Here is a 133,646-nt window from a genome sequence, read left to right as displayed (position 1 = left end):
GTTGTCAGCGGTGGAGTATCGGTCGATCCTTAAGTACCGTCTGATGATCCTCATGTTCCTGAATGATGAAACTTACCCAGTTTGCCGTAAAGCATGCCTGGATAAATACGGGGAGTATGTGTTACACTGTAGAGAGTTGTCGGGGTTTAAGCATCGTCATGACTTTGTTCGAGACGCGTTAATGGATATTCTCAGGCGAGCAGGGATCTCAGCAAAGAAAGAGGCCCCGGTTAATTTTCTTACAGACCCGGCGAAAGGGAGGTCCACCCTACGCCCGGCTGACGTGCTAGTTTTTGGTTGGGAGGGCGGGAAACATGCTTGTGTCGATCTCACAGGTGTATCCCCCCTAGCCGGGATCCGGGAAAATGGGTTTGTGGCGGGGCAAGCGGTACTAAAAGCAGAGTCAAAGAAGGTGGAAAAGCACGCGAAAGCTTGTGAGAATAATCAGCATGCCTTTGTCCCCCTGGCGTTTGACACGTTCGGCTCCTTGGTGCCGGAAGCAGTTCGGTTCTTGGCTAGAGTTCAACGTATGGTCCACAACAATTTTTCGACCCCTCAGGGGCGAGACTTGTTTTTAGTAGATTAGTGTTTTTTATTCAGAAGGGGATGGTGGCGTAGTTTGTTGCTCGTGTACCTGCTATCCTTATGTAATTTGTCCTAGTGTTTGGAATGAAATATATTTAAGATTAAAAAAAAATCATTTGATCATATTACCGAGTTTGTATGTTTCATGATTTCTCATACAATATTTCATTTCAATGTTATTAAACAGCCTCAATAGAACCAAAATTCCTCACATGCTTGTTTCGTAGATATCGTTAGAATTAGAATTGAAATCTGAATTGGATGACATAATTTGATCGAAGAATGAAATAAAAGCAACATCGTGAAATTCAACAAAAGGGATTAGAATCTCGGTCTCCCTTAACATCGCCTTTGCCAAGGTTGCCACCCTCTTAGTCGCCACAACAACCACCTTCAACACCACCATCGCTTCCACAATTCTCGTCGTAGTTACTACCATGCACGGGATTTCAACTTCTTTAACAAAATTACAAATCAGACATTGCCATAAGTCAAAAACTCTAATTCCTTTGACATATTTAATTTAATATATATTAAAGACAAAGGTCGGTAGACCTTTGTCTTTAAGTCCCTAACTTTTGCAAAGCTACACATATAGCCCTTATACTTTTATCTTCTTTCAACTTTCAAATAATCACCAAAAGTTACAATTCTAACCTTTATACTTTTATTTATTTCATTTCACACTCTCAAACTAAGTAAGTTACACATTCATTTCCAACTTTGGTAATTGACAACTTTGATCCACCAATTTTTTGTACTTAATAACTTGACGTCTCATTTTACTACGAATTGCTTTTACGACTTTAGATCATAGCGTCACACATTAATATATATTTTTTAATCTACGTATAACCATGTTAATGTCTAAATTACTTTTACGACTTTACATGGTTATCTAAAATATTGTTACAACTTTACACCACAATGAGCGATTCATACTCTTTTTTAACCACATCTAATGACGTTAATGTCAAGAACATACTGTATATAACAAAGTCAAACATGTGTAATGTCGCGTGCGAGTATCACACGTTAATGTCATCACCGTACACTGTAACCGCAATGCATATATAGGCTACACAGAGTTAGATCGGATATGTCAAACCATGTGTTTTTATATGGTTAACGAATCATATAACGTGTCGCCGGCTATAAACAACTAAGGTGTCGCCACCGTAATGCGCGGCGTATGGTAGTTTTAATGTACCTATCATTTTAGATTCGCGTTTGAACGTAAACGACTAACGTTTTGACATAATTTTTTTCTCAAATGAGTCTGGTAAAAAATAATACGTTTTTATACTTATTTTGTGTACGTTCGTAAACTGTGTTCGAAAGCGAGTCGGGTCAAATATAATGCATGTTCATTCGATGAAGACGTAAAATTTTTTTTGGATAAAGAGCAAGTCAAATATACACTACTATAAATGCAAGTTATTATAACTTTCGACGTCGCCGCAACGCGCGGCAGGTCAAGATACTAGTTACAATTAAATTTAAAGAACTACTTTAATTTTTTTTTCATTTGATGATTTAATATTCCAAATTACAATTTATTTACCATATTTAATTTCTTCATGAAAAACATATAAAGAGGCAAATGCATACAAAATGAACCACAAATAAGTGACCAAAGTACAAACCAAATCTAGTTTAACGAATTTTGTATCCATTATTTTGAAGAAAAAAATATATATTCTTTAATTTTGGCCAGACATAATAAGCTATCTTTTTTTAAACGGTAAAGAAACTCACGTGTACACTCACTCTATTCGGGGCTATGTCCAAGGTTGACTCGTCGACTGCCGTGAGACTATACCCCCTTATGCGCGGGAACCGAATAAAATCCGTAAACTCTCGCCCCCAATCAGGTTCGAACCCGGAATTAAAGCTCAGATTCGTCTACTCACCCAGATGTCCATAAAAAATGGCCTAAGCGAGAATCGAACTTAAATCTTCACCGGAGAGGGCATACCTCTTTACCACATGACCAAATTCTCAAGACTATATCTATCATGAACAATTCCACCATCAGTTACGGAATTATTGCTCAAATCTTATTATTTCTTTTCTTATATTATCATTTTCTTATTTCTTATTCTTATTAATAATTTTAGAGTTATTTATTTATTCCAAGCAATCTGATACACACGGTTTCACTGATTTTGATTACATCTTTCTTGTCATTTATTAGCGTTATTGCTAATACTAGGGTTTTACAACCCGCGCGATGTGGTGGGGACTAATATGTTATAAGGACTGCATCATATGGAAACCAATAGGTGCCGTTCAAGCAAAACTATGGAAATTGCTACAAAAGTGCCTCTGCATTATGCATGTATGCATATGTGCTTTTATAGTCATCTCTATTGAACCTGTCTAAAGCATAGGAAATATAAGTTTGTGTACATGCACTATACATGCCAAATAACAAAGATCTGCCTACATATGAAGTGATGCTCATACTGTTAAAAAATGGGAGCTTCAAAGTGACATCTTACTCGCTTTAAGAAGCTTGAAAGTGACATTCTCAAAACAAAAGTACCTAATATAGTGGGGTCTTGCCTGAAATTCACTACACTCTATAGCTTCATTGGCTTGCCTTTCCCAAGACGTCGCAAGTTTTTTGTTGTTTTCGGTGCGGGCAGGTCGCCTTTTCTCAATGGACAAACAAAAAAGTTACTTATTTTTTTTTAAACTGAGGAAACAAAATGCAGAATTGGTTTCTTCTTTTTTTTATGGTAATAGTTTTTACACAATTAAAATAAAATTGCAGATCTGATCTGCATCATACATGTTTCTCATGCGAATTCACAATAAGATAAACACATGTATAACAGTGGCAAAGTGTGTATATATGTCAATTGTAAGCAAAGGTTAGTAATTCCATTTTAGTTGGTCTCCGATAGTATGATTGATAATTGGATAAAAGAAAAGTAAAGTTTGTTGAAATGGAATGAATGGTTTGGGTCAAAAGTCAGTAGAGAGTATTTTTGGCGCTTCATGCTTCTAAATCAGTTTATTAAAAAAATTGGATCGTTGATATACGAATTTGGTTTTTTTAAAACTTATGCCGGAATCCATCAAAAGGCAAACGTTGAAAATAACCTTACGAAGAAACTCCCGTAAAGAGACCCGAAAATTGAAGAAAAAAATGTTTCGTGCAAAAGAAAAAAATGACGTGAATTTAGTTACGACAAAAAGCTTATTAAGGCAAGCACCCTAACTAAACAAATAACATGACAATTAAAAATTTTTAGCCTTAAATTCAATCATGTATACATACATTGAAATATATATCCAACGGCGGTAAAAAGAGTAAAGGGGTAAACATACATTTTGAAAGAGGTTCGAAAGAAAAACCTAGTACTAACAAAAATCGAATAAAATGACATGTAAAGCAAATATTATCATACGACATAAACGTAGTCACTAAGCAGCCTATTTCCCTAAACAAATTTAACCTAAGAGACAACCAAAACCAATGGCATCACAATCCCACCATCTTCCATTGCATAGTGGAAACAGATCTAACAAAGCACATGTTAATTTCAATTCCATTTTTCTGATGAATTAACATGTTACTACAAGACTGAGTTATCTATTGTCTTTCAGGTTATGCGATTCAGTGGACCCCTATTAATGATTTGGAATTAATTTAATCCGCATTTCTTTTTCAATATGAACAATTCTTGTGGTGAAGTTCAAGTAAGTCTCAACCAAGATAGTGGCTATAGTCTTATTCAACTGATGACCAAGAGCGACACAAATGAAATAAAAGAAGAGCAAATCAAGAAGCACATAGTCAGGCAAGTAAAGTCACACGTCGACCAAAAAAATACCTGTGTTGGTGGGAAATATGAACACCGATGGTAGTAGAGGTCGTGAGGCGATCCTGATGCATAGTTAAGAATCAAAGATGAAATGAAGTTTTGACCGTCGCAACGATCATAACAACAAAGCTTCAATATGACGACCTCAATTTTAGGGTTGTCGTCTGGTCTGAAAAGGGGTTTTTCATACTAGGGTGTTTTTTTGGGGGAAAACTGAACTCATACAAAGCGCTTGTAAGCATCAATTCGTAGAAACAATTCAATAGAAAGAGTAATTGAAGGGTTTTTCGTTACCTAAGCGCGCGTCGACTGGTCGAGCAACAGAGCGGCCGTCGGATCTTGAATCGTCGGACATGGATTGATAATGATTGATGATTACCCAGGAAAGCAATGTCTGCAGATTTTGATTGGGATATGAAACAATGAAAATAAATAGGAAAGATGAAGCAGCGCAGAGAAACATGAAGATCTTGGGTTACAGCACCCCCATTGTCAGTCAACTATACTTCGCTACAACTGTGGAGGTGAAAGTGTAATAGAGGAAAAAACGAAAGGTGCAAAACACAAAGTCGAGTCCACCGACTTTGTGTTTTAAGATAGATAGATAATAGATAATAGATAATAAGTAACTAGTGGATTACCCGCGCTACGCTGCGGGATTTCGTTCGATATCTATTCTGGTTCAATATAACAACTAACCGAAAGAAATAAACTCAAAAGAATATTGACACATTTTTTACATCGATCGAAAACCATAAAAATAAAATTAAGTTGGACAGCGAGATGGGCTGATTTTAGATTAATTGTAAATGAAAACTTAAACGTCATCTTAAATATAACTTCAATAAAAAAGGAACATAAAACCTAAACACTAAACATAAAGAAAAGTATAGAAATAGAAATAATAAAGTCTAGATAAAAAGATCAAGAAAGGAAAAAGAGTACATAAAAATAAGCATAGAAACGTGTTACATTTGACTTGAGACGTGCACTAAAATAAGCATCTAAGAAAATAGTTACAGCGAGTTGCGGCGATGTCAAAACGCAAAGTGACTCGAATTTGTACCGTCTAATAAAAATGTATTATATTTTACTCTACTCGTTTCCAAACAAAATTCACGTAAAAACGTAGAGAAATTGAAAACTTAAATAAAAATAAGTGCAAAAGTGTATTACATTCGACCCGGCTCATTTTCCAAAAAAAAAAATACGTTAAAATATAGACTAACTGAAAACGTACATAATTATACGGATGAGAATATATTATACTTGACCCAACTCATTTCCGCGAAAAATTTACTTCTAAACGCAAAATAACGCAAATTAAATTTAATTTATACCAACACGTAAATAAAAATAAACACGTAAAACTTGGTTATAAAGTTTTTATAAAGTTTAGGGGTTGTAAATGTCAACGCTGAAAGTTAATAGGTTAAAAAGTAAAAAACTATAAGTAAAAAGTAAAAAATAAAAGAAATCACAAAAGTATAAAAAGTATAAAAAAAACTCAAAAACATAAAAGTGAAGCCAAATAAAAAAAGTTAAAGTACAAAAGAAAACTAAAAGCAAATCAGTAGCCACATAAAGTAAAAAAAAATAAACAAAACTATAAAAGTAAAAGAAGAAAAAGACAAAAGGGCAAAATAGTAAAAAATCAAAAAAAAAATAATAATAAAACACTGTACATCCATGTTGCAAAATGTTATAGAGTTAATAACAATACTCTTCTTAGGTTGAACGTAGTGGGGCGCGAAGTGGGGCTATAGCGCCCACATAGCGCCGCCCACACCACCCCCTGGGCGCTATGCCCAAAAAAAAACAAATGGCGTGAAAATTTTCGCGGCGCGAGAAGGTGTTGATTAGTTCTGCATTTTCCACTTTGGTCCCTGCATTTTACACTTTGGTCCCTGCATTAAAACACTTTGGTCCCTGCATTTTACACTTTGGTCCCTGCATTTTACACTTTGGTTATGATGAGGTAGGGGCTTTATGACTACGGGCTCTAGTGACATAACGCCCCATAAAGCCCCTGTGTGACGTGGCACGACACGTGTCGCATAACGCCCACAAAAGGGCTTTATGACTACACATGGCCTTACTATTATTCCATATATAAATTAGCAAGTGTTTTGTGCATCATGACTTGTACTTCATGCTTGGCTACTTTTTCACAAAAAAAAAAAAAAAAAAAAAAAAAACCTTGATTTTTCGCTTTCAACCTTAAAGTTTTTTCTTTTACATTTTAACCCATTTGAAATTTTTACTTTTAACTCAAACTTTTTCATCTTTTGTAATTTAACATAACACTATATTATTTACAACTTTGGTCCCCTATACTTTTTATCTTTCGCAAGTTTTTCGTTCTACATTTTGCGAGTTAACATGTCGTAGCGTGCATGTAAGGTTCAACGTTTTTGCTCTATTTTTTCATATTTGACAGACCCGTCGCAATGCGTCCATATTTTCCCTTTTGAAAACTTCCCCGCAACGGGCGGGTCCTAGATAGACTAAGTTATTATTTTGTATGGTTTACGTTTCTGGTTAATTTCTTCGCATTAAGACACTGTAACGTGTGTGCGTGGTTCAACGATTTTAGTGTCATTTTCGTTCAGTATAATATTATCATTTTATCTATTTTATTTTTACGATGTTGAGAGTCGATGTCGTTGTGGCATTGGTGCTACTTGGCACGGTTTTACGAACGTTTTTAACCTATTAAATTTTTTACTAATATTTTGTTTCGATTAGCCCTATACTTCCTTTACTTAGAAACTATTTTTTACGTGCATATTTTATGTACGAGTATGTATAAATATGATTGTTCTACATGTAAGATTAAATATATTTATTTTATATTTAATCTAGTAGCCATTATAATTATTTACATTATATGGATCAAAATATATAATAATCCTATTAAATAATTAGTTGGTAATTGTTGATGGGCCTAATTACCCTTATTAACTAATTAGGGTTTCCTCCTGGGTGCATATATAAGGAGAATAATGTGGAGGTTAAAGGGTTAGACAATTACACAAACCCTAATAACTCATAACATCAATTCGCCTCCATCTCCATAGCCGATTACTCTTTATCGGTTTCTTATCATCACCATCATTAGATTGCACCCTAAGGAGGAACCAGACCAAACTGACAACTATGTCAAACACTATTGCTGCATCTACATCTGGATTCTCTGCTGGCCTGTGCTGATGCAATCAATGGTATGTTTTCATGTTTTCCATTATGCCTAAAACAGAACTGACCAACATGTGGTATCAGAGCATATGTTGATTAGTCAGTTCTGTTTTCGTATCCATCAATTCTGGGATAGAAATCTGGAAAACGGATTTTTTTTTGTAACTTTAAAACTGTAACAGCCGGTTTCGAGTCATGAAGATCGACTCGAGATCTCTGTTTTCGGGAAAAGGATTAATTATATGTTCATTCAAAATCAACTGGATTATGTTTATGACCGAAATCTGTTTTTAAAACCTTAAAAAATTCAGGTTTCGGGTTCCAGAATTATTATTTTATTTATTAGGGTTCTTCATGTTCTTAGTGAAATTCGAATAAATTCCCTTATTTTGGAATGAATTAAGGATTAGAAGGTGTTTTTCCTGTATTTGATTAATTTTTATCCCTTAAGATTTCGAAAAATCTGTTAATGTTATTAGATATAATTTTCGAAATTATTGGATAAATATAAAATATCTTTTAAAACAGGAAATAATATATACCAAATCCCTTAAAATTCGAATTTCAAACTTATCACACTAACCGCTGTAACAGAAGTTTCGAGATAAGTTTTAACCACCCGAGACCACAAGAACTCGACTCGAAATCATAAGTGTTCTCAAATGTTTATAACTCGAGACAACGATTTCGACTCGAGATCATAAGGTCTCGACTCGAGACCACTGAGGTTTCGACTAAGGGCTTCAGTCTTTACAACTCGAGACAAAGGTCTCGACTCGAGACCATAAGGTCATAACTCGAGACCATAAGGTTGCGACTCGAGACCATAAAGCTACAACTCGAGACCACAAGGTTACAACTCGAGACCATGGTTCCGACTCGAGACCTCATAAGGAGTTGAGATCTCATAATTCACAACAGTCGAGACCATGATTACGACTCGAGACACTGAGGTTGCGACTCGAGACCTTAATGAGTCGAGACCTCATAATGATAAGTCGAGACTTGACTCGAGAACTCACTCGAGATCTCATAACTGAGTCGAGATCTCACTCGAAACCTCATTATTTTAGGCTGTTTAATGTGATCTAAGATTTAGCTCGGGCCTCCGCCCCAAACCCCGTGCGGGGCACGTTGTCCCCCTGCACCCCAGCGAACTCATCGCGGAGTTCGATCCGCGCTAACAGGTGGTTTGCTATTAAATGATTGGCTTTTGTAATTACTTAGTTAATTAATGAGGATCAAATAATGTTTTACAAAACCAAAATGACTTAACTTGAATGAGCTTCTGATGTATCACTTCTGGCCAAAGCTGATTTGATGCATCTACTTATCATTCAAGTATTACGAAAGCTATGTTAAGTGTGCATCATAAACATGAATGTCTTAATATCTGGCCAAAGCTGATTTAATTCCTTCATAGATGGCATACTTAACAAGTGTATAACTAAAGTGATTGTCTCAATTTCTGGCCAAAGCTGATTTGTTACAACCACTTTGCACACATGCTTAAATGATTACACTTCTGGCCAAATCTGTTTTGTCTTCGTTTAAGTAGAACTTTAAGTAGTCTATTATTTTGATGTTAGTAATAGACGTATCACAACCTCTTCACATAATGATCCTTATATCAATGATCCTCAATTAATTTTTGTGATCATTCTGTCTGCCTTATTCTTAGTACCCATAATTTTTACTCACTATAATTTTCTTCTATAAATCTATATCTCATCCACTCTAATTCCTAAGCCTAAAATGTTTTGCTTTATTTAAAGTTTCTATAAGAATTAGCTCTTAAATTAAATACTTGATTATCTCTTAAGACACGATAACCCTATTGCTCTCTTCTGATAAGGCACTACAGAAGAAAAGTAGAGCATGATGATTAGGATAAATCGAACATGATGTCTCTTATGATAATCAAGAACTCTCTAACATAATTGCTATCACTAAAGTTATTCCAGATTAAGTTTTTCCTAAGACTAATCTATAATTGTGGAATAATCACAAGAACTCCTAAGGTGCATGTCTTCATTTAAAATTATAAATTATGAGGTTAAGTGGTATATGTGAATATATTATAATGTACAATACCATGACCCATAAAGTTAAGGGCTTACGCATGGAAATAAGTACATTTTCCAGTACATTACATACTAAGTTTTCATTTGTACAATTTGATGCATTATAAATCAGTTATAACACTCAAAAGTACCAAAGTATAACGAGATTGTTGATAAGCAACATATGTACATAGAAATAAATGTTTGAAACTGGAAAATAAGATGTTATTCACCTTACAACCACTAAAACCTTAAGAGAGGATTGTTCTAAGGTCCATAGACAAATTACAAGTGCTAATCCCAACGTTAAGGTTCTTCAAGGGAAAAATCTCACTGCATAATTATGCCATTAGACTAGGCATAAGCAACGAGACTATCCATTATTCTAAAGAACAATTGGATAAGTTAATTATGTAGTCATTTCCTAATGATATTTAAGTCTGATAATTTTTTTTAATATTCCAATTAACACATGATTAGTTGACTCTAGTTCCATACGTTTCCTTACCAGAATTCGACAAATAACTAACATGAGAGTTAGTGACAAAATTAGTTGTTAAGGCTATAAGAACCATAATAAGCAGTCTTCTAACAACGTCTTTCGATACCTTATATATTCTGAAGATTAATCAGAATATAGTATCATGATTAAGCAATGTTATGAAGGTTGTGAGGTTTGCATAGTCAACATAAAGTCACACTTATCTTAAACTCTCCTCTTATTTGTTCTAAATATCTGGATAGAAACATTACTAAGATGAAACTAGATGATACCTTACGTTTTCACAACTTTTGTCATCATGCAAATGAGAATTTGACAAAAGGAAAATGAGACTTATAAATTTCATCCATTATAACCAAAATTCATGAGAAATCATAACATGGTTAATGAGGATGATTTTTTTATCTAATCTCATTTTAAGTGATATTAAATCATGACGTTAAAGCCCTAAAATATGACTTGGCTTAAGGAATAAGCATGGGTCCATCATAAGTCATTCATTGACATTCGTGGAACTTATTCCAAATGGAATATTCAGACATAATTCATTTATCATTTAACAGACTATCAACTTGTATCTAAATTTTGTCACATATGGCCCACTGTCTTAGAAGAACTCTATTCATATATGTACTTAATAAGATTTCTATTAACTTTGTCCCCAAAGTTTTTTGGACATTAAAGAAATCAAATAAAGTCTAACGTATATGTGATAGGTTCCCACGTCACGTAGCTCATTGAAACTTCTCTTGTAGCATTCTAGAGATATTAAAGATCAGTGGGAGCATTAAGTGTCTTAATAATAACTTGCAATAGTTGCAAGAGGTGGGAGAGTGAAAATTTTAAATTTACACCTCTTGTACAAGACATCGCTCCATCACGACACTGTTCTATCAAACCTTATCTCCTTAAATCTAATGCTACTCTTACAAAAGGTTCTTTGTTGCTTAATTATGGGCACACTTAGATTTCTTACCTAAACTAACATAATCCTCAACAAGAGAAATCACAACGACTAACGTCATTAATTTGTTTTCTCTATTAGAATTTGTTGGTCGTTAAATATTGACCCTAACCATGCTGAGTTCCTAAAGATTTCTAAGGTCAGTAGGAGCTTATCATGGCTTGCAAGGAATACAAGAGGCGAGGGGAAGAGTGTCATTAAATTTCACTCCGAATTTAACTCCCATTACACCTCTTGTATACCATACTGCACCAACCCTTACAAACTTAGAATCCTTAAAATGATAGCAACCTAACCAAGAGCTAATCTATAAAACTGAAACTTCTAATGAACCCAATAATCAACTCAGGAGGTCATCTAGGTTTAAAAGCCTACTAACTTTGATGATTACATAACCTCCCTAATTGAAGTTGAAATGGATTTTGGAAAAGTTTACTGATCTTATCTCTTCAAATTAAGCCATTAGTGTCAATCAATCCTCTGAATGAAATAAAACTGTTTTCTAGTAAAACTGATTTTATGTGTTCTTATAACGTTTGGGATTTGATTGAATTACCTAAGAGTGTTCATAACTAAATCAAATCCTAATATAAGCGTTAAGACACAAAGAGGCATGATTGGTTGTCAAAGGTTGTACTCAGGAAGAGATAAATTATTAAAGAATCTTTATTACATATCTAACAAAAGATTTCTTTGAGGATCATCACTGTTCTAGTAGCTTATAATAGTTTTAAGCTACATTAGATGAACATTAAAAACAGTTTTCCCTAACAAATGGCTGACACATTTACATGTTCACTAGATAACAACCTAAAGTTTCAAACTGAAGGTTAAAGAACACTTTATTTGTAAGCCAATAATATCCATGTATGGGTTAATGCAAACATCATAATGTGATGAAAAGCTAACGTAATTATTTTCATCAAGAATCAAGTGGATTAATGAACTTACCTCAAAATGAGTGGGAGCAACTAAGATAAACTTGTCTATATAGATGATATTCTCTTGACAAGTATATGTTACATAAGTCAAAGCATTGTTAACACATACTTTGATATAATAGATCTCAGAGATGTCTCTTATGTAATAGATATCATAACGTACTGAGATAGACCTAATGGGACATTAGTTTCGTTCCATAAGTTTAACGTTAAATGGGTCCTTACATATGTAACAAAATACTGCTCTCCTTTAGAGGATAATAGGATAAATGAAATTATTTCCTTATGCTTCATTAATTGGAAGCCTTATGTAAGTTTAAGTCTATACTCGTTTAGATATTACTCACATTGCAACACATTAGATATGTCTAGATTAATGTGTAACATCTAATGGAGTATTACAATATCTTTAAAAGAAACGAGAGACTACAATTTGAAGAAGAAGTGAGAATTAAAACCGGTTGATTACTTTAACTTTGTGATATTCAAAGATTACAAAATGTAATTTCGGGTATATCTTTATGTCAGCAGACAAAACTATCTCATGGAGGAGTCATAATGCACTGATATCAACAACCTAAGTTATAACGACATAATATAGTCATTAAATGTTGTTGGAAATTTATTAGTGGACTCATAAGTTTATTAACTCCATATAATGTTTTGAAGAATTAGTGTGATAAAGTCAGCTACCATGCCTCCTTTAACAGTAACAGTTCAAGAGGTGCTGCATTAAATTTCGATACGCAATTAATTATTCGTTTATGAACGAATTAAGGAAACTAAGTTTTGTATCGAATACATTCATGATATGCTTAAGGATCCTATAACTGAAGGGCTATTACCCATAAGTCTTATTAGGAGAGCTCATAGACGGGTATTAATTAATGGCCATGCGCAATTGCATATCGTACTATGAATGACTAAGTATTAGTTAATTTTCCTCATCAGTTTGATTTTGTATGTCTCTAAGAATATGTCAAGCTAGCATAATGGCATATAGACAAATATAGTTACAAATCAAACAAAGGGCTTATGCGTATTTTGATCATAACGATTAGGTTTTAAATTAAGGCTATAGTATGATTAATGGGGGTCCTGAGTCGCATAATGATTCAACGGCTGTATTTCTCTGCTATAGTACATGTTTAAGGCTAAAATGAGTGTTAACTCCTGATCAGGCTTATCTAACACTCATAGTAAATGATTACTCGGCTAAGTGGGAGAATGTAAGATTAAATATATTTATTTTATATTTAATCTAGTAGCCATTATAATCATTTACATTATATGGATCAAAATATATAACAATCCTATTAAATAATTAGTTGGTAATTGTTGATGGGCCTAATTACCCTTATTAACTAATTAGGGTTTCCTCGTGGGTGCATATATAAGGAGAATAATGTGGAGGTTAAAGGGTTAGACAATTACACAAACCCTAATAACTCATAACATCAATTCGCCTCCATCTCCATAGCCGATTACCCTTTATCGGTTTCTTATCATCACCATCATTAGATTGCACCCTAAGGAGGAACCAGACCAAACTGACAACTATGTCAAACACTATTGCTGCATCTACATCTGGATTCTCTGCTGGCCTGTGCTGATGCAATCAAAGGTATGTTTTCATGTTTTCCATTATGCCTAAAACAGAACTGACCAACACTACATCCGACGTAAACTTTTTTTTTATAGTGAGTTAGGTCAAATATAATACGTTTTCGTTTAAAGAAACCATTTTTACGTGCATATTTTTATGTACGTTTTGGTATAAATTCAAGTTGTTCTACATTTCGACGTAAACTTTCTTGGGAAATGATTCAGGTCAAATATAATATGTTTTCGTGTTTATTTTATGTATGTTTCATAAAGTTTTTTCGAACCAAGTGGAGTCAAATTATGGTTTCTTTTTCTCCCCTTTTCCCGAAAGCTCTAATTAATCCCTTTCGAATACACGTGCATATTTTCCTTCATACCCGTTACGTTTTCTACGTATGAATTGGGTCACATATAATACGTTATGATTGTTCGATATGAATTCCATTTACTTTACGTTTGATCCAATCACAATGCTTATACAGGTTACACTAAGTTCAACTGGATACGTCGAAATGTGTGTTTTCATATGGTTAATGCATCATATAACGTTTGGACTAATCCATTCAATGTTTACGATGTATCCGCGCCGCAACGCGGACGAGTCTTAACCCTAGTTATAACTAATTATGGTTTTTTGGGTACTACAGATACCTCTTTCATAAAATGCAAGTTAGATTGTCATCTTCATAGAAAAATCACTTCTTTTAAGATGTAATTCATTTTTAAGCGATACTTATATAGACTTAACAAATCCTCATATTTTTGTGTTTGATTTTATATATCATCCAAGTTCGCATTGATTTTCATAACTTGTTTTTGATCTTTCATTTATTGAACTACTTCTTTCATCTTGTACTAGTATTGTTTTAGATTTGTTTAAATGTAGAATATTAACTAAGGTATTAGTAATTATATTTATAAGTTGTAATATAGATTGCATGTGTGTGAATGCGTCTTTTTCCACTCGCCCACGTGAGTGTACATAATCTTAATTAGCAGAGCCCGAGCTTGCATATGCTCAAGCTCCACTTATTTAATTTAAAAGAGCTAGAGCTTGAGCTCAACTCGTTTCATTGTTTTCATTTATTAGTTTATATATGTGTGTGTGAAACAAAATACAAATAATACAATTATTTATGCCATAATTATATATAAAATCTAATATATTTATAAAAGTAATAGTCTTGCAGCCTAGTCAAACTCAGTATCAGAAGCTCAGGTTTGTTTAGCAAATGAGCTCTAATTTAGACTCGGGATCGGGCAATAGCTCGGTTCAAGCTTTGGGTGTAATATGTCGATGATTTAGACACTGATATGGAAATTGAGCCTACAAGTGATTTAGTGTGAATGCATGTTCCAATGCCAAAATGTCGGTCTTTTTTGGCAAAATGGGTCATGGATCCTTCAAATTTTGGTGCAAGCTAGGTTATTAGAACTTGTGGCAACGGAAATATCATACTATATGTATACCAAATGAGTATGGAAACATAGGCCCGTAAAATGTAACACAAAAATATTTATAACTTTTTATTGTGACATCTAGAAATTTGATTGTATTTACTGTATTGCACACCATCACCGATTTGATAGGTCGATTTAAAAAAAAATCAAGTTTTGTTGTGGTCGAATGGAGTTGATGATTTACGTAAGTGAAAGCAGGAGATACATCAAGGGGGGAAACGTGGTCACTGCACGTTGGGACCCTACCGAGCGTCCCTTTAGGCCTTTACCACACACCCTATATAGCAGGTTCGTACATGACAGAGCCGGCTATTGGGCCGGCCAAGTCGGGCGATGGCCCAAGGCCCAAAAATCCAAGGGGGCTGACAAGTTTTTAAAAACTGTTATATATTATTTACAATAAAATGCCCCAAAAAACTCTTATTTACCTATATGTTAACTTACCAACTTACCAAATCTCTAAAACCCTAAATTCTTCATTCAAGCCCATATTTCACATCCAATTAAAAAAATAACAAAGACAGGACGCTAAAACTTAAAAATTGATTTGGGATTTCCACTCCTGGCACACATCATAGAACAAGGCACCAGCTATCGGGGATTTTGATCATCATCATCAGTGATAGGTTTCCACTATAGCTAAGTTCTCCAAATTATTATATACATATTAGGTTTCCCACTCCTACAACAACAACAACTATACCCAATAAATTCCACAAATAGCAAAGCAATTTATAGGGTCTGGAGAGGGTGGGATGTAGACAGACATTGCCTCTATCCATAGGGATAGGTTTCCGACTCCTAATTGTTATAAATCTATACTATATAATAAAAGAAACCAATTTTTGGACACTTGTCATCATATTAGGTCATATCTCATGGATAATTATTATTTAGTTTAATTAATCTCTTTTAATTAATTATAGATAACTCTCATATTAAATATTATTTAGTTTAATCTCTTATAGATAATTATTATTTAATTTAATTTTAATTTAATCTCTTCTAGAAAAAAATTCATAATTTTTTATTAACGAAACATATTTTTTTAATAAAGAGTAAATTGTCATTTTAGTCCCTGAGGTTTGGTCCAAATTGCCATTTTAGTCTAAATAGTTTTTTTTTCTCATCTGGATCCTTGACTTTTCCATTTTCTTGCAATTTTGATCACATTAACTAACTCAGGCTAAAAATCTGGTTATAACCAGGGGTATTTTTGGCATAACTATTGTGTAGTGATAACCAGGGGTAGTTTACAACATAATTTATAAACTTCATAATAATTTAATGCCAAAAATACCTCTAATTATAACCTGGTTTTTAGACTAAGTTAGACAATGTGATCAAAATGGCAATTAAAAGGAAAAGTCAGGGACCCAGAGGAAAAAAAAAACTATTTGGACCAAAATGGCAATTTGGACAAAAACTCAAGGACTAAAATGGCAGTTTACTCTTTAATAAATTATCTAACCATAAATTTTAAATTTCGTTTGACGAAAAGGGAACACACTCAAATATATTAACTCATTTATATCAATTTGGTATATAAACGTCTCCATCTTTGGTTTACATTTACAAGAAATATTTATTATATAGTTTAGATTGTTCAACCCGTGTAACACACGGGAAACTAACCTAGTTGTTATATATAATGTATCATCTGCTTTCAGCTTCTTGCTGTTCACTATATTTAAATAAGATGCTGCCGTTAAATATATATATATATATATATATATAATTGTGTGTGTTTAAGCGTGTAGTAGGCGACATAAAATGTATACACTTCTCGACGCCTTATGCCTTATTGGTCGAAAGTTGGAATCTTTTAATACGATAAAATCAGGACGAAATCAATAAACCCTCAATGATATACCTCACACGGAAGCCTTGTACTTAACCCCAAGGACACCACACGAGGTTCACATGCCCATGACAACCAGGTATCAAACTAATAACTTTGATATAATAATCTATACTATATAATAAAAGAAACCTCTTTTTGGACACTTGTCATCATATCATGCCATCTCTTATATATAATTATTATTTTAATTTAATATTTTCTAATTAATTATAGATAACACTCCTATAAATATTATTTAGTTTAATATCTTATTGATAATTATTATTTAGTTTAATCTTCTGTTAAATTTATAATATTATTTAGAGAAAATTACGATTTTAGCCCTTGTAGTTATATCACTTTTACCCTTTTAGCCCAAAAAGAATTTTTTAACATCTGAGCCCCCAACGTCTTCTTTTCTAACTCTTTTGGCCCCTAACACTAACCCCATCCATTAAATGTTAGGGGCCAAAAGGGTTAAAAAAAGACGTTAGGGGTCAAAAAGGTTAGAAAAAGACGCTGAGAGGTTAGATGTTAGGAATTCTTTAGAGAAAATTACGATTTTGGCCCCTGTAGTTATATCACTTTTACCCTTTTAGCCCAAAAAAGATTTTTTTAACATCTGAGCCCCCAACGTCTTCTTTTCTAACCCTTTTGGCCCTTAACACTAACCTCATCTATTAAATGTTAGGGGCCAAAAGGGTTAAAAATGACGTTAGTGGCCAAAAAGGTTATAAAAAAAGATGTTGGGGGCTTAGATGTTAAAAAAAAATTTTTGAGCTAAAAGGGTAAAAGTGATATAACCAAGGGGCCAAAATCGTAATTTTATTATTTGATGTATAAAATTAGATTTATTTAATTTGTACAATACACGAGGTTTTTTAAGGATATATATTTTTGTTATTTAGTATAGAAAATTACATTTATTCAAACCGTGTAATACGCATATTTTTAAAAATGTAATTTTTTTATTATTTGATATATAAAATTAAATTTATTCAACCCGTGTAACGAATGGGGTCTTTTAAAGATGTATTATTTTATTATTTGGTAAACAATATTACATTTATTCAACTCGTGTAATACACATGGTTTTAAAGATATAACTTTTTTTATTTTATATATAAAATTATATTTATTCAACCTGTACAATATTGTTCTTATAGATATAACTTTTTATTATTTAATATATAAAATTATATTTATTTAACTTGTGCAATAAAGAAGGTTTTTAAAAGATATATTGTTTTATTATTTATTAAATAAAATTTATTTATTCAACCCGTGTAATACACGGGGTTATAATCTAGTAAAAAAATAAATAAATTACAATTTGGTCTTAACTCGTTTGTGTTGTGTTTCTTTTAAAAATATACAATTATTTCTTTGAAATCTATTATTTAAATACCAAGTTTGAAAAAATGAAAAATGAAAAAAATAAACGTAAAAAATAGTGTAGCAACGCACGCAGGGCAAAAACTAGTTTTCTGCAAAAGAAGTTACATCGTCGCCACAAGAATTTAGAAAAACTTTCTTTGTGGTTTTTATTATAACTTGCTAAATAATTATGTAATATATATTATTATTCTATTCATTTCCTGTGTGCTTTTTGTTATCGTTGATGATGTTTTACATTCCAGTCTAATTTTGGCGAGTTAACACTTCACAACGCGCGTGCGTAGTTCAACGTTTTATAACTTGCCAGAAATATATATATATATATATATATATATATATATATAATTCAATTTATTTTTAGTAAACTGCTAAAATCATCCCTGAGGTTTGACTCAAATTACTAGATCAGTCCAAAATCAACTTTTTTTGCTAAAACAGTCCCTGAGCCTAGTTTCTGTTGCTATTTCAGTCCAATAAATTAACACCGTTAGAACCTCCGTTAATGAATGGGTAAAACTGCTAACTTCGTCCTTGAGGTTTGATTCAAGTGGCTAGATCAGTCCAAAATCAAGTTTTTTGAATTTGTTAATTATAAACTTATTTAGGTATATAATTTTTCTAGACTTGCATTAATTTTTTGAATTTGTTAATTATAAACTTATGTAGATTATAAACTTATTTAGGTATATAAATCATTAATATCACAAGATTATAAACTTATTTAAGGCGGGTCCAGTTATATTTATGTTCGTTGAATAAATCATTAATATCACAAGAGAAAAAAAATGGTAAATGACAGGTTCTTAATGCATCAATACTTGTACCAAATGCATTATATATTTTCTTAAATGTCTTAAAATTTAAGATAAATTACAAGTCTACCCTAAATATATAATTTAAATTTGTGTTTAGTTATAAAAATATAAACAGAATGTAGCTCTTTTAGAGAGCGCAATTTTATTTGACCTGTCTTAAACACTGGTTTGACCCGAACCCGTTTTGACTCAAACCAAAATAATCCTTTTTATGAGACTTGTTCTGACACGACATGTTGTCCGACCTCACCTGAATGATAAGTATTATTAAATAAGAAACCACTTAATTAAGTAGAAAAAATGAATAAAAGAACTTTATAATACAAATATTAAATTAAAATAGTTGATAAATATTAAACATTAAATATTACGAATTAAATAAAAACAAATAAAAATTATGTTAATTTCTTAATATTTAAATTTACATATAATGTTTGTATTTTTCATAACTAAATATTGTTTAAATTAACTGTTGTCTTATTTAAATCCTTAAATAAATACTAAATATTTACATGGTAACAACAACAACAACAACAACATCAAAATAAAATCAGTATTTAAGGCTGGGCCGGTTAAATTACGCTCTTCAAAAAAGCTACATTTATATTTTTAAAACTAATTTTATTTAAATTAAATTAAGTATTATCTTATTTAAATATTTAAGTATATAATTAGTAAACATTTAATGATAATAATAATAATAATCAAAATAACTAACAAATAATTTTTCAAAATAACTAACAAAAGGATTTTTTTCTCTTGTGATATTAATGATTTATATACCTAAATAAGTTTATAATCTAAATAAGTTTATAATTAACAAATACAAAAAATTAATGCAAGTCTAGAAAAATTATATACCTAAATAAGTTTATAATCTAAATAAGTTTATAATTAATAAATTCAAAAAATTAATGCAAGTCTAGAAAAATTATATACCTAAATAAGTTTATAATTAACAAATTCAAAAAACTTGATTTTGGACTGATCTAGCAACTTGAATCAAACCTCAGGGACGAATTTAGCAGTTTTACCCATTCATTAACGGAGGTTCTAACGGTGTTAATTTATTGGACTGAAATAGCAACAGAAACTAGGCTCAGGGACTGTTTTAGCAAAAAAAGTTGATTTTGGACTGATCTAGCAATTTGAGTCAAACCACAGGGACGATTTTAGCAGTTTACTCTTATTTTGTGTGTGAATTATTGTTTCAACTTAGTTATTCTTTTCCACGATAAAGTTATTAGGTCTAAATTTGACGAGTTAACACTCTATAACGAGCGTGCATGGTTCAACAAGTCTATTATTCTTTGATTCAACGGTTCCGTTGAAACGCACAAATCCTAAAAACTAGTATACTTCAAACAAGAACTATGATTAATAGTTCTTTTATTGGTGGAATAGGACGACATTTGGCCGTGAATGGGAGTTGGCGACGACTCTATCAATGTCGCGTGACATCCACTAAGTTGTCATTTTTCACATCGTCATATTAATACGCACATGCGGAGCCAAGTATTAACACACAAAAAAATAGTTGGTTTGGTGGAAAGCGTGTTGGTTTCCAATTAATGGGATGCGGATTCGACCCCTCTGGGGTTGGTTTAGAGTTCTTTTTTATTTGGGCTTTCTTTTTTTCTTCATGGTTTGTTTTAATCCAACTTATATTGTTGTACCTAAATTTTAATAAAAAAACTATTATACAGTGTATAAACTTTAATAAAATTATTTTTTTGTCTTTCTATTTTCTTCTTTTTTATATATTTTCTTCAGGGTTTTGTTTTTTCTTTTCTTTTTCAACACTTTGTTTTTTACCTTTTTTTTTTTTTTTTTTTTTTTTTTTTTTTTTTGGGGATTTACATTTTTTTTCTGTAATGTTTTCTTTTAATTTTTTTAGTTTCATTACACGATCAGAGTTTACATTTATCAAGAACAAGTTTAAGTTGAGCACTATTGAATTATAGATCAATGCTTTATTTCAGTCAATCTATGTCTATATGTTGAAGTACAGACTAGATACGTAACTAACACGGAAGAACACGAACGTTCGTATTCGTTCGTTTAGTTTCAACTGAACAAACAAACGAGCTCAAATACTTAAACTAATGAATTATCTTGTTCGTTTCATTTGTTTAACTTTTATCGAACAAACAAACGAGCATGTACACTTAAATGAACAGATTTTCTTGTTCGTGTCTGTTTACCTTTAATCAAACAAAACAAACAGGCACATGCCCTTAAACGAACGAGTTTTTTTTGTCCGTGTTTGTTTGTTTAACTTTAACGAACAAACAAATGTGCATGTATAATGGCGGACCCAAGAATTTTTTGTTGGGGGTGCGGATGAGGCGTTCAACCACATTTTCAAGGGGTGCGGTCAGATTTTTTTGCCTAAAAAACACACTAAAATATTCTTTTCAAGGGGTGTGTCCGCATACCCACGACTGTGGGTAGGTCCGCCACTGCATGTACTAAATGAACAAACTTTCCTTTTTGTGTTAGTTTGTTAGAAAAAGAACGTGTCCATGATCATTCATGCGTGATCGTCAATATTCTAAACGAACATAAACCAACACATGAATCATGAATCGCCAACCAAATTAGGCAATATGTATTGGGGCTTTATAAGGGCGTGAAAGATTTTGATATTACCCTTACACCATTCCTCATGGGCAATTGGGCATTATAGGGACATGAAGAGGGAGGGACATTGTAGAATAATGCTCAATAGGAAGAAAAAACAAGGAAACTAATAAATGAAAGGACATTATGAAGTCTTAACCATTACATGAAGCATTATGATGGTGATGTGGCAAAAAATACCCTTTAAAGTGCATTAACCATTACCCATAGTCTTAAAGTTAACAACAATTCTAAATAAAAGTCTAAATGCTGGATTTGACCATATCCAACATTCTAAAAGTAAAAATAATATTCTAATTAAATTTAATGCGAGAAAAAACATAAAAAAGGGAATTAGGGTTACTATTAGAGGACCGGGCGTGATAAACACCCCATCACTCGTTAATGGCGTTATACATTGCCGCCGGCTAAGTGTTTCACGTGTGGACTTTATAACGCGTTGCCATGATCACGCGTTGAAACTTGAATTTTGTTAACGTTGAGTGACTGGAATTCTTCGTGGAGGTGGAAGGCAGACGAGTGATGGGTACCCCTAGTAAAATTCATCACTGGTGATGGAATCAAGCTCAATGACGTGATAAACAGTGATTGAGTGTTGTGAGTGATGGAAAACCATCACTAGTGAAGTGCCCCTACCCCTTTATAGCATACGCCAAGTTCTTAGGAAAATTGAAATGGATTGATAGCCTGACTTGATGCCTGATGGTTCATTGGCCCATAGTTTTAAAACCGGTGGGACCCACATCGTAAATGGACACAACGAGCATCCATAGACAAACCTTAACGAGAGAATAGGATATGTATTCGTGTTCGTTCATTTGTTTAAATAAATCAACGTTTTTGTTCGTGTTCAATTATTATAAACAAATATATAGAATCTTTTAATCATATAATTCATCGAATGTTCGATTCATTTAGAGGACCAGTGAAGACTGTCACATCTCATAGCCTCTCCATGGCCTTGTCACTATTATACAAAGATAACGAAGTTTTAAACTTTTATGAAGAAGAATGTAAAATTCTATTAATGTTTGTATATTAAAATATCTATATTAAATATCTCTATTATGATCACTAATTATATCATGAAGGTTTTAAAATCAATAATATATTATTAAAAGATGGCCAACCGCACCTACTACTAGCCATGGCTTGGTGAGTGGTCACTAAACACGTGGAGGGTTGATGGTGTGTGGGTTCGGTAATCATAAGATTAATATGGTAGGATTTAGGTTAACTTATTGGCTCATACATACTTTTGATCTTTTGTTTCAATTAAAATAATCGGTTTCATTCAAGTTTGTTATGGTTCGGTTTCAATTAGTTAAAATATGCTGTTTGGTGGATGTTTTTTTCATTCTAAGTTTGATTGATTTGTATAAATAAAAAGTGGTAGTTAGATGAGTAATTTGCCTGCCTGCCTGATTTTTCTAATTGGTTCACAAAAAGACGAAGGCGTAAGATTACTACAAGTGGCTTTTGATTGTCAACAAGTCTAGTCACTTCTTCTTTTTTTTTTCAGTTTTTTTTTTTTTTTTATTCTAGAGAATTATGTACTCAAATATTGACAACAAGTTTGAGAGGTGACGTGAAAGTATGGAATCATTTCAAGTATAGATAAAAGTATGGAACCAATTCAAGTAAAAACGTGTTAATATTCAAACACGTCTTCTCTTTTATCTCTCTCTATATATATTAGGGTTATCAATCGTGTCAGGTTGATGGGTTAGCGGGTTGACGGATTGCAGGTTGACGTATTGGTGGATTGAAATGTTCAACCTAAACTCGGCCCATATTATTATTCGGATCAAAGATTTCAACTCTAACCCGACCCATGTAAATTCGGGTCAACCTGAATCCGACCCCTTTAACCCATATTTTTAAATGAGTCATATAAGTTGATGATCTATAAACGAATTGTTGCATTTTAAGCGGGTTATCGATAACATTTTTAATGATGAGTATGAGTGTGACAAATAAATGACATAATGTATCAAAATTAACATTATTATAACCAACCATGTAAAATAGAAACGGAAAAATTAGAAGATAAAGTTAGCATAAGTCGTTCAGAAAAGAGAATAAAAGTTGATGAACGAAACACGTTATTGATTATTTAGTTCATAACAAAATAGTACATGTTATAATGATCATTCCAAAACTTTTTTTTTTGTTTTGCATTCTACATGTTGATACTAATGACTTTCATAATCAACATCCTGCAGCAACGTGCGGGTAGCGTCAACTCGTTAAAATATATATTGCATATTTCCTTTTAAACATCTTCCAAACACATTTTTTATAACATATGTTAATTTATCGATTAATTTGATACTTCTTCAATGATTTACGTTTATAACTTTTTTCTAAAAACTTAAGTACATAGTTGTGCTTGATTTTTCCCCGACATTCCGTTATAACTTTTGTTAAAAACGAAGTTGTACTCAAAATAAAGTATTTATTTGGTATCATAAAATGATACGATGATAAACTAAGCCGTTCTAATGGTTTGACTTTCTAAACAATATGCTTTATTTTCAAATCACGTATGTTTTACATTATCATTTGCTCGGTTTCGCCGCAACGCGCGACGTCAGTAAAAACTAGTTCAAATTTGAGACTCATGACCTAAAATCCAAATCTTTGCTCGATGAATCTAATGTATATTACTTTATTAATACAATTAATAGAAACATTATAAAACTTTTTATGAAACTAGAAATAAGTTATAAAAAATACAAAAAACGTAATATGATTTCTTTAGAAAATTGGAAAACAATTCTTTTGGCTATTTAATCTTTTCGTTAAAAGCTATATACCAATAAAAGAAAATTTATGTATTTAATCTTTTCGTTAAAAGCTATATACCAATAAAAGAAAATTTATGTTAGTAGAAGAAGCAATGCCCATGGCTTTATAGCCTAGTGGCATCTTGGTGGTGGGATAAGGCTTTAGGACCAATAGGTCCTGGGTTCGATTCCCACAAGGGGGGTTTTCCCACGTTTATTGGGTTTCCTCCTGAATTGGTGTGGCATTATGCCTAGTGGAGATGGATATGATCGGGTGGTTCCTCTGGTGACACGATGATACTCCAGTGGTCCGTCAGTGATCCGAATTTGCCGTTAAAAAAAAAGTAGAAGAAGCAATATTCGCTAATTAAATAATATAAATACTAATATTAGTCAAGTGTGTGAAGAAAGTAACTCATTTACATTATCTATGGGTAATAAATGTCTTTACATGCATAAAGACGTAGTTAAATGTATAAGTATCCCTTTCAATCTCTCTATAAATTAAATCGTTATAAAAATAGAATCGTATGACGAGGATTAAACGTGCTTAATAGAATTAGTATTGAATGACATATATTATAAACGTTTTAACTTCAAACATTTTAATTAAAAAAGATCCTGAATGGTTTTTGGGTATTATTCTTATTCTTATCATATACAATTAGTATGAGGTGACTTTGAAAACTAAATTAAGTTACATATGTTATATGTTAGGCAAAAATTACAACTAATGATACAAAGAACTTGTCACTACTTGTGAAAAGTGGTAAGTGATGATTGAGTTGTGTTCTTGCCATAGTAGAAGCTTAATATTATGTTTCAACTACATAAAGCTTCCACCAATGCTTTGTATAGCTTTTATTACAATTGAAAGTGTTAAAGTGTTTGGTGATTTACGGTTTCTTGTATACTTGCCATGATAGAGAGTTGCCACTAAAGTGATACCTTTCGATCGATGCAAGTTAGCACTGTTGCTAATGCAAAGCCACTGATCAAAACAGAGTTGCAACAATTGAGAGTTGTAACTACTCTTTGAATGAAGACACTAATTGTCAAGACCATGTTGTTGACAAACAACTTACCACTTCTTAGGGCAAGTTGTTGGTGGTGACTTCAACAAATGACTTGATCGGCCTTTTGTAAACAAATCATGGCTATAAAACAATAGTTTAGTTAGGATATAATCTTTTGTGATGTTAACATGATCTTGTAAACAATTCTAAGAACAAATTAGGGGAAATCTTATTCTTAGTATTAGTATTGATACTCTTGATTGTATTCAGTGTCTAACTAATGATAATCAAAGAAGATTCATTGAATTTTTGTCTTCCTTTTGTTTTTTATTCTTGATTTAGAAAAAAGTCTTTGCTTAATCGATAATACTTTCGGTACTAATCAATCAATTGATTAACCTGTTAAATCTTCTTAAGCACGATTCGATCCTAACAATATAACATAGCCAATACACTTAATAACCTATATTTTTCTCAATAACATGTTAATATATACATATACAACATACCTAAGCATACATGACATGTGAGTTTAAACAAAACAACAACAATCCTTATTAATACTTTGAATAGAAGTTTACCAATAAAAAGTAAATATTTGTATACTCTAAATAGACAAGTTTACAAAAAAAAAGGTGAATATTAAGATTTTGTCCCCAAGATTCGGTTTCAAGGAAGTTACATATATTCTAGTGACTCATACGTGGAATAGGATCCACCATAATGCTTCCATTGCACTTTTAGTACAACGTTTATTTGTCTTACGGTAAAAAAATGGCAACATTTTCATCTATATAAGTTTCAGTTTGTCATCAACCTCAATATCATCTAGTGGCACGTACACCATGTCATATACCAAAACACTTTCTTAAGTGGGACAAGCGCAACGTGTCGTCGATTTCCACTTAGTACGTCCACTATTTCCAAATAGTAATTGACGTTCTCAGAGTTGAGTAATTAATGATGCTACTAGTCTTCTCAATGTATTTTTTCGTTATAAATGAAATTGTAAAATTTCAAGATTTTCAAAGTGTAAATAAATTATTGATGTTTTTCTCGTTTCCGTGACAATATATAAAAACTTTATATTCCCAAAAACAAATGTCGGATTAAGCGGGGTCTAAATGAACATACACATAAATCTTTATAAAAACCCTAGCTTGATTTCACAATTGATGATACAATAAACCCCCAAAATCTCCCTAATGGGTGTTGATGACAAAACCCTAGTTTCTATCTATTTTTAGCTTAAACAACTTTGGACTAATTACAATATGACCCTTAGAGTTTAACTAAACAATAAATCTATTATGACTAAACAAAATATATTTAATTTACCGGAACAATATAGACAATCATATCTCGAACTTTCACACGCTAATTCTTTCTTCGATATTCTCGTGTCGACTTCCAAGTTGACTTCGACACATTGACATGGACTTTGTTGATAACATTAGAATATTCGTTTTTGACCCAACAACACACAACAAATTAGTATTTGTCTTAGAAAATTTAGGAGTTAAAAAAAAACAAACTTTCAATATGTCTTCAAGGGGACATCGTGGCAGTGAAGGTGTGTGCCTCATATATTGGGGGTTAAATCCTGCATAATGCAGGTTGTGACATATTGATCTTAGAAGATTTAGGAATTATCGTTAAAAAAGTAAGCATTAAATTGTTAACAAACTCGGAAGCCAAATTTCAACAATCAAACCATTGCATTAATAAAGAAAAATCCTTAAAGCTTATTCCAAATGATAGGTATCAAACAAAAACCATCAAGCCAGAAAGATCAACCACTCTAAAGTAAAGTGTTAGAAAAATAATAAAATATACAGTTTTTTTAAAAGTGTTAAAGTGTATTTCTGTCAACTTTTGTAGGTATAAGAATTTTGTACTTCTGTAAATATAAGTACCTTATATTGAGTTTTTGTTCTCTGTTGCGAGTACTTCACAACGAACCAATCCATATTCAAATTTCAAGCGTTTCGTTGTAAATTTTGTTGAGAGCAGAGTTGCATTCAAAATAAAGTGTATATTTTGTTTTTTTATATATGCTATATAAGTGCATGTCAGTATCGTGGAGGTACCCTGACAATCGAACCGATTCCTACCAAACAATTGTTTTCAATCGATGTAGATCACATGTTGATATTCTTTTGGTCATATCATGATTTTATTTATTTGTTTTTCCTTTTTCAGTTGCTATAACGAGCGTCAATACTGTAACATAACAAAATGAACCGATACCAATCAAATTCCTGTAGCATAGCATGAGGAATCCACTGAGGCAACGCACCGGTTTTGATACCACTAGTTTTCAATTCAGATTCCAATTCCTGTGTATATTCTAATTCTAATTCCAAATCATTATGTAAACCAAACACCCCCTAAAGGTTCCTTAGTAGCAAAAGATACTTGGAATCTACATCAGAATACATAAAACTTATAGGAATATTTTCTTCAGCTTTTATGTTCTTCAATTTCAAGGTAAATTTCGAGTGCATGTGTCTTCCCCGACAATACAAACTATTCAGGCTATTGTACTGTAAGACCCTAATACGTATTTGACTAAAAGTCGCAGCGGAAGTTCAAGCCATAAACTTTCTTTCATTATAAACACCTTAACTTATTTAAAAATTAACTTTAACATAACTCTTTCACATAAATCCATCAATCGACTTATTTACTAAGTAAAAACATAGCTTATGTTTACTACATTATATACATCAACGTTCCCGTACAATCTCACTAGTGACTCGATCCTCGATCTCTGTTCCTTGATGATCCGCATAACTCGTACTACCTGCGCTCACCACATTAAATTCATAACATTAGTACGCATTATAAACATACAAGATTTATTCACGTTTACTTTTTGTTCCGTTAACTCTTTACATCCCAGCTTTCCATCTGATCGTACATTCCGTGGTGAGACTTTCTCATTGTACCTGCGTTACACTTCGTTCACAAGGCACACTATTATTATCGTCAATACTCAATTTCATTGAATACATGCGTATATACTTTCATACATACTTACATATGTGCATCCGTTCACACATAACTACTTACAAACCTACGTACCTACATTCATACGTACGTTCCTACATACGTGCATACCTACATACATACACGCATACATGTCTACATACATACCTATTACATGCCTTCTCACAACCCTACATACGTGCACACACTTTCGTACATACTCACTTGGATATATATATACACATGCACATACTACCTACATACACACCTACATACATACATACATACATACATACATACATTCATTCATACATACCACTTATATTCACACATACATACATACATACCTTCATACGTATCTACTTAAGGAAATTCTTAACTTAGAATCCCACATTTAGGTACCATATTACTACATATTCTTTAGGATCCCACATTTAGGTACCATAGTACTACATATTCTTTAGGATCCCACATTTAGGTACCATATTACTACATATTCTTTAGGATCCCACCTTTAGGTACCATCTTACTACATATTCTTTAGGATCCCACCTTTAGGTACCATATTACTACATATTCTTTAGGATCCCACATTTAGGTACCATATTACTACATATTCTTTAGGATCCCACATTTAGGTACCATATTACTACATATTCTTTAGGATCCCACATTTAGGTACCATATTACTACATATTCTTTAGGATCCCATATTTAGGTACCATATTACTACATATTCTTTAGGATCCCACATTTAGGTACCATATTACTACATATTATTTAGGATCCCACATTTAGGCCCCCTACCCGTCGGCGACGCCCTCTAGTTTTTTTTTTTTTGCAGTTTTCTGCAGGTTCGTTTCGTCGTCCGTACGCACTAAAACGCACGTAACTTTCGAACCGTTTACCCGTTTAACCTCCCGTTTCTTCCTACATGCTTGTAAATTCACATCCTATCAAATGAACTTAAAATCCCATAACCGCCTTAAGGAAAATCTTAACTTACACGCTATCGGCTTATTACCCTCTTACCCACAATTCGACCCGTTCATGCATTCATCAACGTAACTTGTTTGTTTTACCATAAACTCTTATAAACCTAATAATATCAGTGACATCCATCATAAAATAATAAGTTCTTAGACATTTTGCATCCTCTTAACACATTATCGTTCATATACTTAGTTTTGACCCGTTAAGGGTATTTGCGCGTTAAATGGTTTATGACATACCAAGACCATACTCTTCGCTTCCATACTTGTCCAAGACATTACACTAATCAATAACTTGCTTCTAAACTACTTATTAAGATCGTTTGCCCAAAATACCCATCAAGGGCATTTTGGTCAACTTTAATCCCATCATTTACGACGAAAGACTTTCCTACATATTTAACCTCAAACATCATGTTTAATTAATTTCAACACTTTATTACTTACTTGAACTAAGAAGTGATTACGGAAATCACGTACCTTGAGCGTCCAAGTTCAAGCATAGGTTCCATGCTTTCTTTTGACCCATTAGCCTCCGTGCTTGAGCCCGTAGACTTGCTATCTATCCTTACATGACCATACATTGATACCCTTGTTAGTAAACAAGGCCACACAAAGCATCAATCACAATAAATCTATGCTCAACAATTGACTTTCATTAATGGATTTCTTGCAACTCATAGCATAGATTAACAATGAGATCCTTTCTACTCGCATAATATAAACACGCCATTACATATCTTGCTATAAATATTTCGTGCATCACTTTGACTTCCTAAACCGTACGTTTATGATAAGAGATCTACCTCACAACATTCCTACCATTGTTGACTTTCCAGAAAGTCAACTATCAAGCATTTCAACTTCCAACTTGGACACACATTCATTCACAAATTAACATGTTAGAATATAGTCATTATGCCATCTATGCTTCATACTCATTTTGTAGGACATATTTGGCCGCATAATCAAATAGTTACATATACACATATACATACGATTCCGTTCATATCAACATCTTTATAGTTAACGCCCATATCAATTAAGTTTACTCTTTTCTAGGATTCTCATTCGTTCCATAACCATTCTTAAGTTGAAACTAATACGATCAAACATTCCATATATATTCATCACATCATTCAAGCGTATGGTACGAATTTCACATATTATTGTCATTTAGGCATTTCATCAAACACCTTGTGTGCGTACTACCATCTAAGCTTAATGTACAACTAATTCATGCATATCCTTCTAACCTCATACATAATTCACCAAAATTCTTCCTTCTAATCATCATGAATCATTTCTACATAATCATTAAACATACTAGAATCACATTTCTTTCAATTCCTCTAACAAGAATCTACCATGCATGCCAAAATACATCAATATTAAGCAAGAATTGGACATGGGTGATCATTCAAGTTGTTATCATCACCATAACCAAATGGGTTTCACATATAAACATCAAATTAACCCAAATCTTACATAACCCATGTTCTATATGATGTTTCTAACCCTTATACATAATCAATTTCATATTATCTCACGGATTAGAGCATAACCCACTTTACCCATGATCACCAATCTTAAATTTAAAACATACCTTATGATCTCCTCATGTTGGTGATCATTAATCCATGCTCGGTTATAGATTTAAGCATCATTTAGCCTTTCAATTTGGATGATCTTTCATGTTTAGGGTTTGGAGTTCTTGAGAGCTCCTGAAGCTTCACGAACACACACGTATGTGTGTTTGTGTGTGTGTGTTGATCTTTTAATTAGTAAACAACTTTCATTTGTTTCCACTTTAGCCCCTCGGGTTTTCCTTTAAAACATAAATGACACTACCTTTCATTACTTAATACTTTTGACCATACCCTTAACTATGTTAAATAGCCTAGTTATTTATTTCATGACGTGTCATAAAGGAACATCCGACAAATATTAACATTCAGATTTTGGGGCGTTACATGTACTCTGAGAAACAAACGAGTTTTCTTGAAAAGCTTATAACAAACCCGTGTCCAATATGATCCTAAGCTAAACGTGTTCTATCTCGTCTTATTTATTGTATTTTTGTTTATTTTAGTTGTAATTTGTACCTGTAGTTTATTGCTTTCTTTTAGATTATTGTACTGTATTGTATTGTATTGTAATTTAAGTAAAAATGTTTTATTTTAATATAAACAGTTCCTAGATAAAGGGTTCCATATTTTTATGAATGATATTAGTTCTAGACCAAGATAATTTCCAAAGTAGACATCAATTTCTTGCTATTCAAAGGTTCCAATGAATAATTAAATGAACAATTAATCATTTAATTGACTTTGTCGAACTACAATTTTATAGTTTCAACAATAAACTAAACGGAAGATGACATTGTTGTCGAAGAAACGGATGATAGATCAACATAACAAACAACAATCTAGGAACTTACTTTCTTAAGAGTTTTGCAAATTGCAATTGGAAGGTTTATAGTACTATAGTATAAGGAGAAACAAAATGCTATTTACATTAACATTAACAATAATTAGAAAGCACAAGTCAAAGCTCGTTATTTTCTATCAACAACATATACACAAACAAATAAGTAATTGTATAACATTTTAATATTATACATAAAAATAAATGAAGAAGATAGATGCTAGAAATCATTGCTTTTGTGCACTCACTTTAGAAAATTATTCTTTTGTGATCATATAGAATAGTGTTCTTCTTCACTTTTTAGGTTATTCTATACCTTAAAAAGCTTTTTTATCTATTATAAATATAAGTCTATATATGAGTGAGTACACATATTTATTTATTATTTAAATTTGTTACATATGCTTACAATAAACAATTAGTATTAATCTTAAAGTGTAGTAGTAAGCGTTTAAGTCCCTTAGTTTCAGTTTCGAATCCAACTTTCACTTGTTAGTCTTTTAACCCCTTAAAGGTCACTTGTCCGCTAAAAACCGCGCTAGATCCCATTAGTTAGAAAAATATTATCGTGATCTCTTAAGTTTCCGAGAACATGTTGTTTCCATCAGAAAAACAAAGCAAATATGGATGTTTCATGTATCCACTTAACAACAGGCTTATGATATGGAAGATTTTCACAGTATAAACTATTGTTATCAAGAGGATGAGTACAATTTTAGCAAATGAAATATTGAATATTATCTTATAAACACATGTTCATTGTTATTTTGATCTAGATCCATCAATTATGTGTGGACATATGTCAAATTAAAAATAGTTTAAGATTGTTTCTATCTTCATTGGCTTGTTTTGCAATCACCTCCATACTTTTGCATGATGATAAAAAAAACCCTTCTTCTTTTATAGCTTTGCAATATTCCAATTGTTCTTTTCAGTTTTCTATACAAAGAGTTTAACTCAAGAGATGCTCAATGTGTCAATGATAAAGTCATGTTCACTTTGATGATCAAATAAAGGAATGCAAATTACTTTATTAGCCAAAAGAAAAGAGCAAAACAACATAAGACACAAATACTCCTTACATGCATGATCTCATAACTTAGTAGCTACTATTTATATATCTATTCTAAATCAATTTTTATTATAATACAATAATTTGGTATATTTTATACATGACTTTCCTATTACAAAAATGTCAATAATTACAATGAGCATGCATTGTTAGGGTTTACACTATAACTGTCTCAAAATAATTGTTCACTAGACAAAAACACACGACTTAAAAAATACTTTGAAACGACTCTGAATGAGGATACTTCTATAGGCCTCAAAGTTACAATCTACGACTATGTTTTTTTAGAAGTGGGACAATTGTCTTAGGGGCGTATTAGAATAGTAAAACGAAGATAAATCGATTATTCGAGACGATGAACTTAGTTGCTTAAATGTTAGGGGAGGGTATTGCTACTTTAAGAAAGACATGGGCAAAGAAAGAAAAGTAGAAGGCCATTATTAAAAAAAGCTTTTGCATTTCATTAGGTACTTGTACTAATAAAGCTAAAAATCTAGTTGTCCCCTTTCTTTTCCCTCAAGATACAATCATGGTTTCTTGGTCCATTTGTGTCTTTGGTAGATGGGTTTTTCAACTTTTTTCCTTTTCTTTAATTAAATGGACTTAAATTCCCTTAACACCGCTTCTCCTTGTTAACGTTATAGTCTTGTGAAAAGACAATTTTACCCTCTTTAACCACGTGTACCCTACCCCTAAAGATGGTGTGATTTGCCATGAGCAAAAATCTTAATCAAGTTGTAAGATTAAAACAAGAAAACGAAAGGTTGTGGCCAGAATTGGATAAGATTAGGAAACCATTATATATCAACATAATTGGTTATCCATACGGAAATAGAATAACACATTAGTATTGGTGAGTTAAATAAAGCTTATGATGATAGGAGGTTAGGGGTTTAATCTTTATGGTGTGCAAATTTAGCTGTTCAACAATAAAAATTAACATAACTAGTGTGGTTTAACGTATTTAAATATGTTGTTTACCGGTTAAACTCACAAATCCGACTGAGTTGTAGGTTGGATTTCTAAACTTTATTAGATTTTTTAAACCTCATTTACTACTTGATTTACTAATTCAGTCTCCACATTTTATACATCGAAGATTTCATATTATGTTCACATTACGATCCACATCGTGATAGTTTCATCTTTTGATTTAAATTATATATTAACAAAGCGGTCTGTAGGGCTGCAAATGAACCAAACGTTCGACAAACAGTTCGTGAACTGTTCGATGAGAAGTTCGTTTGTGTCCATTCATTTGTTAAACAAACATGAACAAGAAATTTCGTTTGTTTAGTTAAATGAATGAACATGAATAGAGGCCACGCTCGTTCGTTTATTTTTGTTAACTTTCAGTAACATGTTCGTTTGCGTTCGACTGTACATTAGTGTTTTTATTTTTATATTTATATTTTATTTAAATACTTCAAAATTCCGACAAATAAAATATTTAATAAGTGTTAGTGTATTATATATTTTGTTCATGAACGATTATTTATGTTCGTTTGTTTCCATTTGTGTTCACAAACATTAGTTTGTGCTCATTTGTGTTCATCGACATTCGTTTTCCGTTCATTGCCTAAAATTAACAAACAAACACAAACGAACACGAACAAGATCATTTCCTTAACAAACAAACACGAACATAAAATCTCGTTCGGTAAGTGTTCAATGAATAGTTCGTGAACACATATATTTCTTAACAATGAACACGAACAAGGTTTTGTTCATGTTCGTTGGGTTCATTTGCAACCCTACTGGCCGGGTTTAGTCCATTTAAATTGGTTGTTTACCGGTTAAACCAACAAACCCGACAAAGTTGTTAGATTGGGTTCCAAAACTCTATTAATTGTTTTTTTTTTTTCTAAACTCTTATTTACCGATTAATTTACTAGTCCAGTCTCCATATTTTATTTATATCCAAGATTTCATATTACATTAATATCACGATACACATCAAAATAGTTTCATCTTTTGTTTTAAATCATCTATACATCATGTTTTCATACCATTTAAGAACGGCTTTGACTTTGATACACATCAAAAAAAGTTTCACCTTTTGTTTTAAATCATCTATACATAATGTTTTCATACCATTTAAGAACGCCTTTGATTTTCAAACCAAACGAGAACCAATCAATCCAATAGCTAGGGGCGGCTCTAGGGGTGGGTAGAGAGGACTATCGGGCAGGACCTGATATTTCGAAGGACACGTTATTTAAAACAAACTCGATATGTATTTGTAATAAAAAATTAATAGGGTATACCTATACAAACACCAACATAGACCCACTCACAAAACTACTTTTATGATTTAGATTAGTTATTAGCCCATTGACATTAGATTGTATGAAAAACTAGTTTATATTATATATTTCGTTAAGATTTAAATGCATGTTTTTTCAAGCTCGAAAAATATACACGACACTTCAATAACCGGTCCGATTATAAATACACTGGGGTTGAGTATATAACTCTATGATAAGAGTACCACACCCGAAAAATAGATAGGCACCAAAACAAATTGACTAAAATACCCTCAGTTTGCTCTAAACAAGAAGCCGGCTTTAAGGACCATTTGGTCACAATAAAAAAAACACGAGTCCGGGTCAACCATATATAACAACAACAAAACACACGTAAACACACACACAAATCAAACACTATGAGACACCAACAAGGAAGTCTGTACTTTCATGGATCAAGATTAAAAGAAGCCACCGGAAAGATGACTAGGATTGGCCGGAGAATGGTCCGGCTAGACATCAGGTGGAGTGTTGTGCTCCAAAAGGTTTCAGTTTTTAGAGAAATATTGAGGTTTATATGGGATAGATTTCTTGCGTGTTCTATGGGGAAACCGGTACGGTACCGGAGATTGTCTCGCCGGACATCTTCTCCGGCGGATGATGTGGAATCTTTGGGTGACCTGGAAGACCCCACTGTCAGTATCACCTGCAATGGGTATGAGACAGATTCAGATTTGGTTACTCTTAAGATTAGTTTATTGGGTGACTGCCAAATTGGAAAAACAAGTTTCATGGTGAGTTTTTTTTTTTTTTTTTTTTTTTTTTTTTTTTTTTTTAACATGAACAAGAAATTAAAGAATTTTTTTAGGGATTATATTTGATTGATTTCAGTTTTGAGGAAAAATAATCTTTAAGATTTTTTTTTTTTTTGGTATTTTCAAGATTAAATGAAAAAAAATCAGAAATTGTTTTTAGGGATCATGGGTATTTTATATTTGAGTGTATTTTATTACGGGTTGATGGAAATTTATAGTTATAAGGAAAGTAATCTTGAATAATGTATTTTTCAAGATTAAATGTAACAAATCATATATTTTTTTAAGCCTTAAAAATATATATAGGATTATGGGTATTGTATATTAGAATTTCTTTATCATGGGGTTGACGGAATTTCCAAGAGGAAAAATAATATTATATTTTTGTATTTTTAGTATTAAAACAAAAAAGATGGTAACTATTTTTTAGGGATATCGTATATTTGATTTTTTTTTTGGTGATCATGGGGTTGATTGATGAAAAATAATCTTTAAAATGTATTTTTCAAGATTAATACAAGAAAACTAGAAACTATTTTTATTAGGGATTATGGGTAGTGTATATTTGAATTTGAAATTATTTTATTTATGGGGTTGATGAAATTTATACTTTTGAGGTAAATATTTAAACCATTTGTTGATATTTTCAAGATTAAGTACGTTGGAGATGAACAAGAAAGCAGAAGCATAGAGATGGCTGGTTTAAATCTAATGGACAAAACGCTGTCGTTCGGTGGAGCAAGAATTGCTTTTAGAATCTGGGACGTTGGAGGTAATAATTACATTTATTTTCTTGAATCATATCTTTTTCATAAATAACCGAAAAATCTGTTTTTTTTTTTAATTTAAAAATTAAGAATAAATAAATGCAGGTGATAAAAAGTCGAACGAACAACTTCCAATAGCTTGCAAAGATGCGGTGGCAATTTTGTTTATGTTTGATCTAACCAGCAGATGCACCCTCCACAAGTATAATATCTCTTTCTTTAATTTAATTATTTTGATTTAATTATATTTAATTTCGTTATCAATAAGTTGTTAACAAATTTGTTTGTGCTTATTCTTTTTGAATTTTCAGTGTTCTAGAATGGTATCTGCAAGCAAGAAAATGGAATAAGGTATGAAAGAAAATTAATTTTATTTTATAAGTTGATTTAAATTTAAATTTTTATAAATAAACAGAAAACACATCTTGGGTAGTTCTTTTTTGACCCACACACACATCATGGGTAGTTTTTTTTTAGGTTGTCAGGTCAGGTGCATAGACTTGTCACTGTTTTTTTCTCCTTTATCATATCTACTTTTCTGCAATTTTATGATAAAATATAAAAAATTAAGAGAATATTTATTTTGGGTATGTATTTATAGGTGGGACTTAGGAGTGTGACAAACTTTTATTTTTATATTTAAAAAGTGTTTAGTTTATCTTAGTGTATTTTTTTAATTTGAAATAAAAAAATTGAAATATAGAAATCTGACATACGTGAAACATTTTTTTATTGATGTGATATTTTTTTGTGGTTTACATATTTTTCACGTGAAATTTTGGAAGATTTACATATTTATATGAGATATTTTTTAGTGTTCCCATGTTATGTTTTATTCACACAAAAATTTGTCTGATATAAACATAATTAAAAATAATAAATTTAATTTTATATTTTTTAAATAGTGATTGTAAATATAATAATTAAATTCTTGTATGCAGACTGCAATTCCTATATTGATAGGGACCAAGTTTGATGATTTTGTAAGCCTGCCACCAGATCTGCAATGGACCATTGTAACTCAGGTAAGATGATACCCAGACCCCCACCCTCCCACACACACAAACATGTATATATATAAATATATCAAATAATTGCATAAGTGATCTCTCTAGATATGTTAGTTTTTTCTAGGGCTGCAAACGAACTAAACGAACATGAACAAGACCTTGTTCTTGTTCGTGTTCGTTTGTTAAAAAATATATATGTTCGCGAAGCGTTCATGAATACTTATCGAACGAGATTTTATGTTTGTGTTCGTTTGTTAAGAAAATGAACTTGTTCGTGTTCGTTTGTGTTTGTTTGTTAATTTTAGGCAACGAACGTTGACGAACACAAATAAGCACAAACTAATGTACATGTACACAACTGGAAACAAACGAACACAAACAATCGTTCATGAACAGAATATATAATACACCGACATTTATTAGATATTTAATTTATCGGAATTTTGAAGTATTTAAATAAATATAAAAACTAAAAACACTAATGAACTATCGAACACAAATGAACACGTTGCCGAACGTAAACGAACGAACTTGACCCTTGTTCATGTTTGCTCATTTAACTAAACGAACAAAATTTCTTGTTCGTGTTCGTTTGTTTAATAAACGAACGAACATAAACAAACTTCCCGCCGAACGTTTCACGAACTGTTCGCCGTAGTTTTTTTCTATATAATATATGAAGATATGATTTTTAATTTAGAGTGTTGAGAATATGTTTTTAATTATAAAAAATTAGGGATATCCAGAAGGGTAGTGGGTGAACCTTGACAAAAAAGGGAATAACTATAACTATATTCCAAAATATTAGCAATATTCTTTTTGATAATGTCTTCATTTTCATTTACAAGTTTCCTTTAATTAAGAACCAGCTTGTGACCACATTTAGTTTGATTTTACGTGCCAAGCATGAACATATATGTTGTTGATGACGTGGCAGGCAAGGACATACGCGAAGGTTATGAAAGCGACGCTGTTTTTCTCGAGCGCAACGCATAATATTAACGTGAACAAGATCTTCAAATTCATTATGGCTCGACTCTTCAACTTACCGTGGGCTCTTCAACCTAACCTAAACTTAGGGGAACCCATCATCGACCTTTATTAGAAACCTCAACGCCGCCTTTCACATGTATATAACCCAAACGTTCGACCTGAATGGAGCTAGAATAGCCGACCTTGAGTCAACCATACATAGCCTAACTTGGTTTGACCCGCCCTTGCATAAATTGACATTACATGAATCTAACTCGCGAATCTAACTCGCATACTGGTTGCATAGCAAAGGGCTAACTTTTGTTAACGGATTTTATTTTGTTCTTATAGTTATACTGTTATTAAAATACCGTTACTCGTTATTGATTTCTGTATTATTTTTTTTATATAGATGGGATGACGATAGGTCATCCCATCAAAATTAAAGAATATTAGAGGTGTGTACAAAATCTAGGGATGAGCTCAGTTAGGGGTGCAAACGAGCCGAGCCGAGCCCGAGCTCGACTAGGCTCGAGCTCGAGCTCGTTTAACATATGAAAGCTCGAGCTCGGCTCGATTCGAGCTTTATTTCTAAAGCTCAAGCTCGGCTCGAAGGTAAATTTTCAAGCTCGAGCTCGGCTCGGGCTCGACTCGTTTAGTATTTATTAATTAATTTATATTAATTATAATTATTATTATTATATATATAATTAAGTTATTTTTTATATATATATAAATGGTAATTATTATTATATAAATATATGTTTAATATATTAATAAAAATATATAAATAAAAAGCTCGTTTAGGCTCGCGAGCCGGCTCGAGCTCGATAAGCGAAGCTCGGGCTCGGGCTCGTTTACTAAACGAGCTTGTTTTTTAAGCTCGGGCTCGAGCTCAAGCTTGTTTAAGCTCGGCTCGTTCGAGCTTTTTTTCGAGTCGAGCTCGAGTAGCTCTCACGAGTAGCTCGGCTCGTTTGCACCCCTAAGCTCAGTATCGGTACCGGTAGGTACCAATAGAGTAACGGTTTGTAAAGGTAAAAATGGGTAAAATACCGGTACTGAATCGAAAGTACTGGTAAAAGTAAAACGCTAAAAAGTGGGTACCGACTCGGTGCCGAAAATTATTTGGTACGGGAAATTCGGTACTGGTTCCCGATACCAAATGCTCATTCTTAGCTTTAATCAGTTCAATTTACGAATCAGTTTTAGGTTTTAAAGTCCAAACCAAAGCGAATTGGTTTGGGCCCGTTTCTGAACTGGTTTGGCCCAAAATGGTTCAGTTTATGAGTCCATTTAGGGTTTGATGTGTGGTTTATGAGTGCATTTAGGTTTGAAATCCCAAACTGTTCCCGAATAGCTGGGATTGGTCGGCGCTCAAACCGTTTTTTTGGTGATAGAGTCGGTTTGTGACCCGGATTGGCGGGCCCGAGCCGGTTTTTCTGCACCTCTACCCTTAATCACTGTCTCTTATTAACAAGAGTAAATGCTAAATGATGCGTTAAACGAGTTTTAATAGAATATTGTATGAAGGCTAAGCAGAATTTGTCATTATTGAAAAATTAATACTGAACAAAGTCTAATCCTTTACATCTTAGTAATTAAAACCCATCCATTCTTATTATCTACAAGCTGCGATTTCACCTTCGTGCTCCGCAATCATGGATGTAAACGCATCAACGTCAACGCTGCAACCTCGCAATTCTTGAATCTTTGTTCTCCGTTCTTCACTGCTTCGCCTTTTTTAAGTTATAAAAGAAAATAATTTAGAAATAATTAAAAAAAAAAACAAAACAAAAGCCATAAAAAGAGAGTAAATATCACAAAGACTGAAGACACAAAGATAATATCTTCCTATACTAATAAATGAAAATCTTTTTGTACACGTGTCACTCTCTGGTGCCTCCTCCCTTTCAATAATAGTATTATATATTAATTTTATACACAAAATATAATATAATATTAATTAATATAGTTAGAGATAAACGTCTAAATTCAAATTTAATTAATAATTATCTATAACAAATATAAATGTATCAAATAATATAATAAGTATAATATTATTTAATATAGTTAGAGATCAAACGTATAGTTTCAAATTTAATTAATAGTAAATTCCTTTTTGAGTCCCTATGTTTTAGTGGTTTTAACCACTTGAATCCAAAATCAAAAAGTTTAACACTTTGAGTCTCTAACCGCTCATTCACACCCTCTGTAAAAAAAAATCAAAAAACCTTTTGTAAGGTTGAGTTCTCTAAGTTCTTACAACTCGTAGAAGTTTTCATTTTACCCTAACCATATATATTTGTTAAGATAAAATATATTATTTGGATATAAACAATAATTACTAATAAGGTATCAAATCACATGTACAAGTAACGAAAATATAGCTGTTCTTTATTTTTACTAATTTATCTAAATAAGTCATTTCATTAGTAAGGATTATATACAAGTTTATAATTTACATTTTTCGTCACTCAACCCGTGTAATACACGGGGTTGTAAGCTAGTGTAAATATATGGAAATTTCAACCAACGACTTAAGGATGGGTCGATTCAAGTTGTTTATGTACCGCCCCCTTTTCCAAAAAAATAAAACATAAAAAGATTTACAAAATTGAAACGGGTCAAATGGGCCGAACAGGAAAACAATTTGGTCACCCAATGTTTATAATAAATTTTAGAAATTTTGGAAAAAGTGTTTTGGGTCAACCAAACCAACCCGTCTTTCTTTGACATTTACCCATTTTGACCCGTTATCTAACTCACCCAAGCATCAGCTTTAACACACACACACAAAAAAAAAAAAAAAAAAAAAAAAAACCCAATAGGCCATGGGATAAAAGGACCATTGACTTTTCTTGTTAGTTACCAAGTTTCATTTTCTAGTCAAACGCGCAACTTGTTTTAAAAAAACGGTCAAACGACGAGCTAATTTAATTTTTTCACAAAAAGATGATACATATACTAAGACAAACAAATCCCATACTCAACCTTATCACATTGTAGTGGTGCAGATTTATTATCAAGATTTCTCATTTTTTTAGTTTTTGTCTCTAGTTTATTTAATCACTCCTTTATAAACAAAGTTTGCATATAAACACCAAAAGCATTTCAAAAATCATATTTGTTCTCCATTGTTTCGGATATTCCAAGGTGCGTAGACGAAAAATCATCGATCTTTTAAAAACACTTCATTTTCAAGAACCAAGGAAAACAAAAGGATTTCGATTGCCAGAAGGATTTGTTTACGGGTATGTATTGCCATCTAGCTTAAAACATTGATTCCATTTTTTTATTTGTAAATATTAAGCTCTTAACATTACCTCAACTACAAAACATTTACGGATGCTATCATGCTTAGAACGAAAAGTGTCTCACAATCCATGAAATCCCCTATAGGGTAATGTATATTAAACTTATAGCAACTTTAGAAAAAAAAATCAAATTAAGGTCACAAAACCTCCAATATCCCAGGTCGGTAACGGGTCAAAATGGGTAATTTACTAATTTTGTACGGATTGGGTCAGGAGAACACTTTTTGTCCAAAAGACTCATAACCGTTTTAAATAACTACTGTGTCTAAATATGATTACCAAAAAAAAAATCCATAATAATCAAGATTTTTTTAATTAAACTAGGAAAAATTACAACTTTTGTCCTTTATCTTTATACCACTTTTCAGGCGGTGTTCTTTTTAACGAATGTTGACAGGTGGTGTCCTTTACTAGGTATTTTGTTGCAAGTTTAGTCCTTTACACCCAACCCAGTTAAAAAACCCTGTTAATTGTTGACAGGCGGTGTCCTTTACCTGGGATTTTGTTGCAAGTTTAGTCCTTTACCTAGGTATTTTGTTGCAAGTTTAGTCCTTTACACCCAACAATTAACAGGGTTTTTTAACTGGGTTGGGTGTAAAGGACTAAACTTGCAACAAAATACCTAGTAAAGGACACCGCCTGTCAACATTTGTTAAAAAGGACACCGCTTGAAAAGTGGTATAAAGATAAAGGACAAAACTTGTAATTTTCCCATTAAACAATTTAACAAGAGTTTCAGGAAACTTGAAAACAAAATACAACTATTGGTAATAGTAAAAATGAGCAAGAGGGTACCTGGGAATACAAGAAAGTTCCAAAAATAGCAATTGCAGCTCCAAGAGCATTGATTGGCTGGACAGGTGTATGGAAGATGATGATCGATGAAACGATAACCGATATTCGTTTCATCGTATTTCCAATGCTAAATGTCAATGGAGATATTTCATCAAGTGACATGTATGAAACTTGATTGTATAAGTGATAAAAGATACTTTGGGCCGCCACCCACCTGTTATACCCAAATATTAGCCAAATAAAAAACGTCTTTTCGTCATTGTTCCATCACAAAATAGAACGAAAATGAAAAATATATTTTAAAACAAATAGAGCATTCGAAACATAGTTGTTAATAGCGAATCGTGGTAAATAGCGACAAGTTACCTATATGCTACGTAACGATATCGATGAGATAGCGAGCGCTATTTGTTGTTTAGCGATAACGTATTAGAGAGTTTTTTTTTTTTTTTTTTTTTTTTTTTTAAATTAGGGTTTTACTACCGAATATAAGGTTTTTTGATGCAATTAGTGAAGATATTGAAGTGACTGTTTTTGAAAAATTCAGTTTTCGAAAAAAAAATTTAAAAAAAGAAAAAAAAACCCTAATTGTCGCTATTGAGCGCTAAACATCAGATAGCGATGATCCAGCGCTACGCTATTCGCTATAGCAATCGCTATCATCACTATTAACAACTCTGATTCAAAACGAAAATGTATCTACATTCTACCGATCATTTCGACTTGAAGTTGCAATATTCAATTTTTAAAGTCCGTATTGGTTAGTTACCAGATGAAATGGGGCCCAATTTCAGAGACGGCGTTTTGCCATCCAGCAGCCCATACTTTTGGGCCTTCAACGGCAATTGCGAATGGCGTAAGGATCAAAAGCGATAGCAACGATAAACAAGCGTAATAGTTCATTCCACTAACGGACTTTCCCTTCATGCCTCTTTTAGAAAATATGTTCCTAAACACAAACGCCAAATTGGATATCATAGCCCCCATAAAACCTGAAAAATCATCAACCAGTAAGAAATGAAAACATGTAAGAAACGTATATTATTACAGTGTTCGAGTTATGAAATTACCGATCATGTTGAAGTTGAGCTCGGTAAGGGCGGCAAGACCACAACCACCGATGATCGGTAAAAGAGACAAGTAAACCGACGTTGGGAATGTTTCGCCTAAAATAAACCTTGAAACCAAAACGCTAAAAGCAGGTTCACCGCTTTTGATTATGTGAGTGAAAGAAACTGCAACCTTAGACATGCTTACAGTTGCTGCTACATGACCAATTGTATGTGCCAATGCAACCTGTCAATTGTCAAATATAAAAATAATGGAAAAGTTATAAGTTTTGTCCTTTATCTTTATACCATTTTTCAGGCGGTGTCCTTTTTAACAAATGTTGACAGGCGGTGTCCTTTACTAGGTATTTTGTTGCAAGTTTAGTCCTTTACACCCAACCCAGTTAAAAAACTCTGTTAATTGTTGGGTGTAAAGGACTAAACTTGCAACAAAATACCTAGGTAAAGGACTAAACTTGCAACAAAATACCTAGTAAAGGACACCGTCTGTCAACAATTAACAGGGTTTTTTAACTGGGTTGGGTGTAAAGGACTAAACTTGCAACAAAATACCTAGTAAAGGACACCGCCTATCAACATTCGTTAAAAAGGACACCGCCTGAAAAGTGGTATAAAGATAAAGGACAAAACTTGTAATTTTTCCTAAAAATAATTAAAACACCTTAAATGCTATAAGTCAAATAGAACATACTCAGATGACAAAAACACAAATATAAAAACCACATTTAATTTAAGTAACTAACAAATAACAATAAAAAAATCATTTATTACATGGAGATAATTTCAAGAAAATCAGGCCGGAATAAGAGTTTGAACCATAAACCCTAGAACTAACATAACTAAAAAAAAATCCCAGATCAATATATCACAATTAAACAAAACCCAAATTGGATTAGTGAAAAATTAAGAAAACCCAAATTGATTTTTGAATAATTAAGTAAAACCCAATTGATTAGTGAATAATTTAGCAAACCCTAACTGAATTGTTTGTAAATAATTAAGCAAAATCCAGATCTTAAACCCTAAAAAACACAAATTGAGCAAAAACCCATATTGATTAGGGAATAATTAAGCAAAAACAAAATCATAAACCCTAGAACTGAAAAACTAAAAAAAAAAAAAAAAAATCCCAAATCAATATAATGCACAATTAAACAATACCCAAATTGATCAGTGAATAATTAAGCAAAACCCAAACTAAATTATGAAAAATTAAGCAAAAAAAAAAAAAGATCATAAACCCTAAAAAAACCATAAATTTCTTACAGGAAACAAAGATTTCCAGAACTGAAGATCAGTATTGGGTGTTTCAGCAACTTTAGTAGCCCAAGAGATCAACATAATGGCTGATCCAGCAGCAAGAGACAAAGTTGAAGTCAACCAAGGGTATGGAAAAGCATTCAAAACCTTTTTATTATAAATATTAAAAATCACATTCAAAAACCACCATGTTGCAAAATAACCCCCAATTTTCACCCTCTTTGCTGCTTCAACTTCAATTTTCTCAACCCCATCAGATCTATCAGCTTCATACGCCTTACAAACAACCCTCCGATCATCAAGTTCAAATCTTTTTAATGACCCACAAGATTGAATCAAAGAAACAACATGCAAAGGTTTTGAATTTGTGACGGCGGAGATTTTCTTGATTTTGGGGTTTGAAAGAGGCGGTAAAACCAAGAATCTTGATGCGGAATTGATACGGTGATCAGTGATTTTGGAACTGAGTCCGGTGATTGTTAAATGGGGTTGCTTTAAATTGAAGATCATGATGAATTTTGACAAAAAGGTTGAGAATTTGAGTGAAAAGATTGAATCTTGATTGTTGTGGGCTATTTGGGATCAATGTTGTAATCTGATATTGTGTGGCAGCTTTTGTTGTAAAAGAAATTGTGTTTTGATCAACAATTTATATGATCATGAGGAGTCGTTATGGAATATTTAATTGATATCTTTTATTTATTTATTTAATAACTAACAAATCCCAACAAGGTATTATATTTATATTTAGTTTAATATAATATTGTTCATGGTTTTGATTTTTATCTTATCTAAACTAACAAATCATGTTTAAGTATTAATCATGTTTAAGCATTGTATTTGTCGGGGCCTTGTTTTGATAGATTGGATAAAAAACTGGCTACATAACTGGTCTGATTGTTTTCGATGAAAAGACTGGTTGAATAGGTGAACCAGACAACGTGTCAGATTTACAGATTTTTTAAAATCCTTTTATGTTTTCGTTTCAAAACCTTATTTACAATTTTAGGTTTCCTATTGTGTTAATATTGTAAATTCACATTAAAAGATAAAAGTAGTTTTATGTTTTGTTTGAATTAGTTATGTGCTTACTAGTATTGATTTATTTGTGTTGTAACCTAGTATATTGTGTTAATATTGTAAGTTTATACGAAAAGATAAAGTAGTTTTATGTTTTGTTTGAATTAGTTATGTGCGTGTATGCTATTTGATTTATTTATGTTGTAACCTGGTTTCCGATTAGTAAGAGGACCGGTTTGATTATAAAACAATTTTGATCATGAATATCATAATCATCAACAATAAATATATATTAATAATATAATATAGTTAACATATACTAATTTAATGACTGTTTGTTCAATCTCGACTATGGTCGATGTTGGAATTTAATATGGATTAATGTTTGATCATTAGTTGACCTTCTATATTTCTAGATGTATATGTATATTTGTTAAATTAGTACAAGAAATTTAAATAAACATCTCCAATGATGAGATAGGAACACTTTAATTCTTTAGCAAGTGGTTTGAAAGTACAATTATTTTCGAAGGAACTAATATGTGACTCTTCAATTGGTGTGAGGGGGTAGGTTGGGTGAGATCTCTAATAGCATATTCCAAAGGATGTCCTTATCCTATCACTAATTGAGAATGAACCTTTCACTTTACTCAAGGGGTCAGTTGCCTTTTGTAAAACTTATGAACCACGAAGGTAATGGTTTTTCACACACAAACATAGTAAAAGTAGACTTTAATGACAACCGATATCCAATATATGTCAAGAATCGACCTACAAAAGAGTATGCATTAGATAGACTATAGTACTTTGAGTCTAATTGACTATTAGAAACTACTTAAATATTTGTATCATCTATCTATCTATCTATCTATTGTTGTAATAAACCATATCAGTTAATGGCAATAGAAGACGGATCAACAATTAAGCCATTTTGAATAAAAAGCTTAACTCATCAAATTAAGATAACTAGTCTAGGCTTATATCTAATACGAAGGGATTCCGGATTTGTGCTATAATTATATACAAGTAATCTTTAGTTTAGAAGCTAAATTATATGATAACATGCATTTATATATAATAAACTAGTATTAAGCCCTTGCGTTGCAGCGGTTATTGTAAAACTGTGTCAAGTAGTACCAATGTTATACTATTGTCAGCGACCACCAACACCGAAAAAGCTCGTAAAACAAAATAAATAAAAACGGGAAAAAATAACGTCGAGTGAAAAACAGATGTAAAATCTTTAAACACACACGCTCGTTGCAGATAAATTAAACCGAAACGTAAAACATAGAAAAAAATAACTTAGTCAATCTAAGACCCGCGCGTTGCGACGAACTTGTCAAACGGAGAAAAATAGGTGTGCTGCAACAGACCAGTCAAACGGGAAAAAATATACGAAGATATGTTTAGGAGAAATATGATTTTTTTTTATTGTATGTATTAGGTGGAATTCATGTGGGAATTGAGTTTGATTGTATGGTTTAGGAGAAATATGCATTTTCTTTGAAGGGTAAGAAACGACGTGTCAATCACTGTGACATCGGGCGCTGTGGTCAAGGTCTACTACTCGACCGCTGCCAGCCCCTTGGCTCTCCCAGGTGCGCGGAAACACGACCTCCATCCGCTCGAAGGCACGATAGTGGATTAATCGGTAAGACCTCGCCTCTCATCCAAGACGAACCGGTGCCACCCGTATTCGCCCGTCGCCTGGATGCCCCATAAAATAATGGGGAGAACGAGAGTTGAACCTGGGTCACAAGGAACACCAAGTCTTTCCCCAACCACTCCACTACTACCTCATTGGCAGTAGAAATATACATTAGGAGCTTGTACTCTATGCTTGAATGATGTGATGTACACCATGTGTTTGATTAATTGCTTAATTGTGATTAAAAAGTGAATGTGTACTAATTGTGAAGCATATGAATTTACTAGCAAGAGATAATGTTACAATTACGTGGTATTGACTAACTTTTGGGTTGTGATGCCAATTGTAGAATCATTGAACATGATTGGATTGTGATTAAGATTTATTTATAATATAACACCTGAAGTGTCAAACTTAGGCATGAGCATTTGATAACTGTATCGTACCGTACCAATCATTTCGACACTGATACCCATTTTCCCATTTTTCAAGACTGGTAACGGTTTGGTACAATATTAGTATTTTGGTTGATTTACCTTCAAATACTGATAAGTAAAGGTTCCAAACCAAGTGACTTGTTTATCATAAATGGAGGTTATCAATTAAAACACATTCATTAAAAATGTCACAATGGTTTCACTCATCAATAATATTTTAAGTAAAACAGAAAATATCCAAAAGTAATTAAATGCATCTTAGGTATTCTATGTGTGAGACTTTATTACATGATTTCCTATCTAATTAGAACTAGGTTATAACCCGGGAAATTCCCGGGTAGGAAAATTAATTTATATTAATTGAATTGTGTCATTAAATAAAATAAAAATATATGTTTTCAAACGTTATTAGTATTTAAATAAATAAATTAAACTTCGTTGTCGATATTATGCTACTATGCGGTACCAATAGATTTTAGTCTGTGGAGACAATCAAGACTTTTGCCGTAAAAACAACACTAATAATAAGTTTATAAATGATATAAAAATAACATGAGCCATGCTTTGGCAATATCAAACTGGTGAGTTACACCCACCCTAATCCTAATTCCCAACTTGCTTGTAATTAACATTTCTCATCAACCTACGCATTTGCTTGCCATACTTATGTACTTTCGATTAGAAATGACAAATTTGATTCCAATAGGTAATTAGGTGACATTTAAAAAATCAAGTCAAAGTTAATTTTTGATCATATTATTCTTGATGGAAATTTTATTCATTTAAGATTGTCTAGTGTAAGATTAAATATATTTTATGTTATATTTAATCTAGTAGCCATTATAATCATTTACATTATATGGATCAAAATATATAACAATCCTATTAAATAATTAGTTGGTAATTGTTGATGGGCCTAATTACCCTTATTAACTAATTAGGGTTTCCTCCTTGGTGCATATATAAGGAGAATAATGTGGAGGTTAAAGGGTTAGACAATTACACAAACCCTAATAACACATAACATCAATCTCGCCTCCCTCTCCATAACCGATTCCCTTGTCGGTTTCTTATCATCACCATCATTAGATTGCACCCTAAGGAGGAACCAGACCAAACTGACAACTATGTCAAACACTGTTGTTGCATCTCCATCTGGATTCTCTGCTGGCCTGTACTGATGCAATCAAAGGTATGTTTTAATGTTTTCCATTATGTTTAAAACAGAACTGATCAACATGTGGTATCAGAGCATATGTTGATTAATCAGTTCTGTTTTCGTATCCATTATTCTGGGTTGAAATATGGAAAACAGAAGTTTTGAAAACTCAATAAAACTCACGGCTGTTTTCGGTTCATATGTGCCGAGATCAATGTTTTTCGGGAAAAGAATGTTTTTTTTAATGACTCGGAATCATAATGGTAAATCTTAATTGTACCGAAATCTGTTTAAAGCCTTAAAATTCAGGTTTCGGGTTCCAGAATCATGTTTTTATTTTTAGGGTTCATCATGTTTTCTTAGGAAAATTCGAAATTCCTTTATGTTTTGGAATATGATTTGGATTATTGAGTGTTTTTCCATGTTTTGATCTGTTTTATCTATTGAAAATTTTCGAAAAAACTGTTATTAGATAATCAGATAAAATTTTCGAAATATTATGATAAAATTAGATCATCACTAAAACAGGAAACCATATCTCTAAATCCCTAACAATTCGAATTTTCGGTTATGTTTTCACATTAATAGCTGTAACAGAAGTTTCGAGATAAGTTTTAACCACCCGAGACAAAGGTCTCGACTCGAGACCACAAGAACTCGACTCGAAATCATAAGTGTTCTCAAATGTTTATAACTCGAGACAACGATTTCGACTCGAGATCATAAGGTCTCGACTCGAGACCACTGAGGTTTCGACTAAGGACTTAAATTTGTACAACTCGAGACAAAGGTCTCGACTCGAGACCATAAGGTCATAACTCGAGACCATAAGGTTGCGACTCGAGACCTCATAAGGAGTCGAGATCTCATAATTCACAGCAGTCGAGACCATGATTACGACTCGAGACACTGAGGTTGCGACTCGAGACCATTAATGAGTCGAGACCTCATAATATTACAAGCTGAGTCGAGACTTGACTCGAGATCTCACTTGAGACCTCATAACTGACTCGAGATCTCATAACTCGGTCGAGACCTGACTCGAGACCTGACTCGAAACCTCATTATTTTAGGTTGTTTAATGTGAACTAAGATTTAGCTCGGGGCTCCGCCCCGAACCCCGTGCAGGGGGCACGCTGTCCCCCTGCACCCAGGTGGTTTGCTACTAAATAATTGGTTTTTGTAATTACTTAGTTAATTAATAAGGATCAAATAATGTTTTACAAAACCAAAATGGCTTAACTTGAATGAGCTTCTGATGTATCATTTCTGGCCAAAGCTGATTTAATACATCTACTTATCATCCAAGTATTATGAAAGCTATGTTAAGTGTGCATCATAAACATGAAAGTCTTAATATCTGGCCAAAGCTGATTTAATTCCTTCATAGATGGCATACTTAACAAGTGCATAACTTAAGTGATTGTCTCAATTTCTGGCCAAAGCTGATTTGTTACAACCACTTTGCACACATGCTTAAATGATTACACTTCTGGCCAAAGCTGATTTGTCTTCGTTTAAGTAGAGTTTTAAATAAGTCTATTATTTTGATATTAGTAATAGACATATCACAACCTCTTCACATAATGATCCTTATATTAATGATCCTTAATTAATTTTTATGATCATTTCGTCTGCGTTATTCTTAGTACCCATAATTTTCCTCACTATAATTTTCTTCTATAAATCTATATCTTGTCCACTCTAACTCCTAAATCTAATATGTTTTGCTTTACTTAAAGTTTCTATAAGAATTATCTCTTAAATTAAAATCCTTGATTATCGCTTAAGACACGATGATCCTGTTGCTCTCTTCTGATAAAGCACTACAGAAGAAAAGTAGAGCATGGTGAATAAGACAAATCAAACATGATGTCTCTTATGATAATCAAGAACTCTCTAACATAATTGCTATCACTAAAGTTATTCTAGATTAAGTCTTTCCTAAGACTAATCTATTGTTGTGGAATAATCACAAGAATTCCTAAGATGCATGCCTTCATTTAAAATTCTAACCTATAAAGTTAAGTGGTGTATGTGAATACATTATAATGTACAATACCATGACCCATAAAGTTAAGGGCTTACGCATGGAAATAAGTACATTTTTCCAGTACATTACATACTAAGATTTTCACTTGTACAATTTGATGCCTTATAAATCAACTGTAACAGTCAAAAGTACCAAAGTATAATGAGTGTGTTGATAAGCAACATATGTACAAAGAAATAAATGTTTGAAGCTGGAAAATAAGTTGTTACTCACCTTAAAACCACTTAAACTTTGAAAGAGGATTGTTCTAAGGTCCATATACAAAATACAAGTACAAAATCCCAACTCTAAGGTTCTTCAAGGGAAAATCTCACTGCATAATTATGTCATTAGACTAGGCATAAGCAACGAGACTATCCATTACTCTAAAAGAACAGTTGGATAAATCAATTAGATAGTCACTTACTAATGATATTTAAGTCTGATAATTTTAATATTCCAATTAACACATGATTAGTTGACTCTATTTCCATACGTTTCTTTACCATAATTCGACAAATAACTAACATGAGAGTTAGTGACAAAATTAATTGTTAAGGCTATAAGAACCATAATAAGCAGTCTTCTAACAACGCCTTTCGATACCTTATATATTCTGAAGATTAATCAGAATATAGTATCATAATTAAGCAATGTTATGAAGCTTGTGAGGTTTGCATAGTCAACATAAAGTCACACTTACCTTAAACTCTCATCTTATTTGTTCTAAATATCTGGATTGAAACATTACTAAGATAAAACTAGATGATACCTTATATTTTCACAACTTTTGTCATCATGTAAATGAGAATTTGACAAAAGGAAAATGAGACTTATAAATTTAATCCATTATAACCAAAATTTATGAGAAATCATGACATGGTTAATGAGGATGATTTTTTATCCAATCTCATTCTAAGTGATTTTAAATCATGACGTTAAAGCCATAAATATTACTTGGCTTAAGGAATAAGTACGGGTCCATCATAATTCATTCATTGACATTCGTGGAACTTATTCCAAACGGAATATTCAGACATCATTCATTTATCATTTAAAATACTATTGATGTGTGTAAAATGCAACATATAAATCACATCAATTAAGGCATAAAACTAACCCTTTTTAGTACTAATGTTGGAAAAAAGAGTGTTTTTGTCTTCCTTTTGTATTTTCAGGATGAAATGAGCTCAAAATCACAAAAGAAGCAAAAAGACAGCTAATTCTACCATAAATACAAGAAAAAGGAACAAAAGTGGATTGCCCGGACCCTCAACGGCACCTCCCAAGGCAAAGGAGAAGAAACAGAGTCTGAACACGCCCCGTGTCCAGCGAACACGGGGGCGTGCCCAGGAAGCAGCAGAAAAGACAAACCAGTAGAAGCTTCCATTGCCCACCACGGGGCCGTGTCCAGCGAGCACGGGGGCGTGGTGAAAGTACAGCAGGCGCATTAATTGTAATTCGCAATTACAATTAATGAGGAGAGAGAGTGTCAGGCGGGCACGGGGCCGTGTCCAGCGGACACGGGGCCGTGTCCAGCGGACACGGGGCCGTGTCCAGCCTTCTGTTCAGCCTATAAATAGAGGAGCTTGGCTTCATTCTCTCTCATCCCTTGGCACACCACCTCTCTCACACCTCATCCACCACCCACCACCACCATAACACCATCATCCACCACCATCATCCATTGTCCATCGTAGAGTGTGTGAGTCGTCTCGGGATCCAAGATTGATCGTAAGAGTTCTTGACAATCAAGGCCATGTTTGCCTAAGTCTCTTACATCACTTGGTGAAGACAAGTGTTTAGTATAATACTTTTTATTTTTAATCTTTTGCACTTTTTATTTGGTTTTGTATTAATGACTTTAATAACTAGTTGCTTATGTTGAAGGTGATCTTTCCTTATCGTTTGTCCGTGGTGTCTTGGCATTATTTTACTGTCTATATAAAATAAAAGATTTTCACCATTCATATCTCCACGGTCTATATGGAGGTATGTTGGCTACCTGGTCGGGGGTTAAGGGAACGGTTTGGTAAAGGTCTTGCCCTTGTTCAGCGTTTAGAGGTCCTGCTTGGGACCTGGGTCAAATTTAGTAGGATCTCCTTCAATGCCCATAGGTATTGGATGGCGGGGATCCAAACTCTTTGACCCCCTCATAAGTTAACTACTATTAATACTATAACCCGGTTATTTAGGACTGTATCCCTGCTGACTCAGACTACTTAGCCGAGGGTAACGTCACCGCCAAAAGCGGGGCCTACCATAATTTGCATTAATAACTTAATTCATTATCTTTCAATAATCCGACCCTTTAGGATTGTATCCTTGCTGACTCAAACTACTGGGTTGAGGGTAACGTCGCCTTCAAAAGAGGGGCCTACTACAATAACTAAGATAATCTCTTTAAACAAGTGCAAAAGTGCGAAAATAATCAAAGGTTATACTAATACACGTGTCGGATCCAAGTGATTCATCTTGTCTATCTGTTTTTATTTTTATTTTTATTTTCAGCATTTAGTTAGTTTTATTTTTCTTAGCTTAAAACATTTTTCTAACTTTTTGATTTGATTAGACGTTGAGGATAAACCGGTATTAAAAGCTCTTGTGTCCTTGGACGACCTCGGTATCTTACCAACACTATACTACGTCCACGATGGGTGCACTTGCCCATATGTGTGTTTAGTGTTAGTGAATATCGTGTTTTATAAATTTAAAACTTGGCTAAAAGTGTAAAAAGGGGCTTAATTATATATTAAAAACATATACACACTGACACGCATCAAGTTTTTGGCGCCGCTGCCGGGGACACAAGGATTTTAAGAAAGCTTAAAATCGACGGCCTAATCAGTTTTTTTTCAAAACGCGCGCATTTTTCTGCATTTTAGTTTAGTTTTGCATTTACAGTAGCCTGAACACGGGGTCGTGCTCGCTGAACACGCCGCCGTGCTGCATATTTTTAGAGTAGATACCCAGATACAGAGTCTGAACACGGGGCCGTGCTCGCTGAACACGCCCCCGTGCTCAACGTGACCAGTAACTTTAATTAAAACGCCCAGATACAGACCCTGAACACGGGGCCGTGTTCACCCAACACGGGGCCGTGTCCAGCTTCTGTTTCCGTCTTATTTTTGTTTTCTGGTCCCGAGACTCAGTTGTGGTCTGTTGAGTGATTCTTATGGATCAATACTCAAGAGGTTACAACTACACCTATGATGAGGATGATTATAGGGGTAATTATTGCACTAATTGTCGTAACACACGCTCGGTTCAATATAATAACTCATATCAACCATCCAATTCATACAACCACTATGAGGAGCCCAGGTACGAGCCATCAACTTCATACACATCCTATGAAGACCAAAGGTATGAACCTCCTCCATCATACTCATATTTTGATGAACCAAGGTATGAGCCTTCATACTCATACTTTGAAGATTCAACATATGAGCCACCACCTTCATACTCTTATTATGAGGAACCATGGCGTGAACAACCCACCTCATATGAGTACTATGAAGAACAAAGTTTCGACCCTTATCCATCATATACTTACAATGAAGAACAATGGTGTGAATCATCTACTTCATATGAGTACTATGAGGAGCCAAGGATCGAACAACCGGATTCAAGCTTTGAGGATCCAAATTCTTTCAATCTCACCGAAGTAACTAATAGGATATTAGAACACATTAAAACTATCGAACGTTGCATAAAAGAATCTCGCGCAAGGGAAGAGGAATCCCGCGCAAGAGAAGAGCTAAAAAATGATAATAACGTAGAGATAGTTGAAAGTGTAAAAATGGAAGAACAAGAAAGTGAAAAACCGACACATGAGTTAAACAACGAAAATGGTGAGTCCGATAATGTTAAAATTCAAGAAGAGTCTAATTTTGAAGAAATTAACCTCTTGTCACCTACTTTCGAAAATCATTGTTTAATAACCCCTCATGCCAAGTTTTTAAAAGAGGTAAACACTAGTGCTAAAATCAAAGACTTAGTAAGTGTTAAGTTAACTAATGATCAAACCTCGCTAATAAAAGAAGATCCTTTTGAAATTAACATTACACCGGTTCCATGTTTCTTTCAAAATTCCTTTATTAGTAATATCACCATTGATAAAGATCTTTGCGTTAACATAATGCCTAACTATATTTTTGAAAAATTAAGTGTTAGTGATTTTACTCCACTTCAAATACCCATTTTTCTATCCAATCGGAAAGTAATAAAATCAATCGGTGTAGTTGAAGATGTTTTGGTTCAAACGAATCAAATGGTTATCCCAACCGACTTCGTCATCCTAGATGACGCCCCCTTAGTCTTGGGAAAACCTTTTGTACAAACTCATAGAGCTTTGAAAAACCGGAAATTTAACAATCTACCTCTTCAATTAGGGGCATTCAAAAGGAGCATAGATCTTGAGCGCTCAATGAAATATCCTTTTGGCAACAATGACCCCCTAATTGAAGATGAAGCTGAACCACCCGATACAGCCAACGAAGAGGACCACTTTGTCGAGGAAGAGATAGCCATAGAACAAACTTTTAAGGTTCTTGATCTAGACGAGCCACAAAATAAGGTGTCTTCTAAAGACCCACCCATTGAGCTCAAAGAACTTCCTAAAGGTTTGGAATATGCTTTCCTAGGCAAAGAAGGTAGTTTACCCGTAATTATTTCATCTAAATTAAGTAATATAGAAAAAGAGAAATTAGTTAACCTACTTAAAAAATACAAAAACGCGATCGCTTGGAAGCTTGTAGATATTAAAGGAATAAGCCCTTCCATGTGCACGCACAAAATTTTAATGAATGATGACTACAAGACGGTAATTCAACCACAACGAAGAGTGAACCCCAATGTTTAAGAAGTGGTTAAGAATGAAGTCATCAAACTACTCGACGCCGGACTAATCTACCCTATCTCCGATAGCCCGTGGGTAAGTCTAGTTCAAGTAGTTCCAAAGAAAGGAGGTATGACGGTAATAACTAACGAGAAAAATGAATTAATACCAACGAGAACCGTCACAGGATGGAGAGTCTGTATAGATTATAGGCGATTAAATGAAGCGACTAGGAAAGACCACTTTCCTTTACCCTTCATTGATCAAATGTTAGAAAGATTATCCGGTCATAAATTTTATTGTTTCTTAGATGGTTTTTCAGGTTACTTTCAAATACCGATAGCACCAGAAGACCAAGAGAAAACAACTTTCGCATGTCCCTACGGAACTTTTGCATATCGACGCATGCCATTCGGTCTATGTAATGCGCCTGCAACATTCCAACGTTGTATGGTCGCCATTTTCCATGATATGATCGAAAAGACAATGGAAGTCTTCATGGATGACTTTTCCATCTTTGGAGACTCATATGACCAATGCCTCGATAATCTTGAACGAATGCTATCCCGATGTGAGGAAACTAACCTCGCCCTTAACTGGGAAAAATGCCATTTCATGGTAACAGAGGTAATAGTACTCGGTCACAAAATCTCAAGCGAAGGAATGGAAGTTGATCGAGCAAAAATAGAGACTATTTCTCGATTACCTCCTCCATCCTCCGTGCGAGCAATCAGAAGTTTCCTAGGACATGCCGGATTTTATAGAAGGTTTATCAAAGACTTTTCAAAAATTTCAAGGCCTCTAACAAAATTACTTGAAAAAGATGCACCCTTCATCTTTGACAAGGAATGCAATCAAGCATTTCTAACCCTCAAGGAAATGCTAGTCAATGCACCTATCATGATAGCGCCAGATTGGAAATTTCCTTTCGAAATCATGTGCGATGCAAGTGACTTCGCTGTTGGAGCAGTCTTGGGACAAAGAAAAGAAAAACATTTCCACCCAATCTATTATGCTAGTAAAACTCTTAATGATGCGCAAGAAAATTATACAACTACAGAAAAAGAATTACTAGCGGTGGTATTTGCTTTTGATAAATTTCGTTCTTATCTTGTTCTTTCTAAAACAATAGTCTATACAGACCATGCAGCCATCAGGTACCTCTTCAAGAAGCAAGACGCGAAACCCCGTTTGATAAGATGGATTCTACTCCTCCAAGAATTCGACATTGAAATCAAGGACAAAAGAGGAGCAGAAAACACCGCTGCAGATCATCTCTCACGCTTAGAAGACCCAGCTTTGGAGACAACCAGGGACGAGCAAATCAACGAGAAATTTCCCACGGAATCCTTGGAAATGATGGAGAGTAGACAAGAACCATGGTATGCCGACTACGCTAATTTCTTAGCTAGCGGTGTAGTCACCAAAGGATGGCCACATCATCAAAGAAAGAAATTCTTTGCTGATGTAAAGCATTACTTTTGGGAAGACCCCTATCTTTTCAAAATGTGTGCCGACCAGCTCATCCGAAGGTGTGTCTATGGTAATGAAGCACGAAGAATTCTCCATCATTGTCATGAAGGTCCATACGGAGGACATCATGGTGCCGCAAGTACCACACGAAAGGTATTTGATTCAGGATTTTACTGGCCGACCATTTACAAGGATGCACAAAACCTTGTAAAGACATGTGATGCATGCCAAAGATCAGGTAATATTTCTTCCAAAAACGAAATGCCTCAAAATGGCATTCTCGTCTGTGAAATCTTTGATGTGTGGGGACTCGATTTCATGGGACCTTTCCCACCTTCAAAGGGAAACAAATATATACTTGTGGCAGTCGATTACTTGTCTAAATGGGCTGAGGCCGAGGCTCTTCCAACAAATGATGGAAGAGTAGTGGTAAAATTTCTGAAAAAGCTATTCTCTCGTTTCGGGACACCAAAAGCTTTGATAAGTGATAGAGGTACCCATTTTTGCAATCATCAACTCGAAAAAATATTAACAAGGTATGGGGTCTATCACCGGGTCTCAACGGCATATCATCCTCAAACAAATGGGCAAGCCGAAGTGACTAATCGAGGTTTAAAACGAATACTTGAAAAAACCGTAGGAATAAATAAAAAAGAATGGGCCGACAAATTAGACGACGCTTTATGGGCTTTTCGAACTGCTTATAAAACCACTATAGGCACAACCCCATATAAACTCGTCTATGGAAAAAGCTGTCACTTGCCAGTAGAAATAGCTCACAAAGCCTACTGGGCAATAAAAAACGTAAACTTAGATTTGGAAAATGCCGGTAAAAATCGATTTTGTCAAATAAACGAATTAGACGAGCTTAGGAATTATGCATATTCTAACTCCGAAATTTATAAGGAAAGAATGAAAAATTTGCATGATAAATATATTAAATCTAATGAATTTCGGGTTGGAGACCAAGTTCTATTGTTTAATTCACGACTTCGAGTATTTCCTGGTAAGTTAAAATCTAGGTGGTCAGGACCTTTTTCCGTCACCCATGTTTTTCCACACGGTGCAGTAGAAATTAAAACTCGAAATGGGACACCATTTAAAGTCAATGGCCAACGGCTGAAACTCTACAGAGGATCCATTGAGGATGAGGAAGAGGAGATCTCACTTCAAACGGTTAACGAATAAACTCATACCCGACATGTTACAGGTAAGTGTACGTTTAAAAAACCGGTAAATCTTCTAACCATTTTTCGGAAATAAGGGGCATGCACACGAGCACATAAAAAATAAAAAAAAAAAAAATTTAAAAACTTTGCCCGGCACGGGGCCGTGTCCGCTGGACACGGGGCCGTGTCGAGGCGACTGTCGGGATAAAACCCTCTTTTCCTATCAGTTACACCATTCCACACGCCCCGTTTAGCCGAAAACTCTCTGGTTCGAGGCGATTTTCTGCAGTTTTTCTACGTCACCACCAAATCTAACAACGTCAAGGTATGATTCTATCCTCATTAGTAGTTAGATTAGTTACTTGCATGTAGTTAAAACATCAAAAATTGGGGAAAAATCTAGGGTTCTTCATGTTCATCCGGATCGAACTCAAAATTTTTGATGAAATTTGTTAGTAGTAGTTTAGATTAGTGTAGTAGAAAGTAACTAGGCAAGTATTGTTGATAGATTTGTCCGATTTCCAAATAAAACCCCAAACCCTTGTTCTTGAACCGAAAAACACGAAATTGAAAGGGTAAACGGTTTGTTTTGGAAAAAAATGACACTTAGGGTTTCATTTTCGGGGGAAACCGCTACTATTGTGCTAAAAATTTTCAGGTTTTCGAAACCGGGACGAAAAATGGAATTTTTGGGTTACAGACGCCTGGACACGGGGCCGTGTCCGCTGAACACGGGGCCGTGTCCAGCCCACTGTTTGCAGTTTCACTTTAATTTTCCTGGTTTCGTACTAACTTTTTATGTATTCTTTTCAGATGTCGAAATTCACAAGGTTTGGCGCAAATGAACTGGATGCTAGGGCACGGTACGAGGTTCTACAAACACGACCGGAAGAGTACCCAAGGTGGGCGTGTACTGATTTGCTAACCATGGTAAACCAACTTGACCGCTTCAACAACATTGTGAGGGGTCCACTGCATGCCGCATTGACCACCCGACTACGGTCGGTACATCAATGCACGATGGAGTTCTATAGCACCTTCATTTTCAACTCGAGGCGCGAACCGTTTGATCATGACGCGGTTGAATTACGATGTGGAGGGACCACGTTTAGAACCTCCATGGCACAGTTTGGAGCCATCATTGGGCTATATAGTGAAGAAGAAGCGGGGAATGAAGAGAATACAGGGGGGTTACGAGACTTGGATGCAACCGAACGCCAAGCCGCATGGGCTCAAATAGGTGAAGGAATCTACAACCCAAGCAGCACCAAAAGCACCAAACTGAGGGACCCGTTATACCGCTACATCCACAGGCTCCTCACGTACTCGCTGAACCAACGCCATGACAGTAGTGGCGTTGTTGGGTTGAAAGATTTGGTTGTCCTTCACTGCATCCACAACCAGAAGCCTCTAGATGTTCCTTACCTCCTACTGCGAAACATGCACTTGAACCGCCTTGCTCATGCTCCTACACCGATCTTCTTCGGAGGATGGGTGTACCGTCTTTTCAAGCACTTCACGAATATCCCAAGGTCCTTCGAAAAGAGTCCATGGTCGGGCCGGGTCGATTATCACATTTGCCGAGCCATGAACTTGCTTTATGAAGCGGAGGACGGGACGGTGAGCTTTCAAAGGACGCAAGGCTATGCATGGAACCCGCAGGAGGCTCTAGTTCTTCATGCACCACATCCCCATTTTCAGTATCCACCCTAAGGCGATGCGGGCCAATCCTCCTCTCAAGGAGGTGGTTTTCCTAACTTTCAAAGTTTACATGATCTTTTGCAGGAAAACCTCATGTGCTCAAGGAACACCTACAACCTCGCCAACAACACACACCACCGGGTTGGAGCTATCGAACGCAACATTAACGATATACAAGATGATATCGGTAGCATCCGGGAGTACATGGCGAGGCAAGGGGGTGGAGGTGATGGTAGTGATGAAGACATGGAGTAGGAGGCTTGGAGGGACAAGGGGCTGGCTGGTGATGAGCCCACAGGTTTGAATGCCCTTCTTATCTATCAAACAATTCATGGCCTGCGTGCCATTTGTCGAACAATTTACTTTCCCTAACTATTTTTATCTTTATTTTGTTTTTACTTTATGTTTGGATAATGTTTAACAATGGTAATTTAGGATGGTTTGTGCTTGGTTGGTTGGTATTAAGTGATTAAACAGGTGCAATGCAAGGGTTAGAGTGCTAAACATTAGCACTTGCAGCCCCAGGATAGAGAAACCGGGAGAAAAACCTATTTTTCGGGCTAACAGACTGTCCACACGGGGACGTGTCCAGCCGACACGCCCCCGTGTCCATCTCCCAGATCTGCTGTTTGACTACTTACCTGCAATTTTTTGCCCGACACGTGGCCGTGTTCACCCGACACGCCCCCGTGTTCACCTTCTGTAAGTTTTCGTTACTGGCAGTTCACCACGGGGCCGTGTCCGCTGAACACGGGGCCGTGTCCAGACTGCCAGTAACATAAATCTTTGCTTTTTAAACACACTTTTATACATTCTAATCAACCAAAAACTTTATTTTTGGACACATTGAGGACAATGTGTAATTTAAGTGTGGGGGGATGCTAAAACCTTGAAATTTTGCAAAATCCTAAACACAAGCCTTACACAAAACTCTATTGGAACCGCTAAACACCCCAAATTTTTTCAAAAACTTTTTCATTTTTTTTTATTTACTTGTCTTAGTTTAAGTTGGGAATAACAAGTTCTAAAAAGGTTATATTTTTACAAGTTTACAACTGATAGCGTCATGATAAAAAAGGAACCAACATAAGAAAATTATGAAACGGCATAACAAGTCTAGTTTAAAAGTCGATTATATATGCTTGGTCACATTAAAAACCCATTCCCACAAAAGTGAGTTTTGAGCCTTTATTGAGCATAAAAATACACATATTTAGATTAAATGCTCATTTTTCGTTTCTTGTGTGAATAGCCGCTCGGTCCTTACAAATCTAGAACTTGCCACGACGATACATTCCCGGTCCTTACCAACTTAAACCCAAGTAAGTAAATGATGGAGGCATTAGGACTAACCATTTTTCTTTCAAAACCATTATTTTTCATTTTTTTACCTACCCAAAATCCCCCTAGATAGCCCATTTGAGCCTAAACCTTTCATTTCATTACCCCAAAACCCTTTTTACCCACCAAAAACCTTTTTATTTATTTTTTTTTAGTAACAAGTTCGCTTTTTCGTAAAAATCGCCTTTTTATGTGACGGAAAAAAAAAACAAACAAAAAAAAATATAAATGATGATGAAGTCAAAAACAAACAAAAGCTATAAAAAGCTTGTTTGGAGAAATACTTCAAAATAAAAAGTCACTAAAAATAAGGTACTTCACGAAAACCGACGCTTGTTACGATTTTCGCCCTTTTTACTAACCACTAACCAACCACCCACCTTTAAACCCAAGCCTTCACCAAAAAAGTCCTCTTGATATTTACAAAGGTAAAAAGTTAAAAAGGAGGAGGATTGATTGCTTGGCAAGCCTATGGAAGACGTAAGTTCCGTGCCGCTCTCGAGTGATTCACTAAAATATACACCTTCGGCCGAGTGTTGAGTGATCTCCCGTGAGGTATGTGAACTTGTATATAAATGGAATTTTAATAAGGCATGCTATGCCCAAATAAGTAATTTATCTTATGAAAAGTTCAAAATAAATCATAACGAATATGATTGTAAATAAATAAAAATAAAGCCTATAAAAACCTTGGATTCCCGACACTCTAGGACAAGCTAAAAAACTTCTCTTCTACCTATTCCATTTGGGAGTGTAAGCCACATTTAAAGAGTTTTGCTTGAGGACAAGCAAAAGTTCAAGTGTGGGGGTATTTGATGTGTGTAAAATGCAACATATAAATCACATCAATTAAGGCATAAAACTAACCCTTTTTTAGTACTAATGTTGGAAAAAGAGTGTTTTTGTCTTCCTTTTGTATTTTCAGGATGAAATGAGCTCAAAATCACAAAAGAAGCAAAAAGACAGCTAATTCTACCATAAATACAAGAAAAAGGAACAAAAGTGGATTGCCCGGACCCTCAACGGCACCTCCCAAGGCAAAGGAGAAGAAACAGAGTCAGAAAACGCCCCGTGTCCAGCGAACACGGGGGCGTGCCCAGGAAGCAGCAGAAAAGACAAACCAGTAGAAGCTTCCATTGCCCACCACGGGGCCGTGTCCAGCGAGCACGGGGGCGTGGTGAAAGTACAGCAGGTGCATTAATTGTAATTCGCAATTACAATTAATGAGGAGAGAGAGTGTCAGGCGGGCACGGGGCCGTGTCCAGCGGACACGGGGCCGTGTCCAGCGGACACGGGGCCGTGTCCAGCCTTCTGTTCAGCCTATAAATAGAGGAGCTTGGCTTCATTCTCTCTCATCCCTTGGCACACCACCTCTCTCACACCTCATCCACCACCCACCACCACCATAACACCATCATCCACCACCATCATCCATTGTCCATCGTAGAGTGTGTGAGTCGTCTCGGGATCCAAGATTGATCGTAAGAGTTCTTGACAATCAAGTCCATGTTTGCCTAAGTCTCTTACATCACTTGGTGAAGACAAGTGTTTAGTATAATACTTTTTATTTTTAATCTTTTGCACTTTTTATTTGGTTTTGTATTAATGACTTTAATAACTAGTTGCTTATGTTGAAGGTGATCTTTCCTTATCGTTTGTCCGTGGTGTCTTGGCATTATTTTACTGTCTATATAAAATAAAAGATTTTCACCATTCATATCTCCACGGTTGTAACAATCCTATTTTTATATAAGAATTACAGGTTTGATTAAATTTATTAACCACTAGTAACTAGTTTATTTTTAATATAAATATTCAACCCAAATAGTTTTTAAACACTATTTTTATAAAGTGGTTGAAATTTTATATTAATTAATTGGCCTGTATATGGGTGACCTTTCTAATAAAATAAAAGTCTATAAAAAATTTATATTATTAGACCGGTAGATTATGGGTAAGTTGATTATAAGAAATATAAAGTACCTGGATGGGCCCAGGAACCATTTACTAACTAAACTTACATTGTATTTTGAACCTACTTTATTTTTAATGAAACTTAGACCCAAATGTAGACAAAAATATTCTCATTCCAAAGACATATTTATTATTTCCTAGAACGTCATATTTTAAAAGTTATACACGCCAAATGAGTAAAATAGTTAAATTAATAAATAATAATAATAATAACAATATAATATAACAAATAAAAAAATTAACTTAACATGGTATACATGACACAAGTTTCGTGTCCCCTTACATTTCATGTCATCCATTTTAATAATAATAAAATAATAAAATAATAAAATAATAAAATATATATGTTTACAGTTTACTAGTTTCGTGTCCTATATTCAATTTCATATATGTTTTGGGTCCCATTATTTATAATAATAATATCTTTCATAAAGAAATCAAAGATAAGAATGAAAATAAAATAATATTTAAACCTTACACATATGTGTGTACGTGGTGTTCAAGTAGTGTAAGTGTCCTCTTTCAAGTAAAATAAATTAAATACTCTATTACTTGTACAGGAATTTAACTGGCTTCTCTCAACTATAAATAGAACATAGAGCATTCACAATACTCAATTTTTCTTCTATCTCCTGTGTCACCTTTCTCATCTTGTCTATATATATATATTTCTATTATCATTTATAATAGTAATAAAAGCTCTGCCTCATTTTAAGTATTGTAACTCCCGATCACCGCTACCCTTTCCGATTGATCTGAATCCCATAACGCATGTCAAGGCTCTGCCCGACTAAGTTCGATTGGATTCTATCTCGGGACTTCGGGACAAGGTTGAATTAGGGGTACTATACTTAACACGAGTGCATTATATTTTTAATAGCCCAAAAGTTATACCCAAAATTTATACCAGGAGTCCTTCTAGTTGAACCCTAAAGTTACACAGTGGGTCCATTCCTTTTTCCCACCATTTTATTCTCTTTTTGTAAGTTACCCAAAACTATTATTTATTATTTATTATTTCTATTTTGTAAACAAACTTTCATCAAAAGTCATGCCTATTATTTTATTTACCCAATAGGGAACCATAGTTGAGACACCCAAGTAATCCTGCACAACTCCTAAAATTTTTATAACAATCAAAATCAGGATCAGGGCCCCTAAAAACTCAGGGGGATATTCCCTACTTGACGATTATCCTTATATCTCGCTGTCTAAATTGAAAATTATCGTTCCGTCGACTCAGCAGGCCTAAGTAGGTGACGAAGCAGGCCTAGCCTACTTTGAATTCCCACGCGACACGCGACAGATCCCGGGGATCCTGTCGCGACACGCGGGCGGTTCCAAATCAGACTATAAATAGAGGGGCCTGGGACTTGATTTCTGGCATTCGTTCGACGTTCAAATTCGTTTCCTACGTTGAGTTATTATTCGTTTACTACCAAACACACACCACACTCGAATCGTTGCCGCGGAACAGGGTAATTACTCGATCGCTATTACGATTCATTTCCGGGATCAATATATCTAAAGAATGTCTAAGTGCCGCCCATATTGGGTTATGCTTTGTCGTTTGTCGATAATTCGATAAATGAGTTGAAGCATTATACTTTGTCGTTTGTCGATAATTCGATAAATGAGTTGAAGTATTATACTTTGTCGTTTGTCGTTAATACGATAAATGAGTTGAAGTATTGCACTTGGTCATTCATTGGGAGAATTTGATCTCGTAAATTATCGTAACTGCTGTATTGATCATTAACCCGGTTTTGTGTGCATCATTTTCTAAATTAGGATTATTAGTCTCAATACACTTACAATCAAAGTAGATGCTAATTCTCAGAAGAATCTGAACCATAAAGCTTGTTAATTCAAATACTGCATGCTGATTTGTGAGTCATTCTCTTTTTATCAATTGTTTTACAATACTCCAAACCAATTTTTCAAAGTTATAATTACAGTGATTAAGTTTATGTAATCACCAAATTACAGTCGGTATGTGGGGTATTGTGCACAGTATTATTATTGTTTTAATCACATTAGGTGGGCGAGCCTAAAAGAAAGTGATATACGTCACTCATTGGGCCAGCCAATGGTGATATGACCACAGTCACAGAGCTGGTCTGTGACAAATACCTATTCTTGAATGTTGGTTGATAATAAACATATGTAAAAACTCTTAATACTGTAAATTATAACAAATATATCGTTTTCAGTAAAATGAATGATTCACTCAGTATTTCCCGCTGACAAAACCTTTTTAAAACGCGTTTCAGGTGATTACAGTAGATTGGAGTAAGGATTGGATCCGGCACTAAAAGACTTCAAGAAGTGGCTTATTTTCAAATTAAGAAATATTGTTTTTATTAAAAGCTACCTTTGTAAAACATGGAATTTATTCCATCTTTTTAAATAAAATCCGGTGTTTCTAAACTCTGATATTTTTCCTAACTCACGGTCCTGATGAAATTTCCGCTGCAATGTTTTTAAAATAATCACCGGTACCACTGGACTGCTCACGGCACCGATTCCGGCTAGATGGGGTCGGGGGTCGTGACAACGGTCTATATGGAGGTATGTTGGCTACCTGGTCGGGGGTTAAGGGAACGGTTTGGTAAAGGTCTTGCCCTTGTTCAGCGTTTAGAGGTCCTGCTTGGGACCTGGGTCAAATTTAGTAGGATCTCCTTCAATGCCCATAGGTATTGGATGGCGGGGATCCAAACTCTTTGACCCCCTCATAAGTTAACTACTATTAATACTATAACCCGGTTATTTAGGACTGTATCCCTGCTGACTCAGACTACTTAGCCGAGGGTAACGTCACCGCCAAAAGCGGGGCCTACCATAATTTGCATTAATAACTTAATTCATTATCTTTCAATAATCCGACCCTTTAGGATTGTATCCTTGCTGACTCAAACTACTGGGTTGAGGGTAACGTCGCCTTCAAAAGAGGGGCCTACTACAATAACTAAGATAATCTCTTAAACAAGTGCAAAAGTGCGAAAATAATCAAAGGTTATACTAATACACGTGTCGGATCCAAGTGATTCATCTTGTCTATCTGTTTTTATTTTTATTTTTATTTTCAGCATTTAGTTAGTTTTATTTTTCTTAGCTTAAAACATTTTTCTAACTTTTTGATTTGATTAGACGTTGAGGATAAACCGGTATTAAAAGCTCTTGTGTCCTTGGACGACCTCGGTATCTTACCAACACTATACTACGTCCACGATGGGTGCACTTGCCCATATGTGTGTTTAGTGTTAGTGAATATCGTGTTTTATAAATTTAAAACTTGGCTAAAAGTGTAAAAAGGGGCTTAATTATATATTAAAAACATATACACACTGACACGCATCAACTATCAACTTGTATCTAAATTTTGTCGCATATGGCACACGGTCTTAGAAGAAATCTATTCATATATATACTTAATAAGATTTCTATTAAAAATGTCCCTAAAGTTTCTCATGATATCTGGACATTAAAGAAATCAAATAAAGTCTAACGTATGTGTGATAGGTTCCCACGTCACGTAGCTCATTGAAACTTCTCTTGTAGCATTCTAGAGATATTAAAGATCAGTGGGAGCATTAAGTGTCTTAGTAATAACTTGCAATAGTTGCAAGAGGTGGGGAGTGAAAATTTTACATTACCTAAATTTACACCTCTTGTACAAGACACCGCTCCATCACGACATTGTTCCATCAATACTTGTTTCCTTAAAATCTAATGCTACTCTTACAAAAGTTTCATTGTTGCTTAATTATGGGCACACTTAGATTTCTTAACATAATCCTCAACAAGATAAACTACAACGACTAACGTTATTAACTTGTTGGTCGTTAAATATTGACCCTAAGCATGCTGAGTTCCTAAAGATTTCTAAGGTTAGTGGGAGCAGTCAAAGTCCTTATTATGACTTGCAAGGAATACAAGAGGCGGGGTGTCACACCCCGATTTCCACGTGTCTCACCGGTGGGCCCGGTGGGGGATTATCGTGACGTAGTTGGCAACAAAATAGTCAAACCACACAATTATATGAATGCACAGCGGAAGCATAAAGATAAATATATTTCAACATTTATTGTAATATCAAAGTATCACCATTGTTGAAATAAAATCCACAGGGGATCAATAATAATAACAAAAGTATTGTTCAACAGACGAAGGCATCCTTAAGCTTGCGAGACTCTTTTAAGATGCTAAGGAGATATAGCCAGCCAATTACGTTTAGTACCTGCATTTAATCTTTTTGGGAAAATACGTCAGTTTACACTGGTAAATACATTCAACCAACACTTTGGTAAAATGTTTAATAAAATTGATTTGAATGCACAAGGCACAAACTCTTTATAACTTAGGATAATTTATAATTAAATCTTGTAAAGAATTACATGTTTACTATGCGTTTGGTCGCCCGGGTCGTGCCGGGTTAAAGTTTAATAGACACACCGCATAGTATAAAACCGTGGCGGGAAAACCAACGGCTATACCTTTATAGTCATGGACATAATGCCGGGTGTACGCCTACACCCGGATGTCAGGGTCGTGGCCATTTCGTAAAATGTTGCCAAGGATATCCGGGACATGGTCATTAAGCCCCCAAAGGCGTAAAGCCAACAAAACAAATTTTTAAACGGGTCACATTGATAATACCCAACTACTAACGAGTTGGGGTCAATTGCCCGACCAAGCGGTATTTTAAATACCGTAACCCAAGCCCGTATAACGGAAAATAAGTTAAAAGTATTTACCTTTGCAAGTATAAATCCTTGATCGAAATAAATTGCAGATAGCTTTTACTGGTCCTCCTAATCTGGAACGAAGGTTTTTATAATAACCTATTAGAATCCTAACGGGTCTTTAATTAAGCTTAAGCTTAGACCGGCTAGTTTCAAAGATACGGTTCGTACGCACGATTAAGCGAAGACCGGATAGAATGTGATTTAGACCCGACAAGTTTGAAGACTTGTTCAATATGGGTTTATTATTCACATTCTGGATTTTGAGACAAAACCGTTAAGGTTTGACCCGTCTCGGCCAATTTATGTAAACTCGTTACATAACCCGAACCGTACGCGTAATAAGCGTGACAGGTATACATGAGAGCTATAGACAGGTCTCCTAAGTTAATTATGCCTCAAATATGTTGTGACATCAGTAAGATGCCTTTCATTATGCCCGAAACGTGTTTAAACACCAACTAGGCCCCGTAGGGGTATTTTGGTAATTTCACATAAGCCGAAAAGCTCAAAACTGGAGTCTGAGTTTATCAACCTTTGCTTACTGTTAAAATATTATAATTTGCTTCTTATATCAGTAGGTATTAACCCGGGTATGTCCAATATAATTTTGTCACATACTTTGCGTTAAAAACGCTTAATAAGGCGATTTAAGGCCATTTCCGGGTTCTATACTTAAATCTGATATTTTTATATTTCCAGAAGGCTTAAAATAATCTATTTATCATATGTGATTAGTAGCAAAAGGTTTGAAGTTGTTTAGATATGTAAAACTCATTTTATGGTCCGTAAGGGCAAAACCGACAATTATCGGATTAAGCCTACGACTACTAGTTATGCTCAGTCTAAAATTAATTAAAAATATTTAAAAATCCCAAAATAATATATTACCTCAGTGGGTATTATGTTTGATACCAAAAAGTAGGCTTAACTAGGCTATACGCTAATTACGCCATTTTATTAACATAAAGCATTCATTTTGCGAGAATGAGCATAACTCTTAATCTACAATTCAAATTGATGTAAAACTTTGCATACACGTTTATATATCAGTAATTAAAGTTTCTACTCTTTTACATTTCCAAAAATCACGTTTTAAGGCAATAAGGGCATAATGGTCAACATATGGGTAATTAACGGAATCATGCATTTTAATTGGATAACTAGTGATCCGAGGTGTATAATCACAGAGGGGTATACTAGCATGTAATCTGGTCCAAATAAGGCTCTACGGTATTTTTGAAACATACCATAACGGGTCAGAACTGAAAGTCCAAGTGAAAGTCAAACTATGTGACTTTCGGTTCCGAACCGGGTCCTTATAGTAAATTGTCAAGCTGAACATGTTTAGACATGTCCTTACACTAATTACCAAGTTATATTAATGATAAAACAGGTTATAAGTGTTCTACATTGTTAATCTTGCATAAATCGCATTCTAAACTTTCTGTTGACTTTTTAAGTACACGTTTGACTCGACTTTTGACCTAGTTAGAGTGGTGATCAGGGGGAACCCTTTTAAGAGTTTATTACCCACATAAATACCAACTTATAACTACTTTTAATTCGAGATATGACTGAGCCATTGTTGACTAATCTCGAAGTCAAACCGTAATTACGACGGTTTGATTTTTAGCTAAATAACTAAGCTAAACTCAATTTAGAAAGGATTAGAACACTTACTGAAGTCCTAAGCTTGATTAGGGAACACTTGAGAGGAAGTTGAGCTCCAGAAGTGGTCCTCAAATGCAGATGAAGGTTTGAGGAATATTTGTTGCACAATGTGGCCTTTTATAGGCAATGAAGATCATTAAGATCATCACAACAAGGTCTACAAGGGCTCCTTGATGATCAACAACTGTCCCTTAGTGCTAAGAGATGATTAGGGGTCGCCCATATCTTTGGAAAGATCCTTACATTAATCTTTTACCGTTTACAACAGCCAACAACCAACTTTTTGTCGCTGGGCGTCGCTTACGGACCGTATGGCATGGCCCTTGCGGTCCGTAAGCCTATGGCGGAAACATTTTTACCCCTTCACCCCCTTACGGTCCGTAAGGCAGGACCCTTACGGTCCGTAAGCGCTTAACAGTGGCAAAAAAAATTAACCTTTCAAGGATTGAATGGTCAACTTGCATTATATAATTTCTGAGGCTTGCCTTTAGCCCATACTTGATCAGATGTCTACCCCATTATGCAGTGTAAAGAGATTGATCATGGGTAGGATACATGAACCTAGATTTAAATTGTATTATTTTCTTAGGATCCAATATTAGTAAACTTGGGCATCCATTATTATTAGTAATTACCGGATTAAGATATATTAGATGCTTATTAATTTTTGCTTAGGGTCTTGGGATTTAAAATGACGAAGTCGCTCAGAGGTATAACATTAACGTGTCGACATATTCGAAAATCCTACCGTATATCTTTAATTAAATCCGGGTTTACAATACTTTTGTCGTATGCGACACGTGTCATTTATTTATTGGACACAAAATTTCGAGGTGTTACACGGGGGGAAGAGTGTCATTAAATTCACTCCAAATTTAACTCCGTTTACACCTCTTGTACACCATACTGCACCAACTCTTACAAACTTAGAATGAAAATGATAGCAACCTAACCAAGAGCTAATCCATAAAACTGAAACTTCTAATGAACCCAATAATCAACTCAGGAGGTCATCTAGGTTTAAAAGCCTACTAACTTTGATGATTACATAACCTCCCTAACTGAAGTTGAAATGGATTATGGAAAAGTTTACTGATCCAATCTCTTCAAGTTAAGCCATTAGTGTCAATCAATCTTCTAAATGGAATAAAACAGTTTTCTAGTAAAACTGATTTTATGTGTTCGTATAACGTTTGGGATTTGATTGAGTTATCTAAGAGTGTTCATAACTAAACCAAATCCTAATATAAGCGTTAAGACACTAAGAAGCATGATTGATTGTCAAAGGTTATACTTAGGAAGAGCTAAATTATCAAAGTTTTCTTTGAGGATCATCGCTGTTCTAGTAGCTTATAATTGTTTAAAGCTACATTAGATGAACATTAAAAACAATTTTCCTTAACAAATGGCTGACACATTTACATGTTCATAAAACAACCTGAAAGTTCTAAACTGAAGGTTAAAGAACACTTTATTTGTAAGCCAATAAAATCCATGTATAGGTTAATGCAAACATCATAATGTGATGAAATCTTAACGTAATTATTTTCATCAACAACCAAGTGGATTAATGTACCTACCTCAAAATGAGTGGGAGCAACTAAATTAAACTTGTCTATATAGATGATATTCTTTTGACAAGTATATGTTACATAAGTCAAAGCATTGTTAACACAAACTTTGATATAATAGATCTCAGAGATATCTCTTACGTGATTGATATCATAACATACCGAGATAGACCCAATGGGACATTAGTTTCGTTCCATAAGTTTAACCTTAAATGGGTCCTTACATATGTAACAAACAATACTGCTCTCCTTCAGAGGATAATATGGTAAATGAGATTATTTATTTACGCTTCTTTAATTAGAAGTCTTATGTAAGTTTAAGTCTATACTTGTTTAGATATTACTCACATTGCAACACACTAGATATGTCTAGATTAATGTGAAGCATCTAATGGAGTATTACAATATCTTTAAAAGAAACGAGAGGCTGAAATTTGAAGGAAAAGTGAGAACTAAAAACCGGTTTATTAACTTTGTGATATTCAAAGATCACAAAATGTAATTTCGGGTATATCCTTATGTCAGCAGACAAAACCTATCTCATGGAGGAGTCATAATGCACTGATAATAACAACCTAAGTTATAACGACATAATATAGTCACTAAATGTTGTTGGAAATTTATCAGTGGACTCATAAGTTTATTAACTCCATATAATTAATGTTTTGAAGACTTAGTGTGATAAAGTCAACTACCATGACTCCTTGAACAGTAACAGTTCAAGAGATGCTGCATTAAATTTCGATACACAATTAATTATTCGTTTATGAAAGAATTGAGGAAACTAAGTTTTGTATCGAATACATTCATGATATGCTTAAGGATCCTATAACTGAAGGGCTATTACCCATAAGTCTTATTAAGAGAGCTCATAGACGGGTATTAATTAATGGCCATGCGCAATTGCATATCGTACTATGAATGACTAAGTATTAGTTAATTTTCCTCATCAGTTTGATTTTGTACTCTAAGAATATGTCAAGTCGACATAATGGCATATAGACAAATAAAGTTACAAATCAAATAAAGGGCTTATGCATATTTTGATCATAACGATTAGGTTTTAAATTAAGGCTATAGTATGATTAATGGGGGTCCTGAGTCGCATAATGATTCAACGGCTGTATTTCTCTGATATAGTACTTGTTTAAGGCTAAAATGAGTGTTAACTCCTGATCAGGCTTATCTAATACTCACAGTAAATGATTACTCGGCTAAGTGGGAGAATGTAAGATTAAATATATTTTAATTTATATTTAATCTAGTAGCCATTATAATCATTTACATTATATGGATCAAAATATATAACAATCCTATTAAATAATTAGTTGGTAATTGTTGATGGGCCTAATTACCCTTATTAACTAATTAGGGTTTCCTCCTTGGTGCATGTATAAGGAGAATAATGTGGAGGTTAAAGGGTTAGACAATTACACAAACCCTAATAACACATAACATCAATCTCGCCTCTCTCTCCATAACCGATTCCCTTGTCGGTTTCTTATCATCACCATCATTAGATTGCACCCTAAGGAGGAACCAGACCGAACTGACAACTGTGTCAAACACTGTTGCTGCATCTCCATCTGGATTCTCTGCTGGCCTGTACTGATGCAATCAAAGGTATGTTTTCATGTTTTCCATTATGTTTAAAACAGAACTGATCAACATCTAGCTGTTGGGCCATTATAATGGTAGTCAACATCATATTACTTTTAAAGAATAATATGGATTAGCATGTAATAGTAAATCTCATTATATTGATCAAATAATCGAAAGAAACGGGCTATAAGGTATTAATAGGATTATTGGATAGATGTGTGTGTAATAGTAAGGAATTATGCAACAAAGAGTTGCTAGTGTAAGTGTTTTGTGGATTAACTGCTATAAAGAAAAATGGAACAACTAAGAAGCGCATACAGAATCAAATATAGAAAAACCATACACATAATCGAACACCCAAGAACATCATACATGGGGAAAAGTAGGGACGGTGTAAAGAAGATAGACACATCTGAACTACGCAACATACAAAGCAATGTTGAACCTCTGTTCTTTAAATACAACAATTCATGGAATCTGGTTACGTGTATGGATTGGTGTTGAAAGTCGACCAACTTTGTGATCATAATTAATTTTAATAAAAGAACACGCCGCCTTGCGGCGGTGTTCGATTTCACACATAGTCGGAAAAGGTCTTTTAAGTTGTAGAAATGATCTACATTAAAGAATTGGAGTTACAAAGTTGCAATACTGCATATCAACTAAGTATATTCTATGACAGTATATAGACAATGTTATTTGATGCCAAGCTATGTGCAGCCACGTCTTTAGTGACTAAGAAACATTACATGCAAAACAAAAGCATCATCATCCAAAAGCAACAATAAATATACTTTCCTCAGAAGATATAGATAAGTATGGAAATCACTAAACAAATGCCTTGCCATTAATTCCCAGAGAAAAAGTGCTTAAAAACAATAATTTCTTAATTCATGGTTGATGTGGAGTGTACCCACTTAACCGGAAAGTTTATTCTAAATGCCTCTTTCAGAATACCTGTTGCAGTAACAAAAGTATACAAATTTGACGTTACAATTATACAAAGAGATCCATCACATAAAACTTAAAAAAAATTATACATTACAAATACTACATAATCAAGAATTGAATTCCCTATTTTTTTCCAAATAACTAATCTAATCCAGAGAAGTAACAAAGATTTAAAACTATAAATGCCATATTATAATTCAATATATCATACAATTTAAGTCTTGGTCACCACCATAATTCTTGCAGTTTGGATCTTAGCTTTTCTATAGAAAGAAAAACGTAAGACTTAAATTTTCTAGGACAAAATAATTGCAAGACTTAAATATGTGTCAAATTCTTTCATCTTTATTGTTAAAATTCAAGGCGGATACAACCCGACCCATTAGGGTTAAAATATGATTTTTTTAACCAAGCCAGTTAGTTGGTTGTAAGGATTAAAATATAAAAAACACATCTTTATTGACTTTTGACCCATTTAACACATTTTTTGGTAAGTTCTTTACGATAAATCATGTGATTGGTCAAAAGATAAACTTAGCTCGAATCGCCATGTTTTTTAAATATAAGCATCAAAAGTAGAGGTGCTAAACGGGTCGTGTTCATGGGTTGGCGGGTTTAAGCTAAGCCAAAAACGAAAATTTTGGATGAACCCAAGCACGATCCTAACCCGAAAATCCTGTCATACATATGAACCCAAATATTTGTGGGTTGACCCGAACACAACCCGTTCAACCCATACTTTTTAAATATATTAATTTTTCCAGCAAATTAAATGGTAAAGGGACTATATGATATTAGATACCAATCTATATCTCCCATGATGCATAAAAAGGTGAGAATGTGGCATAAAATTATCAAAAGGACACGAACCAAATTAACTGATCCTCTTTTATGATACTGTAAACTTTAGGCACTATGTAATTCGTCTTCGTGAGTTTTTTTAAACACGTTTGGTAATTTCTTCGCGTCATTACTTAGTATCAATTTTGGCTGATTAAAAGAATTGTCAATTAGTTTGCTTTCATGAAGCTTTACAAACAATAAATCTACTACTTTTTAATTGAAATGTATCAAAATTCAACATTTTTAGATGATTGGTAAAACCTAAATTGCAATTTCCAATTATCATAAGATAGAATAACAGTAAGATCATTTTACTTTTACATCTTGAACAAAAGGCTATATTCCGCATTTGGCGTAATCTAATTACCTTTAACATATCTCTGGTTTAGTTGAGCTGGAAGCTTATATTCTGCATTTGGCGTAATCGATGCCTTCCCAAAAAGAAACAAAAAAATAAACACCTTAGTAATAGTATCTAAATGAAATGTTATACAAATATTGGTAAACAGAAATTTTGGTAATCATATTTGACTCCTTGATGAATAACAAAAATTGCAGAAACAACTTGACAATGACATGTTTATTATCCAAATTTGTTCGGCAACTACTAAAGGATAGCTCACAAAACCCAAACATATCTGTCATTTTTAAGCTATATTCAGTTCATTAGAACCATAGATTTTCAACAATTTGTATAATTGGGTTAATCATGCCAAATAAGGTAATTACTAATGTTAAATGAAAAAAAAAAAGCAAACCATGTGCCTATTTTATCAAAATAAAAAAACATACTTGATGAAGAACACGTTTCAATGACACACGGTAAGAAACATCAGTAGTTATCCAGCGTAGTGCAAAACTGAATACACTAACAACACGCAATCTGAATACACTAATAGGGTTGAAAGATTGAAATCAGACCTGATAGAAGATTGAACCATGAAGCAATGGGTGTCATATAAAGCATAGGTCTTTTTTACCAATAGAAGCATAGGTACTAATGAGATTTTCCCAAGCTGCCCCTTTCGAGTTTCCATGTTTATATTCTTCTGATGTTTTCAGCATTTCAAAAGCTTTATCTGGCAACCCAGATTTAATATACCGACCAGATGCAATAACACAAGCATTCCAATCGATTCCAAGGTTAGAATTGCTTTCCATATTTTAATAGAATTGCTTTCCATATTTTAAGAACTTTTTCCACTTTTTCAATATCGGAAGTAAGTGCGTATGCACTTAACCAAATGTAGTATAACATTCAACTTTTTCATGCAGCAGCGCCTAATAACAAAATAAAAGAAGGAAAAAGTGTTACCTAATCGAAGGTAAATGGATGACCAGAAAACCTACCGGAAGCTAAAACGCCATCGTCGCTAACCCTGTTAACAAAGCCAGAGACACAAATAAAATAACCGGAGATAAGTAGATAACAAAACGAAAAAGGGTAAGAGTGTTATTAAACAACCAAAGGTAAATTGCCGATCGGATTACTCATCTGAAACAAAAACACCAACTTGAAACTTCGTTAGTGATTTAGGGTTCAGCGACGTAACACTCAGCGCCGCCATCACCATCGTTGATTACGGCCTTCACATATACGGAAGACTTCGTTGCCATCGTTGGGTTCTAGAAATCAGATTCAAGAAAAACGAAATAAGATTCAAAAAAATAAACCCTAATTAAATGAAACTTCACCCATACATCATCAAGCTGTGCAAATTGATGGACAAAGACAATACCGATAAATAATGGATGATGAATCAACGTAGAAGAAGAACAGACGTGTTGATATCTAGGGTTTGTCAAGGAGTGTACCTATTTGTTGAATTGTTTGGAGAAGATGATGAATCCAGTAGAGCGATGAATGTGAGGGAGGCTAGGGTTTCAAAAATTGAGACATAAGCTTTTATATGATCCAAATGATTAAAGCCGGTGCGTTAAAAACCCAAATATCCGACCCGAATTAAAGCCGGATCCCGCGTCCCACTTAAATGGATGCATAACATTGCTTCCCACCTAAAACCTCCACCATAACATGCCACGTCAGTAAATGGTTCCACCATCACATGCCACATGGCCCAAATCCTTTTCATTTATTAATATATATAGATATAGATGAATAGATGCAAACAATTATGATTTCTCTAAATTACATGTTATACTGTGTTTTATGAGATTTGTCTGTTTTTACAAGGTCTTTGTATCAATAAACATTTTAAATTATGAACTTCTTTATGCTGCTTTATATAGTATCTTGAGGGTGCATAAGGCTTAGGAACCATTAGGTTCTGAGTTCGATTCTCACAAGAGTGTTTTTCTCAGATTTATTAGGTTTCCTCCTGAATTGATGTATATACATTATTGTCTACTGGAGATTTATATGATCGGATAGTTCCGCTGGTGACGCAATATTGCTCCAGTAGTCGGTCAGTAATCCAAATTTACCGTTCAAAAAAAATATCCAACTTGTATATTCATAGTAAAATTAGTTTTTTTTTCACAGTTACCAATGCATACATTTTACTATCCAACAAATACAAAAGTTATAATTCCATGACATGAGAGGCTCAACTTTTTCCAAGGCCTCAAGCCAAAATTCTAAATTCAAGCCTCATTTCATAAGATGGTTGATAGACGTTCATTTTCGAAAATAAACCATAAATTAGTTATTGATATTTAGCAAATCTCAATAATAGCCTCTTTATATGTTTTCAGTTGGCTATTATTACTATTTAAACAACCAGAACATCATTATTCTACTTTTATTTTCTATTATAAAAACCCGATGTAATATACAGGTCTATAACTAGTAATAATATATTAATTAATAAAAAAAAATTGGATATCCCTTAAATAATAAAACGGTTGTATTCAAGGAAAAACATTTATGATGGTCTTTGGGCTTTGGGCCCATGCGAAAGTGAAACCATGCATTGTGCCTTGTGAATATCGTTCGAACTCCTAATTTCTAAGCCCATAGATCATATTATGACGACCTTTGGGCTTTGGACTTTTCTTGACATTTATGTGTCACAACTCACAAAGCCCTATTACTTCAAGAGGTCTAATAAAATTGCTCATGAACATTGTTACCAAAATACCCATCACCAAAAATTGTTAAAAACCCATATATTGGACATTATTGATTTATATCTTAGCATACATTAAAATCACATTATGTGACGGAGTCTAGTGTTTTTAATGACGGTCTTCGTTTCACAAAAGTATGATTGTACTTTCAAGCTTAAAAAATATTAAGATTATTACTAATAAAAAGTCACTTTTTGGAAGCATCAATTACCAAGGGAAAATGTATCCAAATGCGAGTTCACTAATATCTTTTAAAGTCAAATGCTTATAAATATATTTTTATTGATCATGCATTTGCTTTGTTTATATTGAAATCCTGATCAACTTTATTGAATCATAAAAGTAATAACAATGTTTTTAACATTAACAATGTAAAATAATATACATAATAAATAAATATGAAATACCAATTACGCCCTTGTACTTATAAATGATAGTACATTCAAACTTTTATTTGAATTATTTTAATTTTTTAAAGTGACGATATTTTTGTCGTTTTATGTTTTTTACACGGAAATTTGACCTGAATTGATATAATAAAAAAAAGGTAAATATTTGGCAGAACAAAGAATATGTCAAATACATATCTTTTGCACATAATTTCTCCACATATCATAAGTGACCGTTTTTATCTTGGGCGACAATCTTATGGTCGTCGAGAGCGTCTGCAATCAAGAGGCGAAGGACGCCTTTGGGCTTAGGTGGCTCCCTCGTGGCAAAGAGAGGAGTGTATTTCAAAGGTAGAAGTTTGTGGCTAAGGACAACCATGGATGATAAAAAAAGAGGAGATTGTGACAGACATAGGGTGGAGAGAGACCCTTGTGAGATCCTTAGAAGGTTTTTCTTTTGGGAAAGCCGACGTGGAAGGCATTTGGCATTAATGACAGATTTTTTTATCACAAGACCTTTTCCCTTGTCGTGGTTAAAAACGTTTTCTCCAAGAACATGCATATTGCACATAATTTCCTACACGAGTGTTTGGCCTTTTCGCGACGCTTTTCTTGTCACTAAACACTTTTCTTTTATAGTGGTTGAAAATGATTGTTCCTTAGAGACAAAAGAAGCCTCAAAAAACCTTTTACATTAATGCCCATTACCAAAAAAGAGCCAAAAGCATGTATATATTGACATTATTTTCCAGCATCTCATATGCAACACCTACCTTGTACTATTTGTAGCCCTTTGCATTCATATAGGGGTAAAGTTGGAACACATTTTGTTCATCAGATTGCATGTGAATTGGTACCACAATTCCTGATGAGTACACTTTGTCTTGAGACAATACCTTCATCTATGCTTAATATGCTTGTTTCTATTGGCATTGCACTACCAACCTATGCTTGGTTTACCCTGTCATTCCATATTTATAACTTTTTCCTTATGAATTTTTTGAACCATTTATTATCTTAATGTTTAAAGCATTTGATTGGTGTAGTTTGGTTCTATGAACATGTTTTCTGATGTTGATTATTGACCGAACTCCGCATGAATGAGGTTAATGATGATCATCAAGAGTGTAACAATTCCGTCTTCACATTTTTTTTTTCAATCGTTTTTTTACACTCGTGTCACATTTAAACAAAAAACCAGTAGTTTAATTATTTGGCAGATTGGATTTAAATAACATTTAAACAAAAAACCAGTAGTTTAATTATTTGGCAGATTGGATTTAAATAATCCAACCAGGCTGTTTTTGGCCAATAATAATCTCAACTGAGTTTATTTTCGCCAGTGGTCCAACCTTTTTCAGTTTGTTTGTATAATGGTCCGCCATTAAAAATAACTTAACGGAGTTAAGTTTTTTTTTTCCAAATTACAAATCGATGTTTTAGGGCTTTTGATCAGAACAAGGATACGCGTCGATAGATGTAAAGCTTACCTCGAAACGATGCTTTAAACGGCTTGATTTTTGTTAATTGGAAGTTTAAACACCTGAATTGATGTACCGTTTTTGTCGTTTGGAGCATTGTTTCGAGGTAAATTTTACATCAATCGACTCGTATCCTCGTTCTCATCAAAAGTCATAATACATCAATTGTAATTCGGGAAAAAACTTAACTCCGTTATGTTAACTAACGACGGACCATTATACAAAAAAAATGAAAAAGGTTGGACCACTGTCGGGAATAAACTTAGTTGAGATTATTATTGGCCAAAAACAGCCAAGTCGAATTATTTAAATCCAACTTGCCAAATTATTTTAACAAAGACCGTGGTTATTTCTTATATGTTGTAGACAATGCTAATTTTTACAAGTTGATTACATCAAAGACCGTGTTTATTTCTTATACGTTGTAGACAAATAGACAATGCTAATTTTTACAAGTTGATTACATCAATATGAAGTGCATAGACGTATTTCCAGTTTTCTATTTCAATTGAAGAAATTACACTCGTTAAAAGATAGTTTGTTTTAACTTTAAAATTTCTTTGAGCCACCAAAAGTATTTACATATTAAAGATGTAAATTTATTTATAAAGTTAAGAGACATGTAGAAAATGACAAGAAGTTGATATACTTATTTATATTTATATATTGCACGAAACATGGTTTGGCCATTTTCACCCTTCAAATTTTTATTTTAATTTGGCATGTGCCTCGATATAATTGTTTAATGCATTAAGAAACATGGGAGATCATGTTAACTTACTTAAAAACTACGAGCCCTATATCTAGGTAAAAAGGGTCCTATATTTTATCTCACTTAAGGGGTGGCATCATTTGCGGATTTGGGTTTTGGGTATACCCGAATTGAGTAAGAGATAGTAGTGTAAAAGGGTGGGTCCATGGTTTAGGCGGTAGGGGTGAGCAAATTAATTGGCATAATCGATAAGACGATAAACGAATAATAACCGAATCGATTTTAACCAATAACCGACTTAACCAATGGTATTTGCTATGAAATTTGTTTAACCGGCGGAGTGGTTATGGTTATGGTTATGAATCTTTGGTTAACCGATATAACCGAAACCGAACCACACTTATAATGTTAAGTCTATCTAATAGATTTTCGTTTAACACTAACCATGTAGAGATTTTTACTAAGATAAAAGTATGTTTATAACAAAATGATCTTGATGTATGTGCCATTTGTTTTAATATCCTACATTGGTGGTTTAACAAAAAAAGTGTAGTCTTGTTTGTGTTATATAAAAAAAAACCAAAACCAAGTCTAATATGGTTGTTTCCATTTTTTATTTTGTACACTCATTGGGTTAAAAGTTACGAACTTTAGCCGAAAGTTAGTTTTAGTTGAAGTTTTTGGTTAATAACCAAAATAACCATAACCAAACCATAACCAAATTCATAACCGATTAACCGTAACCAAAATTTGGTTATACTTATATAAAATCCCATAACCGAAACTAGCGGTTATGGTCGTGATTAATGGTAAAAACCGAACCAATCCAAACCGACCCATGCACACCCTTAGTTTAGGGTAGTGGTGCCACCTATTAATGTGTTTTGGGGTAGTTTAGAGTAAAAATGAGTAGACAATGTGTGATTGGTGGAATTTCGGGTACATTCGGGTTGCCCCCCCCCCCCCAAGAGAATCCATAGTCGTGAGATTCCCACAAATGACCACGTCATCATCTTCCCGACTTCACCCACGGACCACCCAACATCTCCCGCAAAGCATAGATCACATTAACGAGCTGGTTAGAACCTAGAAAATATTTCGTAGTCCTCTAGGAACACGTGAGCAACTACTCGAATCAACAAGGAATTGTATCGCCTTTTCATGATTTTGGGCCTCAACCATTTAATCCGAATTGATTAACGTTCTTAGTTAATAGTTCACGTCTTTGCCAGGGATGTGAACTTCTCTCATAATATAAAAACACCACAATAATCTGACTTATTTTGGATTTAGTCTAAACTAGTTCGTGTCATTTTTGGGTAAGCCCGTGAGTTGATTTGTTTACCTTTATAAATTTTTATAGTGACAATTGTTTTTATAATTTTTAGACTTTCTATTTTTTAGTTTATGGTATTGAAAGGACTCTTTTTACTCTCTTTTACAGTTTAAGTGACAATACTTATATCCAATACAAAACGTGACATATACCTCACATAGTCACATATGACCATACTACAATATCTAATCAATTTCGTATCAATAGCTAGCCTAGGTACCTATATTGTCTTAATATGTCAACTATTCATGCGGTGACATGTGGCATCAATGCCACGCACATCCACGGAAGCCATGTGTCAAGTCATAAATAATGCTTCCACCTTCTTTGGTAGAGATAAAATAGAATCTTGGAAAAAATAATTGGGAGTGCTTATTTGGGTTAGTTCGGTTCAGTTACATATTAAAGCTATAAATCTATAGAATTTGATAGATGTTTTGGTTTTTATATTTTTATAATCAACTAGGCTGTTTTGGTTGCTGCTAAAACCGATAGGCGTTTCACTACCGTTTCATAATGGCTGCCCATTCCATCATCAACGTTATCCAATGGTTTACACGCTTCTCAATCCTCGCGGCATTCTAACTAGCCTGTCTTCTCCTCCTCTCTTCTAGAGAGGCCACTAGCGCCTTAATTTCACCTCACCCACATTGGAAATATATAGTCTTTGTTTTGGTTGAAAATAGTTTGTTATATTAGGGTGTAAGGGGCACTCACCTAATAGGTGAGTTCCCTCTCTTACGCCCAACCAATCAATCAGTGTCACGTCAACTCTCCTCTTAAACTTCCCTAACACCCCATTTTGATGGCGGCACTCCCCTCTTAGGGGAGTTGGGTTTTTTTTCTTTTTTTTTTTGTGTAAAATTATGCATGTTTACAACTTTTTTTTACTAGACGATGCCGTGTCTAATAGCTCCGCTTGTTGGATGAGATTTTGGAAGAAAATTAAGCTAGTATCGCTTGACGATGCATCTCCATCGTCGGGAAAGTCGGGTAGGGTAGAAAGAAACGGAAGCTTGGAATCCATTTTGTATTTGAAACATTTGAGTTTGAGAGTGTTGGTGTGAGTTTGAGAGTGGTGAGTGTGGTAAAAAAATTGATTTAGGTTGGTTAGATATATATTGTTTAAAAAAGTTGATTTTTTTTTTTATAAAAGTGACCGTTGTCAAACGGTCTATTTCCGAAAATCGTGCCAAACCAAGCGGTGACTCCACACCGATCCCTATCACCGATTCGGGTCCTCGCTTTGATGGCGGCGGTGTTCCCGATCGGTGACTAGGGTCACCGAACCCCCTCCCCGCGAACGCCCCATACACCCTTATTGTTGGCTGAATTTGGACATGGATGATCTCAAGAAAATTTCAATTATTAAATACATATATTGTTGGGATTGAACCCTACCAGAGAAACAAATAATGAAAGCCAAAACTGGATCACTACAGTGGATTAGTCATAAGCAGTTGTTTACATTAAGCTTTTCCCTTGACAGTGACTCCAACATCTGATATGCTCCAAGTACTGCCCTTATCAACAACTGCTGATCCTGTAAACTACTGTTAAGCCAAAACACTGATGAAGCTTAAAGGCTGAAGCTCAATCTACTGACGGAATCTAAGCACTGCTGAAGAATTAAAGCACTGCCCATTCAAGGTCTGATCACCCTTTGAAGAAAGCACTGATGCTCAAACAACAGTGGTTGACTACATCAGTGGAATGAAGAATCAGTGTTTATACATCAGTGATTAGAATGCAATCAGTGTCTATATGGTCAGTAGTTATAGAACAGTAGACAGAGTTTGTTAGTTTGTTAGATGTCACTTTCATGGTGACGTCAGCTGAGATGCCTCAGTGGTTTGGTTTGCCTATAAATGCAACAGTATCCTGTACTGTTACATTTGATTGACTAAGTGGGTTATTCTCCTATAGTCCAATCCTTTCATCTTGTGCAATCAACCTTGGAGCATCAGGCTGAGGGGGAGTTTAGTTTAGTAAGCATGCTTTGTAATCTTTTGCTTTGATTTGTAATCTTTCGACTAATGCAAATCATGTGTTTATCAAAACTATTCTCTTCTCTGATTGTGTTTACAAAGTTTGTTGTTCATTTCCGCTGCACTTAAACTCTGTTCATTTCTATTGATTTGTTCAAATTATACAAACAAACACAATCATGATAGCCTCCGATCCTAACAATTGGTATCAGAGCCCAGGCAGTCAAATTCGATCTAACAATCAATTTGACATAACAGTTCAGCTCAAAATTCATTGATACTAAGGTTGATTGTATTTAGTTGAAAACAGAGTAACGAGAAATCATGTTCAAAGTGATTATTCAGATACTCTGTAAAACAACCAAGATGTCATAAGGCACACAAACTTCACATAACAAGTGATATCATGCATAAAACACCTATAGTGCTCAGATCTGAAATTATGTCTGATAACTATGGTATAATCACTTCCTTTACAAAATTGATTTCAAGTGCTAATATAAAGTTTGTGCTGTTTCCATCGTGTTTAATACTAAGGTATGAACCTCTTGTCAACAAAAACCCGGTTTCATAAAAACAATAGTGTTTTTGTTAACATAAAAGGAGGGAAATTAAAACTTTAGTTAATACATCTTATGTGTTGAAAAACAAGTTGAGAATCCTGCTAAAAAGGAACAGATAAACTCTGTTAAGAACATATCGAGAAAATCATATGAAAAACAGACTAAATCATAATGTGATGTGAGATTTGACATAAGCATGTGCAAAAATGTCCAAGTCTCTCCAAACATTGCTGTAAAATGATTCTGGTCTAAGTATTTTTTTCAATAAAATCCTCCTAGTAAGTATTTTAGTACTTATGAATGGGAAGGGTGAAAAGGGAAGAAGAAAAATAACAAAACTCAAAAGTGTATTTATCTCCAAAAAACTTTTGAAATCAAAAGAAAGGAGTATAAATATAAAACAATTGAGAGTCCAAAGTAGGGTAAACAATGGTCATCAAGCAATCATGTGCATTCATTGATTCAGGGAAGTTCTGGGAACAATAGTATCACCAATGATGAAACTGATAAGAGGACTAGACAAATATTTTAGAATCCTCACATGTCTCCTCTTTTGCAATCAATTAACAAGGAAATGGTCACACAAAATAGTTTCAAATCATTGACCATTTTTCTAAAACTTGAGAATGATATGACTATGAGTTTTAATTGTAAAAATTTACCAGATCCTTTTTGATGTTGTTGTCAGAATAACCTTCAATTTTTTTTAAAAAGGTCTTTCTCAATAAAACAGGATATATTACTCTTTATTTTTCTTTAGAATAATATATTTTGTACTTTTACTTGTTTTTGATAATAAAAGTATCAATCTCCTGTCAGGATATAGAACCTTTATTTTTATTGGTGATATTATCCTTAAAAACAGATCAAAAGGAAAAGGTACTAGTGCCAAGGTCATATCAACCTCAAGTCTGTTTTATCACAGATCAAAAATTGATTGTTAATGGATTCTAAAATACTGAGATACTCATATTCTAATTCAAATAATTAGACACAAAATGAGTAACCTTAGTAAAAAGGTTTTCATCATCTGGGATACTTAACCACTGCCAGAAATAGAAAACATGTGGTAAAACCTAGAACATAAATTCCTTGAAAAAACTGCTGACAAATTAAACTTGATAATTTGCATCTAAAATGTAATTTGTTAAGTATAGCATTTCTGCAGATGTATATTAACAGATGTTGGACATGATATTGTGTTTTCACAAGACAATCAATTCCCACATCTAAACAAGCAGATGCTCAAATTTTACTTGTTAAAAGTTCAAACACTGTTGCACTAACAGTTGCTGAGCTAATGGTCTTTCATTTTCTTACCACTGTCCTTCCCCTAACTACTGTTGTGCCCAAACATCTGCTTTCTAAAGTCTGTCCACTGCAGTCAACGCATGCTCTCTCATATTCTTGATAAGCACTGTTGTTCAAAATCAGTGTTCTATCCACTGATATGCTATCCACTGATAGTAAAAATCACCCACTGTTTCATTTGTTACCGTTGTAACTACTGATGGTTGATCCATCAGTGGCTCTCTCATAACAACTGTCCTCCATTATTTAATCTTTCATCAGGGCTTGGCACGTGTTCAGTTTTTAGCCATCAGATCGTTGTAACCGCTGCCACATCAGCATTCACTTTTTCCCTAAATAAAACCCTGACCAAAACCCCAAACAGGGTTTCACTGTCGAATTGAATTCTAAAACTTCTCTTCTCAAAGCAGTTTCCCACTCTTCATTCCAAAATCATTCTTCGATCTTCTTCATCAAAATGACGAAATCAAAATCGAGATCAAAATCAAAATCATCTTCTTCTTCTACTTCCAAAGACGCCACTCAAATGGCCGCTGAACCCATCGAAATACCATACAAAGCCCCTCACAACTACTAAGGTCTACTCACAAAACTCACTACCACCAACACCTTCGACTCCATCATCGACACCTTATCTGCATCAAAGTACAAAACTTTGCTAACAGCAGATGCTCCCATTTACCAACAAGCCTAGAGAGAGTTCTGGAAAATTCTATTCTTGAAAAACAAGATAACATCATCATAGCCATTAACTCCTCTATACAGGGTAAAGCGATTCAAATTACTCCACAATCCATTTCAGAAGTCTTTAAACTCGATGATCAGAAAGGTAAAACTTCTTTTTCTAAAACCGAGTTGAAAAATGATTTCTTGAATAGGGGGTATGCAGAACAACCAAAAAGAGATACCTTACAAAAAGGTTATTTCCCTTCTGCACCTAGGTTTTTATTTCACACTCTTTTGATGTGTGTTTCTAATAAAACAACTGCTTTTAACGAAATACCATTAAAGATCCAATGCCTGGGATATGCTATTTTAAATAATGAAAATTTTAATTATTCTCAGGAGATCTTTAATGACTTGGTAAAAAATGTTGAAAACAAATCATTTTTGCTCTTTCCAAGGTTTCTAAGCTACTATTTTAAACAAAATTTGGAAAAGAAAATGAAAATTTGCTCAAACAAGGTATTTATTTTCAAATAAATGGTTTAACACCTGAAACATTCTCTAGAATGTTGGCACCTTCAAAAACAAAAGCAGAGGTGCCTGAGCAGAATTTAGCAGATAACACTGCTCCTCAGGTATCGGCTGCTGAGCCCACTGCTCCAGGTGATCATAGCAGCACAACCACTGCTTTGAAACCCACACCTGCCATTACCAAAAAGACCAAAAAGAAAATATCCAGAAAGCCTACCAAACCCAAAACAAAGGCACCTCTGGAAGATGAGATCCCAGAGCCACTGCCTGTGACAACACAAATGTCACCTATAACCACTGCTGCTACTTCTTCACAGCAGATGGAAGAAAGATCTCCACCACTACCTCAAACTCCTCCTGCATCCTCACAAAAGGATCAGGTTGTAAACACAGGGACCCCACATTATGAAGCTCTGGACCTACTTGGATCCATCTTCCTCAGTCCTGATCCCAAGGACATGTCTCTTTCAACACCCTTATCTTCACCCCTCATATTACCACAATCCATGCTACCTTTGTTGCATGCAGTTGATATAGCTCAGACACAAACCAGTTCCTCTCAATCACCTATCACTGAGAGTATACTCCCACAAGTGACTGGGTCTGATGTTTATACCTCTGTTATCCTAGCAACAACTAAGGAGGTTACACTGCAGGAGTTACAAGTAATTCCTGTCAGTAGTTCAAGTGGAGCAGCCACTACAAATGTTGAACCCACTGGTTTACATTTGGACAGTGGTTACTGTTATGGGTAAAATTCTGAGCCCATATCCTGGGAAATATCTTGAGTTATATCTTGATTGTATGATATCTGCTCATATCCGGGATGCTCATTCAGGATATTGGTAACATCCTGAATGGTATCCTCAGGATTACTAACGGGTTATGTGCAGGAGTACGCGTCCAGATGGAGCAACGTTCACAAAGACCCTTTCTCCGGGAGACTCGGTCCAAGTCGTTCAAATGAAGACGTTGAAGCCGCATTACTCGGTCTACAACGTTCACAATGGAATATTCGGAGCATCCCATATTTGTAGGAATTTTTGTTTGTATTTCGTTACTATAAATAGGTGGGTATATCAGATCGAATAGGACATCACAGCTACACTCACTACACTCTCACACTTGTTCTCTCGCAACTTTTACTTTCACACAAAGCATTGTAATACTTAGCGATCTGGTCAATATCCTGCACTGTATCCTAAAGTTTGAAGTAATAAGAAGAACTACGCAGCTGCGATTTTCAGCTCCCGAGGTTTTATGCCGGCGATCTAGATTGATCAAGGGCTTTCCTCGTACATCTCGTGTCATTTCCTTTACTTTTTGCTCATAGTTTGATCGTAGATACAGCTCAATATCCTGAGCCGTATCCTGAAAACTGTTTTTACAAACAACATAACAAGCATATTTCCGGTACACTCTTTGGCACACTACCTCACTTAACTAATTTGATCACTTAATTACTTCGGTAATTTTTGACCAAAACAGTTACATTCATAAGACTCCCTTGAAGGCAATTTCTTCAATAACACCTTTGAGAACCACCAGTGAGTTTGTTATGCCCACTGGTACATTCAAAAGGCTATCAAGTGCTGAAGGAAGAAGTCCCCAGTACCAAGAACAAGGGGCATCAATGAATGACTTTTGGGATTCATTTCCTAAGTCACACATTGGTACAACCACTGCTGGTGGGAAATCAGATGATCCCATTAACTTGGGTGATGATTTAAAATATCAGGAATTGACGGGCAGAGTTGAAAATCTTGAGACATCAGTTGCTGAAATAAAGGATATGGTGCAACAGCTGTTAAAAGCTCAAAAAGCACAATCCACTGCTGTTCTAGCTCAAGCACCTGCACAACCCGCACATGCTGCAAATGAGCTATGGAATGTATTTCAACCCCAGCTTGAAAAACAAAAACAAATGGTTGATCAGCAGCTTGCAATACATGTACAAATGCTGACAAACATGGTGGAGTCAAGGTTTAAAGATACTCAGTCAGACATCAAAGCTATCAAGGCTCATATCCAAAGTACCACTGGAAAAGTTCCTCCCACTGTCCTTTTCATGAATGAACCCTTTCCAGATAATGCCAAAAAGGGGGAAAAAATCAAGTGGAAGAAGAAGGGAATTGAAGATGGTATCTATATTGAACCTGAAAATGATAGCCAGACCAAAGCTGCTGTATCAACGCACACCAATTTAACACACACCACAACCACTGCCTTACCACCACCACCATCACCACCAAAAACAACATCTCCACCATCACCTCCTGCCAATAAGCAGAAGACAACAGATGTTACAACACCTGTTAGTCAGACACTTTCCACCACTCAAACCACTGCCATTTCAACACCTGCTCAAAAGCAGAAGACACCTACTGACACATCAGTAGTTGTAATGACAACAGAGGTTGAAACACCAGAGGTTTCAACAGCTGTTAGTCAACCATCTACCACTGCTCTCACCATTCCTACATCACAACCAAAATTTCCTTCACCCAAAAAGCTTTACACCAGAAAAAGAAAAACTACTCAGACAAATGAAGACAAATATGATCCTATTGCTGCAAAATATCCACTGGGACTGGAAGCTATAAAAAATGAGATGAGACATTTCTACACCGAGGATGATCCTTCAACAAGAAGATTTCCTTCTCTCATAGGCTTCATAGTCCCAGAAAATATGGATGAATATCTCAAGCTCAAAGCAAGGCAGGCTAAGATAAGAGCCAAAATTGAATGTGAAGGTCAAAGTGACGAAGCCATTTCTGAAAAATTGGAATTCTTGCTCACTAAAGTCAAGCTGATGGAAGACTATGCATAAGATCTGAGCAAAGAAAAAGCAGATCTACGAAAAGAAATGAGAAAAGAATATCTTGCATACATCATGAAAGAAAAATTCTATCCAGCTGAAGAAAAACAATTTGAAGAATGGCCAATAGTTGCTTTAAAGCATGAGACAAACAAAATTGAAAGGATTAAAAATGATCCAAGAAAGAAGAAGACAGCTCCAAATTGGAACAAATACAAAAAGCTCATTGCTGACCTTATATATGAGTACAAAAGAAAGAAGCAGGAGCTGGTGGATGATAAGGTGGATACTGCTGAAGCCATAGCAAAATGGACAAAGCAGTATACCGATGAGGCTTATGAAAGGCTTAAGAAAAGGAGGATAACAGTCACAGACACTCCAAAGAAGCCTGACTACAAAAAGCTAGAACAGCAGATTAGTGCTCTTAAACCACTGATCACATCAATAGATAACCCTATCCTTGTGAAAAACCAAGAAAAAGGAAAACTATTGACCAGTGAAAAAGAAAAAGAAGCTGAGTACTTTACAGAAGCCATCAAGAAAATGGATCTAAAGGAAGATAGCTCAGTAAAACTTCAAAACCTTGTCAAAAAGGTATTAACCAAACCTGCATCACCAAACACTTCAGCAGACATGACAGTCATTGAGCTAGATCAAAAGAAGAGACAAAAGCAGATTGAAAAAGAGACTGCAGAAGATGTAGCTGCAGCAAATGATGTCATCAAAATGGCCTTCAAACAAATGTTTGCTGAAAGCTCACAACTTTTCACAAGGCCAATATCTCCAAACTCATCTTTGAATAAATCTCTCCCAAGAAACCCATTGGGTTCAAAAGTACTAAAGTGGATGTCTGATCAAAAGACCCATGTATTGACCCTGGTCAGATCCAATGGTGAAGTGAAGTACATATCAAGGAAAGAAGCACTAGGTCTTGGTGTTCAAGATTTGCGGATCTCCTTGAACTTACACTGTGCAGGGATGAGGATGACTCAAGTTCCAAGGACTTTGAAGAAGAATTTAAAAGACAAGTTAAGGAACTTCTGATGAGAAATAAAAATCCAGAATAATGAAGGGTTTTGGCATTATCTGTTCCAGGGGGAGATTGTTGGGATTGAACCCTACCATAGGAACAAATAATGAAAGCCAAAACCAGATCACTACAGTGGATTAGTCATAAGCAGCTGTTTACATTAAGCTTTCCCCTTGACAGTGACTCCAACATCTGATATGCTCCAAGTACTGCCCTTATCAACAACTGCTGATCCTGTAAACTACTGTTAAGCCAAAGCACTGATGAAGCTTAAAGGCTGAAGCTCAATCTACTGACAGAATCCAAGCACTGCTGAAGAATTAAAGCACTGCCCATTCAAGGTCTGATCACCCTTTGAAGAAAGCACTGATGCTCAAACAACAGTGGTTGACTACATCAGTGGAATGAAGAATCAGTGTTTATACATCAATGAATAGAATGCAATCAGTGTCTGTATGGTCAGTAGTTATAGAACAGTAGATAGAGTTTGTTAGTTTGTTAGCTGTCACTTTCATGGTGACGTCAGCTGAGATGCCTCAGTGGTTTGGTTTGCCTATAAATGCAACAGTACCCTGTACTGTTACATTTGATTGACTAAGTGGGTTCTTCCCCTCGTCCAATCCTTTCATCTTGTGCAATCAACCTTGGAGCATCAGGCTGAGGGGGAGTTTAGTTTAGTAAGCATACTTTGTAATCTTTTGCTTTGATTTGTAATCTTTCGACTAATGCAAATCATGTGTTTATCAAAACTATTCTCTTCTCTGATTGTGTTTACAAAGTTTGTTGTTCATTTCCGCTGCACTTAAATTCTGTTCATTTCTATTGATTTGTTCAAATTATACAAACAAACACAATCATGACAGCCTCCGTTCCTAACATATATATCTTGGTCAAATCAAATATTAGTAACCATTTTAATTTATAAATTCGAATAAACGACAACTAACGTTTTAATTTTAAAAGGGTTATAAGAAAACGTTTTTGACATTTAACATATCCTTTATAAAGGACAATTTTAATGTCGATTCGGTTCAATTAATGAATTCATTTATTTATACACAGATAACCATAACCAATCATAAAAATCAATTATGAAAAAAAATCATAATTAAACCAACGGTTCTCAATAAATTTGTTACTTCGATTATATCTTTTTATTATAGTTTGGGTTATTCGATTTTCTACTCGCCTACTACAAAGCTTGCACCTTTATACATAGCACACGATAATGGAAATGCGTAGTTGTTTGACCTAATTTTCTAAGAAAAAATAAGCTTTTTATTTTGACCCTCTAATCTTGGGTTTGAGGAAACAAGTCATCATGTTAGGCTTGAAGCACCACCACCCCCACTACTTCTAAACAAGATTTGACCCTAAAACATGCCTTATTCTCTCCCATGTTTCTTGAAAATGAGAGCCATTATTCCTTAAGTTTTTTCAATTAATCCAATTAACAACACCACTACACACCTCCCATTACCACATGTAGTCGCCATACAAAGACTTCTTGAATTTGTCTTATGTGGGATTTTTCTAAGTACAATTGTACAAACACTCACATATATAAATTAATTAAATTAATTCGTGTATCTACCCATCTTGTTATCATACGTGCATAATGGATCATTGACAACCCAAACATCAAAAAAAAGTTTAATTAAAATAGGAACAACTCAAACTGAATCTAAAATAATTATAGATAAGACATGTGGTAAAGTTTGCAAGAAATATAAAAGTTAAAATTGCAGGAAATAATTTACTCCTACCATGTGTTATGATGTATTAATTTCACACCATTGTTGACGGTTGATGCATCATCATTTCTTCTTTATTTTTTGGTACATCTAGCGTAAAAATTTTGACGTGTAAATGATTTTATAAACTAAAAAAGGTTAAAAATCTTTTTTTATTGATCATTCAAATTATTAGACTTTTGAAATTGGTCATAAATGACTATTTTATATAACGTCTTTGTTTTATCATCCAAGTCACTTGAATCTTAAATACATAAAATTTTAGAAATCTTTTTAATGGTTTATACCTTTTTAGATCCTCAAAGACCTTATATTAGATTCATATCTCATGATACATGTTGTATTAAAAAAAAATATGTAGTAAAAAAGGTCCAAAATGACTTGAATGCCCGATAAAAAAAGTAAAAAAAATAATCATGTTTTAGTAATATGTACCATAATAGCTACAATGATATATTATATATCCATTTAACTTTATCTAATCCCACAATAAAATAGTTACTTGTTACCCAACCTTCAGCATACACATTTTACCACCTTTAATATATTATATATTATATATTTATATTGGCAAATTTCTTGATTAATTACATATGTTGATATATGAGAATATGAGAATATATATATAAGGATGTGTTAAAGAAAACATAAACCATTTGCAAGCGTAATTATCTTGAAAATTTTATTCTTCTGTGGCGTGAATAAAGAGGTGTTGTGAATTCTACATTATTATGTGACAGTTAAATATTAGATTTGCAGCTGAGAAGACATGGGAAAGACGAGAAAGAAAAGACATGAATATGGACTCCCACCACTGAAACATCATGTACACACTCAGTTTTTCACATGCGGGTTTTTTATTTATTCAATTCGTATTTGTACTTCTGTTGCATATTGTTTTTTTTAACTCAGATAGTGTTCGTACTTCGTTGTAAACTAGTATTTAGGACTCGTGTTTTGCGGTGGATCTGTTAAATCAAACAAAAGTAGATGTTACAACGTTGAACCACACACGTGTATTGCGGCGTGTTAGCTCGTAAATATTAGACCAAAACGTAAACCATAGATTAGAATAACTAAGTCGACTTAGGACTCGCGTGTTGCCACAGGATTGTTAAACCGCAAAAAAATATACATAAAAACGCTGAACTATATACTCGCGCAACGTGCCAACTTGCAAAATTTAGACCGAAACATAAAACATTATCGTAAAAAAGCGCGTGTCAACTCACAATAAATAGACCAAAATGTAAAATACAGATAGACATAACTAAGTCGACACAGGACCCGCTCGTTGCTACAAAATCGCTAAACCGCAAAGAAGTAAATGTAAAAACATTGAACTAAACACATATATAGCATGTCAACTCATAAAATTTAGATCGAAACGTAAACGATATCGTAAAAATGAATAAATAAGAAATTAAATAAGTAAAAAAATGTAAACAATATCGTAAACAAAACTCATCAATTTTAATCATAAAGGACACCGCCTAAAAATAGTCTATGTTATAATAAACATACACACAAACACACGTGTGTTTTTATATTGTGTGTCCCAATACAATATATACATAAGTGTTCTTAGATGTATTGGTAAGTTAAGAACTTTAAAAACCGCATAATATATTTGTATTTATTGTTTGAATATGATATACAAGATGATTACGTAGCCATTATATTTCTTTATACCAATACTTCTGATAATCTTCAACAAAAACATTTTAATCTAATATACAACTCATGGCATAATCTATGACTTTTATATAAATGTTCATATATCTTTTTCAATGTAAAAAGTCATAGTTTATGAACAATGCAAAGTGGTCATGATAAAGTACCCCAACTATAAAAATTTGTAAACTGATATTAACAAAAATTAGAGGAATGTTTGTTTTGATAACAATGAGAACTTAGAGTATTCATAGTAGCTCAATCATGTTCTACCCTACAATTTAATTAATTTTGTTTTTAAAATTCTCTCACGTTAGAAAAAAAATTATGCCACATCCATCATTTTTATCTTTATCTTACTCATAAACACTTAATTTATTATATTTCTGGTTTTTATGTATTTACGATAACTTGATGGAGAATGAATAATAGCTTTTCATATATAAAAAGTTATTTTGTTGATTTTTCAAATTATAAAAAGGGTATATATAGATATAGTAGTTTTGATGTGGAGTGAAAAAGAATGATTTTTAAATATTTCTATAATATAAATTAGTAACTAATTGTTGCATTCTGTTGTTAATATGTTATACCCCAAGTATGGGGTGTTTTTCAAAAAAAAAAAAAATTGTGATTTTTCACTTTTAATCCAAAAGTTTTCATTTTTTGTATTTTAACACTTTTAATTTGTTTACTTTTAACCCAAAATTTTTATCTTTTGTAATTTTACCCAAAACTTTTTTATTGACAACTTTGGTCCCTCATACTTTTTATCTTTCGCAATTTTTTCGTTTTACGTTTTCTTCTAAATTTTGCGAGTTAATACGTTGCAATGTGTGTGTGTGGTTCAACGTTTTGGTCTATTTTTTCACATTTGACAGGTATGTCGCAACGTGTCTATTTTCCCCCTTTGGTAAGTTCGCGGCAACTGGCGGATCCTACATTGACTTAGTTATTCTTTTCTACGTTATTTTGCGAGTTAACACGGCGCAACGTGTGTGTGTGGTTCAACGTTTTTACGTTTATTTTTTCCATTTAACAAGTTCGTCGCAACGCGTGTGTCATAAATCGACATAGTTATTTTTTATATGTTATATGTTTCAGTTTTATTTCTTTGCATTAACGCGGCACAACTTCAGTGTTGGTGGACATTACCAGCGGTGTGACATTAATATTATTTGACATAGTTTTAGGCTCCGTCGCAATACGAAGATGCTTAATTCTAGTTTATCTTAAATTTTAGAAACGAGTGGTATAGGGAGCTGTTGTAAATGTTGGAAATCAGGTCTTCTTCAATATAATCAACAAAAAGATTTAACAAGAAAAAATACTTTGATTAAGATTGAAGGTACATAAACCCTAAACATATAACCTCTATTTATACTAAACAACCTTGATGCCCAAGAAACATACCTAGACTAGAATTAGGAAACCTAAATAATAATAAAATAAAACCACCATAAATAATTAATCTTCCACCAAAAATAAACTAAACCACTTAGCACCCTCCAACTTTTGAGTTATGACAAGATTAGTCCCAACAATCACCCCCCTAATCTTGTCAATCACTTTCTTCACATTAGAGCTGGTCCATCATCCTCATATCGGGTCAAGTTCACCTCTTCCTTTTTCTCCCACCTTGGACACTCCGATATGTAATGCCCGAACTCATTGCATTTATAACACCTGATGTGGCTCTTGTCCTGTTGTACTCGACCATCTCCTTGGTCTCTACCGGACCCCCGACCTCTACCTCGGCCTCGTCCAAGATCTTCTCGATTTGAGTTTCCACAACCGCAATGCTCACATCTGTGCTCTTTTTCCTTTGCTTTTTCATCTGATTTTGAGAACAAAAGTTGGTTTAGATTACCGGATTGAGTCTCCTCCTCATCCTTAATCCTTTCTTCATAAGCTTTAAGCCGACCCACGATATCATCATAGTCGATGGTCTTCAAATCCACCACCTGTTCTATTGAAGCCATCATATGAATGAACCACTTCGGAAATCCGTTGAGAAACTTCTTGACTAACTTGGTTTCTTCTATAACCGAGCCAAGTGAGGCGACTCTAGAGGCATACCCTGACAACTTATTAGCAAACTCGTCTATGGCACTTTGATCCTTCATCTTTAGATTTTCAAACTCCGCCATTAAAGTCTGCAGTCTTGCCTCTCTGATCCGATCTGCACCCAAATGGCGGGTCTTTAGAACATCCCACATCTCCTTTGCTGTTTTGAGATTTCCAACTTGCAATATCTGCTCTTCTGGTATAGCTTGAAACATGAGAGCGATTGCAATATTATTCTTCTTGGCATCCACACCCGTACCCGGTTCGATTTGCTCCCACACCCCGTAAACATTGAAAATAACCCTCATTCTCATTGCCCACACCGTGTAGTTTGTTGAAGATAACACCGGGCATTGCAGCGACATAGTATTGTTCTCTTTAACGTTAACCAACGCCTGATTACTCGATTGATCCATACTCACTTTGGAAAACCAAACCTTTGTTGTTTGTTATTAAATTAAAAAACAAATCAAACTTTACTTTTTTTTCTTTTGTTCGATACACAAACAGAGAAATAAAAGGAATCTTTTAATGATTTACGTGCACAAAAGATAAAACCCAAACTTTGAAGTTGAAAAATATATTATAACCCTTTCAATGTTTTCACCCACATGCGTTAGAATTAATTCTAACAAAACAACGCTGAAAAAACAATTGATTTTTCCCTTGTTATCAACCGCAGATACCGTCAATCGTTCAACCCGAATACTTGACAATCCACTGATAACAAGCCTCCTAATCGATGATGAAAAGATGAACCGCTTTTATAAACTTCCCAAATTGATAAACCGCTCTGATACCAATTGTTGGAAATCAGACCTTCTTCAATATAATCAACAAAAAAGATTTAACAAGAAAAATTACTTTGATTAAGATTGAAGGTACATAAACCCTAAACATATAACCCCTATTTATACTAAACAACCTTGATGCCCAAGAAACATACCTAGACTAGAATTAGGAAACCTAAATAATAATAAAATAAAACTACCATAAATAATTAATCTTCCACCAAAAATAAACTAAACCACTTAGCACCCTCCAACTTTTGAGTTATGACAAGATTAGTCCCAACAGTAAATACTACTTTATCAATAATTTAGTTTTTAATTTCTTGAATTTTTTATAAATTCTTTGTTTGTTAGATGACTATTTTTCATGTATTCTTGAAGACTAAACAGCAATAAGTAAAGAATTTAGGCTTGGAGAGACATCACCACATAAATACAAGGATTTTATAGTGGTACGAGTGGTTGTTAACGAGCCCATCTTACATACACTTCCTGGCCTCCACTAAGAATTGTTATTCCCTAATCTATACTCCACTAGGGGTGTGCACGGTTTGATTATTACACACCCCTACTCTCCACCATTATAAATCACTATTTTAATGTCTCACTAAAAAAGTAGATATCAGATATACCACCCCTTATTACAAGTTAGATTAGATTACCAATAATCACCTCACTAGTGATAGTGATTATCTCTTTAACATCTCATTAGTATAGGTAGTGGTCACCTCTTAAACATCTCACTAACTTTGATAGCGAGCACCTTTTACATTTTTTTTCTAATATGACACTAGTAGTATCAACATTTATTCTATCTTGAACCTTTAATTAGTTCGTGATCTCTAAAGTTTATAAAGTGTATGAGCTAGCGAATTCTTAGAGGTCGTTTGGTTCGGAGAATCCTATGGAATTAGGATGGAATTGAAATGACTTCTATTGAAATTTAATGTTTAGTTGACACATGATGAAATTGTAATTTGAATATATTCCAACGCTAGCCTAAGATCCCGCGAGTTTCGCGGGTGGCTTAACACAAATATCTCAAACTCTCGATTTCCTCAAAGAGCTAACGAAGTAAAACGGTCCTGGCCTTTCTATCCGTTTCATCAACGGGTCGGGCCAACGAAGTAAAACGGTCCTGGTCTTTCTATCTGTTTCTTCAACGGGTCGACTTCCTCAAAGGGCCAATGAAGTAAAACGGTCCTGCACATATTTATGTGATATTTGAATTATCTGTCACGTATTAGTTTTTTAGCATAAACAATATATATTTTTATTATCTACACAAATAAACATATGTAAATCTATACATAAATGACTATAAAAAATATGGTAACAGTCATCATGCACCATTTTAAGTCATTGATCATTTTTAATAGAAAAAACAATAGTCTGAGACATGATTAAAGACTTACCAGGAGAGGGATACTGGGAACCATATGGTAATGATTTTTATTGCAATCATACTTCATCATGGACTGTACCATTATAGAAGAAAGAATATGAATCTGCCGTTACAAAACTAATAATAGAAGTGAAGATGATCAAATAATATGCAATAACGTGATTAAAAACTAACCTGTGGGTGTTTCTCAAAATCCTGCTTCCTCTTTAACTCAGCTCTACCACGACATGCCACCACCATACGGGCCTATAAATGCATCCATTAGCAGATGCATCCCATTCCAATAAGGATTGTAAGGAATAGGACCTGGAGGCATCAAATAGTTCTCGGGGGCATACTCCTATTAGGCCCTCCACTGCATCTTCGTTGCTGCAAGAATTTCAAAGAAAAAAAATAGAATAGAATGTTAGCCATTTAATCTTATTTATGGTGGACCATTTACACTATTAGGTAATAATGAACTGCGTCGGTTAAAAGAAATACAAAACACAACATTAAGAACTCTTACTATTCATAGGTATGTTGAGTTTTATCTTTTTCTTCACTAAAAAGAGCATGTAAGATTGATATAAACACTAACCGAATATAATTACAAAATATGACAACTTCTTTTTTTTCATTAATCTTGGAATATTTACCTGCTTCCATAGAAAGTTGCTTATGATGTACTTCATCATCAACGGGTCGACCATTTCCCTATGATGCTAGTTCCATCAAACTCTTTGAGTCATAAGTAACTTGAAATCGTTTGACCCATAGTTTTCAAATAATGATCTCTATTAATAATTGATAGAAATAAAAGAAAATAATCATTTGCCCCCTCACTGAAAGTGCCAAAGTTTGAACCGTATAACCCTCATTTTTTATTTTTTCTATGGTTGGACACTAAAGACCATAAAAAATAATAGTCTATGTATTGGGGACAGAGTTCAAACCATTACCAAGCCTTTTGCGCTTCCTCTTGTGCAAGCATAATTGCCTTGTTTATTTCTCTTTTTTGCTTGCTGCTTTTTGGCTTTTGTTAATCTCAAGTCCAATGAGCTCAAACCAGTGATTCCTTTTATAGCTTTTTTTACTACTATTTGCAGCCATTTTACCTGGTGGTGTATTGTAAAATGCTGCAATATCAACACCTCCTGTATAAGCTGTAAAATATAAATTTAATTTGTTAACTACTATATTTCATCATATGAATGTGACCCACGATACAAATAATGTTAAGTAACTGAATAAACTAAATATTACTGGCCTTTTCAAGGCGGATTTGATAATTGGAAGATGGTGTCCAAGTGTGTTCAATTCATGTCACTGTTACAAACCTATAGAAAATAAAATCTAAGTTATCAGCTCTTTATTATTTAGATTAAATTAAAATTAAATCAAAAGAACAAACTCTAAAACAAAAGAAAATAGAAAAAAAAACATAACTTATCTTAAAAAAAGAGGGCGATTACATAAAGAGTGATCGTTTGAGCAACATCACTAACTAATAACTACATAGCTATTAGAATCAATAAAGAGTAAGCCATTTTAGTCCCTATGGTTTGTACAATTTTGGAAGAGTAAAAGATCAAGAAATAAGAACCTTTTGCAAGAGGTTTAGGAGTATTGGATAAGAGTGTATCAAGGGACTTGACTGTTAATGCACATAGTCTTTGAACCTCTTGACCTGAAGCGAGCCAGTTCACAATATCCCTGGCCTGTTTGACCGGCAAATCGGTAGCTATTGAAGCATGATCTGTATAAACACCACAGTGGTTTCAGAACTTTGACCATATCCTGTAGATCTTGAAGCATGATATGTATCAAAACCACACATCTTATGCATAACAGATTGTAACATGGGTTCACTTTCATTCAAATCAGCTGGTTTTGCCTCCTGAAAATAAAATATACGTGTGCCAGCTATGAATTTTGAATTACTTGAAAATGGGTCTATTCGTATAAGATAATCCATTTTGTCATGCTATCAATGTACCAAAAGTAACATAATAACACAAATTCAATCATCGAATCAAGTGAGTAGTTTAAGAAGTCAGGTATGATTAGAAGTTCATTTTTTTGCTAAAATTTAATACCTTCCATATCGAACCGAACCGATTACACCCGAGGAACTCCTCAATAACTTCCATATCGACCCACTCTTCACCACTTTATCCTAAACCATTCAAAACAAACCCTAATAAGCACAATTACATTATCACAAAAAAACAACAAATCAGACACTTAATTCACAATACAAACATTAACCCATCTAAAAACAATCAAAACCACTTCAAATTATATAAATTTAAAAAAACTGAGATAAAATCCAACATCCCTTTAGCATAAGCAAATTAAACAGAGACGTGTATAAACATCAGCTCTCATAATATGTTACCTCAAAAAGAACATTCCTAAAAGATCAAACCAACCCTAACCAACATCATTGAACCTATAAATGGCCCCCTGTCTTGAGAATAATCGTAGCGTAACCAGAGAATCAAAGGGAAGAAAAGGAGATCTCACACCTAACAGCCGCCACCTGTGGTTTTGACCTGAAAACATTTAAATGCATAAAATTCCAGACCTCAGATGTTATTTTAAGTTAGATGATTAAGATGTTTATAAATGTAATTCACTCATTTGATAGAGACAAAGAGCAAATCGTTGAAACCAAACACAATCAACATAATTATGTGTCAAATTCACTAATTCTTATCCCAAAAACACGACCTTTTTAACTTTTTTACTTTGTAATCAAGCTAACATAATCATAATATATTTGCATTAATCCTGATCCAGGTTCTTTTACAGTAGCTTAATTTCTATACAAAGACCAGTCGCATACCTTCTTGAACTAACAGAAAAGCTAAGATCCCCAATATGCATTCACACCTTGTAAACCCCAAGCATGTGTTCTGTTTTCATACACAATTAACCGGCATGGAGTTGACTGGATTAAACCATCACCCCTTGTGACTAACATGAAATACCTCAGAAATAAATCTTGCTGCTTTGTAGCCTTCTTAGCAAACAACTAACATACAAACACTTGTTTTGAAATCCAGAACAACCATATCCAAATTCCAATTAACACAGAAATAAATGATAGCCGTGAATATTGAAATCAAAGAATTGAAACCTGGTATGAAATTCATAAACAAACACAATTTTTTTAATTAAACTTGTTAAAAATCACATCCAGTTATTAAGAAATTAAAGTCCCGGTCGCAATATGAAATGCATTCATAAATAAAACTTCGTAGATGACTTTATTCTAGAAAGGTTAATTACATAAAAACTCTTTTTGTACAGTTGAGTCAATGATGTTCTAAATCATGTTTTGTTTTCCATGTCGTATAAGAACGAACAAAAATGCTCATATAATGGATATTGTTGTGAAATTATAAATAGCAAAAGGTAATGGATAAAATGGCTCAAGTTGAGCCACACTAAAAGTTACTCATTTAGAACAAATAAATACTCACCACACAAACAATATAACAGCAATAGCCGGTAGCCCTCTTGAGTCTTGATATTCATCTGGACTATAAAATGATAGAAACACACAACACAACTCATGACTTAATTACCTGAGCTCTAACTAAAATTCAACAAAAAAAAGATGCTAATTGACATTGAATAATCAACAAAGTCATCTTTCACAGCAAACTCTTTTGAATCAAGGGCAATGGGCCAACAACAAAGGCACTCTTAGTTCCATTAAAACCTAATAACAAATTTCCCAGATGTGAAGGCTGGTACAAAGTGCTAAAGAGTTTCATAATCCCATTGCGTTTTAACAACAAAAAACCAAAATAGAGACCTAGACACCCCGATTAAAGATCTAAACGCCCCGATTGTAATTGATAATGCAAAAATAATAAGCAAAAGAAAGAAAAATTGAAAATCATACTGGAACTTCAGAACAAAATCGGAACATAAACAAACGAACGAACATACTGTCTACATCACAAAAGTTTTATAACACTAATCATACGAATTGAGGGAATTAGGGTATTAGAAACATGCAATTTATTCAATGAACTAAAACCAGATCTGAACAAAAAACGATTACGTTTCACACGATCAGAATCCGATTCATACAGTAGCCCTCAAATTCTTTCTGGATCTTTGAAGTTTGAAGGTCTGAAAATCGCACATATCACAATTAGGGTTTTGTAGAAACGTAGGATTATAAGATTAAAATTTAACATACCGAGATCCAGTTCAGAGGGTAACGATTTAGGATGAATCAGAGATATATGAGAATTGCCTCGCTGAGAATTAGGGTTATGAAAAAATCATATGTGGATCAGATTAAGGATCGAAAATAACTTACTGTGTTGCCTTCAATCGATGCTTTCAATCCTTGCTTTAGACGCCTAGTTTTGTGATTTGCAAAATAAGATAGGGAAAAGGTTGAGGAGAGAGATATTGTGCGAAGATGAAACGTATGGGAGAAGCAGAATACAGAGGGATTTAGGGTTCTTGATTAGAAGAAGCTTCAATTTCAATTAAATAGGAGAATAAAAAAGGAAACTCAGAGGGACGACCGCGTGAATGAAAAAGAGGAGAAAATAAAAATCTCGCTCAAAACCAATTATCAGCCTTTAGAGTATGTCCACATTATCAAAATGATTGGCTAAGAATAAACCTTGTGGCTTAAAAGAATTCATTTAGTATAATAGATAGATTTATTGGAATGTAAGAATCCTTCACTACCTCAGCCGAATTTCAACTTTTCTTGTGGAATGTTAATAAATTACCAAAAATAACCAATATTTCATCATTTTCATTCTCTAATTTATCTAATTACATTTATTAATTTACCAACCAAACACAAATTTTGATTGAAATTAATTTCAATTGCAACAAATTCCAATTCTTTTCAAAATTTCAATTCATTCAAAAAAATTCGACAAACCAAATGGACAAGAATATCATTTAAGTTTTATTAACAAATGTTGGTTAAAGAGTATGATGGAAGATTGTTTAAATTAGGTGTGTCAATTGTGTCAGGTTGATAGGTTGACGGATTATGGGTTGGTGGGGTTGAAATGTTCAACCTGAACCCGACCCATATTATTATTCGGGTCAAAGATTTCAACCCTAACCTGCACGCGCGCGCGCGCACACACACATATATATGCGAGTCAACCTCAACCTGACCCGTTTGGCCGTTTAACCTGTATTTTTAAATGAGCCATGCAAGTTAACGATTTATAAGCGAATTGTTGGGTTTTAAAGGAGTTATGGATAACATGTTTAGCACTGAGTATGATTGTGACAAGTAAATAATATAATGTGTAAAAACTAACATTATTATCACTAGCGATGTAAAATAGAGAAGAAAAAACAAAAACAAAACTATTAAAGTTTTTTTTTTTCTAAATAGTTAAACGGGTTAACGGATCAACCTAAACCCAACTCGTTTTTTTAAACGGGTTGTGTTAGCAGACCCAAACCTATTTCTTTCGTCTCGAGTTGACGAGTCGTGTCAAAAATTGTAGCCCCTAGTTTAAATAGTATATATATATATATATATATATATATATATATATAGAGAGAGTCGGTTGGTACCTTACCGATCGATATCAAACTATAAATATGTTACAATAAGTTTAAAACTTGTTTTAATTTTTTATCAAGCCTTAAGAAACAAAAAAATAATAGGTTATAGTTAAGTGGAATTAATCTTAGAAAACTAAAATAATTAAGTGGAATTAATCTTAGAATTAGAGAACTAAGGAATGCCCAAACCAAGTACTTTGCCTATAAGAAAATGATTTGGTTTTGTCTCTTTACCCCTTGAGTTTATCACTTCATTGAACTATCATCTCTTTACTCAATTTAGGTTTGAGTTACTTATTTAAAAGGAAAAAAAAAAATTTTCCACCACATTTTTTACTCGAGACTAGCAACTTTTATAAAAACTATCGCATGTTTGATGAAATACGCCAAGGTATTATTTTCATTTAATAAACACTAGTTTAGAACCTCGTGTATTACACGGGTTTAATAAATTTAATTTTATATATTCAATAATAAAAAAAGTTATATCTTTATAAACCCCGTATATTGTACGAGTTAAATAAATGTAATTTTATATATCAAATAATAAAAAAATTATATCTTTAAAAACATGTGTATTACACAGATTAAATAAATGTAATTTTGTATACTAAATACTAAAAATGGCGTATCTTTAAAAAACCCCGTGTATAATCGGGTTGAATAAATCTACCAAATAATAAAAAAAAATTGCATCCTTAAAAACCCCGTATATTACACGTGTTGAATAGATCTAAAAAAGAGTTATATCTTTAAAAACCATGTGTATTACATAGATTAAATAAATGTAATTTTGTATATTAAATAATAAAAATGTTGTATCTTTAAAAAACCCGTGTATAGTCGGGTTGAAAAATCTATTAAATAATAAAAAAATTATATCCTTAAAAAACCACGTGTATTACACGTGTTGAATAAATCTAATTTTACATAGCAAATGATAAAAAGTTATATTTTTAAAAACTTTGTGTATTACACGGGTTATATAAATGTAACTTTGTATAGTAAATAATAAAAAAAAGTTACATTTTTAATAAATTAGAATAACATTTAATATTAATGTATTATTTATACTAGAATTACCACCCGCCGCAACGCGGCGGAGATTCATTAGTTATATATCATGTTAGATGAAAGGCAAATGTTTCTCACATGACCACGAGCCTATGTGTAAAACCGAGGAAAAAAATAACTAAGTCGATCTCTGACTCGCACGTTGCGACAGACCTATCAAACCGGAAAAATAGACGTGTTGCGACGGACATGTCACACAGGAAAAAAAGAGATGAAAAAACGTTGAACCCCACACGCACGTTGCGGCGTGTTAACTCGGAAATTTAGAACGACGCGTTAAACGGAGAACTTATGAAAGATGAAAAGTATATAAGAGATTAAAGTTGAGAGTAAAAAAAAGTGTTGAGATTAAATTGCGAAGGATGAAAAGCTTTGGTTTGAAAGTAAAAAATATTAAAGGGGCTAAATTGCAAAGATGAAAACTTTTGAATTAGAAGTGAAAAATCAAATTAATCAAAGGGGTTAAAAAGAAATCAATTTCAGATTATGAAAACAAAAGAGATAAATAGATTTAGTTAAATTGATGTTTAATAATATTATCTTCCTATACTAATAAATAAAAATCTTTTTGTACACGTGTCACTCTCTGGTGCCTTCTCCTTTTTAATAATAGTATTACATATTAATTTTATACACAAAATATAATATAATATTAATAATATAGTTAGAGATAAACGTCTAAATTCAAATTCAATTAATAATTATCTATAACAAATATAAATGTATCAAATAATATAATAAGTATAATATTATTTTATATAGTTAGAGATCAAACGTATAATTTTAAATTTAATTAATAGTAAATTACTTTTTGAGTCCCTATGTTTTAGTGGTTTTAACCACTTGAATCCAAAATAAAAAAGTTTAACACCTTAAGTCTCTAACCGTTCATTCACACCGTCTGTAAAAAATTCAAAAAAAAACTTTTATAAGGTTGAGTTCTCTAATTTCTCACAACTCGTAGAAGTTTTTATTTTACCCTAACCATATATATTTGTTAAAATAAAATATATTATTTGGATATAAACAATAATTACTAATAAAGTATCAAATCACATGTACAAGTAACGAAAATATAACTGTTCTTTTGTTTTACTAATTTATCTAAATAAGTCATTTTATTAATAAGGATAACACAATCAGGGTACTCTTCTCTATAGCCGCAAAAAAACAATGGCCACTCCACCAGTTTGACGTTAAAAATGCCTTCCTACATGGAGAGCTTGTAAAGGAAGTATATATGGAAGCACCACCTGGATTCACCGAAGGCTTTAAACCGGGAGAAGTTTGTCGTCTCAAGAAATCCCTGTATGGTTTAAAACAACCCCCTAGAGCTTGGTTTGGGAGATTCACCATAGCTATGAAGAAATATGGATACAAACAGAGCAATTCAGATCATACTTTGTTCCTTAAACAAAGAGGCAAACTTATTACCTGCCTAGTTATTTATGTTGATGATATGATTGTGACAGGGAATGATGAGGAAGAGATAAAAAGATTGAAGGTAAATTTGTTTTCAGAATTCGAAATGAAGGATTTGGGAAGACTCAAATACTTTCTTGGGATTGAAGTGATAAGATCGAATCAAGGGATCTTCATTTGCCAGAAAAAATATGTTCTGGACCTGTTGGCAGAGACAGGGATGATTGACTGCAAACCTTCAGACACTCCTATGATCATGAATCAGAAACTCTTTATGGAGGAAGGAGCACACTTAACTGACAAGGGTAGATACCAACGGATCGTAGGGAAATTGATATATATGTCACACACTCGACCAGACATAGCCTATGCAGTGGGAGTTGTAAGTCAATTCATGCATCAACCCCAAGAACCTCATATGGAAGCAGTAATGAGAATCATTAGGTATCTCAAGGGAACAATGAGCCACGGTGTTTTATTCAAATCAAATGGTCATTTAGACACTCAAGTCTATACCGATGCAGATTGGGCAGGAGATAAAAGTGACCGAAGGTCAACCTCAGGATACTTTACCCTAGTTGGAGGAAACCTTGTCACTTGGAGAAGCAAGAAACAGAAAGTGGTGGCTCTTTCCAGTGCAGAGGCAGAATTCAGAGGGATAGCACGAGGCCTGACCGAAATCTTGTGGGTTAAAAAGCTTCTTACCGAAATTGGTTTTTCCTCCAAGTAAACCTAACCAAATTCTATGTGACAACAAAGCTGCCATTCAAATCTCGGATAATCCGGTACAACACGACCAAACAAAACACATAGAGGTGGATCGGAATTTTATTAAAGAAAAAATAGAAACAGGGGTCGTTGAATTGCCATTTGTTCGATCTGAAGATCAGCTAGCTGATATCTTAACAAAAGCCGTAAATGGAAGAATTAATCTTTGCAAAATGTTTGGGCAAGTTAAACGTTGGAGATGGGGTGTTCTTCAAAGGGTTTGTGCTTGAATAAATATCGGTGGGATCCGTGGCTCACTAGGTTGTACATCTCTGCCAACTCCGACATTCCCAGATCAATGCCTTCTTGCTCAATGATTCTTTCAAGGGTGATCAAGACCCTCCACATCATTGGCATAGCTTGAATATAGGAGATGCCGGTGAGGGAAAAGAAAGACTGGGTGAATTCAGGGAAAGGGTATGTGTATCCTATTGTGAATGGAGTGACCGGGAAAGCTACCCAGGTTTCAGAAATAAAATCGCTCAGAGTGGTGGGGTCAAAGGTTTTGAAAACGGTACTCGCCGGAAAACAATGACGGATTCTGTCTATTTGTGGATCAGTGAAGCAGCATCGTTCTTTCATGGAATCTTCGATGATCCCCTGGCTCTTAAGAGGACTGTCTTTTGTGTGATCCTTAGTCGGGGAGGATCTTAGCATCATCTTGGTCATGATGGTAAGGAAGAAGATAAACAGGAAAAGAAAACGTAAAGGGAGAAGAGGAAGAGAGATACCTGCTTGATCTTCGAATGTGGATTTAAAGGGAGTCTTTCTTGAATTTAAATACAAATTGATCCCTATCCGGTGATACACGTGGAAATTGGGGTGTGACAGGTTGGTATCAGAGTCAACATTGAGTGAATTAAACACTATCCTTATGTGTTTAATCTCAATGACACAATTGCATATACTTGAGTCTAGACAAGAACATAGGACAAATTCGAATTGTTATTCCAGTTTGTCTTTTATCGTTTATTGTGATTTAAAGATTTGTTAAGCAGGAAATATGCCACCAGCAATTAGAAGAGGAGGAAGAGGCAAAGGGCCAATCACTACTCATAATGATCACGAGGCTGGACCTTCGAACATGCGAGCTCCTTCCAGCACAAGGAGCGAAGAACCTCAGAGACGTAGAAGAAACCTCTTTGAGCCGGCAAGACGGTCTACCTCACACAGTTCGACACCTTCATACCGTCACTCTTTTGGACCAGATTCGGAAAACAATCCGAGTAACCCTCAACCTTCGTTTATACCTCTCCAGCGATCTGCTTCGCACCGTTCCTATGGCGATCCTACTCCTTTCTTTCAAGGCCGATTTAACCCGGCTGATTATGTCCAAGAACCAATAGGTTATAACCCTTTAGGACCCCTTTTTGTACACGTGTCACTCTCTGGTGCCTTCTCCTTTTTAATAATAGTATTACATATTAATTTTATACACAAAATATAATATAATATTAATAATATAGTTAGAGATAAACGTCTAAATTCAAATTCAATTAATAATTATCTATAACAAATATAAATGTATCAAATAATATAATAAAGTATAATATTATTTTATATAGTTAGAGATCAAATGTATAATTTTAAATTTAATTAATAGTAAATTACTTTTTGAGTCCCTATGTTTTAGTGGTTTTAACCACTTGAATCCAAAATAAAAAAGTTTAACACCTTAAGTCTCTAACCGTTCATTCACACCGTCTGTAAAAAATTCAAAAAAAACCTTTTATAAGGTTGAGTTCTCTAATTTCTCACAACTCGTAGAAGTTTTTATTTTACCCTAACCATATATATTTGTTAAGATAAAATATATTATTTGGATATAAACAATAATTACTAATAAAGTATCAAATCACATGTACAAGTAACGAAAATATAACTGTTCTTTTGTTTTACTAATTTATCTAAATAAGCCATTTTATTAATAAGGATTATATACAAGTTTATAATTTACATTTCTCGTCATTCAACCTGTGTAATACACGGGGTTATAAGCTAGTTAGTTAATAAAAGAGATAAATAAAAAAATAAGGGTGAGAAATTACCAGAGAATGACACGTGTCTAAAAAGGATTTTTGTGTATTAGTATAGAAAGAAAGATTTGTTAATTAACTTTATTTAATAAACATTTGTTCATTAACTTTATTCGATAAATATTAAATTCACCAGATGTGATAATTTTCTTTAAGATGACGAAATTGGTATCACAGAGAAGGATGATGTAATGGATATAAATAAATATTATAATTTTATAAACCTAATGTCAACCATTACCAACCAAATTATGACAAGTGTTTTAAAGTCATAGGCTAAGCTAATCCACAAGATCAACTATCAACTTTGAGAGAATTATTAGATCCATAGATTACTTGATTGCTTTTTCGTAGATTCATATTTAGTTTGATTAAGTATTAAAAATTTAAAACTATAATCCATTCTAACATATATTTGAATTCCGGTATGTACACATATGATAAACAATGCAACAAAACTATATATAACTTCAATGTTAATCACATAAGCAACACCTTAGATACTATAAACAACTTAGATTTACAAATAGCTTATCAATTATTGAAGGAAAATCATAACTTTATACATAAAATTTGTGCACTTTTACTAAATATAAAGATTAGAAGACGAGACTGAGAGCGCACCCACTATTCTCATCCTAGGTTGATCTGTTATTAATGTTATATTAGTAACGGAAAGAACTAGCAACAACTCAAAGACACAACATTAGATTTATTTATATGTTAGATTATTATTGGAGTTTTATTGTCACCTTTTGTACGTAGTTCCAACAATCATCGAATTAAGGTTATATATTGTTCTTGTACAAGTTGGATTCGTGAAGTTATATTTTCTATTAGTCCACACCAAGAAAGTAGTTGATGTATATATAAAACACTTTGTTTATTCTAGAGGTAATGATTAATTTACCCATTTATTTAAGTCTTATAAATAAAGATTAAACATATATAACTATGTAGTGGAGGGAAGCCATCAAACTATACTCATATTTATATATAGAATCCAAACAATTTGTTTTCTTAATCCGTATATTAAATATTTATCCATTTAATTATTATTAATTAAACTTGTCCGGTCAACTCATTTCTTCTTGTAATCCATACATTGGTTTTCATTAAATTTAAAGTGGCTCAAATTCAAACCATTAGTTGAAACAAAATGGGGTTTGAAATATGTAATAATCAAATTCAAGAACCATAAACAACAAAGGTCAAAACTTTCCCTCTATGATCAACCCAACTCTTTATATATATGAGGCCCACAATCAAGATTCCATATAACAGGTGATCTTGAGTTTACTTTTGTTTTAAATTCATAGAATTATAGCTATATATACAACCCATGTAGGACTTTGCAAACAGCCTAACAACAAACAAACAAACAAACAAACCCTACTTTATATTCTTGAAAACATGAAGAGTTTTCAAGAAACACCCATGAACAATGATGAAGAGCCTGAAGAAAGCAGCTGGACCTTTTACTTTGAAGAGTTTTTATGGCAAAATGATCATAAAGTGATCATGAGTTGTGATGAAACCCTAAATTCATTAGTACCAGATGCTACTTCTTCCTCTATTGTCAAGAATGCAGCTAATTGCTTTCAAGATGGTCACAATAAGAACCTGAGGTTGAAGAAAAGAAAAAACAAAGAAACAATAATTGATGATTCTTTAGAAGACACTGCTAGTTCTCCTTTGAGCTGTCCAAAGGTATCTTTTCATACATTATTATTCGAACGCCTTGATCGATTCCGTTGCTAAATAAGTTTCTAGTGATTCTCATGTGTTTAAAAACAAAATTAAAGGATACTTTGTTCCCAAAATCATCTAAATATAATTTTAATCATGAAACAATCTTAATAGGTGAGAGATTACAAGATAATTATGAATGTATATAGATGTAATAATGAAATCATATCCAAATATGTGTGGAATAACTGGAATCACAAAATGAACATGTTAAGCATTAAGGGTTAGCTTAGCCTCAGTAGGGTTTTGGGAAGGTTCATTTGATTTTTCGGGTGTTTATAATTTATATATGGGTTAGGAAGATCATTTAAACATGTTCACTAATATCCTCTTCATCTTGTTATAAGCAGGTTACTTATTTTGATCAAGTGAAAATCGACAAGACGAAAACCCTACACATCTCAGAGGTTAGTTTAAACAATCTTCTTCCGGTTCGTGTTGAAAAAAAAAAGGAAAAAAAAGTGTAATAATTCAAAAATAAGGTTAACTTACCATTTGTTTGTATGATCTGGATTTTGCAGGAGAAAGTTGGCACGTGTGAAGGACAAAACAAGAGAAGGGTTAGTTCAAATATGGAGTTGAAGAAAAGGGGGCTTTGTTTAGCACCTTTGTCTTCATTAGCCAATTATCTATCTTGAATCACAGGACAATTTGTTTGATGCAAAAATCCTTTGAAACATAAACTAAGATGGATCAGTTTTTTCTGAAAAGATCCAAAAGGCGCGCAACGTCTAAGATGAAATTTTTGTATGTTAATCGATATGTCTGATGATTGATTATGAATGGATTGATCATAAGCCACAACAAGGGTTGATTAGCATTTAGTGTCACCTATAATGTGCACTTATATTTGTTCCAAACTACATGGACTAAAAATAATTAGTTGCAAATCAGCTCACTTGAGTTATTTCTCTCTCTTTTTTTTTGAAAGGAGAACTTTATTAAAACACCGAGCCCGAAACCGGGACGGCAACAACCAACAAACCAATTGCATATTTACAAATTTACACCAATCCCCCCAGTCGAAAGAGCCATTTTTAGCCCGACATTTGAACCAAAAATAACTAACCAACCGAACTTCACTAAAGACCTCTTCAACATTACACCTTTTACCATTAAACCTAAGATCGTTCCTAGCTTTCCAAAGGAACCAACAAGCCACCTCGACTATACCTTGCAAAGCCATCCTTTCCGACATCCTTCTTCTGCCTTGCTCAACAATTCTGATATAAGTTTAATCGTCTCAAGGAATGCATGCTCAACAATTCTGATATAAGTTTCAGCTAGTTTAGAGTCAAAATAATTTTATTTAGATCATGCAAGCTGCTATATTTTTGTTTTTTCAAGAAAAACAAATAAATAATTTGCAACCAATACCAACAACCAAATATAAATAAAATGCAGTCAACATAACCATAATTCACCCTGGACATAGATTCAGTAGGAATTAAAAGCACCCTTGCCAGTGCCGGTGGTCATTCTTAAAGACATTGAATGATTAGAAAACCATAGATCTCATCTTATAATATATGTTGAAAGTTTAATAAATAGTTTTAAAAAATTGAACCGCAATTTCTAGATTTTCTAGGATATATACATCACTATTTGCAAGATTTAAACCCCCAATTTCTAGAATAAATAGAAATATGTTACGATAAACGTTCGATTCACAACGCTTTTAGCTTATTCATAAAAGTTGTAAATCGACTTTAAAAAGAGATATAAATGAGTTTTCAGTTGAGAAAATGGGTCTTTTTTTATGGAAATATGTTCTAAAGTTACAAGAGAAATACTCTATTATCGTGGTGAAACTAGTACCATGCATATCATGTATAAACGAACTACAAAAAATAAAAAATAAACATTACATAAATGTTAAATTATTCGAACCAGAGTCTTCAATCATGTTCTTGGCTGCAAAACAAACTGAATAATCCGTTAGTGTTGGTTGAGGCTTCGTGTTTATTACGTCCATTCAAAAAGATTTTGTGTCTTCTCTTAGACGAACATGTATGCCTCCCTTGATACAATAACAAGTATTAAGTATAGTATGTGCCGGAGATGGCTCACGCACCTAAGATAGTTCAAGACTTTCTGGTGTTTTAGTATTCTGTGAGAAAAGAAAAAAAATACGCGGAACGACTTACAAAGTGCCCCCTCTAATCTGCCGAAAAATGTTTATCTTTCTTATGTGTGTGTCCTAGTTTTTTCTATCAACTCAAAATGAACTTTGATATGCATTTTCTAATCACCACACAAAATTGAAACGAAACGCACATTAATCTTTAATTAACCAGTTCTAACTGCATTAAAATTTGATCTAAATTGATGAATCAAAACTGTAATTTTAATTCATGCAGGCTGACCCGTTAGGCTTACCAATCTAGGCACGGGTATAGGGCCACCAAAAATCAAGGGACTCCAATTTTTAGTAAAGTTTTATATATTGTATATGTATCAGGCTAAAATAAAAGCAAAACTAGACCATGTTTTTTTTAATAAGATTAGACAAATAAAAATTATTTAGGAAAAAAGGCCCACATTTAAAACCCAGTTTCGAAACTAAACCACAGACATAATTACATTTTGTAGCAACTACCTACCACTAGACCTCATCTGAATTCCGTGAATCAGCGCCAAAAATCCCTAAAATTGAGCCATAGTCCTCGTTCATGCCTCCTATCGCAACCTGCTTTTTCGATTTTCTAGGTTATCGGCTATCACTAACGGTAATCACTCATGGCGTCGGGTCTGTCGGGATTGGAGGAGAATTTATGGGCAAAATTAGGGCTAATTACTAAACGTAGGTTAACTTTAGCAGCTAATTTTTCTATTGATCTCTATATGTTTTGCAAAAGGGTCTCCACTTCGTAGTCCGCTTAGGCTCTACAAAAACGTTGGAACGGCCCTGAATTCATGACACTGTTTATAGGTTTATGGAGCAGTAGTGAGTTACACCCTCAATACTAGGCAACTCTCAGCGGCTCGCAATGATGCGTGTATGCGAAGTGCATCGTCAAAGTGTCACATTGCACCCGTCGCCCACCCCACCTTTTATCGTCTTAGTTGTTACTTTATCTAAGGAAACAATATCCAAGGAGTGCTCATTTTTATAACCCACTGCAAGGTTTGTCACACTTCTTATGTGGGACAAGTTTCATCCATATTCTTCCAAATTTTTGCAATTTTGGTCATTTAACCACAACTTCGAACATCAATATCTCATTCATCTTAACTCCATATCGGACATAGTTTGGTTTGTTGTGAAGCTCTTGTGTAGGAGAACACAAATCCTGAAATAAGTAATTTAATAACCATATATAAATATAGTTTATACGATTTTGAAGTTAGTGAAAATGTGATTTTTCCAACATTTTCTTCCAATGTACATACACATATATCATATATGCAGAAACACACCAATTACTTTTTTGGTCATAGGCCAAACAGTTGTGGGTTCTATATCTTTTTAGTTTCATCTCTATATTAATTTCTCGATGAAATAAGAATGTGACCACAAAATGGGACGATATAATTTTAAAAAACAAATGGATTTACAAACAGCTTTTTACAACCCAAAAGTTGGGTTTAGATGCTTTAATTAGGTAAACATGCAATAGAAAAGATGGCACATGAGATTAGGTAGACAATGCAAGCTGCAACTACCATATTCACAATTAAACATTATAGTAATTGGTTAATTGTCAAACCAGCTACAAGCATGTAATAATTTCAACTCAATATACTTGATAAAATGTAGTTTTGGGTAGAGTGTTTTCTTTGATTAAATGGATAGAATAAAGAAAGCCAGTTAAAAATAAACCTTGAAATAGGTCATACACGTTAAAAATCGCCAAAAGTGTCAAACATGTGCTTTTACTAAAATCATAAAACTATGTCGTCGTGTGCAATGATAGCATAGTAGTCGGGACATGTGGCATAAAGCGGAGGTTTATGGACTAAATTCTCCCCATGTGTTTTGTACGTGATTTACGCGATTCAAATCACTTTTGGTAGACATGTGAGTGGTCAATGGGGCCTCCTTGACACCTCTAAACCGTATTCGTTATAATCCATGTGATTATGAGAAATCATACAACTAAATATTTTCATGTGTTACGTATATAGAAATTTGTCAATCCAACCTAACTCAACAAAAATTACTGGTTCAACAAGCGTCTTTTGTGTATATATGTCATATTCATGCATAAATTACTTGCAAACATATTTAATTTACTTAGAATGATACTAAGTTGATTGGTTTTGTGTTTGTGACAATGTATATATGCACACAAAGGAGATGAATTCATGTTTTGTAGTGACAAAGTAAAAGATAATACAAACATAAAATGAACGTATGAAAAGGCTAATTTTCTCCCCACCTAAAATCCATGTAATGTCCTTCACATCTCATCACGTTATTTTTTTTCTTTTTTTTTTTCACGTTATTGTGAACTCTTGGATCATGACAATGCTCAAACTTAATAAAATGCATTTCAATATATGAACATACCTATTTTTTTCTATGGAAAATTAATAATAACTCTAGGTGTTATTTAAAAAATAACATTTACAAGTACAAAATCAAATTCCTGCATTCAAAGGAATCACCATCACGACACTAAAAAATAAAATACCATAGAACAAAGGGTCAATTTCATGTATATTTTTTAAAAACTTTATAATACCATTTTTACCCTCTAATAAATGAATTTAACATTATGAAAAGATTTGTTTTCCTATCTATAAGTAACAATGTCATTTTACTATGACATAGGTAAATAACTAAATATGTGGCATAGAGCGGAAGCAACGAAAACAAAAAATAATATTCTCAGAGAAAATTTGATATATTTCTAAATGGTTTAAACATTACCTGAGGGCCCTTCTCTAACATCTCGATACTTTAGATTGAAGCCTAAGGTGACACGTGTTTAGAAACCTTCTATGTAATTTACAATGTTAAAAGGAATGACAAAAAATCATAAAAATAATATATATCTAAAGTTGAGGGGCTAAATCAGCCTAAAAGGCAAATTTTATAAATTTATGAGGTCCTTTACGGACCGCAAGAACATACCCTTACGGCCCGTAAGGATGTTCAAAATATTGTGCACGCCTGAGGTCCCTTACGGACGGTAAGCCATACCCGTTACGGTCCGTAATGTCACACCCCCAAAATGCCACCTAGGAAATGTCCCTGTTAGGCGTGTGACGTACCAACAATGAGCCACTAATTACATTGAACCCATACAAGTTTCTAAATAAAGTTCTCAATCGTTAATAAAATACCATCAACAAGTTTAAATGAAAACCAATATGTTCAGCGGAAGCAAATAGTAAACCAAAGTTAATCTGTTTCAAAACCAATGTTTAGTGTCAAGTATTCAATCACATGAATCTCTCCAGTCGACCTATGACCACTCCAGACAGCAAGTTCCCAAATCCAAGATATCTAACGACCTGCGAGCATGCAACAAGTGTATCAGACAACGCTGGTGAGTTCATATTTTTCGAAAACGTTGGTTACCAAGTGTTTAGTTAATCCATTGAATTTAATTCCGAAAGTAATGTTGATAATATCTCGATACTGAACAAGACGGCTCCTGATGTATGTTTTGTCCGTTCCCCAGTGCTCCTATCACAACACTGGGCATGACTGGGTCATTAGTTCACAACCGTCCTCCCCGGTACGGTGTGAGGGTGCCAAACCTAAGTAGCACTACCAACTAATACCCGTTACCTCCCCGGTAACACAAAAGATGGGACTTAAGAATGATAGGGTGAGATTATTATCCAACATCCCAGTTTTACCCAAAAGACTTATCCCTCCACGAGATACCCACTGACTGTCCCAACCACCGGGACGCATGCTCAAGAGATGAACTCACCTTAGAGTGCTCGGTTAGACTAAATGCTTGTTCACAGTTGGTCAATCAAATCCTATTATGGTTACCAGTGTCAATCAGTTTTCACGTTTACGTAAATCACAATCTTTCGTGCACATTGAACAAGTAATCACAAGTATAATTCGTACTATCACATAAGTTGTAGCAAATATTCACACCAACGCATATCCATATTGTATATTCATGCCATATACTTGTTCAGTTTAACCTAGACATTTACTCAAACAATAACACAATACAATATCGGGCTACACCATAAATGTGAGTATGTGTGTGGCTAATGGACCCGAAGCCCATCAGGCGTCGTATCCAGCATCGCGGCCCAACTATCACAACCGGCCCAAATGGATTACATTCATTGTATGTTGAACCCGTCTAAAAGGTCAAGTGACAAAACGTCAAGTTTCACTCCAAATAAATATAACATAAACATCATTCTATCAACATCACCAATCATGCAACCTTATTATCTGTCAATTACTCCCATAATTATCTCTAATGACTATAACACAATCATACACATTCAATCAGGTCAAGCTACCTAGATCCTACAACATGTATTACTGAACGAATAATTCGATACATGAAACAACCCCAATATAATTAAGAAAATAATACAAAGCCTATTGAAGTGCATGGCCCAAATCAATATATCATCAACCCATGTGTGCGGCCCACTCGATTTTACAATTATCAATAGAGCTCATGGACATAAAAATTAACTCCATTGTTACATCGATAAGCCATACTCAATATTAGACTAACCATCTCTGACATCATCATTACGCACACCCCACATAGGTTTAAAACCATTCAGCACTTTCATGTATACATCATCCACTAACTGGGTATTCATGTAATTATCCAGACTTCTTTATGACCAAGGTTAATCTATACTTATTACACCTAAACATAGATTAACACGTTCTGTTTGTTATCATAAAATCAGATCTGACACAATTTACAACCATCCCTATGATCATGTTTCTAACCTAAATTGCATGTATCCAAGAAACATCATAACCGTCATTTAATATTAAGCATACTAGTTAATTTTAACAACTCATCCAGTATGATATACATCAGCCATGCCTTAGACATAAACAAGATCAAAACATTATCACTAACATGAACACAACTTACCAATCAGTGGGCTCGACTAGGTAAACTGGTGCCTCAAATATCAGATTGCCACGATGGGGGGAGGGGGGTCTCCAGTCGCTGATTACCGAACTCAAGGGAGTCTAGGGTTTGAATGTGTGTTGCTAATGAATTACGTAATTCTTATGTGTGTATGTATCCTCCAATAACTGGCCCCAAACAAAATGATTGATTCACTTGGGCTTCACCCGACCCAACATTATTTCGGTGTGTGTGTGGATGTATAAAATGCAACTAATCGGCCCACTATGACTCGATTGGACTTGTATGACTTTGGGCCCAAGATAACCTGTAAGCGTGGGCCGAAGAAAGTTATAACTAGCAAGAGTGCGGCCCGAACGTATGCATGACCCAATCGCCCACTCAATCCAACTCGTATACGTTAGATTTAACGAGCACAAGTAACAAGCATTCCACGGAACATGTGGTAAAACGTAGCGTGAAAGGAATGATAATACACGATTAAAGTTATGAGACTAGGCGACACTAACCTTGAAAGTTCGGTGTGTCACACGTAAGGGGTGCGCTGATAGCAAAGTAATCGCTGGCAGCAGCCTTTGTTGCAATTTTGACACATAAACACCATAATATGCCACCTTGATCCTTCCTTGCCACCATTCATTATTGTTATGACACATGTTGGACACTAATCACTCACATAACACCTCATAGGACACTTGTCACAACCTCACCACTTCTAGATTAGTATAAATACCTACCTAAAGCTCACAAATTGTTGACACCACTCTTTCTCACTTATAAATCTTCTTTGGAGCTGCTCCTAATCATTAGGAGCCTCCTCCCTGAAGTTCTAAGCTTCTCTTGAACACTTATAAGTGTTATTTCTAGTATATTTGTAACACCTCGAAATTTTGTGTCCAATAATGTGTTGACACGTGTCATGAGTTTACACGTGGTATTAAATACTAAATAAAGGACTAAAGTTGACAAACCTTGAAAGCATGTAAATTCGAGGGTTATAAATGTCAACAAAGGGTAAATATACTGTATAGTAACCCTAAATGATGCTCGTACCTTCAAACGAATAAATCATTGATCATACGAAGCTAAAAGTGAGAGATTACAAACTACAGGGGTTAAATGTGTCAACATGTTTAAAGTTATACCTCTGAGTGACCTTTTAACAAACCCGAAGCTTTGTAAAGGTAAATTATGCTCACCACAATGCACGATTCAAATTTCATAAAGTTTCGTTATCGTATGAGAAAGTTATGATCAAATTCGTATGCGAGGGGTTAAAAGCGTCAACGTCGAAAGTTATGACTTTTCGGGCAACAATAAAGTTAACCGAGGTCTTAACAAAGTAGGTCCAAGTCTTTAAGCCCTTGTGAGTAAATAAGAAGGGGCCAAATTGCAAGAAATAAGCTTCGTTGCCCTTTCGAAGAGCCAAGGGACAAGGATGTGAAAATTAAAAAATATAAAATCAGATCAGAAGGGCCAGGCGGCCCGCGTAAAACTTGGCTAAAAACTCAGGCGGGCCGCGTCAGGCGCCCAGATGCAGAAACATGTTTAAATCGCCTGTTCAGCCTTCTAAACGACATTTAAAGCCTTTAAAGCCTTCCAAGAGGCCCCTAATCAACCCCTAAACACTAGGGACACATGTTGATGAGTTGTGGTGAGTGCTAGACCTTGTTGTCAACCAATTGTGGTGAGTGAATTCACTATAAAAGACCACAAGTGTTCAAACAATCCCACACACCTTCATCTGCATTTGTGGAGCACTTCTGGAGCTCAAGCTTCCTCCCAAGTGATCTCTGGTCGTTCATAGGACCCTTGTAAGTATGCTTGACCTTTTCTTGTTGAGTTTTCGCTTAGTTATAGCCTAGAAGTCAAACCGTCGTAATTAACGGTTGACTTAATGATTAATCACAATTGGTCCAGTGATTTGTTGAATCAAAGGTAGTTATAAGTTGGTAATCATGTGGGCTATAAACCCTTAAAAGGGCATCCTCTGATTCCCACTCTATCTAGGTCGAATGTCGGGTCAAAGTTGTTTATAAAAAGTCAACAGAAGCTAGATTTTCGATTTAACGCATAAGTAACAATGTAGAAGGCGTATAACCTATTTTGTCATTCATATAGCTTGATAATAACTTTAAGAACTGATCTAAGCTTGTTGATCCGACAATTTATTGTTTTGACCCGGTTCGGAACCGAAAGTCGCAAAAGTTTGACTTTTGCATTGACTTCAGTTCTGACCTGTTAAAGTTCGATTTAGATATGCCTTAGGACTCTCTTAGGACCAGGTTACATGATAGTATAAACCTCTGTAACCGGTTCGTTGTTTGTCCGAGTCTTTTACACATTTCCGTTAATTACTTAAAAGTTGACCGTAACGCCCTTTATAAATTTAAACGAGGTTTTCGGACATGTGAACGGATCATGACCTTGGTTACTGAATTCTAAGCATGTCCCTAAAATTTCATGTCAATCTGAGGTCCAGAATAAGAGTTATGCCAATTAGCGCAAATTGCGAAACTTTAGTAATTAAATAGCGCAATTAGCATAATGCCTATCTAAACCCGGATTTCGACACCAAACCTTTTACTCACTGATGTAAAATAATATTTTGGGATTTTAAAGATTTTTAATTATTTTTTTTCCTTGCTCATAACCTGCGGTTATGGCTACGGTTCGGTAAATACCGAATATGCCATTTTCGGCCATAAATCGAGTTCTATAAGGTCTTTTGACCCGATTCCAGTTGCTACTGATTTTAAATAATAAATAAAGTATTTTAGACTTTATAAACTGATCAGGAAACTCAGATTCCCTGTAGAACTCTAAAACCTCTTTAATAATCTTTAAAAAGACCAAAATACTCCTACGGGGCATATTATTAACTTAAACTCGTTACGGGCATTATGGAAGGTATCCTACTGATACCACAACCTCTTTAAAGTGTATTGACTTAGGAAAGCAGTGTAGGACTCTAACGGATACCCGTTGCGTCTTTTGCACGCACGGTTCGGCTTATGTAACTAGTTTACATAATTTAGCCGAAACGGGTCAAACTATATTGTTTTAACCCCAAAATCCAGAGTATGATTGTTATACCCATATGAAACAAGTCTTCAAACTTGTTGGGTCAAAATCACACTCCATTCATGGTTTTCGCCTTTCACGCGATTAAACCGTAACAATTCTTTAAGACTAACCGGTCTAAACTCAGGCTTAATTAAAGACTCGTTAGCATTCTAATTGGTTATTTATACCATCGTTCCAGACTAGAGCCTTCCGGTAAATTGTACCTACGCTTACTTAAGTGAATACGGCTGAGTTATTATTCTTGCTATTTTAAGACAGGAGCTAGCTCAGGTAAATACTCTTAACTTATTTTCCCTATACGGGCTTGGGATACGGTATAATAATACCGCTTGGTCGGGTATTGAATATTTAATCGGATTGTGATTAAATCATTGAGGTAACCCGGTTTGATCTGTATTGTTTGAAATAAAAGCCTTTAGGGGTTAATGACTATGTCCCGGATATCCTTGACATCATTGTATTATAAAATGGTCACGTCTTATGCACGGGGTGTAGGCATACACCTGACAGTTGCATAAGGGAAACGGTATCTCACGCTCAGTGGGCCTATACTTGTGACGTGTCTGTTAATCTTGACTCGGTTTCTATATCGGGCCCTGAACGTACAACGAACATGTAAATCTGTATACAAGATTATAAATATGATTGTCTCAAGTTATAAAAGATTAATTCTGCCTCTGTGCATTTTAATCAAAGTGTCAAAATAATTTGTGCCTGGTGCATCTAAATCAATTTTCTTACACTCTTTTCAAATGAGTCAGTTGAGTGTATTTACCAGTGAAAACTGACGTATTTTCAAAAGTCTAAGTGACAGGTACAAGTACGTAATAGGCTGGAAGCTGCTCAGGACATTAATAAGGAATCTTGCAAGTTCTAGACGTCTAAAGTCTGTAGAACAATGTTTATAGATCTGCCTGTGGATCCCTTACCTTCCGTTGTAATACTTGGATATTACTTTTTATTCGGATTGTAATATATATACCTTTTGCTTCCGCGGTGCATTCACATAATTGTGTGGTTTGACTATATTGTTGCCAACTACGTCACGGTAATCCCCCACCGGGCCCACCGGTGAGACACGTGGAAATCGGGGTGTGACAATATTTCAATTTAAAGGCTAGTTATTAGTCGAAAGTCGAGCAAATTGACTTTTACTTTGACTTCCGGTTCTGACCATTTCGATAAAGTCAAAGTTTGAATCGAATTTGACTACGTGATCGTAATAATGAAGGTGTTAATCTCTTGTGATAACACCCTCTGAAGATCACATTAAGTAAGCGAAATGACGAGTCAAAATTATATTAAATAAAAGTAAAAAACGTAAACTTTGCAAATTACGCTAAATAAGTTTCTAAGTATCAAAACCTTAATTTTTGACATCATAACAGTTTATATAACACATTAGGACATGTTTAATCATGTCCAACTCATCATTTCTTATTTAAAGCTCATTTCGTAGTCGAAAGTCAAATAGTTGACTTTTGCTTTGACTTTCGATTCTGACCTGTTTGGTCAAGTTTAGGGCCAACTAATACATCAAAATATTGCAATTTCGAGGAGCAATTAAAGCATTTTCCAATATAATTGACAATTTCAACCCATTTCAACCCATTAATTAACAAATGGCTTGATTTGGGTGGCATTTTTATCTCAAACATACAATTAGGTCAAATAAAAATAATTAGTTCAAAGAATAAAAGTTTGAACAAGTTAAAATTTGCCAAAAACAATTATTATTGTAGAGTTAGAAAAATAAGTTATATTTTGTGTGTTTCAAATATTATAAATGTCTAGATTTTATTTATATTTTTAGCTTTAATTTATACAAATTATTTAATGAGGTTGTGAGCAAGTTGTAAAACAAGGTCTAGGAGACCGAGTACTAGCACGTCGAGTAATCGTTAGAAGGTAGGTTGTCGATGCGATTTTCTTCATCTCTGTCTAATTACTCGGAATCGATTAAACGCGGCCAATCTCAGCCAGAATCGGATATAATTGGTCAACTTAGACCTAGTTCGACTTAAAAATAAAATAAAATATAATTCATGTGTCTATCGTATTAAAAATGAATATAGTTTTTCAAGGAATGACCATCAATTTTTGAAATAATTTGCCATTTGAACATGTATTTTTTATTTATATTAATATTCATGTATTTCGTTATAAATATTAGTAAACTTATACTATTTGACATATGTATAATTTTCTGAAAACTAATTTATTTATAATTTAACATGTACGAGTAGTCTCTGAGTACTCTCTGCCTAGATCGAGTATTCACAACTCCCCTGTTAACCGACCTGAGAGCCTAATGACTAGTATTTTGGTGGAGTTATGTTATCTGTGATGTAATCGGAAAACAAAATCAAGGCTTGTTTACATTAGGCGTCTTGAGAGTTGTATCCACTTTTTATTGGGCCTTGTTAATTACTTTGCTGGGCCTTAGTTGTCAACACAAATTTCATTTATGCTTAGTTTATTGTTTTCCAAATTGAATTTTACTCTTTGTCCAAAGTAACTTTGCCTACGGTTCATTTTTGAAACAATTTATGAATTTCCACAATTCAATAACAACTCTAAATCATTTTCAATTTTGAAGCATGACCACCTTTACTCCATTTTCTTTGACTGAAACAGCTTCTCACAGTTCACACAAGTTTGCATTTACTTTCTCTTCAACTAACTAAAATTATTTAAAAAAACTATGATTGAGCGTATGTTTTGTGATAACTTCCAAGTGTATTTTATAAAACTTGGGTAGTTTAGTTAGGCCAAAGAAATGGTACTTTGGAATTGTGATGCATGGGCTAGATTAATTAGTTAAGATCATTTCTTGACACTTAGCACATGAGATACAGGGGGCAAATGCCTTTGTGTTCGTTCGTGAAGGAAATAAACGTGTTTACAAACACTTACCGAACGCAAACGAACACAAAAAAATATTCATGAGCATACATGAACACAAACGAACGTTCATTTTTGAATAAAAATAAGCATTTCTCATCACAAAGATTGCAAGCAATCCAACAAAAATACATAAATACTTAGCATAAGTATTCCAACATAGTTGACATAAATGTCATAAACATAACTAACACAAAAATTAAGAGATTCTCAAGCGTTAACACAAACTAAAATTAAAATAGTCAAAAGAGGGGGGTTGACGGAGACTATAATATAACTAGGGTTATAAGCTAACCAATAATAAAATAAAAATATATCATATATATAGAGTTAAGTTCCTGTAAAAATAAAGTTATCGTACGAAACGTACGAAGTGAAAGAAAGTCAAAAAAGTGGCGGTGGCATTTTGGTAATTATCAGCAACTTCAAAATTACTCTAGTAGAGTAATTTTGAACTTCTGTAGGGTAATTTTGTAAAAGTTCAAGTAGAGTAATTTTGGTCGTGTAGGGTAATTATCAAAATTGTAGGGTAATTATCAAAATTACACTAAACCCCCCCCCCCCCACCTCCCAAAAACCTAACCCCCCCCCACCCCCCAAAAACCTAAAAAAACCTAAACCATTGTAAAAGTTCAAGTAGAGTAATTTTGGTCGTGTAGGGTAATTATCAAAATTGTAGGGTAATTATCAAAATTACACTAAACCCCCCCCCCCACCCCCCAAAAACCTAAACCCCCCCCCCCACCCCCCAAAAACCTAAAAAAACCTAACCCCCCCCCCCCCCACCCCCAAAAACCTAAAAAAACCTAACCCCCCCCCCCCCCACCCCCCAAAAACCTAAAAAAAAACTAACCCCCCCCCAACCCAAACTAAAAGCTAAAAACTAAACCATAAAGCTAAACCCCATAACTAAATGCTAACAAAATTACTCTACAAGACATTTTCCAAAATTACCCTACAGAAGTCAAAATTACTCTACTAGAGTAATTTGATAATTACCCTACATTTCCTAAAATTACTCTACAGATGCTCAAAATTACTCTACAGAAGTCAAAATTACTCTACCAGAGTAATTTGAAAATTACCCTACATTTCCCAAAATTACTCTACAGATGCTCAAAATTACTCTACAAGACACATTTTGCTTTTTCCCCAGTTATTTGGAAGTTGCTCATAATTACCAAAATGACACCGCCACTTTTTGCTTTTTCCCTCAATGCGTACGTTTCGTACGTTAATTTTGTTTTTATTTGATCCTTTACCTAGATATCCTTAAGTAAGCAAACATAAATAAACATAAACGAACTAACATAAATGAACACAATACCGAATGTTCACGAACATAAATGAACGAAGAACGCATCCTCTGTTCATGTCCATTTATGTTATCAAACAGAATTTCTTGTTTGTGTTCGTTCCTTTAATGAACAAACGAACTTCCTGTCGAACGATTCAATTAGTTTAATATAACAACATGATGGAGATTGCAAAAAGTAGTTAAGGGACCGTTACTGTATCTCATGATACCGTTTGATAATCATTATCATTTTCTGGACGACGATCGGAATCCCATATTCATTACGAATTCCGGCACTGGAATAGCAATAGATCCACATCGCTGCAATGTTTTTGACACCCAATATCAAATCCATCGATTTTTTCAGGTCTGATTCACATGCATTCATCGAGTTTTAAAGTGTTATATAATTACATGCTACCAGACAAGGGTGTAGCTTTCAAGGGGCCGGGAGGGGCGCCCGACCCACCGAACTTTTCGCTCAGTAGTGTCATGTATGTACCTTTCGTGTAGAATTTTTTAGGTATATACGTTTTCAACCCCCAGTTTTATAAAAAAAAATACTTATATAGAATTTTTAGGTTCGTTGACTTTCGACCCCTGGTGGAAATTTTCAAGCTTCGCCACTGGTACCAAAAGAATGGAAAAAAGGAGAATACATCATGAAAAATTAATCGGCCGGTGAGGTGGCGACTAGCGACTACTCGGGATTAATTGGATCGGGTTTTTTATATGTAATTTTCAGTTTTATGTATACATATACACATTTTTATAGTTAAATATTTTAAGTAGCTAGGTTTTAACTATTGCTCAACTCATTTTTTTAAGTGTACAAGATTAGTTGTCGGAATTCACATGGTTTGGTTGGAAATTGGCCGGAATTTAGAGGTTTTGGCCGCAATATAAAGGTTTCTTTACCGGAATCGCGATTTTTGGCCGGTCGACTAGGTCCGACTAGCGATTAATGGACTAGTTAACGAAAAATTACTCAGTTACTGGCCGACTAGCGATTAATCGCCAACTAGTCACGATTTTTACAACACTGTCTCTTGCCCACGTGGTGCCTATGTGACGCACTTTCTTTTCACGTTTCACATGCACCACAACACATAGCCTAGGGATTACACATGAGCTTCACATATGTTAAGAGTAAGGTTATTATACATACCTTCTTAAATGATATTTTTTTACCGTTTCTTTTCAAATATAATCAGGAAAATTCCAAGAGATTTGACAGAAGCATCACTTTCAGACTGGATTGTCCCTTGTGGCAGCTGTCTCTATGTTATTTTTATTTGTAATGGTAGGAAGCTCACCTTTGCTCTTAGTTTGATTGGTTTTATTACTATATACGAAACCGTGCAAATATGGTTAAAACATGTCGTGTACCACGTGTTGGTATCATCGTCATCGGAAACCCAGGATCATTCGGAACGGATGGTATTGTGACCACACATACAATCGTTTACGAACAACCCACAACAATCACAGTACTTCATGATGAATTGAACCAAAAACAGATTTGTAAATGATAACTAACCGAATTGAACTTTGAATGAAACTAGAACTTGAATATGATAACTTGTAAACACACGTTCGAATACAAACTGACTGACCGAGAACAATGGATGTTGGCAGCGGCTTTATAGGCGATGAACAGGTATGTTCCACAGTCACGTCGTTTCAAATAGGGGATATGACGTTTCATGAATAACCGCTCTTGCGGTTATTTAGTTTGGGGACATACCGGTTCGCAAAGCTTGGCCCAAACCCATTTGTTCTAACCGCTAATACCCTACTAGACATAACAAGCTTGTTCGACCCATTTACATGTGGCCTACGGCCCAAACGAAATAAACATAAACATACTAAAGTTTTGACCCATAATAACTAGACTAAAACAAATAAACATAACCGGGCCGAGAGGCCCATTACTTGTACTCGGATGGACTTGGTTAACGTAACGTTCTTCATTCTCCCCCTTAAGCAAGAACATCCGAGTCCTTCGATCACGATCACTCCTTGCGATTGTTGGTGACCTCGATCTTGACCACCACGTCGTCGTCGCTTGAATCGTCGAGCCAACCGCAATTGTTGCTTGAGCTTTCAGCCATGCCATCTTTCTTTCTTGCACGCTCCTTCTTGATGTAGTCAAAATACCATTCAACCAATTCCAAATAATAGATGTAGGCGACCTTCATCTCGTAAGCGTCATCCGCTTCGTATCCATACTTCACCGAAATATCGCCCCACATGTCTTTCTCCATTATCTCTTTGAATCCACCGTTATGCTTCACGATGCGGTGTAGTAGTATGAGACTGAGATCACGTCCATCAATTAACTCTGGCGGCATTGCTTTCTCACAAACAATCCCTAGAAAATCCGTGATGAACCAAACCAAAACTTCCTCGAACGGTGCGTCGAAGAACCTTGGGTGTTTCTTGATTTCCTCGTGTAGTGTGATAAGATCCCCCGGTTCCACGCAGCTTTCCATAATCAACCCTCTTTCAACGACATCCTCCTCGAGTTGAGAGAAAGTTATTGCCCATTCCCGAAGCGTTTCCCTTGATTGGCGCGGGTTATCTTTCTCGCCTTCAATGTAGATCAATAGTGCCTTTTTCGCTTTCTTGGAGTACACAACTTCTTTCTTCCTTACGTTTGAACGTTCACCGTACACTTTCTTTTTGTTTTTCGACTTCTCGAATTCTCGTTCATAATAATCCCCCAGACACTCTTGGAATTCCTTTTTCTCCTTCTTGTAGCCATTATCAACCCCAAGATTATCGTAGAAAGCATTAAGATAATCTTGTTCCAAATCGACTTCCGACTTGTCTTCGTAGATGTCGAACCCTTTCGACCGACAACCAAACATTTTCTTTAACACACATGTTTCACCCATGGTGACCGTCTCAATCCCTTGAAACAAGAGTTGTTCTAGACTTAGAACATTCTTGTCTAGACTTGGTGCATAACTTACGCACGGGATCGTCTTATCTTTGCCGTCCACCGGCACTCTTACTTCTCCTATTCCATGTACAAACGAAAAGTCTTTCCTACTTTCGTTCGTCACAACCCCGAAGTGTCTCTTGAAACACTTGAACATATTCTGGTTTCCCGTCATATGTGTTTTGAACGTGGGATCAACAACCCATATTGAATCCCATTTGCCCCCGCAAGTATCTTTCACAATATAATCACTTTCAATTGGCAACGGTGATAACTTGATATACTTACTAGGGCAAATTGATGCGATGTGGCCGAATTCCTTGCACTTGAAACACCGAACCCCCGGTTTTCTCGGCCTACCCACTGGTGCATTAGATTTCTTCCCGGACTTCTTCACGAAACCCTTTTGAAACACTTTCTTTGGAAACTTTTTCATTGGTGATTTCCCGGTCCGCATGGTTGGCTTCCCCTGCGCGTACTCATCCACTTCCGCCGCCCGGCCGCACTCTCCACTACGAACAAAAACCTCTTCACCATAATCGGTCACCACCGATTTCCCTTTGTTTCCACGAACCCGGTTTTCTTCTTGATCACAATCCCTTCCGCTTCCTGTTAAACCTTTGGCTCTGATACCAATGTTGGTATCATCGTCATCGGAAACCCAGGACCATTCGGAACGGATGGTATTGTGACCACACATACAATCGTTTACGAACAACCCACAACAATCACAGTACTTCATGATGAATTGAACGAAAAACAGATTTGTAAATGATAACTAACCGAATTGAACTTTGAATGAAACTAGAACTTGAATATGATAACTTGTAAACACACGTTCGAATACAAACTGACTGACCGAGAACAATGGATGTTGGCAGCGGCTTTATAGGCGATGAACAGGTATGTTCCACAGTCACGTCGTCTCAAATAGGGGATATGACGTTTCATGAATAACCGCTCTTGCGGTTATTTAGTTTGGGGACATACCGGTTCTCAAAGCTTGGCCCAAACCCATTTGTTCTAACCGCTAATACCCTACTGGACATAACAAGCTTGTTCGACCCATTTACATGTGGCCTACGGCCCAAACGAAATAAACATAAACATACTAAAGTTTTGACCCATAATAACTAGACTAAAACAAATAAACATAACCGGGCCGAGAGGCCCATTACTTGTACTCGGATGGACTTGGTTAACGTAACGTTCTTCACCACGCAGGTTCCAGGCGATATTATCGTATCAGTGCGATCCGAATCCCACTCGTTTGATGCTTCGCGCATAAACATGTCACATGTGATAAACAGTTTCAACTTCGGTAAGAAGGTGACTCCGAGAGTGATAAGTGATCTTAAGAGACTGCGACCCTACATCGAAAGTCATGACAAGTTGGCTAGTAAAGCCTACATCACTTTAGAAGACCGCGTAAATGTCACAGTAAGCTTATACAAAAGTAACTAACTTAACTAACTGTCACTTGTTATTGTACTTGATGCTTATTATTTGTAGTTGTGAATGTAAATTGCAGATAGAGCATTATCTTCAAGTTGTGAAGACTGAGGTGATGAGTTCATCTTATCAGTTGATTGAGGATTATGACTATACAGTACATAGTAGTTTGGTTAATGCGGTTACGATTCCGGTTGCAAAGTTTCACTTTGAGCCATCTCCTATGCAGGTTGACATTTTAAAGATTAGTTTCATTTTCATATGAGTAAAATGTCATTTTCGTCCCTGAGGTTTGGCCAGTTTTGAAATTCACGTCTAAAGATTTATTTTTCCGCATCTGGATCCAAAAGGTTTGAAATCTTGCCATTTTCATCTGGCTTTAACTCTATCCATCTTTCTCCGTTAAGTCAGAGGTATTTCCGTCAATTTTTATAACTTAAAGGGCAATTCGGTCTTTTTCACTTTATTAGTACAAGTATTCAAAATACCCTTACCAAATAAAAAACAAAAATGATATAGGTAAAAAGACGAAAATACCCCTGACTTAACAGAGAAAAATGATGGAGTTAATAAGCGGAATGAAAATGGCAACATTTCAAACCTTTTGGATCCAGATGCGAAAAAACAAGCCTTTGAACGAAAGTCGCAAAACTGGCCACACCTCATGGACGAAAATGGCATTTTACTCTTTTCATATACATCCGTCTAAAACTTCAAAATTTCACATATATATTTGTGCTTTATTGCTTTAAATGTGATACATAACGGAGTTATGTAATCACATAATAACATATTTAATGTCTCAAATCCACTCTTTTAGTTGAATAGTCAATAGATGCATAATGTTTTATGAATTTGGTAAATATCACATTTAAACAGAGGATTGTGAGAGCTGCATAAGCACTTATACGTCGTGTTGTGAAGAGATACGAGAGAGAGGGAGAGAGAGATAGATAGGGGCTCACGTAGAGAACCACATAAACACTTATATCATATTGTTTTATCTGCGACACATAGGCGGTTATTTAAACACATAAACCACTTTTTTTATCTCTTCCATATCTCGTGAGCACCACGTACAAGTGTTCTTGTGGTTCTCGGCTTCATTTGGTTTTGTTTTGAACCCATTCTTATATATGTGTGCGCATACGAAATGATCCCAAAGTCTAAAATGCGGCCATTTTTCGAGTGTTTCTTTTATATCAGTTCTAACTTCTAGACCTGTTTTTTTTTTTTCACTGTTTGTGACCAGATCTTGGTAACGGAAGATCCAAAGTTGTTTACTCATTTCATCATCAAAGTTTGCGCCCTTATTGGGGGCATATTTACGGTTGGTACTTGTTTCACTATCACTTGTGTGCCCGCTTTAACTTTTGACCCCCGCGGGCTAAAGTTAGGGGTGTTTAGATGTGCGTTTTTGAAGTGATCATTACAATTTTAAGAACTAGAATAAGATTATAAGTTGATTAAAGCGAGGGATGATTAGGTAATTTTGTGTTTATCCTCAAGTCAAATTGCATAAATAGGCACACAACTATGCATACAGGAACTCAGGAAGTATAACTCATGGTGATTAATAAGCTGTGAAAGTGAAATTACTATTCTACCCTTGACTGTTGTGTTTTTTTCCCTTGTTTACCACTGGTTTCAGGTGGCTGGGATATTGGAATCACTATTATACAACACAATGAGAGTGGTGAAAAAGATTGAACTTGGGAAAGACTTTTAGCCCGGTTACAACATTACATTTTCTCGGACTTTTGGCTTTTTAATGGCCCGCTAACTCGTATTCACGCCTCATCGGGCCATCATTGCTTCAATGAGAAGTTTTGCATTTATATACAGGAAACTTGTATATTATGTTGGACAGCCGATATATCATCATTGTCTGCATGTGTATTACTACTTGCAGCGGAAAACATAACATGATATGCAGACATGATGAACACACGTATGCAATACGAATAGATTGAAAGAAATGGATGCGAAATGGACACTTTCTGATTAGAGGGAAAATGTCTTGGTGATTAGAAACATTTGCCGGCAGTTCATACTTATATGTTACATTTTGGCGGTTGGAATTTGGCGGGTAACTGCCTTATAATGCAGTTTAAATATACACACCCACTTATCCTTTAAACCGCTTATCATACTACCCCTAATATACTAGTTATCAGTTTGCATATCATATACATATACATATCCTTCGAATAATTATCACATAACTAAAGTTTAACTAACATAGGAACATATGTATTTCCAACACAACCCCCTTAAACTTTGGTTATGTTGGAACCCTTCTGCATTACACTTCGGTTTGCCTCTTCCATTGCCTTCTTCATGTGAGTAAAATTAAATCTTTTCCTCCTCTTGTGAGCACTCCAGTTGTCTGCCCATCCGTCTTCAGCAAACAATGCATAATGCATGGCTTGACTATTCATTGCAGCACCTTCTCGAGTATCACCTGCACTTCTGATCTTCCTGTGGCTGCCTCGTGACGAACCTTCATCATGTTGATTGATTCCTGCAGCACCTTCTTGAACTATGTCTGCACTTCCGGACTTCCTATCGCAGTTTTTAAGCAAACCGGCGTCTTCATTGATCATTTCCTTCACTTGTACCTTGTTTTGAACTGTCTTGAATTTATAGTAATATTCTAAGACATCAAGATACATAGCATACACTATTCTTATGTAATCTCCATCTTCATATCCGAGACCTAAATCCTTCGCTATAATTGGCCATGTATTCTCAGTTGTAACTTCACGATACCCACCATCATTTGCCACCAGAATGTATAGACTTAACAGATCTATCTTCTTTTGATCAGTGGTGAAAGGAGGAATAGGCCTTGAAGTGATTCCCATATAATCATACAGAAACCACCGAACCAAGTCTTCGAATTTCTTTTGTAAAATGACTTTGTACTTGAATACGTATTCACGATCATCAAGCATGTTCATCAGGGCCTTGCAGTCATCGAAATTATGAAATTCTAACGATTTTAAGATCATTAAATTCCAGTCTTCTTCTTCCTTCTCCGACACATTCAGCGATTCAACATATGAATTCAGATAGTCACTCTTGAATTCATCATCAATCCCGCACATATTATGCAGTCTT

General features: G+C 34.4%; 4 protein-coding genes and 5 long non-coding RNA genes across 18 annotated transcripts; 4 read left to right on the top strand and 5 right to left on the bottom strand.

The window, feature by feature from the left end:
• Nucleotides 1-2,896: 2,896 nt before the first annotated feature.
• Nucleotides 2,897-4,978, bottom strand: LOC110939448. The gene is made up of 2 exons (XR_002592263.1): nt 4,716-4,978; nt 2,897-3,241 (listed from the first exon to the last, which is right to left on the bottom strand). It is a non-coding gene; the product is annotated as an uncharacterized LOC110939448 (long non-coding RNA).
• Nucleotides 4,979-35,746: 30,768 nt separating this feature from the next.
• Nucleotides 35,747-39,334, top strand: LOC110942057 (septum-promoting GTP-binding protein 1). The gene is made up of 6 exons (XM_022183757.2): nt 35,747-36,181; nt 36,854-36,974; nt 37,075-37,171; nt 37,281-37,320; nt 37,911-37,994; nt 38,917-39,334. Exons 1-6 carry the CDS (start codon nt 35,807-35,809, stop codon nt 39,082-39,084), a joined length of 885 nt encoding a protein of 294 aa, XP_022039449.1. The 5' UTR covers nt 35,747-35,806; the 3' UTR covers nt 39,085-39,334.
• Nucleotides 39,335-40,471: 1,137 nt separating this feature from the next.
• LOC110942058 (glucose-6-phosphate/phosphate translocator 1, chloroplastic) lies at nt 40,472-46,064 on the bottom strand. Its single transcript, XM_022183758.2, has 5 exons — nt 45,397-46,064; nt 44,131-44,356; nt 43,830-44,052; nt 43,061-43,274; nt 40,472-40,687 (listed from the first exon to the last, which is right to left on the bottom strand). The coding sequence occupies exons 1-5, from the start codon at nt 45,898-45,900 to the stop codon at nt 40,676-40,678; spliced, it is 1,179 nt and encodes a 392-aa protein (XP_022039450.1). The 5' UTR covers nt 45,901-46,064; the 3' UTR covers nt 40,472-40,675.
• LOC110942059 lies at nt 42,010-46,094 on the top strand. Its single transcript, XR_002594617.2, has 2 exons — nt 42,010-42,202; nt 45,399-46,094. It is a non-coding gene; the product is annotated as an uncharacterized LOC110942059 (long non-coding RNA).
• A 28,412-nt stretch (nt 46,095-74,506) lies between these two features.
• Nucleotides 74,507-77,502, bottom strand: LOC110942060. 2 transcript variants are annotated; one of them, XR_002594618.2, is made up of 3 exons: nt 77,389-77,502; nt 75,941-77,199; nt 74,507-74,736 (listed from the first exon to the last, which is right to left on the bottom strand). It is a non-coding gene; the product is annotated as an uncharacterized LOC110942060 (long non-coding RNA). The 2 variants fall into 2 exon arrangements; XR_002594619.2 differs by having other exon boundaries at nt 77,313-77,469.
• Nucleotides 77,503-100,382: 22,880 nt separating this feature from the next.
• On the bottom strand, nt 100,383-103,731 carry LOC110942061. Of its 9 annotated transcripts, none has more exons than XR_004893591.1 (7): nt 103,240-103,731; nt 102,650-102,709; nt 102,010-102,303; nt 101,560-101,716; nt 101,258-101,337; nt 100,765-101,058; nt 100,383-100,498 (listed from the first exon to the last, which is right to left on the bottom strand). It is a non-coding gene; the product is annotated as an uncharacterized LOC110942061 (long non-coding RNA). The 9 variants fall into 9 exon arrangements; XR_004893592.1 differs by having other exon boundaries at nt 102,010-102,198; XR_004893595.1 differs by having other exon boundaries at nt 102,010-102,079.
• Nucleotides 103,732-111,267: 7,536 nt separating this feature from the next.
• On the top strand, nt 111,268-112,601 carry LOC110939449 (vascular-related unknown protein 4). Its single transcript, XM_022181056.2, has 3 exons — nt 111,268-111,745; nt 112,135-112,191; nt 112,306-112,601. The coding sequence occupies exons 1-3, from the start codon at nt 111,449-111,451 to the stop codon at nt 112,420-112,422; spliced, it is 471 nt and encodes a 156-aa protein (XP_022036748.1). The 5' UTR covers nt 111,268-111,448; the 3' UTR covers nt 112,423-112,601.
• Nucleotides 112,602-112,679: 78 nt separating this feature from the next.
• LOC118492406 lies at nt 112,680-114,845 on the bottom strand. The gene is made up of 2 exons (XR_004893587.1): nt 113,653-114,845; nt 112,680-113,051 (listed from the first exon to the last, which is right to left on the bottom strand). It is a non-coding gene; the product is annotated as an uncharacterized LOC118492406 (long non-coding RNA).
• Nucleotides 114,846-129,938: 15,093 nt separating this feature from the next.
• On the top strand, nt 129,939-132,252 carry LOC110944064 (protein disulfide isomerase-like 5-4). Its single transcript, XM_022185785.1, has 5 exons — nt 129,939-129,974; nt 130,296-130,511; nt 130,603-130,752; nt 131,776-131,853; nt 132,175-132,252. The coding sequence occupies exons 1-5, from the start codon at nt 129,939-129,941 to the stop codon at nt 132,250-132,252; spliced, it is 558 nt and encodes a 185-aa protein (XP_022041477.1).
• Nucleotides 132,253-133,646: the final 1,394 nt, after the last annotated feature.

Source organism: Helianthus annuus, chromosome 5 (genome assembly GCF_002127325.2).
Source record: "Helianthus annuus cultivar XRQ/B chromosome 5, HanXRQr2.0-SUNRISE, whole genome shotgun sequence".
NCBI classification, from domain to species: domain Eukaryota; kingdom Viridiplantae; phylum Streptophyta; class Magnoliopsida; order Asterales; family Asteraceae; genus Helianthus; species Helianthus annuus.
Note: the sequence above shows the minus strand (reverse complement) of the source record. Positions and strands in the feature narration are given on the sequence as shown.

Coding starts and splice junctions, on each gene's coding strand:
- LOC110942057 (XM_022183757.2), top strand. CDS start 35,807: ATGAGACACCAACAAGGAAGTCTGTACTTTCATGGATCAAGATTAAAA. Junction 36,182..36,853: donor TTGGAAAAACAAGTTTCATG/GTGAGTTTTTTT, acceptor GATATTTTCAAG/ATTAAGTACGTTGGAGATGA. Junction 37,172..37,280: donor AGCAGATGCACCCTCCACAA/GTATAATATCTC, acceptor TTGAATTTTCAG/TGTTCTAGAATGGTATCTGC.
- LOC110942058 (XM_022183758.2), bottom strand. CDS start 45,900: ATGATCTTCAATTTAAAGCAACCCCATTTAACAATCACCGGACTCAGT. Junction 44,357..45,396: donor TCTGGAAATCTTTGTTTCCT/GTAAGAAATTTA, acceptor GACAATTGACAG/GTTGCATTGGCACATACAAT. Junction 43,275..43,829: donor ATTGGGCCCCATTTCATCTG/GTAACTAACCAA, acceptor TGGGTATAACAG/GTGGGTGGCGGCCCAAAGTA.
- LOC110939449 (XM_022181056.2), top strand. CDS start 111,449: ATGAAGAGTTTTCAAGAAACACCCATGAACAATGATGAAGAGCCTGAA. Junction 111,746..112,134: donor CTCCTTTGAGCTGTCCAAAG/GTATCTTTTCAT, acceptor TGTTATAAGCAG/GTTACTTATTTTGATCAAGT. Junction 112,192..112,305: donor AAACCCTACACATCTCAGAG/GTTAGTTTAAAC, acceptor TGGATTTTGCAG/GAGAAAGTTGGCACGTGTGA.
- LOC110944064 (XM_022185785.1), top strand. CDS start 129,939: ATGGATGTTGGCAGCGGCTTTATAGGCGATGAACAG. Junction 129,975..130,295: donor GCTTTATAGGCGATGAACAG/GTATGTTCCACA, acceptor TTCACCACGCAG/GTTCCAGGCGATATTATCGT. Junction 130,512..130,602: donor AAGACCGCGTAAATGTCACA/GTAAGCTTATAC, acceptor TGTAAATTGCAG/ATAGAGCATTATCTTCAAGT.